Here is a 144179-nt window from a genome sequence, read left to right on the forward strand (position 1 = left end):
AAGGATTGTTTTTATGTAGGGAGGTGTCCTCTCCTGCACAAAAACAACCCTGCCCTTAACCTGTGCTTTATAGTACTATGGTGCCTGCACTGGTTCTAGGCATTACACAGTGCGCCAGCACAAGGAAGCAGCAGAAATGTGCCATATCTTTGTAATATTCATACACCCAACTGGCATTGCAGGTCAGCTGCCTGATTGTTGGTGGTGCCCTTCTATGACGCCATGCCAATTGTCTCCAAATCCAATCAAACTTCACACAATAAAAGGAAGATAGGTACTCCCTGGTGCACTGCCTATGTGTTTATTCAATCCAATTAGAAACAGAACACATGTTGGCAAGATCCCTTACATTTGTCAACCTGTGTGTCACCATTTTGCATAAACCTTCATACAACATTGTGCGTAAACATCATTCAAGTGTAGTGAAGTAACAAAGAAAAATGTTTAATACACATCAAACTTGACTAATTACATCATAGCTACATTCATCAACAAGACCGGCTTAAACAAAAATAAATTAGCTCAAACCTTCAAGCAATACATTCCCACTGGCTTACAATGATGTTAATGGGCTGTAAGATTTTCAACATCCAAGTATAATCTATTCTTACGCTGTCACACAAATAACTTAATTCGGCATCCATAGTATTGTACCCATGTTACAGTATTCTCTAAATTTATATCCTAATAACAAAATATTGTCATTTCATATTTCTTCCTTCCTTTCAAGGATTGCACTGGTCAACCGGGTCTGGCTGGCGGAAACCTTGTAATAGGGCAGGGCCACCAAACTCACGGAGAGGACGCCACCGGTATCACAGTGGTGTCTTCTTTGCAACTTTGGTGGTCCTGTCAAACTCATAATGAGCCCCCTAATGTTCTTACTCTCACAAAGATATTTGTCAAAATTTGATATAAATAGCTCCTTTCTCGTCGTGAATATCATTTAATAAGTGCCAATCCTGCAAAAAAGATTAAAACCACTGTTAAAACCAGCTAACACCACCTGTATGGATTCAGACAAAAAGTATTCATAGGACAATATTAAAATATTAAAATATTAAAACTCTACACATCCAAGGGGGCTATTGAGCTCTTGCTCCTCCCACCAACCCATGTGTAAATTTGCATAGCTGGGGGCGAAGCAGGTGCACATTGCCATACTCCATTGTTGCTTCAATATCTCAAATAAAGGAGGACCATCTAGGATAGCCATAAATCCATTAAATAGTATACTAGACTTGCATGTACCATTTAAGATGCTACAAAAAAAGAAGAGAGTGAAATTGAGTAAATGATGTGAATGTGAATCATTCCAGAAGTATTTGGAAGTAAATAGAGTGCTTAGAGGAATGTGAATCTGATTACTCCAACATACGAGGACCCAGAGATGCTTAAGGAGTGGGCAGAGCACAATGCCAAAAGTTCAGGTGGGATGATGCAGATCTTGATAGAATATGCACAAAGCAACAGAGAGAAATTATTGAGTAAGATAAGAGACATCATGGACTCATTGAGAAGCATGAGGATGAAGATTTAGTGAAATCCTTGTCAATGACAACATATATATCGACATAGAAGAAGAAGTTATCATCCAAAAAAAACAAGAGCATTTAATAGAGACACAAGAGCCTACTAGCTGGGACAAAAGTACATGTTTGCCAAGAACTTTTACACTTTGAGATGACAGAAATTTAGTGCTCTCCCATCTAAAGTTAGTATGATTGGCTTATACCTAATTGGCATATTTGATTTACCTGTAAGTCCCTTGTACAGTCGTATCTCCATATCCAGGGCCTGTAAATTAAATACTACTAGTGGGCCTGCAGCGCTGCTTGTGCCACCCACTGAAGTAGACTTTCAAACCTGTCTCAGGCCTGCTAGTGCAGGGCCTGTGTGCGCAGTTTTCTGCCACAGGGACCTGGCATCTAAATTTACTTGCCAGGCCCAGAACTCCCCTTTTACCACATGTAAGTCACCCCTAAGGTACACCCTAGCTAGCCCTATGGGCAGGGTGCCATGTATGTAGAAGGCAGGACATATGCCAGGTTGCGTGGCCTGTCATGGTAGTGACAAACAGCCTAACTTGGTGTCTCACTGCTATGAGTGCTGCCTTCTCATAGGATTGCATTAGAAATGCCCTGCATTCTGTGTAAGGGGTATTGTATGATTTATGAGGGGTAGCGTAGGCGTGTTTGGTATGATTGTGATGGTGATAATAAATGCTTCTTACTGGTGTAGGTGTATTTTGTATTACTATCACAGAAATGTCACTTCTAGAAAGTGCACATTTATCTTTGCTTATGACTCTGGTGTTTTGCAGCTTGACTCCAATCCACATCAGGGCAGAGTGACAGTTGGGGCTTTTTGCATACTTTTCAGACAGCCTGTACACAGGGAGGGTGGAGGTGTCACAGAGGTGCATCTACATACTGAATAATCTTCCTGGGCTGAGAGAAGGGAGAGGCGGGGCACACCTACATTTGTAAAGGCTGTGCCCTGGCCTCACACAATAGGGTCGTTATCCCCCCACTGATGTTTGGAGCCTGTCTTGAAGGAGAGAGGGGGCACTCCCAGAACCAGTTGTAACTGGCTGGAACCTCCTCTCCCTGCCATTGCAAAACATGGTAAGGACTGAGTATAAGTACAGGGGAATTTTCCCCACAGTTTGGAGACTCTTTGAAACATCCTGGAACTGGACACAGAAATGCTGGAAGGACTAACCAGGGACTGCCATGGACTGCTGCTACTGTGCTGACCTGTGACCTGCTTGGTCACTCTGAAGGACTTGCCACTTGCTGCACCTTCTTTGTGCCAGCCTGTTGCTGGGCCCCTCCACCTGTAGGCCTTTTCTTTGGACTTTGTCCCCAAGGGGCAGGGTGCTGTGGCCCCTGACCCCTGCAGCTGCCTGGAGCAATAGGAGCACTTCTCCCCTCATCTGGCATGGCTGGAGGAACTCTGCCACTGGGTGCACTGGGTACCTGGAAAGCACTTTTTTTTATAATCCCTTTGTGCTGGGCAAAGCGCTTTTGTTGCTGCTAAAATCCTGTTTACTGCTGTGGGAGAAACACCGCCGCAGCCCAGGCTTCCTGATTATCAGAGCGCGTCAGAGACGCGCTGATTTCTGTGCCCCTGGGGCACGAAGCAAATTACTAAATTGGTTTTGGAGCAAGCGTGCTCCTAGCGGTGCCCCCGGGGCAAGGATCGCAGCGAGGAGTGCCCCTGGGGCACCAGGAGGCCCTTACTTAGGCCCAAACACCGCCGATACTCGCGCACCAGACCTGGTGCGAGTGAGTGCCTTCCGGCGGCCCTAGTAGAAGGAAGACCTCATCGGAGGTCTCCCTTTGGATCCCAGGGTCGCTCTGGGAGCAGGACACGGGAGGCGAGGGAGAATCCCTCTCTCCGGCGTCCTGCGTGAGGAGCATGATCACTCCTGAAATCTAAAGCATTTCTCTGACTTAGGGCCGCCCCCTCTCACCTACAATTGTTTGGGAGGCCCCCATGTTGTGCAGAAGAGCACCGGGGGCCCCTTCTTTGTTCTTCTAGGCACTGGGGGTGCCGGCTCCATCAAACCAGGTACTTTTAGAGGACTGATGTATTTACAATCCAAGTTCTGCCTTAAGACTTTGCTGATTGTTTTATGTTACCAGCTTGTTTGATGATGCTTTTACATATGAGTGCAAAGGTTCCATTTATGGACATGACTTGCTAATATGTTGCATTATGCTTTCTAATGTTCCTAATATGGGTGTTTTATGATATTCTTATGACAAGTACTTTGGTGTAGTAATGTGTTTCCTGACTACTGCTTATGTTGCAGAATACTGAGTAACCTGTGTGTTATATGTGACTACTGCTAGTCTGCAGAGTGACTAATGTGTAATGTTCTGACAACTGCTAAGGTAGCAGGATAGTACTGATATGTGATGTTTGGTCTAATGATTGCATTGTGTACAACACAGTATATTTTCATATAATCTGGTGTTATGTTTCCTTTGTGGTGGGGATATTGCATCACGTGTGTTGTGTGTGTTGTGCAAACGCTTTACACATTGCTTCTGGGATAGGCCTGATCATGCAAAGCTACCAAGGAGGTGAGCAGGGGTTATCTTGGACATGTAACTCCCTTGCCCTGACTAGAGTGGGTAGGTTCTGCCTGATTGAGGTGCATACCCTAGCCAACCAGAAACCCCATTTCAAACAGTTACTAAATAGTTTAAGCAATTGAGTACTAAGAGTACTAGGAATATGCTCACAAAAGACAGAAATTTTATTGATACAATTAACAAGCTAGCAATCAATCTTGAGGTAGTAGTGAGAGGCTCAGATGAGGAGAGCAATGTAGTTCTCTGGTCATAAGGTGCATATATGACTGAGGGCTATAAACTACTGATTGACAATGCATGCTGTAAGAGGGTAGATTAAGTGTACTATAAGTCTTTATAAGTAGAGTTCACACAAACACTAGGAGATTGGTATAAACAAGGATTGTTGAGTGCAGATGAATTGGGTTACCTGAAAACTATTAAACCTAGAATTCCAGTTTTCTGGGATTTCTAAAATACACAAGAATGCCAAGGAGGCCCATAATAGCAGGCTCAGGAGGGGCTTGTGGAGAAAGTTTTGCATTATATAGATGCGTTTTTGAGTTCCTTTGTACAGAATATCCCCTCTCATCTCAAAAATACAACAGATTTCCAAAGGTGGATTATTGATGTTAGTTGGGAAGAGGATATGTTCCTTATGACTTTAGATGTCACATCACTCTTCACTAGCATACATTATGTTGATGATTTAAGGGCCACAGAATATTTCCTGACAGCCATATCAGTGAGGTTTTATAAACATAGCAAGATGTTACTCAAAATGATGGAGTGGTGTCTAAAACACAATATATTATTTTTTAACAGGGAGATATTTGAGCAACTACAGGGTATGGTGATGGGCTCCTGCTTCACCCCCAGCTATGCAAATTACACATAGGCTTGTAGGAGGAGCAGGTGCTCAAAAGCCCCCCTTGGATGTGTGGAGTGCTAATATTGTCCTATGGTTGCAATATATCAATGACATTTTTGTATTATGGAAAGGGTATGATGAAAATGCACAACGGTTTGTACTAGAGATTAATGAGAATGATCTTAATTTGGAATTGACTAGCAACATGAGTAGAAATTAATTCAATAGAGTTTTTGTATGTGAGAGTGAAAGTTGAAGGACCAAGGCTGGAAACTACTCTATTAAGAAAACCTAGTGCAGGAAACAGCAGGTTACATGTAAGCAGCTCTCACCCCAACCCCTTCAAGAAAGTATTCCATATGGAGAACTCCTAAGAGGAAGGAGGATTTGTAGTATGTTGAGATATTACAATGAGGTTGAAAAAGATATCTGTATGAGATTGAAACCTAGAGGGTATAAGGGCGTCACACAGGATATAGCTAGAACGAAAGTAGCTAAGTAAGAGAGGGAAGTGATTCTGTTTTCAGATCAAAAAAGAATTAGAAGCCCAATGAGCCAGCAGAGATTTCTTACTATTTTTAATAAGCAACACCAACAGTTGAGATATTGATTGATCAAGCACTGGCATCTTCTTAAGAGTGATCCAGGCATAGGAGCCTACCTGACTAAATGTCCACTGATGACATTCCGGAAAGGAAAGCCTGTAAGAGATATGTAGGTACAGAGTGACATTAGGAGGGAAAAAGGAGTATGGATGATGAAGATGGATGGTTTCACGAAATGTACCAAATGCAAGGCATGTAAGAATGGAGAGAATCTAAAGGAAGTGAAACTTGGCAAACAAACATTACATGGATTAAGAGGTCATTATATGTGCAAAAAGTGATTTTGTTGAACGCCCAAAGACGTTTGTGGGGAGTACCACATTACTGGTCCATAAAAGAATATTATAACTTCTCAGGGCCATAAAGATCAAGAATCAAGCATATCATGTAGCAAGGTACTCTCAAGAGATTCATGGATGTGAAATAAGTGAGCTGAAATACAGTGCAGTTGATGGAATAGCGAAAGATTCCATGGGAGGGGATAGAGAAAGAAGGTTACGAGTGGTGAAATCTAAGTATATATTGCCATTTGACAGCAAAGAGCCTAGTGGTTTTAACTGCAGTGAAGAATCACATGCTCACCTTTAAGATATTGATGACGTTCCTAAGTGTAAGAATTTGGATGAATCCATACGGGTGGTGTTAGCTGGTTTTAACAGTGTTTTTTTTAATCCTTTTTGCAGGACTGGCAGTTATTAGATGATGATATACACCAACGGCAAAGGAGCTATTTATATCTAATTAGATAAATAACTTTGTGTGAGTAAGAACATTACATTTTTGAGGAGAAGATGAAGAGATGTAAGTTACCATGTACTGTGGTGAGAGAATAATCAGCCCACTTGGACTGAGTAAATAAGCATCCTTGAAATTATCGTTTAAAAAAAAGGAAGAAATATGAAATGATTATATTTTGTTATGAGGATATAAATTTAGTGAATGGGTATATTGCTGTGAATGCTGAATTAAGTTATTGTGTGTGAGAGCGTAAGAATAGATTACGCTTGGGTGGTGAGAATTTTACAGGCCATTAACATCATTGTAAGTCAGTGGGAATGTATTATTTGAAGGTTTGAGTAAATATATTTTTTGTTTAAGCTGGTTTTGTTGATAATCGCAGCTATAATGTGATTAGTCAAGTTCGATGTGTATTAAAAATAGCTTTTAGCTTTGTCACTTCACTACACTTGAATGACGTATGCACACAATGTTTCTTTAAAGGTTGATACAAAATGGTGACACACAGGTTGAAAAAGGTAAAGGATCTTGCCAATACGCATTCTCTTCCCATTTAGGATTGAATAAACACACAAGCAGAGTACCACGGAGTGCCTATCTTCTTTTTATTATGGGGAGTTCGATTGCAATAATGGCACATTTTTTATGTCTCCCTTTTATGCAACTCAGTGCAGCAAGTTGCCTTTCTGTGCTACAGTGTGTGAAATGTTAGTAAGTCTGCCCCTGAATGCCCTTCATTATCTAGGCTGGCTGGCCAGTCCTATAGTGCTGAATTTTCACCTTTGACATTTCCCCTTTAATTTCTTTGCTTCTCCTCTTTTGGTTTTAATATTAAGGATGCTCCAGCTCTTAAACAGTGATAACAGATTGCTTGCCAGTGGCAGTGTGCTGTGTTCCATGTGACTACTTCCTCTAAATCATGCTATTGATGTGGAATGCTGTTGCCCATAGTGTTATGACAGTTTCTACCACTCTAAGATGGCCAACACATTGGTTCTGAATGTGGCTGCCGTACTTGAACTTTAAAACAAGGATAGACTATTTACAATATCTCTGCAAGATGGACACTCACTGCTAAATTTAGTTTTGTCATTGTAAACATATGCCTACCATGCTTAGAAGGGATCATGTTTTATTTTTCTTCTAATTTATCTTGCATATATTGTTTGAATGTGTTTTTATTGTGGTTGTGTCAGAGGTTGAATGGAAGGGTAAGTTAGTGGATTGATGAATGAGTGCAAACATGAGTGTGTGTATGATGACTTATTAGGTGTCTACACCCAACAGTAACAGAAAAAGCCACTTTCACTCAAAAGCTAGACCTTTTGACATTGGCAAGGCTTGTTTTATAGTGCACCTGTATCCCTGCCAATTCATGTTTTGTGAATTGCGTTCATTATGCAGAGCTCTGGTAAATATGCGTGTGACAATTAAACAAGAATTTTATCTACAGTTACTGTATTAATTTTGCACTTATTTCAGGCTCTTTATTATCTTCAAATATGTTTACTTTAACAAATGCAGCTTATGTGCCTGTGTTGTCATCGGAAATCAAAAAGCTTGTGATAACACCTCTGCTACCCTCGGAATCTTTTCTAATAGACATCTGCGCAACAACAATATTGGCTCTTAAACATTTTCCATTACTGGAATACATCAACATGACATTTACTTGTGGACAAATTTATAAATCTACATTAATGTTATATTTGTACCTGAAAAAGTCCAATAACTATGTTTACTGTAAACAGTTTTGCACCTCGGTGGGAGGGAAGTGCGGAGTTTACTCCATGGAATTCTACTAAGTTATTGAAAAACTCAGTGAGTTTCCATGGAATTCCACCAAAGGGAAGAAAATACACAGCTTGTTCTGTAGTTTGGCACTGGTAGTGCAAGCAGCACTGAAAACCATATGGAATTACACCATGTACTGAGCAAAAGCGCATAGCCGTTTGAGTTGATTTTGCTGCCGCTTGAGTAGAAAATGTGCTAGAGCAGCAGATCTCTGACCATGACCACTCCTGAATGCTAGTGAATGCCTGTGTGAGAAAATCCATGACCGTTCCTGAATGCTGGTGAATGCCTGTGTGAGAAGATCATTCTAGGGGATGCCAAATCTCGCTCGTGCTTACCAGTTTGCATATTCTCGAGCCTCATGGGAGAAAAATTCTGCAAAGCAGTGATTGTCAGAATTCGGCCAGCACTCTGTTAAAGAGTAATGCAGAGTGGCCACAATTCTGTCAGTTCAGCCAGTGGAATTGAATATTTCACTCACCCTTATTTTACACACTTCATAGTAAATAAACCGTCATAGTTAAAAATTAGTCAGGAAAATTTATTTTGGATTGGAGGAAAAATTCAAGTTCCAGCCAAAGTGCCACTGCTCCCTTTTTAGCCTGAACTGATAATTTCATGGCACTCTTTTCTAATGTATCAAAGAAAAATTCGCATTTTGATAACAGCTTTTATATGCACCCACTCATATTACAGTGCGTGTCACAAGTTCAGTGAATGCAAATGCTAGATTTAGTAACCCGAATACATTTTCATTGGTTTTCCTTTCGCGTTTTCAAAGTGTCATGCTACAGCTATGAGATAAAGCATTCTGGTTTCCCGAACGGATGTTTTTATAAACTCTTAATAATGCTCTAGTGCGGAATAGCAGTTGGCTTTCACTATACAGGAGACACTTGTCCTGAAAAATGCTTTCCTCTCAAAGGCTAAGTTATATTTTGTTCTGAGGCAGCAGATAATATATTAGCTATTTCTGCAGTGCTTTTTTCTCTGTTCAGGATTACTGCAAAAAACATGTTCTGTGCAGGTAGGTGTTGATTAATTGTGCTAAAAACAACTCGTGTAGGATTTCATTCCAATTAACTTTTAGGAAGTAACCCATATCAAGTTTAGCAATCTAAATTACTGTTTTCTCAAAGGATCTTGAATGTGAGAATTATGATACTGGTCCAGAACAGCTGAGCTAGCAGTGAGGAAAGATGTTCAGCTCTTGGCAGCGTATCTGTTAGTGGAATACGAATTCGAAAATGAGGATAATGGGGCCTCATTTACAAGAATCTGATCGGTTTCATTCATCAGATTTCTTGCACTCCATGCGCCCCCCTAAAAACACCATGGTAGCGCTGTATTTACTATACAGAGCTCCATGGTGCACATTTTCCACAGGTGTGTCAGAAATTCTGAGTCATCTGTGGCACTAAAGTCATGCATTGCTAAACTAGCATCAAAAAATGAATGCATGGAAGACTCCTATTTTAAAAAGCCTTTTGTCAGTTTAACCTCTGCAATGAGCAGGCTTTACATTTTTGACACAGTGAAGATGCAGAACGATGCAGTGAAATCTTGTGGATTTCACTGTGCCAGTTCTGCGTGGCTTTTAATGGGGGAACGCCTACCTTGCATTCATTATACGTGATGCAGGTATAATGTGGTGCAAGGCTTTACAAATTGACTCAATGGTCCCATTGCACCAGTTTGTAAAGTAGTGCCCTGTGGGGGACTGCTTAGAGCCACGCCTGTGACAAACAAGCATTTGCAGTGCAATGGGTATCGCATGTGTTCGAGTAAGCGCTGTTAACATTGTAAATTCCTAACTGGACTTTTCTTGCCACTTAAATTGAAAATGAAAAGTAAAACAGTTGACATAAGCGAGCCGCCTCAAAGCATCTCTGCCGCCATGAGCATGAGCGCAAAGGAGAGACATAAAAGGAAAATGGAAGTTTGCTCACAGTCAAACGTGTGATTATCCATGTAATGGGGCGATGTCCAAGGCGGTAACCAAAGCGCCCCAAGCAGGCACAAATGTAAAACATTTACTAATGATAACAAAGGATTTTTGAAAGGCAAGCCCATGAACGAGTGATAGTGATGGGCGTGAGATGGGCGTGGTTAAGAGCCCACAGATAGATTACAACAGAAGCGTGCTATATCTAAAACTGCAGTTTAACCCTAACTGTCCTACTCCATATCCAAAAGAAGCAAAAGAACTGCAGTGCAATGCTACCTCTTAAGGAGATATGCAACAGAAGGGTGTATGCCACCTGGCTCACGCAGATCCTAGCGGCATGCATTCTGAAATCGCCCTTTTATTTTGTTACAAGGGCCTACATGTATTTCTTTGTCGGTCATTAATTACATGATAAGTTGCTAAAGTGCAGTGTACTTCTCATTTGTCAAGTTTTAAATAATGGAGTTGGGAGATCAATCATGGAACTAGGTTATATAAGGACTCCATCATGATTCCTGAAGATTGATTTGTGGTTGGTTTCATAAGAGAATCTGCTTTTGAAAGAACCTTTGCAAAAAACATGCCATGGTTTGTGGTGTCAGCCCTTTCATGCAGATCAGGATTGCTTGGTGACAAGACCTGATGCTGTTTGAGTTAAAGGTATTTCGAAGATAGATTTTGCGTCAATGTAATAAAACTGGAGAGATGCATAATATATGCAGGAAGTCTTCCCGTGGATTTTGGCAAAGCCTGCACTCATTGTTGTTTATAAGTTGGTACCATTCTGGAAGTGCTTTGAGTGATGGTAGGAGCCCAAATCTGTCTTGGAGCATTTTTCAAGAAAATGTGGTCACTTTGTTCAGTTTGGTACCAGGATAACCCTTTGTTCTGCAAGAGGTGTGTGTCTGCCTGAGAGACAGGTTCAAATCTCACAGGGTATTTCATCCTTCCAATGTTAATGCACTGAGAATAACATGTTGCAGCACATTGCTGATGTGATCCCCCGCTCTAGCAGCTACAGTGTGAGTACAAAGGGCTGCTAAACTAAGCCTCACTAAAATGCTAGTTGTTTATTTATGGGTCTATTCTGATATCAGATCTATAGACAAAAGTTGAACTGAGGCGCTTAGGGGTCTGCGCTGCCAGTGAGCCAAGTACAGTGAAGTAGATAAAGAGAAATGATGAAAATGAGAAAGGCAAGAGAGAAAGCAACAGGTGAAAAGTGAGAAAGGGCTAGGCAGGAAGGAAGAAAAAAAAGAGAAGAAAGGAAAAAGATTGAAAAGGACAGAGAGCTTAAAGGATGGAAGGGTGAAAAAGAGAAAGTGAAAAAAGGTGAAAGAATGGATAGGAGGATGGAAAAATTGATGGGGAAAGGGCAGATGGACGGAAAGATGTAAGGATGGTTGGATGAAAGTTTGAAAGGGTGGATGGCTGAAAAGATGCAAGGCTGACTAACAGAATGGATGGAAGGAAGGTGAAAGGATGGATGATTGGATGAACTAGTTGTTATACATATAGGTGAATGGCTGGTTGGCTGGATGGCGGAGTCAAAGGATGGATGATAGATTAACAGGTGAAAGGAAGGATGAACGGGTGAAAGAATGATTGGGTGAACAAATGGAAAGATGAATAGATAGATTAGTGAACGTGTGAATGCAGGGCTTAGCGGGCTGTCCTATAGAGAAAAAGACTGAGTTCTTGTACAGTCAAGCTGGTGTGCTGCAGCATCAGGGCGGTATTACACATACTTTGTTAACTACGCCCATACTTCACATTCTGCTGCTCACACTTTCTGAGGCAGCGTTTCAGCTTTATTTTTCTCACCCTCCTCAGCTACAGTTTTCATAGCGTACCTGAAATAGATGTAGACTAATATCAGGGATCGAGGCTGGAAACTGAGGCCTGTGAGTGACCTGTTGCAAGGTGCTGTCATCTCTCTAGCTCTCACAACTTTAACAAGTTAATTGTCATGTTTTGACAGCAGCGCCCACGGGCAAAAACAAAAAAAAAACAAGCACCAACCTGGCCTCTCATCCTTCTGCAGCCAATAAAAAGGAACTCCATTTAGGCTGCTAATGGCAGACATTTAAAGTGCTACCAAACCCCTAGAACTGATTAGAAGGTGGCATAATTTGAGCACAAACATTGAAGAAACTCTCTGGTAGCTGGACCTTCTTTCAGGCTTCTTCTCCAGCAGTATGTTCCGTGCAGGACTCACAAGCTCTTTCCCAACTGGTCACGAGCACCAACCAGCCATTTCATCCTTCCTGGGCTGATCCAAAAGGAGTTCTATTTAAGTTGCTAACACCACTTGCCCGAGACGCTACCAAGCCCCTGAGTTGCATTTAAGGTCTGCGCAGGAGGAATATGTTGTAATTTCTTTTAGAGTATAAAGGTTCCTTTGAAAGGCCTGACCCCGCATTAAATCTAATTTAATACTTCTGTAATTTCAGGTATCCTGGGGCCTGCAGCTCTTGCATTTTCCTGTCAATCCGAGAAATAGGGAACAAGACTTTGAGCTAGGACAGGTCCCATGAAAGCAGAGTGCAAATATGTGAAATGTAAAAAGGCATAAGCCCCAACTCGTCTCATCCTTTCAAACTGATAAAAAAAGGAGCTCCATTTAGGTTTCTATTCAGACTAGTGCAAACAACAGAGAGGATGAGGGCTGGGTAGAACTGTCCAAACTGCAACAATATAGAATGGGCAAGCACCAACAACCACGTGGGCAAGCTACGGAAACAGGGGGAGGGCAACTGCAACAGTGGCAAGCAGCAATAAAGAAGGAGGCAAGGGGCAATGGCAGAAAAAACCAAGAGGGACATTGCTGGGGTTTGCTCTGTGTGCACACAGAGGTGGGGGCAGGGTATCCTACAGTATCCAGTAGCTGTGTAAGGTGGCAGCAGCAGCCCATCTTCAGTCTCTATGTGCCGGGCGCAGAGCAGCGGCAGGCATACCCCGTGCTGCAACTCTTGTTCCCGATCTCAGCCATGCACACAGCCCCACAGACTAGAAAGGGGGACATGCATTTAATGAGCACATGTCACAGGCAAAACAAGAATGGGGCAGAAGGAGGAGGGTGCAGTACAACAGGAAGAAATGGAATGCTAAAAAGATAAACAATCCTACTTCAAGACAGGAACCCTTCCGACCACAGTAGCGGGTTAACAATCACAGCCAAGAGAAAGTTGTGCTGGCGCAAATTGCTTTACCCACGTGTGTCAATTGCTTCACTGCTTTGCTTTGACGAAGTGAAATCAACCAGGATTTAAAGCAGTAGGGTGGAGGAGGCAGCTGCACCCTGAGGAGAGGGAGCGAGCAGCAGTACCAGGGAAGCAGGCAAGAGCAGGGGGAGGAGAGTGAGCTGCACTAGCAAAGAATAAACAAGGATTAGAAAATAGAAAGTTCCGTTCTGTGCGTTGTTTCTCTGCATTCTTAAAAGTGGCTAGGAATTCTGGTTCCACTTATTTAAAGCAGCAAGAGGCAAGAGGGCATGAGAAGATTGGAGGTGTAATAAAATGCCAGCAGCCATGTGTGAGAGCTGTTGGGTTGGGAGGTGGGACAGACAGATGAAGTGATTTACGAATATAATTAAAATTAAGAAGTCGGCTGGCTGGGGATCACAACGTGCTTGGAGGAGATAACACCATAGCCTCTTGCTCAAAAAGCACCCAGAGCAACGAGGAAAAAATAGTCCCTGACACAGATGCTTTAATGGGACAAGTGGAAGGGCACAAGTACTCGGGGCGTGAGCCATGGGAGTAGACAAAGGAGGCGAAGGTGGGACAAATAGGAAAGATTAACCACTAAGAAGCAAGGAAAGTAAATACAAGAGGTCTTGAATGCTCGACCTAAAGGATTACTCAACGGTGCCTTTAGGAGTTTGTAAAGAAGACCCTAAGTGCTTGAAAAAGAAACACAATACATTATGCTGTGACATATTTTAGAGTACAAAAGTGAAACTTCGATATAATACTTGGGGGCAGATTTAAGAAACTGCTGCTGCAGCCAGAGCAGCACCACTTTCCTTACCTCATTAGCGCCCCTTACCGCCACCATGTGTGCACTGTATCTAGGTTACGGAGCACCATGGCACAGGATAGCGGGCAATAGCGTCAACATATTTTACGCTATTGATGTACTGTTCAGGGTTAGCGGCAAAATTTTGGAGCTAAGCCAGAACAGTACATAGGGGCCCATTGTAAACAATGGTGTGCCCCCTTTTAACGCCTGCTCTGAGCAGACATTAAAAGTGCCAAAAAATGACACAAAGAAATCACTTAGATTTCTTTGCTCCATTTTTTTCACACCTTCTCCTACTGTGGGAACGCCCCTGTGCATATATTATGCATAACACATGCATAATGTAGCGCCAAGGGGTACAAAGAGATGCAATGCATGCATTTGTAAATATAGTGTAGGGAAAAGGTCAACTTAGCGTCGCCTTAGTACAAAACAAATTACACCAAGGCGGCGCTAAAGTGGTGCTGGGCCCTCTTAAGTCTGGACCTTAGAATTTCCAATTAACTGTATCTCTTTTGTTATCAATATAGTCGTTGGTCTCTTATTATCTCTTACTACCAAGATGCTTAAAAAAGGTCTTGCAAGTGCGTCCTGGGAAGTGGATCATTGATGTGTGCTGCAGCTGTGAACGAAGGACCATGTTGTTTTGGAAATAACTTTTTGAACACTAGACACACAGCAATCAGAAATTCTTAATTGAAGATGAATTTGTACACTGCTTTTAATGTATATTCAACTTAAGTGATTATCTGCCCTCGGTTTTGACAATTTATTGTTTATTCAGCTGTGTATTTTCACATATGTTTTAGTTCAAGTTTTTACAATTTTCAGCGCTGGCCGTATAATTTCGTTTCTATGTGTCAGTCAGCATTAGCGAAAATCGATCTACATTTTTGTGAAGTTTTGTTTTTTGTAAACCAAACACAGAGGACAGTTTTCCATGGGTATTTCTCGAATTGCATACGTACATTTTCATTTTTATCACGTTATACAATGTCTAGTATTTTTTGCAACCATTCTTTATTGGCATTTTGTCCGTTCTAGCCTTTGAGGATCACATATTTTCCTGAACGACACTTAGATAGTGAGTCGTCTATGAATTCAGCTGTGTGTTCCATCTGAGTTCAAATTTATCTTATTGCTCGTTAATGTTGTATATTACTCTTTTGCATGAGGCAACTCTACACTATTCTGTTAAGCATTCTGAAAGTGTCCGTTTTGATTCTGCCCTACAATGCCTCACTATACATATCTTGGCTCTTGCTAGAACCAACCCAACCCATCTACGTGTGTTATTCATGCCTAGAATGTCTGTCATATTGCACAAGAGCACTAAGAGGCCCACGGTGGTAGGTCAGCACCAAGTTTCATGGACTTGTTATGCCATATCTCATTCCAGCCTTGTTGTGGTTTGGGGCAATGCCAAAGTATATGCAAATTATCACACTCCTTTTGATCGCATCTCCAGAATCCATCATGAATGAGCAATCCAACCATTTTCAGCCTACTGGAGGCAATGGCAATTATGTAGAACCTTTAAACATACAAACGTTAGTCTTACCTATCTAACATATTTATCATGGGTATAGAGCATAGCCGCACAATCCTATGGTTCATGTTCTATTCCCATCCATCTTTCCCAGTGTAATTTGGCACTATTACCAGTCTTGAGCAGGCAAGAATGTCCAATAATCTGATTGTAAGGGCCAGAGTTTACACCCTTATATTTCACCCATGTCCTAAGGTTTGACTTAATAGATGAGGACTGTTGCACTAAAAGCATTGTATTTTGTATGTTCGTTATACAGTGGGAGAGTTGTTTATATGGGCAAATATATTTGTTCTGCAGTCCAAATTCTTCTGCAATGGGTGGTTATGTTTTGATTCCCTCTCCACTAAAGATCTAGCCCATATGCGGCATGCCTATCATCGCTTAAAGTTTCCACCGTCTCTCCTCTTACATGTACTTTAGCATTAGTCCATAGTGTTGCATCAGAGCATAGCCTTAGGTGAGACTCAATAATTTGTGAAGTGGTTCCCAGTTAATAAATATTGCAGAAATTACCAGGTCCCTATATTTGTTTTAGACTGCATTTTACATGCATATGAGGGTTCCAAGGCAATGGTTGAATCTAGAGTTATCCTCTCCCATTGTATTCCAATTGTGATAGCTGATGTGCCACATAATGACTGCTCATGTGTGGTAATCATAGTCTCTCTCCTTTTGTAGGCACTAACAATTTGGTATTTTTCAATTTTTGGTTTCCTGTTCTTCCAGATAAAATGGTGTATGTCCTTATATATCCAATGTAGAGCATTCCTGTGGAATTAAAGAGGAAGCATACCAAAAAGGTTATTGTAACAGGGTGTCACAGTCTTTTTATTATTTCCACTGTGCTCCATTAGTGGCGTTTATTTGTTGCCAGCAAGACATGCTATTATGGGTTTTGCATAGAAGTCCTAGACTGTTAGACACCAGTATTTCTAAGCCTACATTAGCAAGATTCCCTGCTATTTTAGTCATTTGGCATCCATCTTGTGTTAAAGACACATAAACCTACCTTAGTCCTTAGTCAGGAAGTTGGTAGAGGTTCACACTTAGTCCAATTACTTATATAACCAGAGAGGTGTGAAAAGTATTTAACTTCCTAAGTATACGCAATGAAATTTCAATTTGTTATTAAAGTAAGCAGAATATTATCTGCATAGATGAAAGATTTTATTTTGGGTCTGACTCTGTAATGGTCCCTGTGATTCTTGTAGGGATATGGATGGCTAAAGGGAAGGTTTCCTGAGTGGTAAGGAGGAGTAGTGGGGATAATGGCCACCCTTAATGTGTTCCCCTGTCTAAAGGAAAATTGCTTCCACAGTTAACCTATGAGACCAAGGGGGTGATTCTAACCTTGGCGGACGGCGGAGGCCGTCCGCCAAGGTACCGCCGTGAAATGACCGCACCGCGGTCAAAAGACCGCGGCGGCCATTTAAACATTTCCTCTGGGCCGGCGGGCGCTCTCCGAAAGAGCGCCCGCCGGCCTAGAGGAAATGCCCCTGCAACGAGGACGCCGGCTCAGAATTGAGCCGGCGTAATTGCAGGGGTGCGACGGGTGCAGTTGCACCCGTCGCGTATTTCAGTGTCTGCAAGGCAGACACTGAAATACTTTGCGGGGCCCTCTTACGGGGGCCCCTGCCGTGCCCATGCCATTGGCATGGGCACGGCAGGGGCCCCCAGGGGCCCCGCGGCACCCCCTACCGCCATCCTGTTCATGGCGGGTTTCCCGCCATGAACAGGATGGCGGTAGGGGCTGTCAGAATCCTCATGGCGGCGGAGCGCGCTCCGCCGCCATGAAGGATTCCCCCGAGCAGCGGTAAGTCGGCGGGAGCCCGCCGACTTGCCGCTTCTGACCGCGGCTGAACCGCCGCGGTCAGAATGCTCGTGGGAGCACCGCCAGCCTGTTGGCGGTGCTCCCGTGTCAGTGGCCGCCAGGGTCAGAATGACCCCCCAAGTCACTTAACTTTGGTGACAAATTCCTCTCCTAGGCCTACAGTGTGTAGAGTATAAAACAAATAATCCCATACTAAGCTAGCAAACACTATTTTAACATTTAGCAAGTATGCTATCACCTTGGGGCATAGTTTTTCTGGTTGCTCAAATAATATGTGTTAGGATTTTGCTGTGATTTCTTGAAGTTTATCCAAGGATGAACTCACCTTGAATTCACTGATCAGAGAGTGAAGAACCATCCACAATCTAGTTGCAAGAATTTTGGCTAGTATTTTGTATATCAAAGTGTATCAATGATTGGGCGGTAACTTCCACATTTGAGAGGGTCATTCCTTTGCTTGGAGATTAAGGTTATAATGTCTTTTTTCATAATGAGGAAGAGAAAGTCTGTTGCTCCGGCCTCTTTGTATGCTGTGTAGAGCATTAGTACTTGTTCTTCTGCCTCAGTTGCACAGAATTACACAGGGTATCCATCTTCACCTCGATAACTGAAGGTTGGTAAACTTAATGACTTCTCATCTCTCTTCCAATGTAATTCTCCACCAAGGAGATAAGGAGGGAAAATTGAAATGTATAGTAAAGTGTTTTTCTGCCCCTTGTGCATCAACAGCTTCTTGCCTACGTAAACATTTGTAGAAGATTGCTAATTCTTCAACAATTTCAAATGGATATGTTTCAATTTTGATCCATCCTGTTTCACATCAAAGCGATGTTCATTTAAGATTTCCTTTGAATTAACTGATACTCTATTAGCCTGCTTGCCTTTTCCCCTCTGTCAAAATTGGCACCTCTTTAGGTTTTCCAGATGCTTTTTCTGCTTTGATTACAAACAGAGTATTTAATATATCTTCCTCCAATTGTTTTTGCTATACTGGGGATTGACTAACTTATTATCTATGCTGGAGAGTATTAATGGAACATTCCAAGTGTGGCTGTTCTGCAATGGCCTCTTTACATTAACATTCCACTCCATGTGGTCATGCCAGCCACACAGAGAGTTTGAACCAATATGTCTGGGGTATCTTTTTCAGATTTTCATTCTGTTACATGAGAATTAATTTTCTTATGGTCTGCACTGGTCTTTTATTTGGAAGCTTGAATGCTCCACAATAGAAGCTGAGTTTACAGGTGTCCCATATATATTGTCCTTTGTAACAGGGCATGATCTGATAGCCCTCTTAACTAATGCTACAGTTGGAGATTCCAGACATAAGTGAGGTGTGGGAGAGAAAAATAAAATATGCTAGACTCTGTACCATGTGAGTTGGATAAAAACATATATTCCCTTTCTCTGGGATGTAGATATCTCCATATATCTGTTAATCCCAGGTTGGAGCAAACATCAGCCTACCCCATCCTGTCATAGTTATTATTCTAGTCTATTGGCCCTGTCTTTTCCAATATAAGGTCTATGGTGGTATTCCACTCCCAGCCCAGTATTATGTTGTCAGAAATGTGGTCAGCCAAAACTTGTGAAATTGTAGAAAGGAGTGATCTTTCAGTATGATTGGGGGCACATAGTGATCCTAGGCACAATATTCTGCTCAGTGTCTTAATGTTAGCCAAGACGTTTTTTTTTTCAGCCTTAGCATCAGAAAATCAGACTGTACACCCAGCCTTTAACCTCAACATTAACAAGCTTCTTGAGAGGAAAATTCAAAGCTCTGCAATCTGCACCTGGTGCCATTCAAAATGATCCGCCCGCATATGATGCAGTCACTTAGAAAGTACCTGTGCCACCGAAGTGCACACCACCCTAGTGGCTCTCTGTGTATCATTGGTGTGCGCCTTCCCAGCCTTTCCCCATGATATGCAGCTGCACTGCCCCACATCGGCTGCATCAGACCCTCAGGTGTCAGCTAGTTTTGACACATGGTTTATCAGTAAAAATGCTTGTCACAGGGCCTGGATCATGCAGCTCTACTACAGAGCATCTATCTTGTCCAAGGCATGGCTCCAACCCAATACAGTTTTTATTGATATGGGAAGCTTTTCATTTGAGAGATTTTTCCCATTAAATAATATCTTGTCATCTGAGTTTTCATATCATTGATTATATAAATCTTTCTGAACATGCTGCATTTTTTTGCTACTAGGTATGTAGGGGCAGATTTAAGATCTCCTAGTGTCACCAGAGCCTATTTTTTTGTGACGCTCCAGTGGCGCTAACCACTGCCCCATATCTACAAGGAGGTGTAATGCAACTTTTTGTGGTGTCACACCTCCTTGTAAATATGGGCCCCTCAAACACAATTTTCTGCGTCAGAGGGGCGTGCAATGGGTGTTGCAGTGGGCGTTCCACAACAACACCCATTGCTTTTGCCGCTGCCCCAGATTTACGAGTAATTGTAAAGCTGTGGCAGCATTAAGAACTAATGCCACCCCAGGGTTGGTGTTAACATGGCAAAAAGAGGAGGGATCCTTTTATTCATCCTCGGTTTTTGCTTTTTCCATATGTGCATTCTGCAACACACATAGAAAGAGCAAAATGCCATGGGTGATTGTTTATGTGAAAAATTATGCTTTGGTATTTCATGTGTGCTCCATTTTGCAGCTCACATAAAAATGCCAAATCGTCATTAGAGATTGTTTATGTGCAGGAAGGGGCATCTTCCTGCACATAGACAATCTATCCCTGCAGCACAGACACCCTTGCACAATGGTGCAAGGGTTCCTGCATTGGTGATGGCAGCTTAATTCAGCACTGATGTAGGGGGAAACGCGGGGTGCTGTATTCCTAAACATGGCGCATCCCTGCATGTCAAAAGTGCTATTTTTGGCACAGCACCGTGCTGCATCACTTTTGAATAAATCAGGGCCTTAATCTTCCTTCTAATGAGGTATTGCACAATGTTGTCCACCTGAAAGAGGGCAGAATTGTGCAGTGGGTGTAATTGGAAAAGTTTCCAAATGTACTAATATTCATGGAATAGCATAGACTTGTAGATTACTTTTTGGAGGAATAATTGTGATTTTAACTTTTTTATGTAGTGGTTGATTGCCATTTTCAGAGAGGTGTATAGTTCTTGGTGCTTGATTTGTCAATCTCAGTAGAATGAAAGCATGGCTCTGAATTGATTTGATCATGGTCCATATATTGTACGATGATCTCAGAAGTAAGCACTTAATAGACTGAGCTATGTTTAAAAGGGCAATCAGAAGAAATTCTTCCTTATGTCCTAGGTCAGAATCTCTTCTACAATAATCCATTCTAGTATTATGCATTTGAGTAAATGAGCGACAAGTAGTTGTATTTATAAAAAAAGTGTCACAACTATAATAATTTGTTTTGGTTATGGTACAAGGACATTGAAAGGTAAATATTGAATGACAGTAACGAACCACTGGAGTCTGTTTGTAACACATTGAAATCTGACAAACCTTCATAGTAGGTACCAAATTTTTAGTAGGGGTGTGCAAAATGTACGTAACTTGAATTTGTGAAACTGGGAAATTTTGAAAAAATGTATGCAAAATGACACATAGGCCCTCATTACAACCCTGGCGGTCGGTGATAAAGCAGCGGTAATACCGCCAACAGGCTGGCAGTAAAAAAAATGGAATTATGACCACAGGCGAAACCGCCAACACAGACATCCACTTTAACACTCCAATGCCAGAGCGGTAGCAACAAGCACTGCAACGGTAATCGCCAACAGCCAGGCGGAAGACAATGTACCGCCCACCCTATTACAACAGGCCAATCCGCCACCTTTTCCGGGGCAGTACCAACGCCATCAAAAGCACGGGGGAAACAGTACACAGAAGGGAAACGACTCACCTCTGGACAATCAGGGAACTACCATGACGCCATGGAGCCTGAACTAAAGGTGTTAACCATGCTGGTCTACCTCCTTCTATACCAGGAATACCAACGCCGGCGAAGACGACCACAGTGAGTACTGCACCTAGCACACAAGGGAGGGGGGAGGAAAAAGAGAGTGAGACACACACTCAACACGCAACACCCCCACCCCCAACACCATACACACAAACATTACATATACACCCCCTTACCCATCATGAATAATGCAAGGACAAAAGGAATTGAATAAAGTGAGTGTAATAAGATAAAATAGTATAAATACATGACTCAAAATCAAAACAGTATATACATATACACAAATGGAGGGACACTGCCCAGTCCATAATGTCCATGGGCCACAGGGCCATATCAAATAGGCCAAGGCCCCACTTGACTTGTGCCTCAATACGGAGAGAACACTGCTGGGGCATCAGGTCGAAAATACACAGGCACCTCAGGGGAATGGGGAAGGGGAGGCACCTAAGCTGGAAGATGGTACAACGCCACTGTTCCTGGAGGGGGCAACATGCCCACTGCTTGGTCCTGGCAAGTGCAAGGCCACAGTCTCTCTAGTGGGTGGTTTGCCCACTGCTTGGTCGTAGGGAGTGCAAGGCCACAGTCTCTCTAGTGGGTGGTTTGCCAACTGCTTGGTCCTGGGGAGTGAAAGGCCACAGTCCCTCTAGTGGGTGGTTTGCCCACTGCTTGGTCCTGGCGAGTGCAAAGCCACAGTCTCTCAAGTGGGTGGTTTGCTCACTTCTTGGTCCTGGGGAGGGCAAAACCACAGTCTCTGGAGTGGATGGCTTCTCCACTGGTTCTGGAGGGGGCTTTTTGCCCAGTGTGCTTCATCCTGGCAAGGAGGGGGTGAGTGGATGCCTTTTTCCACTGGTTCTGAAGAGGGCTTTGTGCCCAGTGTGCTTCAACCTGGCAAGGAGGGGTGAGTGGATGGCTTCTTCCACTGGTTCTGGAGGGGGCTTTGTGCCCAGTGTGCTTCATCCTGGCAAGGATGGGGTGAGTGGATAGCTTCTTCCACTGGTTCTGAGGGGGCTTTGTGCCAAGTGTGCTTCATGCTGGCAAGGATTGGGTGAGTGGATGCCTTCTTCCACTGGTTCTGGTGGGGGCTTGGTGCCCAGTGATGAAGCACTTGGGGAGTGCCAGGTCACAGTCCCTCACCTGGGTGTCAGACCCACAAGATTTGCAGTGGGCAGGATACAAGACACTCTATGGAGGCAGGACTACAGTCCATCTTCCGACAGCTACGGCTGCACAGTGGTGGTAGTGCCGGTGCTGGTGGTGGTGCTGGTAGTGGTGGGGGGAGGCTCCAACCCTTCCCCTGCCGCCTCGAACGGTTGCCGACTGGGGCTGCTGCTGCTGGCTGTGGTGCTGACAGTGGTGCAGGTGGCACTGCAGGTGGCAGGGCAGGTGGCAGTGCAGCTGGTGGTGCTGGTGGCAGTGCTGGCAGTGGTGGGGGGAGGCTCCAGCCCTTCCCCTGCAGCCTCAGACGGCTGCCCACTAGGGCTGCTGCTGCTGGCAGTGGTGCTGACAGTGGTGGAGGTGGCGGTGTAGCTGGCGGTGCTGGTGGCGGTGCTGGCAGTAGTAGGAGAGGCTCCAGCCCTTCCCCTGCAGCCTCGGACAGCTGCCCACTGGGGCTGCTGCTGCTGGCAGTAGTGCTGACAGTGGTGCAGGTGGCGTGCAGCTGGTGGTGCTGGCAGCGGTACAGGGAGGCTCCAGCCCTTCCCGTACAGTCTCCGATGGCTGCCCACTGGGGCTGCTGCTGCTGGCAGTGGTACTGACAGTGGTGCAGGTGGCACTGCAGATGGCAGTGCAGCTGGCAATGCTGGTGGCGGTGCTGGTGGCAGTGCTGGCAGTGGTGGGGGTAGGCTCCCACCCTCCCCCTGCAGCCTTGGATGACTGAAGTGCCATGGTTGGTGTTGTGTACTCAGAACAGCTCCAGCACCAGGACCCCTATCCATCCTGCCTGCAGTGGCCAGCCCTTTGTATTTGCCCTTGGCTGCTGGTGGTCCCTTCTTGCCCTTGCCAGCTGGTGGTGCCTCCTTGCCCTTGGTAGCTGGTGGTCCCTTCTTGCCCTTGCCAGCTGGTGGTGCCTCCTTGCCAACTGGTGGTGTCTCCTTGCCCTCGGTAGCTGGTGGTGCCTCCTTGCCTTTGGTAGCTGGTGGTCTCTTCTTGCCCTTGCCAGCTGGTGGTGCCTCCTTGTCCTTGGTAGCTGGTGGTGCCTCCTTGCCCTTGGTAGCTGGTGGTCCCTTCTTGCCCTTGCCAGCTGGTGGTGTCTCCTTGCCCTTGCCAGCTGGTGGTGCCTCCTTGGTAGCTGGTGGTGCCTCCTTGCCCTTGGTAACTGGTGGTCCCTTCTTGCCCTTTCCAGCTGGTGGTGCCTCCTTGCCCTTTCCAGCTGGTGGTGCCTCCTTGCCCTTGGTAGCTGGTGGCCCCTTCTTGCCCTTGCCAGCTGGCGGTGCCTCCTTGCCCTTGCCAGCTGGTGGTGTCTCCTTGCCCTTGGTAGCTGGTGGTGCCTCCTTGCCCTTGGTAGCTGGTGGTCTCCTCTTGCCCTTGCCAGCTGGTGGTGCCTCCTTGCCCTTGGTAGCTGGTGGTGCCTCCTTGCCCTTGGTAGCTGGTGGTTCCTTCTTGCCCTTGCCAGCTGGTGGTGCCTCCTTGCCCTTGGTAGCTGGTGGTGCCTCCTTGCCCTTGGTAACTGGTGGTCCCTTTGTGCCCTTGCCAGCTGGTGATGCCTCCTTGCACTTTCCAGCTGGTGGTGCCTCCTTGCCCTTGGTAGCTGGTGGCCCCTTCTTGCCCTTGCCAGCTGGTGCAGGCACACTGCCAGTGTTGACGGGTGTCCCCTTGGAGCTTCTCACACCTGCAGTAGCTGCCGAAACTACAGTGGCCGTTTACTGGGTGTCTGAGGTGCTGGTCTGGGTTCGTCCTTCCCTGGCCCAAAGTGAAGGACAGTGTGTGGGAGGGGCAGGGAAGAGGTCAAGAGTGGAGGGGAAAAGCTTTTTAGGGGGACACAGTGGAGGCAGTGAATGTTGGCATGTCTGATTCTGAATGGTATTTGTGAGAGTGCCTTTGGGATGATGTGTGGTGCTTCTGTTTGCCTGAGCCACTCCTGTGTGTTGTCTTGGGTGCATGCTGGTCTGATGGTGTGGAATAGCTGGGGTTGAGGAGAATGGGACTGGGTAGAGGAGTTTAGAGGGGGGAGGCTAGAGACAGGGACAATGGCTGCAATCAGGGAGGAGGCCAGAGCCTGGAATGATCACTGTTGGGCTCCCATGCCCGAGTGAATGCCCTTCAGGAATGCATTTGTTTGTTGCAAATGCACTGCCAGACCCTGGATGGCATTAACAATGGTTGACTGCCCAACAGAGATGGATTGCAGGAGGTCAATAGACTCCTCACTCAGGGCAGCAGAGCTGACTGGGGCAGGGCCTGAGGTGCCTGGGGCGAAGAAGATGCCCACCCTCCTGGGTTAGTGGGCACGGGAAACCTACGGAGGGGCTGCTGGGAGTGCGGTGCTGGTATGGGGGTGGCGGCTGTACCTGTAGTTGGTGTGGCAACAGAGGTGTCCGCCACCACCAGGGAGCTTCCATCGGAGGAGGTATCACTTTCAGAACTGTCTCCTCCAGACTCTGCCGTGGTGCTCCCCTTGCCCTCCGTCCCACTGGTGCCCTCACAGTTGGTGGATTCGGCCTCCAGGCCCATGTGGGATGCAGCTCCCTTCGTCGCCGGTGCCTCTGCTCCTATGCCAGATGATGCTAATAAACAGAAGGACAGGGTGACAAAACAAAAAGGGGGGGAAGAGACAGAGGATACACTTGATCAATGCCAGCAAGAACACCACCGTTGGCGTACACAACACACAGGGGACAGCGCTATGCGTTAGGCGATGCACTACCAGTCACAATGCTAGTCACCAGGGCATGGAGAAAAATGCTTAACTCCAATAGCAGCATACCTGAGACCCTCAGAACCCTGACCAGTAGTAGATGCCCACTAGCATGTGTGGGGGGGGCAACAGACCCTGCCCAACATGGAACCTACCCTGCAATGTTCGACCTGGCCTAGGGGCACCCACAGGTCCACATCCCCCACCCAGATAACACCCCACAACGCGCAAATTGCAGAATTGGAAACTGTACTCACCCCCTTGTGGCTGCTGTGATGCCCTCAAGCGCCCATCCAACTCCGGATAGGCCACCGCCAGTATGCAGCACTTCAGGGGGGTCAGGGTTCGACGGGCACCCCTTCCTCGTTGGGAGGCCATCTCCACCTGGGCCTCCACCGTCTTCCTTGCCCAGGGTCTCAGGTCCTCCCACCGTTTGCGACAGTGGGTGCTCCGACTGTCGTAGACCCCCAGAGTCCACACATCTTTGGCGATGGCACACCATATACCCTTTTTCTGATGGGCGCTCCCCTGCAGGGAAATAAACATAGAATAATGCTATCAGTCATACTGTCCAGCCTGTTACATTCATGGCCCACCATATCCCTCCCATCCCTTACGCACATACATTGCCCACCATACATGCAGCACTCTGCCCAGGACCCCTCAACCAGCCCCCCTTTACACAAGGCCTTCGCACACAGCACTCCATGCATTCATGCCCCATGCATCGTGCACACAATGTACTCACCTGTTGGTCTGGCGGCCCATATAGTAATCGGTACTGGGGTAGGACCCCATCCACCAGTCTCTCCAACTCCTCCGATGTGAAGGCTGAGGCCTTTTCCCCAGAGACTCAAGCCATGGCTGCTTCCAGACACAGGTCACAGCAGCACTTGCAGTGTAGGTCCTCTCCTGTTGAAGGTCATGTAGCAAGTGAGTGAACAGATAGAAAATGTCAGTCATGTCCGTGGCGGTGTGTACCGTCACTGTCGGTGTACATCACCATTGGCTACTGGAACCCATAGGGCCCAATGATAACCAATGAGGAGTTGAACGGTGGTTCTCGACCGCCTCCCACAACAGCGCACAACATCAGCGGAATTACCTCATTTCTACATGTCCCTCCACACAGGACAGGCTTCCGCCATGTCAGTGGGTGCAGACCATGGCACCTAACTGCGTCACAGCCGGCATAAGTACATTTTGGGAATTAATATACTGTTTCTGTCACAACATGCAATGCATTGTACAATGACGCAATGTTGAAAAGTGACCAGATGCTCATTGTTTTTACCCCTAAAGTACAACCGCTGCGGATGATTAGGAGATGGAGACATCCCCCGTGTACAGGCCCCTGGTGGACTTGGCAACAATGGAGGACAGGCACATTATCCTCACCTACAGACTTGATAGGGCCACAATCCAAGAGCTGTGTGCCCAATTGGAGCCGGACCTGATCTCAACTATCCGTCATCCCACTGGGACCCTCCCTCTTGTGCAAGTCCTATCAGTGCTACATTTTTTGGCAAGTGTATCCTTCCAAGCAACAGTGGCCATGGCAGCAGGAATGTCGCAGCTGATTTTCTCAAACATGCTGACCAGAGTGTTGTCTGCCGTGATGAAACACATGCGCAACTACATTGTTTTCCCCCAGGTGGAGGATTTGGCCACAGTGAAGGCTGACTTCTATGCAATGGGACATATCCCCAACATCATTTGGGCAATTGATGGTACACATATTGCCTCCCCCCCACCCCAGAGAAATGAACAGGTGTTCAGAAATCGAAAGAGCTTTCATTCTATGAATGTGCAGATAGTGTGCCTGGCGGACCAGTAGATCTCCCATGTGAATGCAAAGTATCTTGGGTCTGTGCATGATGCCTTTATCCTGAGGAATAGCAGCATCCCATATGTGATGGCTCAACTCCAGAGGCACCGGGTGTGGCTAGTAGGTGAGCCCAAGGTCCGCAAACAGTGTCTGTTAGTGTATGGGTGTGGGGTTGTCCCTAAGGGTGAGTGTCTGGCTAACAGGTATCCCTCAATATTTGCAGGTGACTGCTGGCTGCCCCAACCTCTCATGGCTACTTACCCCAGTGAGGAATGCTAGGACAAGGGCAGAGGAACGTTACATTGAGGCACATGGGCATGCAGGAAGAATTATTGAGCGCACCTTTGGCCTTCTGAAGGCCAGGTTCAGGTGCCTCCATCTGACAGGTGGATCCCTGTTCTACTCACCCAAGAAAATGTACCAGATCATCGCGGCATGTTGCATGTTGCACAACCTAGCCTTGAGACACCAGGTGCCTTTTCTGCAGGAGGATGGGGCTGGAGATGGTCGCGTGGAAGCTATGGAGCCTGTGGACAGTGGCGAAGAGGAGGCAGAGGATGAGGATGTGGACAACAGAATAACTATAATATGGCAGTACTTCCAGTGACACACAGGTGAGACATTGCAACTTCACCTTCCATTGCAGTTTTGTGTAGGTAATTTTCTCTAGGCAGGCTGCTGTTCCCACTGCTCTGGCCACTTACTGTACCCGTTGACATGTCTATTCACAGATCTTTTTGCCCTACTCTGGCACCTGGTGTATTCCCTGCAGCACATTACAGGTCATACCTATGTATACATAACTGTACAGTCTAATTATAATGTCTACAGATTATTAATCAAATACATCCTTAAATAATTTGACAGACTCCATACTGTCCAGGGGGGCATAGGTAGTGGCAGTTCAAGGTGGACAGGGTAACAGAGTGGGACACAAGGGTGACAATCAGGAGAGTCTTATTTCGTGGTGGGGGTCTTGGCAATGTTCTCTGGCTTCTGTCTGGATCGCAGGGACAGTTTGCATGGTGGTTCTCCTTCTGCAGGGGGTGGGGTGCTGGTGGCCTGATGTTCCTGTGGTGGGGCCTCCTGTCCACTAGCGGCAGCGGAGGTGGAGGGCTATTTATCGTTGTGGCTTGTGTCAGGGCCCCGTTGGTGTGCCACTGACTCCCTCATGGTGTTGGCCATGTCTGCCATCACTCCTGCATTGGTGACCAGGGTGGTGTGGATGTTCCCCAGGTCCTCCCTGATCCCCAGGTACTGTCCCTTCCGCAGCCACTGGGTCTCCTGCAACTTGGCCAGTATATGGCCCATTGTCTCCTGGAAATGGTGGTATGCTCCCAGGATGTTGGTGAGTGCCCCGTGGAGAGTCTGTTCCCTGGGCCTGTCCTCCCCCTGTTGCACAGCAGTCCTCCCAGCTTCCCTGTTGTCCTGTGCCTCTGTCCCCTGAACCGTGTGCCCACTGGCCCCAGGTCCCTGATCGTCCTGTGTTTGTGGGGTGTCCTAGGGTCCCTGTAGTGGTGGACACACTGCTGATTGACATGTCCTGGGGACAGAGGTATGGGCCTGCTGGGTGGGTGCTGTAGTGGTGTTTCCTCAGGGGGGAAGCTCTGTGGTGGTATGGGACTGTGGCTGGGTAACCGACTGCCCGGAGGTCCTTGATGGGCCAGGTAGGTCATCCTGATACAGGCGTGCAGAGCTGCTGTCATCACTGTGGGCCTCTTCTGTGGGGGGACTGGATGTTGCTGGCACCTCCTCTCCAGTGACGTTGTGTGGGGGACCTGTGGGGATGTAAATGCAGTGCTATAGTTTCTGCATGTATCATCTTGTGCATGGGTATGTTGCCTTCTATGGTTGATATTGCCATGGCAGATTGGCCTTAGTGAAAGTTGTTATTTGGTGGGCCAGGTGATTGTCTCTAGTGTGCATGCAGTGGTGATGGGTGTCCATGCAGGTCTGTGAGTGGTATCCATGCAATGGTATATCATGTAGGGCTTGGAATTGGGATGAGTGGGTTGTGATGGTGGGGTGTATGTGAGGTGGTGGAGTGATGGGAGTGAGTAAGAGGGTTTGTGAAGGCATGCAGTTGGGGGTGAAAGTAGTAATGATTTGGCTTACCAGAGTCCAGTCCTCCATCTACCCCTGCCAGGCCCTCAGGTTGCAGTATTGTTAAGACTTGCTTCTCCCATGTTGTTAGTTGTGGGGGAGGAGATGGGGGTCCACCGCAGTCCTCTGTACAGCTATCTGGTGTCTTGCAACCACGGAACGTACCTTCCCTGTAGGTCGTTCCACCTCTTCCTGATGTCATCCCTTGTTCTGGGGTGCTGTCCCATGGCATTGACCCTGTCCACGATGCTTCGCCATAGCTCCATCTTCCTTGCAATGGACGTCTGCTACACCTGTGATCCGAATAGTTGTGGCTCTGCCCGGATTATTTCCTCCACCATGACCCTTAGCTCCTCCTCAGAGAACCTCGGGTGTCTTTGTGGTGCCATGGGTGTAGTGCGAGTGGTGTGTGTGTGAGGGTGTATGGGGTGATGTTTTGGGGTGTGTGCTGTCAGATTCGTGGTTGGTGTATGGGTGATGGTGTTCTGTGGCTCTGGTTCTGTGGGTGATCTTGGTGTGTGTCTCTCTCTCTCAGTTGTCAATTTTTTTGAGTCATAAAGGGTTGTGGGTAATGTGGGTGTGTGTTTTATAGTGGTGTTGGTGTGGTGTGTGCATGAGTGTCAGATGTGTGTAGTTTGAATTGTCCAATATGGTGTTGTTTTGTATGTGTGTGTGTATTTTGAGCGTGATGGTATGTACCGCCAATGGTTTCCCGTGGTTGAATGTCCACCGAGGTGATTCGTGGGACATATTGCTGTGGGCATAGTTCTGTTGGTATAACAGTGTGCGTTTTGATAGCACCAGTTTGTCACTGACCTTTGGGCTGGCGGACTTGTGTGTGTCTGTATAGTGACGGATTTCTATGTGTAGTTCGTAATAGGGGTAGCGGTATACTGCCGCGGTCACTGTATGTTGGTGACAGTCAGCATGGTGGGAAGCGGGACTTACCGCCAATGTCATATTGAGGGCCATAATTATTTAAAGTGCAATTCCATCAACGAGGGCTGTGTTTTAATGCAAAATGTGTTGTAGCATCATTTTTTGGAACATGAATCATTAAACATTCAAAAAACACCATAAACAACAGCCACTCTCATTCTGTTATTCATGTGTGTTAGCAGTAAATGTTTAATGCAGATTGTGCATAATGACGCAAAGTGGCATTATGGTGTTATTTAGAGAATTATGCGTACCAAACTTAGCAAGTGTAACACAGAATTCCTGAAATTACACAAATTGCCCCAGTGTAATTCAAATTTCACCCAGGTCTAGTTTTTTATTTTAGGAACAAAACTCTCCACATACACAAATTTGATTAAAGTGGTAACTAGGACAGTGCATGTTGGATTAGGACGTAGGAAAAAATAAGCCAGGAAATGCTGCACTGGTGCTTTTGTCCAAAATTCAGCAAATCCCCTACCTTGCTTTCCTCCCAATAGTGTAGGCAGGAAACTGACTAAATACCTTACTACCACATGCAGAGTATGAAGTGTTTGGAGGGACCACAGAGATATATCTATCACTCTTCCAACAGGTACAGTGGCAATAGGCATTTGGGGGTGTGCAGGGTCCACTGCACCCACATTATTGTTATCTTTTTATACCAAATCAGAGTTCAAAGAACATTGTGTCAAGGTCCATAGCAACCTTGCTATGCCATGGAGTATTTGCATTCCAGTACTCAAGGACCACCACTTATATCTTTGAACGTTCAAAAGTATGAGGACACCTGGCTCATGACAGAAGCATTTGGTTAAACTTGTAGATGTTAATAACATTGTTGGCGGGATGCTAGTTGTTATTTTGAAAATTTTCATATTGCATTTTAGTTGGGGGAATAATAGTGAATGTTGATTTTTCAGAGTAAACTTTTTTTTTGTATTGTGAAAAGCAAATTTAAGCTGATCTAAATTTGTTTTTTAGTTATTCAGGAAACGTGTTGGAATTTGGGGGTTGGATATTCTATTGGCACTCCAATTTGAGCAACATTAGGTACATTGTTAGGCTTTAGAAACGTTGGATTTACTATTCTTACTCCATTCTGAAAACAGTAGAGATACTTTTGAACTTTGAGGAGTCTGATTTGCTATTCCCTCTCCAATATAAGTAAAAGCAAGAAAAATGTTCGAATTTGGAGGATTATATATACTGTTCACACTCAAATCCGAGCAATGGAAAGAGTTTTGGAGGGGTTGGATATACTATTCCAACTACTAAACTTAATTTTGTTTTACAAATAACCCAAATTAAAAAGATGTAAACAAATTTAAATATATTCATTATAAAATTAAAATAAATTACGTAAAAAAATACATACTTCATATTACCAAATTAATAAAAAAAAGAAAAAATAAACATACTTAAAATTAGTACACTTTCTTCCCTATTACCCAAAAAACACAAACAATTAGAATACATTTGAAAAGGTTTATAACTGAAACATTATAAATATTAAGGGCCATATTTAAGGGAAAATGACGATGCACGTCGCTGCGCCAAATTTGGCAGCATTGCGCACCATCATTTTCAAAATGTAGGTATGTGTCCTATTTACTAGAATACGGTGCAACCCTGCTTCCGCTGTGCAGGTTCTAAATATGCTGCCATGCGCCAACGCAGCAAACCTTGCACCATAGTGCAAAGATGGCTGCGTTGAGGAGGAGATTGTTTTTGTGTTGAAAGGAAGACCTTCCTGTACAAAAACAATCTTAAATGGCAATTTGCTCTTCCTATGTGTGCTACAGAATGCAGTATACATCGAAAGAGCAAAGAACGAGGAGAAATGAAAGCATTTCTTCTTGTTGCACCATGCTAACACCACCCTCAGGTTTACGAAAACTCTGAAATCTTGGGCAGCATCAAAATGCAATGGGTGTTGCTGTGGCATGCTCACAGCAACACCCATTGCACGCCTCTTCCACACAAAGTGCTTTGTGTGAAGGGGCCTTATTTACAAAGTGGCGTTAAGCAAAAAGAATTGGCTTAATGCCTCCTTGTAAATACGGTGGTGCTAGAGGCTCTTAAATATTCCCCTAAATGAATTGTAAACCCGTTTGGTGCCCATGACGGAACGGTTCCGTCATGAGCACCAGTGGTCATGTGCTGAGGACGTGACTGTTACGTCCTCTATACACGACCATCAAATCCCTCTACTGTTTAAAGCAAAGGAATTTGGGCCCAGATTTATGTTAAAGTGGCGCAGCGTGGTGCTACAGCAAAAATAGTAGCGCCGTGCTACGCCACTTTAGAAATGCAGAGGTGCACCGTATATAGAGGAATACCCTCACATACAAGTCCTCCTCCCTGGTGATGTGGAAATGGCTGGTCCAGCCCCGCCCTCACTAAGACAAAAAAAAAGTGATAATAAAATACTTTTATTATCACTTTATTTTCCGATTTCAGTAGCAGGGCAACGCACCTCCGCCATAGCAGATGTGCCATCCCCTCAGAGACAATGGTTGATGATAGAAAGACAATTGTATCAGAGGAAACAGCAAACTGCCTACCAGCTGAAACTCCTTTTGATATTTGTCCCTACTGCACTCCAAATCTCCTTATGACACTAGCTGTGGAATAATATCCCACTTTAGGCATCAATATTCACTAAAACTTTAATTAAATCTAAGATCCAGTTATGTTCCTATCTCTGTCCTCTTTATGAGCAAGTGCCCAATTACAAAGCAACAAGGCCTTGTTAGATTACATACAGCAAGCAAGAGAGTACATTTTTGCATGAAACCACTCACCAGCCAGGTCACCTCCAATAAAAGTATACATCAGTAAAGGAATTCTTATGTAAAGTAAGAATTAAATCATACACAATCATATGAATATTAGGTCCATATTTTACTACTTATTTTCTTCCGGGGCGAACTGCGTCAAATAGGTAGGATTTTGTTAAGAATTCTTAATGGAACACATAAAGACAAAATTCGAGGAAACTGTTATTCACACTAATAGAGAACTTGACAAAGAAACCCGTTCCTCGTAGGCGGACAGATGTCTTCATAATTTTGAGTGGGGAGAATGATGCGATAATTGCACTACGGCATGTGCAGAGAAGTGCTTATAAGTTGATAGAAAGATGTGTAAAATGCTTGCACGCTAATGGGAGCCAGGGGAAAAAATGTTCTCCTAACTGCAACGCTTAACCTACAGAGAAACCAGAGGGTACCAAATGAAAACTAAAAGCGCAGGTAAAAAATCTAGATAGATACTCATACTACAAAACTAAGGAGAAATAAGCAATGCAGATGTATTTATTCAAACAGTCTTCAATGTATGTCTTTAAAGTTTATTCCGGCTAGATCTTAATGTACGATTTTAAATGAATGTCAGACTCTGACATCCTTTTGCACCAAAATTTTCAAAAATATAGTAGCAACGTTTCAAATTAAACCGACGCTGTGAAAAAGTACACCCCACAGGAACATAGCCAATCAAAAGCACTCTGACATCAGCGAGACTCGACTTTAAAATTACCGACAACTACAAGCTATTGAGGCCCATACATACGGTGAAGCTGAAAAACCAACAGTGCTGAACACATAAACATCAATATGCAGAAAAGTATAAAAAAGGCCCTGATATCAGAGGGGAAGAAAATATCGATATTGAAAGGATATATGGCTTTGAGAAGGTTATCTCCTCTACAGTTACTGTTGCATGACATATCTAACCAACAAAAATAATCTATTGGAAAAATAGGGTGCAAATCCTTAAAGTATCCAAAAGCCTATTTCATATCTGTCCCTGATTTCCACATCCAAAAGTAGGCCAAAGTAAGATGAAGGTGCTTTTGGAAAAGGAAATATTTAACTTACAACTCAAGATTCCAAAAATATAGAGGTTTTCTCAAATGGTGGAAGGCTTAAGGGCCAGATGTACTAATATTCAGTGACAAAACGTGGATGCAATTTGTGATCAGTCTTTTTGCGACCAAATCTTATTTTGCAAACCAAACTATATACTAATAGGTCAGTTCGCAAAATGGGGAATTAGAGCAGATCACAGACTGATCTAATTAGGTTGGTTGCCAATTGCTTTTCACTCTGATAAGCCAAAATCACAGGGATGGTGGTCTGCAAGGGACAGCGGACCTTTTGTAAGGTGTTCTTTTTTCAAAATTTTCAGAGTTGGCAATAATCCCTTGGACTACTGACTGTTACCCCTGAAAGGACCTCCCCAATTCACCAAGAGTAAGGGGTCTAAAGATGACCCCTTCCTTTTGTTTATAAATTTACCACTCCAGCTTGAGAGAAATCAACTGATCAATGGTATGTGACCAGAATTCCTAACATGCTTTTTGTACACGGGCATGATCTTTTTTGAGGCCGCAAACTGTGAATCATAATGTTTGTGACTGCAAAAGTGTTTCATACATTTACCTCTAAATCCTTATAGGAAACAGTATTGCACTGTACACAATCATGGAGCACTTACTTTATAATTTCTATACCAGCATCTCCGTTGAGGTCCCCATCATTTTCAGCAAGGGTGAGGCCACCAGCGGAAAGCAAAAATGGTATTAGGAAGGACAGGCCCTACAACAATAGTTCCAAGACTGTTTGATATTGCAAAAGAAGATTTAAAGACTCTAGGAAGCACAAAAAGTGCCTCACCAAGTCTAATGCAGTAGGCAAAGAACACTGGAGGTGTAGCTACTGCTCCTAAGATGCCATCCACAACTTGGCTTTATCATAGTCACTGACATTAAAAAGATACAGTCTTGCCTAGTTAACCCTTCAATTTATTGAAACAGAAAATGTCTTTTAGTGAGTACAGCTGGGGGAAAGATTGTGGCACTTATGCCACTTCATTGAATGCAGCTAGTACCTCTGAAAAATACAAATGATCCTAATGAAGGTTATCAGATGTTTTTCAAAAGGTCTATCAGCTTGAAGAACAGTAGTTTATGGGGGGGAGAAGCCAATGCTCAAGATTGCCGCACACCTTTGAGACTCCGGGGATAAAATCCACCATCATCCTGCCTCATCCAGTTCACTTCGCCTGTGTCCTGCGGATTTTCTCCCCCTGGGTGCATCCCCTCACACTGCTGATCTGATTTCAGGATCCCAGGATGGCCAAATGCGCACCCCTTCATATTGAGGCCTGCGACTGCACCCTCAATGGTGACTGCATGAGACCAAGTGAGACTCTGCGATGTCCTCTTTTAGAGTCTTGGGAGCTGGTCTCGGCTGTTATCTGCTTGCCAGTCGGCTCCACGAGGAATCAGGCTGTGGAGGACAGTCTCCCATGGGAGCAGAGAAGCTGACTGCCGGAGTGGCGTGAGCCATGGCGGTGTGACCTGTTGCCGACAGGAGACTCAAGAGTGCTGGGCCAGTTGCTTACAACTCATGGCTTTCACTGTGAGATACTGACCTCAGGGATAGCTGCCCCAGGAGGACGAGTGGCCAGTCTCTTCAAACCAGATAACATGAGACCCCACGGGCCCTGGATTACTGCCAGCTGTGGTAGGCTTGCCCACTACTCCCCATCCTGCTGGGGCTGGCCAGTCAATCAGGATACCATGTGGAGAGGCCAGGCCTGATTTCACATAGGTATTGCTACTGAGGCAGTGCAGGCACCTCCTCCTTGTTGCTGGACTGCCGTGCGGTGGCACATAAGCAACAACTGGGTGGACCTGGACATTGAGGGACTCACTTTTGTGGACTTTTACATGGACTTGATACACTGCACATGTTACCTGGACAAAAGTACTGTGTCTGCTCATGTCCATCCTGTGACCACTTGGAGTGGAGGTGAGGCAGGACCCAGCCTCTACCCAGCTTTTGGAGGTCACCAGGGGTGTCCATCCTCTGGCATTATCAAAAGATCATGGGTCCTTGCTGACACTCCAGTGACCGAATAAAAGAGGCTCCTAACCCTCTGTTGTCAGGGGGTCTTCGCAATCACCAGGCACTTGTGCCATTACTGGTTGTGGCTCCCTCGCACTGCTCGTGTGAATGCCCAGGAATCGTGCCTTGACTTGGGAGCGTACCTAGTTCTGTTCTACTGTAACATTTCTTCCTGCCAGCAACCTGCTAATTTGTTTTTGTCTGGGGTCTGGGTGGCCCCTGGCTCCATATTTACTTCACCCCTTCCTCCAGATGATATATAGGGATTGTGGCTCCCAGACACAATAGCCTCTGGTTTACTAATGCAGGTGCCTTATGTTCGACGGCATTCTTGGTCTGGTCCCTCTTGCCCATACACCATTGGGTGCATGATGGGCAAATCTGAGGGCCCTTATGCCAAACCACAAATTAATTCTCGCTGGACTGGATCTCACATGTGTTGAAGGGTGAGGCAGAGAAACTTGAGGCAGCTAACCCATCCTCCAGTGGGTCTTGAGACTCTCTAGATATGAAAACATCCCTAGTGACAATGCAGCAAAGTTTGATGTCTGTTGAGTCAAGAATGGACAATATGCGCTGCAGAAAAGATGCCATTATGCACAAACTGGAGAAACACAGTGGCCAGTTGAGGACGCAGAACACTGCCTTTCCACAGTGGAGGACACTGTCTTGTCCAATGGAGACACCTTGCTCAGCATGAAAAAGGTTTTGAAGGTCATGGCGGCAAAGAATGAAGATTTAGAGGTCCGGTCCTGCTAAAACAATCTTCGTATTTTGAGGGTGCCTAAATCCACTAATGCAGGCAAGATGGAGGATTATGTGGAATACCTAGTCAGCTGTGACTGCTTCTCAAAACTCCTCATAGTAGATTGTGCACATCCCACCTTGGTGGCCCGCCCACACTAGGTGCCCCTCCTTGCCTAATTGTCACCAGACTCCCTAATTACAAGCAGGGCCTCTGGAATTAAACAATAGTGTGGCTGCTGTGATTTTTGTATAATTATAGATTTGCCATATTTTCCATCTCCATATTTAGCAAAAAGTATTATTTCTAGCTCAAATGGTTCAAACCTTACTAAAAATGCAGCAACACATGTTGCCACACAGTGGAATGTCCTTTGCAAACGTCGACTCGTCACCTTTCTATTGCTCATTGCTAAATTTGGGTGTTAAAATGGTGCTAATGAGGTGCAACCAATGCCCAGACGTGTGTTAACAAGCTTAAAATGACAAAATAATGAAGTGAAACTATTATAAAATGTACTGCATTATGTCGCATAATTTGCACTTTCTTGGCACATTATTTACTCAATCGATGTTGAAACATTTGGCCCTCCCCTGTTGCATAATTCCAATGACTCTGATTATAGGGACTGTGACACAACTCTACGGTTGGCCAGAGAACAACACCCCCTGCAATTTGATGGTAATGAATTGTCACTGTTTTTGAACTTCACAATGGTGATCCAGGAAGCAAGGCGTGAATGTGCTTGGATAAAACAGAAGCTGCAGCAAGCTGCCATCCTATATGCCATGCTGTACCCAGCTAATTGACACATTTCTGTTCAGGGCAAGGATCACTTTTCTCCTCCTCTAACCTCGGGCTTCCTGCACTGCCACTCTGCTTGTGCACCTCCTTTGAAAACTCCGCCACCTAGCCACGTGCCTCTTTTCCAGCTTTGGACCTGGAATGACCATGTTACTTCCCTTGTAAGCCTCCGTTATTACTGATGGTCTTATGTTCTGCCTAATCGCTGTATGCCAGATGCCCTCCCTGCAGGCATCTTTGATGGTCCACCTGAGCTGTTGCCTCATTCTCATATTTAACTCGACAAGAGTTCATTAGGTGTTCTCAGACATCCTCGTTTTAATGTGGATGACCCCTACTGCCTCTCTGGATGTGTGCTCCAGGTTACCCCTGATTACAACTGCCTGCTTTGCTATTTCCTTCCTTTTTCTTATCTTTTCTTTCTGAGTCACTCTTGATTGTGGGTCTGTTAGAGACCACCCATGTTCTCTTTTTAAGTTCAGACTTTTGGGTTCTATGATTGAGGAGGGAATATATTCCTGACAATTGTCACTTTGCAGTATAACTATCTTGCTCCCACTGACTTACCCCTCACCACCCGCCACATCCACTCCATCTCCCCGACTGATGTCACCCCCCCAAGCACCCTATAAAAGCATCAAATGGAATATTAGGGGCTGGGGAGCTCACACAAGTGATGGCACATACTGTCCTATCTTGAGAGACATAGCATTCACATTGGTCTGCTACAAGAAACCCATTCGCGTGCTGCCACTGGCACAGCCTTTGCAGACAGATAGGCTTCCCACAGACTATTTTCCACATGCTCCTTGTATGCATGGGGGACAGTCATACTAATACGCAGAGGGTTGCTTTATATACCAGAGGGACCCCTACGCAATTTGCAAGGCTGCTACATGATCATGTGGGGGAAATTGCAGTCTCATTCCATCACAATTGTGAATTGCTACAGGCCTAATACAGATGATCCTGCTTTCTTTGACTGCCTTTGGGGCCAAGTTACATCCATAGGCCAGCCCATCTTTGTCATTTTGGGGAGGCAACTGTAACACAGTTCAATCTGCGAACCAAGATTGCTCACAAATATCATCAACTACTGTAGCATCGCTGCCCATCATCTCTGAGACATCAGAGAGAAGCATGACCTGCTTGACACTTTACACCACCCAATGGTTAGGGAGGGCAATTTCTACTCAGGACTACATGGTAGCTGATCTAGGCTGGATTACTAGCTGATCTCCAGGGGAGTGGTGTGTTGGGTGTGGGAGGCATCTCATTTCTCTCCAGTTCTGTCCATTCCCGCCCAGACTCCCCTTGGTTCAAACTTCAAACTGGCATCCATCCCCATGCTCGCTTCTGGATCATTAGTTTCAGGGGAAGTTCGGCAAGAAATCTATTTCTTTTCCATAACCACAGGGTTCAGTGCTAATGAGTGGTGCAATATGGGAGGCATTCAAGGTGACTGTTCCAGAAAAAGAGGGAGTTCTGTGCTCCCTGTGTAATCATTTAGACCATCACAAAGGCAGACTCAAGAACTTAGAAGCCCAATTAGGTGACAGGGACGATCCCAGATTAGCTCAGAAGATTAGGACAGTATTGTCTGAATTTCATGAAATGCCTAATAGTGAATGCCTTTTCCTTGGTAAGAATGCAACAGACAGGGCATATGGTGAGCACCCAGGACACACTCTGGCCACTAAGACCAGGTGACAATTGAAACTTATAATATTCTGGAAATTCTAGACGACTGGCGGAGGCTGCATATAGATAATCAATGCATCCTTCAAAACGTTTCCTCTTTTTGTAGCTCCCTCCATGCTTCTAAAAGGAAGAATCCCACTGATGCTGACTCATATTTGGAGGATGTGGCTTTGAACTGGCTGAGCGACCCACAGAGGAATTTCCTGGCTCAGGAATTTACTGTTGATGAGATAAAAGATGCGATACAGCAATTACAGGCTGGTAAGTGTCTGAGGCCTGATGAGCTGGGACACTCTGACCTTATCAGGAGGGGTTTAAAGCCCCAGACATGGAGATGTATTATTTATGTGCTCAGGCTCACCATGCTATATATTGGTATAGACCCACTCCATTTCTCCCTCACCTGGTGGTGGAACAAGGTTTTATGGCCCCAATCCCTCCATCCTCATTTCTAGGCTCCTCCTCTGATTCGCCTTCTATTGTTGACTCCACAGTAGTGGAAGCCTGCACCTCGAAAGCCTGGCACAGACTAGGTAGCAAAACGAGAAATTCACTCCTATATTCTTCAATGATTCCACTCTTTTTTCCCTCATTGCTGCCAGTCACTCATGAGTCTTCATGCAGACTTCTGCTACAGAGGCGTGGGTTCAGGTGGAGGGGATCCGTACCATGATGGCGCCTTCTTCTCCCGGGCAGACTTCTCAAGCTGCGAGCTGGCATCCCCACTAAACATCCTCATAGATTATTTTGAGGCATAGTGTAAAAGTGGCCATGACTAATTTCCCAACTGAATCTCCCACCTTTAACACACTCCATATCGTGCTCCAAATGGACACTCCACAGCATATAGTCTCCCTATTGTATTGCACTGTGCAAGATGAACATCCTAGTAGTCAAGGTCAGGAGCACAGATCTAGGGGTTACCCCCCAGGAATGAGCAGTAGAACAATTGCTTTGTACAAATGGGGCAGATAGCACCCAGCAGCAGGAAATATACTATATTACTTCCTGACTACATCTCTATCGACTTTGACCGGACAATTTATGTACACAATGCAGGATGGTTGTGGTGGACTTTTTCCATCTCTTGTGGTCCTGTGGGTCAGTACAGAACTTCTGGGGTGAGATGAACACTGCAATTTCCTCCATGGTGGGACAAGCTTTAACACTGACCCCAATTCTGACACTTTTGGGACACACAGATGAGCACAATGCTCAATGCTCATTGTGGCGTTGGCTCTTCTATTGAATAAAAGAAGGGTTGACTATTGCGGGGGGCATGGAATGGCACCGGAATTCAAGGACTGGCTTGCACATCTCATCTGTTGAAATGAACAATTGTTCTTATACCTAGAACTGCTGCCTTCTACGCCTAAACATCGAGAAATTTGGGATCCACTGCATATGTATCTTCTCTTACTCACCCCTCCAATGAACTTTGCTGATGGGTCTGCTAATGCTGTGACAAGCGACACCCCTGAGTGGAATGGGGACCCTGTTAAGATGTCGCCTCATTATTCTACCAGTCTAGTGTGTGCCTCCTCTCACTGAATGTATTTGGATTGTTATGCTGTGCTCATCTCTTGAACCTGCAGTTAAAGTTATTTCTCTGTTGAAAAATGAGTGGAAGGGAGGCTTTCCTTCTATTTTATGCGAGTGGGGTGCAGTGGCTGGATAATGGAACTGTACATTCAATGACATCATGGCACAACTATTGTTGATACTATATTATTAATTTTAATGGCATTCAATTAAGGTTTTCAAAATAAAAAAGGGTAGATTTCCTACAAGAAATCAAGAAAGACCTGTTTGTGTTAAAACAGGTGGTGAGTGCAGCCCAAAAAGTTAATTTAGACCCCACTGCATCCGAAGACCTTTGGCACAATTACTTGGGATAATTCCAACTCAAGAACCAGCCCTAATCTCCCACATGGTATGTATTGTAGGCACAACAAGAGGCGCAAGTGGCTCTCAATCTCTTTATCTCACACATAAACAGAGCAACATGTTCAGAAGAACATGGTTACATTATTGTTCCAATCAGATAAAACACTTATCATATAGCCCCCCTTATATACATGCACACTTTCAACCAGACACAACATCTTCTGAGCAATGGCAACATAGATCTCAATCAATTTCGATTCACTAAATGCCTAGGTATACCCCAATACAATACCAACATGCCAAAAAAGTGAGAAATAATGTCACATTTTTTTTTGTCTTCTTCATCTCAATTTTTTTGATGAATTAATTTTTGTTTGGCCTTCGGAGTCTGTACACTTTACCACTGCTGACCAGTGCTAAAGTGCTTGTGCTCTCTCCTTAAAAACATGATTAGATTGGAATATACACAATTGGCATACTTTATTTACTTATAAGTCACTAGTAAAGTGCACTGCATGTGGAAAAGGCCTGTAAATATAATGCTGCAACATTATTTGTGCCAACTCTTAAGTAGCCTTTTCCTTTAAACATGTCTCAGGGTTGGCATTGCAGAGCTTGTGTATGCAGTTTTCAACTGCCATTCCAAATACACAAAAGGTTCCTTTCTGGCAAAACCTACCTTTTTAATACCTGTAAGAAAACATAACTTGAGCTGAAAGTAGCTATAACTTCTCAATTTCCTGTTTTTCTATAGTTTTGTGTGGGTAACGTGTAAAAGTGTAAGCATTATTTTTTTCGTGAATTTATATATATATATATATATATATATATATATATATATATATATATATATATATATTGTCCCCAGCAATCACATCCCCAGGGCTCAGTGAATTACTGCAAGGGGGAGGAGGATCGAGCACATGGTCCCCCTCTCTGGGCTGATATTGGCCCCAGGGGCCCCATCCCCTGGGGCCCTACCAATCTATCAAAGAGGAGGATGGCTGGTCCCCTTCCCACATTAATTTTGGCTCCAGGGACCCCATCCACTGGGCTCGGCCAATTACTGCAAGGAGGAGGGGTTGCCCTATGGACCCCCTCGGGAACCCCATCCCCGGGTCCCAGCCAATTAGCAAAAGAGGAGGGGCCATGCAGTCCCCCTACCCCATGCCTATTCCATCCCCCAGGGCCTGGCCACTTCATCCTGGATGCCCTGGCCCCACCCAGTGTATACAGGGAGCAAAATAAGATGAGTTAAGTCCTCTAAAGATCCGGAAACACCCATGCAAGGAAGGGGGACCCTAAGTCATTCCACTTCCAAGTGGAGGGTATACCAGGGAAAGAACTTTCATCCTACCAAGGCAGGTGGATTTTTTGACCCTTCAAAGGCAGGGAAGTGTTTTGATTGTCCCCAGTCAGGACACAGGAGATAAAATGCTGTCTGCACAAAGAAGCCCCCCAACTGGTTGGCAGTCTAATAGCATTGCTAGTGTAGGTGTGGGGGCTGAAGTTGGCCCAGAGATGGAAATACACAGAGGTAATCTTAGTTTCCGTGAGTGCGGTGGAAGTTGCAGCCCTTGCAGCCTTGCATCCAAGCATGGAGATGTACAGGCAGAGGCCTAAAATCATCAGTACTAAGGTTGAGGCTCTGAGAGATACAGGAGCCAGTGTTACCATGGTCATGGACAAACTGGTTTCTCCAGAGCAGATCCTACCTGATGTATTTCACCAGGTAACCCATGCAGACAGCAGAGCCAGGCAATGGTGGGCTTGGAATGGGGAGATGTAACATGCCCTAAGAAAGTAGTTGTGTCTACTGGGTAATGCCTTTGAAACATCTGAGTGGTTGGGGTGGACCAGGAGAGCGGTAGACCCCCAGAGATATGGAGAATTCCTTCTCACTTTGAGCCATGATATTTCCTTGGCAGGATATTTGTGTCGGACTAAGACCTGGATTAGGCTGCTCAACTATATCTATTGGCCTGACATGTCTACCAAAGTCAAGGAGTTCAGTAACTCTTGTGTTATCTGTCAGGCCAGTGGCAAGGCAGGGGACAAGCCAAAGGATCCCGTAATTCCACTGCTAGTGATTGGGACTACTTTGAGAGGGTGGGGATCGATATTAAGGCCCTGTCAGAGTCACCAGATCCTCGGGGTCTGTGCACATTCCCAACATGTCCACCACAAGACAGCTCCAATACTCTGAATAGAATGTCACAGAGTCTAAGAGAGTCCAAGTGGGGAAAAGGGGATTAGGTAGGGAACAGCTGGGAAGGAGACCTGTAGGAAGCAAAAGGTTAGAACACACAATATCAAAATTATATCAGATTAATCTTTTCTAGACTATGGGGCTGATTCTAACCCCGGCGGTATTCGACCGCCGGGGGGAAGGTCGGTGGGAGCCAGAATTAGAATCACCCCCTATGATTCTAAGCATTGTCATATTGTAACCATGGATAACTTAAGCGTGGACTAATTAACTAGACCTCAAGACGTCTGGTTACCTGGGAAGAAAGTAAGAATGATTAATACAACTTCTCCATGAAACCTCTTAATGTATTGTTACACATTGACTAGAAACATAAGCACCCTCTAGGATTATGGGGGTTATTCTAACTTTGGAGGAGGTGTTAATCCGTCCCAAAAGTGACGGAAAAGTGACGGATTTACCACCAGCCGTATTACGAGTCCATTATATCCTATGGAACTCGTAATACGGCTGGTGGTATATCCGTCACTTTTCCGTCACTTTTGGGACGGATTAACACCTCCTCCAAAGTTAGAATAACCCCCATAGTCTTTTTGCATGATGACAAGGAAATAATCTGAACGTTTTTCTGGAACACCATTGGAGTTGAATTAAGGGGCTTATTATGCACATATAATGTAACATCTAGAATTCTAACACTTAGGGGGTCATTACAACATTGGCGGTAAAAGGCGCTTACCGCCGTGCAGAAGACCCCCAATACACCGCCGCGCCGACGGTAGTCCGCCACAGCTATTATGACCCACATCTCGGAATCCGCCGAAATTCAGATACCCACACAAGTCCGCCACACCAAAGGTCAGTGATAAACTGGCGAAAACAAAACCTCCACCTCCACACCAACAGAAACACGCCCATGCTATTACGACCCACGAATCCACGTGGCGGTCTTTCAACCACGGTATTCCATTGGCGGTACACACCGCCGCGCTCAAAATACACACACATCTCCAAAACACCGCCACATTGGACAATTCCAAATACACACACCTGATACACATACAAACACCACTCCCACACAATCAATACTATATAAAACACACACCCACATCACCCAGAAACCCCTACGACCAAAATTCACGGACGAAGGCCAGAGAGACAGCACAGCCAAGACAACACCACCATACAGAGGCACACAACACCATCACCCACACCACATCCACGCACAAAACACCACACACCACTACACATCACCACACACATCAACACTCACACCACCCCACACATCACATACACCACCCCATGTCACGACAAAGACACCCCCGCTTCTCCGAGGAGGAGCTCAGGGTCATGGTGGAGGAAATTATCCGGGTAGAGCCACAGCTATTTGGCTCACAGGTACAGAACACCTCCATAGCCAGGAAGATGGAGCTATGGCGAAGTATCATGGACAGGGTCAACGCTGTGGGACAGCACCCAAGAAATAGGGAGGACATCAGGAAGAGGTGGAACGACCTACGGGGAAGGTGCGTTCAACGGTCTCCAGGCACAACATCGCGGTTCAACGGACTGGCGGCGGACCCTCACCTCCTCCCCCACAACTAACAACATGGGAGGAGCAAGTCTTGACCATCATGCATCCTGAGGGCCTCGGAGGAGTCGGTGGAGGATGGGACACTGGTAAGTAAAATCTTAACTATCATATCCCCACCCTACCTGCATGCTATCACACACCACCGCCCTCACCCCCTCCCCTATCACCCCAAATCCTCACTAATGTACTCATAACACAAACCACCCATCCCAACACCAAGCCCTGCATGACACAACTAAGCATGGACAGCCATCACTAAAGCATGCCCACTGCACATACTCATAACACCCCCCTCAACCATCATCACACAAGCCCCCACACAGGAATGCTTGCACTGGGGTACACGCACACCCACCCATTGCACACCATCACACACACACATGCAATAATCATGCTCTTATACCCCTGCAGGAACCCGAAGGACCGTCACCACACCAGAGGGTCCAGACAACACCACTCCACCCCCAGAAGAGGCCCACAGTGACGATAGCAGCTCTGCCCTACTGGATCCTGATGACCAGCCCGGACCATCGTGGGCCTCAGGACAGTCGGTTCCCCTTGCACAGGCACAGCCCAACACTGACCTTCCACCCTCTGGTAACACCAGCACAGCACCCACCCAGCAGGCCCAAACCTCCGTACTCAGGACAGGTCAATCAGCGGTGTGTCCACCACTACAGGGAACCCAGGCTAACCCACCACCCCAACAACAACAGGGACCTGGGGGCAGTGGTAGTGGGCACACGGTCCAGGGGACGGAGGCACAGGAACACAGGGATACTGGGAGGGCTGCTGTGCTACAGGGGGCGGACAGGCCAAGGGAACCCACTCTCCACGAGGCCCTCACCTCCATCATGGGAGCATACCACCACTCCCATGAGACAATGGCGACGGTCCTGGCCAAGTTTCATGAGACAAAGCAAAAACAACAAGTGATGGACGGAATGCTGAACATTGTCAAACACTCACCCCCAGTCACAGATCTGGGTTTAATCCATCATTCTTTTACTCACCATGCCACCCCAGTTTGGACCCAGCCATATGCAAATCAGTCTTGACCCTGTTCCTCATGGGAACAGTCCAGCCCGAACTGCCAAGCCAGGTCCTCACTGGACCGGAAACAAGCATCCTGGGACCGGTTTCGGGGTTTCACCCCTCATCAGCCAGGCTAGCTTGAATCCAGTGGCATGGGAAGCACGGGACCCACGTCTGGGCATACCCTTCCCACTTAGGGCAACAAAGCAAAAACAACAAGTGATGGACGGTATGCTGAACATTGTCAAACACTCAAACCCAGTCACAGATCTGGGTTTAATCCATTGTTCTTTTGCTCACCATGCCACCCCAGTATGGACCCAGCCATGTGCAAATCAGTCTTGACCCTGTTCCTCATGGGAACTGTCCAGCCGGACTGCCAAGCCAGGTCCTCACTGGACCGGAAACAAGCATCCTGGGACCGGTTTCGGGGTTTCACCCCTCATCAGCCAGGCTAGCTTGAATCCAGTGGCATGGGAAGCACGGGACCCACGTCTGGGCATACCCTTCCCACTTAGGGCGACAAAGCAAAAACAACAAGTGATGGACGGAATGCTGAACATTGTCAAACACTCACCCCCAGTCACAGATTAATCCATCGTTCTTTTGCTCACCATGCCAACCCAGTTTCAGGAGACCCAGCGCCTGCAGGAGGACCAGTATTTTGGGTTCAGGGAGGAGCTCAGGACCATCAGATCCGCCCTGGGCACCATCGTAGGGGTGCTGAAGGACATACAGCAGACCCTGAGGGACACCGTGGCACTCCAAGGGGCCCCTGACACTAGCCAGGACGATGAACTGCCCACCACCTCACCGGCGCTAGTGGACATGATGCCCCGCCACAGGACCACCACACCAGCACCCCACCCCCTGCTGACGGACAACCACCATGCAAGAGGTCCCTGAGAGCCAGGAACAGGACAGAGCAAGATGGCAATACCCCCACCAGGAAATGAGACCACCCTGATTGTCCCCCCACTGACCCACTTTGTTACTCTGTCCATACTTGAACTGCCCCAGCTCCACTTCCTATGCCCACATGGGCAGTGCACCTGTGAGACTAATAGACTGGACTCTGCCATGGACATTCCTCCGCCATCACCCATCCTTATTTTACAACCCCCTCCCATTTCTGAGCACTTTAATAAACACCCTTGAAACACAAAACAATCTGGAGTCAGTCTGTGATATTGTAAGTATGTATTATCAATGACAGTCATAATGCGTTTCCCATTGTAAAGCCAACATACCTATGTCACACATCACAAGTCCTTGAAGGATGCAAGCAGATGACACACGTTGGTAACCACACCTGTGAAACCGTAATGGAAAGGTACAACTCAGTTACCAAATACTGGTTGAAATCGACAGACAGGATAGAGGTAGACGTGTGAAAGTTAATGTAATGTTAAAAATGAAAATGTTCTCACCTGTGTCTCACTGGAAATATTGCTGTATGACTGACTCCCTGTTGTCGTTGTCTTCTTCCTCAGCTTCCTCCTCATCACTGTCGACAGGCTCCACAGGCTCCACTGCTGCCACAACACCGTCATCTGGACCATCCTCCTGCAGAAAAGGCACCTGGTGTCGCAAAGCCAAATTATGAAGCATTGAGCAGGCGATGATGATCTCGCACACCTTCTTCGGTGAGTGGAATAGGGAACCACCTGTCATATGGAGGCACCTGAACCTGGCCTTCAGGAGGCCGAAGGTGCGTTCGATCACCCTCCTAGTCCGCCCATGGGCCTCATTGTAACGTTCCTCTGCCCTGGTCCTGGGATTCCTCACTGGGGTCAGTAGCCATGACAGGTTGGGGTAACCAGAGTCCCCCTAATAGCCATACACGGTGCCTCTGGAGTTGAGCCATCATATCAGCGATGCTGCTATTCCGCAGGATGTAGGCGTCATGCACTGAGCCAAGGGACATAGCATTTACCTGGGAGATGTACTGGTCTGCCAAACAGACCATCTGAACATTCATGGAATGATAACTCTTCCAGTTTCTGTACACCTGTTCACTCCTGTGGGGGGGGGACCAGAGCTACATGGGTCCCATCAATGGCACCTATGACGTTGGGGATATGTTCCAGGGCATAGAAGTCACCTTTAACTGTAGGCAAATCTTCCACCTCAGGGAAAATGATGTATCTCCTTACGTGTTTCAGCAGGGCAGACAACACTCTGGACAAAACGTTGGAAAACATAGGCTGGGACATCCCTGATGCCATGGCCACTGTTGTCTGGAATGACCAACTTGCAAGGAAATGGAGCACTGACAGCACCTGCACGTCAGGGGGGATTCCAGTCGGATGGCGGATTGGTGACATCTGGTCTGGCTCCAACTGGGTACACAGTTCCTGGATTGTGGCACGGTCAAACCTGTAGGTAACGATTACATGTCGCTCTTCCATTGTCAACAGGTCCACCAGCGGTCGGTACACCAGAGGATTCCGCCATCTTCTCACATGTCCCAGCTGATGGTGCCTACGAAGGACAACAGCAACAAATCAGTCATTTTTCCTCCAGGTATGTACCCACAGTTACACACAAGACTACACCAATCACAAAACCTTCCTGTATGTGTGTTGAGTGTAGGCCTAGCTATATGTGACGCAGAAGCATATAAAGCCATGTGGGCCCCTGAAATGGCGGCTGCCTGACCTCTAAACTGGGACAATGGGATTGTGGGGTAACTGCGCTGGCGTTGCACACCGTCGCGGTAGGCGGTCGTAGACCGCGGCGCAATGCTGCATTGGTTAACATTGGACCCTATGGGTCCCAGGAGCCAATGAACAGGTGCGCCCGCGGTGATGATGCGCACCGCTGCTGACATCACCGCCATTTTCTATCTGTTCAATCACTAGATACCTGACCTTCGACAGGAGAGGACCTACACTGCAAGTGCTGCTGTGACCTCGGTCTGGAAGCGACGATGGCTGCTGCGTCTGGGGAAAGGGCCCCTGCCTTCACTGCTCAGGAGTTGGAGAAACTGGTAGATGGGGTCCTCCCCCAGTACACGCTACTCTACGGTCCTCCAGACCAACAGGTTAGTACACAGGGAGCACGTTGTATGGGCTAGGCCTGGGTGGAGAGGGCTGGTTGGAAGAGGGAAGGGGGCAGAGTTCATAGAACATTAATGCATGTGAATGAATGGGCCACATGGCCAGAGTAGGGAGGGGGCCACTCACATCGACGGTGCAGTTGGTAATGACTGTTCCTCTTCCCTTGTGCATGTCATGTAGGTCAGCGCCCACCAGAAGAGGGACATTTGGCGTGCCATCGCCAAGGAGGTCCGGACCCTTGGGGCCCACCAGAGACGGGGCACCCACTGCCGGAAGAGATGGGAGGACATTCGCCGCTGCAGCAAGAAGACGGCGGAGGCTCAGCTGGGGATGGCCTCCCAACGTGGGAGGGGTGCCCGTCGCACCATGACCCCCCTGATGTTCCGGATCCTGGCGGTGGCCTACCCGGAGTTGGATGGGCACTTGAGGGCATCACAGCAGACACAAGGGGGTGAGTACAACCTCATTCTGTGGACTTTGCGCGCAGTAGAGGGGTCTGGATGGGGGAGGAGGCCTGTGGGTGTACCTAGGCCAGCCAGAAACACGAAGACTAGGCCCCCTGTAATGCAGCCCATGTGGCACTCTACCCCACCTCAGTAGGGTGCCAAGTCGAGGTATAGTTGCCCCTGTGGCATCCATGTGTGCAGATCTCCACCATTGCCATGTAGGCCATATCCCAGAAATTGCATATGCAGAGGGCAGGAGCACGGCGTAATGCAGGGGGCTGCTGTGTCTGTCTTGTCCGCCAACGGTAGCGGTATGCCATGCACTCAACCTGTCTTTCTTCTGTCCCCCCCCCCCTTTTTCTGCTCTCCCTGTTCTTTTGTACATCAGCATCATCAGGCAGAGGTACAGTGTCACCGGAGCACGAGGGAGCTGCATCCCACATGGCCATGGAGGGCCACACCACGGACTCAGAATGCACCAGTGGGACGGAGGGCGAGGGGAGCTTCACGTCGGCCACCGGATCACCAACCAGCGACATGGACTCATCCACCGATGGGGGCTCCCTTGTGGTGGCGGCACCATCTGTGCGCCCCACTTCTACAGGTACAGACGCCACCTCCCCTACCAGCACCGCCCTTCCAGCAGCCCCTCAGCGTTCGCCCCGTCCCTGCTCACCCAGGAGGGTGGGCATCACCTTCGCCCCAGGCACCTCAGGCCCTGCCCCAGTCACCCCTCAGTGAGGAGGCCATTGACCTCCACAGGTCACTCACGTTTGGGCAGTCTACCATTGTGTATGCCATCCAGGGTGTAGAACGAGAGATGCAACACGGTAATGCATTCCTGGAGGGCATTCATTCTGGTCAGGCTGTCCTTCAGCTAACCCTGCAATCTCTGGCCTCAGCACTGATGGCAGCCATTGTCCCTGTGTCTAGCCTCCCCCCTCCAACCTCCTCCACCCAGACCCAATCCCCTGTACCCCAGCCCATCCCAAGCACACCTACAGACCAGCATGCATACAAGTCAGCACACACAAGTAGCTCAAGCAAACATAGGCACCACACAACCCACAGGCACTCACGCAAGCCTCACCCACATACAGACAAAGCAACATCCACTGCCTCCACTGTGTCCCCCTCCTCCTCTTCTCCCTCCTCCCTCCCAGTCTCGTCAACACACACACCTGCATGCACCACATCTACAGGCAACATGAATCGCACAAGGACACCCAGCACCCCAAGCCGCTCACCTGCACTCACCACCTCCACTGCCATTTACACGTCCTCTGTGTCCTCTCCCAGTGTGTCTGTGACGCCCCCTCCCAAAGTACACAAACGCCAGCAACCACACACCCAACATCCATCCACCTCACGACAGCCTCCAGTACCTGCACCCAAAACACCTAAAGTGACACCTCCTACAACCACCTCCTCTTCCTCCACTCCCAGACCCCCTCCAACTACCCATCCCAGTGTCAGAAACTGTCCCTCTGTAAAGTGGACCTTTTTGTCCCCACCCCTCCCCAATTCATCAGTCCTGTCGCAGCGCCTCAGCCAAAAAAACACCAATACCAGTGGTGCCTGTTCAAGGTATGTGGAGTGCACCGACCACCAGGGCAGGCAGTGTGACCCGGAGCCAAGGCACTGGCAGCCCACCCCCTGTAAAGGCTCTGAAATTGGAGAGTGGACGACGGGACCGTGTGAAGACTCCTGGTGGGAAAACAACTCACATGGGTTCCAAGGGGATTGGAGAGTCAGCTGTGACTCCACCAAAGGTGGGGAAGGGCCAGAGGAAGTCTGCCCAGCCTGTTGTGAGTATCACGGCAGAGAAGGGCGGCATCATTCCCGGCGGTCGAGACCCAACCGCCAGCACCGTCGTCACTGTTCAGGAGACCACCGCCGGAGTCATGTCCCAGGAGGGCCCAAGTATCGTCACTGGTCAGGAGACCACCGCCGGAGTCATAGCCCAGGAGGGCCCAAGTATCGTCACTGGTCAGGAGACCACCACCACCGCCGGAGTCAGTGCCCAGGAGGGCCCAAGTATCGTCACTGGTCAGGAGACCACTGCCGGAGTCATAGCCCAGGAGGGCCCAAGTATCGTCACTGGTCAGGAGACCACCGCCGGAGTCATAGCCCAGGAGGGCCCATGTATTGTCACTGGTCAAGAGACCACCGCCGGAGTCATAGCCCAGGAGGGCCCAAGTATCGTCACTGGTCAAGAGACCACCGCCGGAGTCAATGCCCAGGAGGGCCCCGGCTGCCACAGCCCAGGTGGGCTATGAGGGAACATCATGCCACACACCAATGCCCAGTCTAGGGAACTTCATGCCACACACCAATGTCCGTACCAGAACCGCCATGGCAAAGCACCGCTGAACAGGGCAAAGACCGCCATGGCAAAGCACCGCTGAACAGGGCAAAGACCGCCATGGTAAAGCACCGCTGAACAAGGCATGCACCGGGTAAGAATGAATAGACCGCCACATCAAGCATCCTTATCCCATGTGCAGCTGGGACAGTGACGGGACAGGAACTTTCACGGGGAGACAAATCCAGTCTGGGCACCAGTCCCCCTCACGAGCCACTGGTGGATGTTATCTACTTGCGAAATTGAGGCTTTCCACTCCCCAGGATGGCACAGTAGGCAAGCCACCCACTGTAGAGACTTGAGAGACTGTGGCTTTGCACTCCCCAGGATGGCACAGTGGGCAAGCCACCCACTGTAGAGACTTGAGAGACTGTGGCTTTCCACTCCCCAGGATGGCACAGTGGGCATGGAGCCCCGTCGTGGATCTGGCTTTGCAGTCATCCGGCTGAGGTGCCCCCCCTTCCCTTCCCCCTGAGGTGCCTGTAGTATGTCTATCTGATGCCCCGGCAGTGTTCTCTCCGATTGTGGTCAGGTATCTGTTGTGGGCCTCGCCCATGCATTTTTGGACTAGTGGTGCACGGACATTGATATGTACATATCTGCACTACTTCTCGTAATGTATATATTTCTGCCTGATTTTCGTATATATCTGTATGTTTTTGCAAGACATGTATATTGCAACATTACAATGTTTGAACATATTTTGCTTTGTCTTTGCATTCTTCCGGGGGGATTGTGGGTTGTTACTGTGATTTCTGTGGATGCATTGGTGTGTATGTTGTAATATGCGAGGGTGGGGGTATATCATGGGTTTCACCCTAACTTTTGCCTCCCCATGTCGTAGGTGCAGTACTCACCGTTGTCTTCGGCGCCTACGTAGGTGGTGGTCGTAGAGGAGCTGAAAGACAAACGCAGGGAGTATTTGGAGTTCCGGCTCCATGGAGTCCGCGTTCCTCGTGGGATGTGTTCAGGTGAGCGTTTTCCCATTGCAGAAACTGTTTCCGCCGTGTTTTTATCCACGGTGAATCCGCCCCGGAAAAGGTGGCGGATTGGCGGGTTGTGATACTATGGGCGGTACATTGTCTTCCGCTTGTCTATTGGCGGTGACCGACGCGCTGCTTGTCTGTACCGCCGTGGTGGGCGGTGTGTTAAAGTGGCTGTCTTTGTTGGCGGTTTCCGCCAGGGTCATAATTCCCTTTTTTTTTTCGCCGGCCTGTTTGCGGTATTACCGCAGCTTTAACACCGTCCGCCAGGGTCGTAATGACCCCCTTAGTTTTTAAAATGCAGAAACATTAATTGCGCACATTGCTGATTTCCAACAAGAATATGTAAACGCCATGAAATGGCTGCACACAATGAATATCATGAGTTAAGCACAAGAAATGAATCGCGCGTCTTGCCGATTCGAACGCCATCATGTAAATGCCATGAAATGTTAGCGCACAAAGGAATAACATGAATTAAGCACAAGAAATTAATCGCGCGTCCTGCCGATTCGAATGCTACCTTGTAAATGCCATGAAAAGTTAGAGCACAATGAATAACATGAATTAAACACAAGAAATGAATTCCGCGTCTTGCCGATTCGAATGCTACCTTGCAAATGCCATGAAATGGTAGCGCACAGTGAATAGCATGGATTAAGCACAAGAAATGAATCGCGCGTCTTGCCGATTCGAATGCTACCTTGTAAATGCCATGAAATGGTAGCGTACAATGAATATCATGAGTTAAGCACAAGAAATGAATTGCGCGTCTTGCCGATTCGAAAACCACCATGTAAATGCTATGAAATGTTAGTACACACTGAATATCACGAGTTCAGCACAAGAAATGAATCGCATGTCTTGAAAATTCAAATGCCACCATGTGAATGCCAAGAAATGGTAGCGCACAATGAATATCACAAGTTAAGCACTAGAAATGAATTGCGCGTCTTGCCGATTCGAATGCCACCATGTGAATGCCAAGAAATGGTAGCGCACAATGAATATCATGAGTTAAGCACAAGAAATGAATCGCGCATCTTGCCGATTCGAATGCTACAATGTGAATGCCATGACATGGTAGCGCACAGTGAATAACATGGATTAAGCACAAGAAATGAATCGCGAGTCTTGACGATTTGAATGCCACCATGTGAATGCCATGACATGGTAGCGCACAGTGAATAACATGGATTAAGCACAAGAAATGAATCGCACATCTTGCCGATTCGAATGCTACCTTGTAAATGCCATGAAATGGTAGCGCACAATGAATATCACAAGTTAAGCACAAGAAATGAATCGCGCATCTTGAAGATTCGAATGCCACCATGTGAATGCCAAGAAATGGTAGCGCACAATGAATATCACGAGTTAAGCACAAGAAATGAATTGCGCGTCTTGACGATTTGAATGCCACCATGTGAATGCCATGACATGGTAGCTCACAGTGAATAACATGGATTAAGCACAAGAAATGAATCGCACATCTTGCCGATTCGAATGCTACCTTGTAAATGCCATGAAATGGTAGCGCACAATGAATATCACAAGTTAAGCACAAGAAATGAATTGCGCGTATTGAAGATTCGAATGCCACCATGTGAATGCCAAGAAATGGTAGCGCACAATGAATATCACGAGTTAAGCACAAGAAATAAATCGCGCGTCTTGCCGATTCGAATGCTACCATGCAAATGCCAGAAAAAGCCAAGTGCACATTCACACGCACAAGGTAAAATCATTTATCATGAAAATTAGGCCCAAGAACTCGAAAGCCTTCGAGAACGGGATCGGAGGCCCAGCCCAACCTCCGTCTTACCGCCCTGATCAAGAATCACCAACAAAGTGAATGGCAAGGCCTGGAAGATCAAAATAGGCCTCTGGAACAGGAGCTCAGGAAGTTGCTGCTTCTCTGCACCGGGACCTCTGAATAGTGAGCACGTTGAGCTGGGCTGGCTCCCTTATATAGAGTCTTGGCCCAGCCCTCAACCACACCCAGTCATGCTGCAGAGGAAGCTTCTAGAAGGCCCTGGAAAGGGACCACACCCTGACACACTCTGAAAGCCTGCAGCAATACATTGCAAATGAACAGTATTTATAAACACCTTGAATATAAGTCTTCAGGATTAAACTCTGCAATGCAAAAGGTTAAACAACAGCACATCAGCATAATGCATGAATTACGTTATCTTGGAAGTGCTGGATTTTTGCATTCGAGTCGCCCGTAGAGCGCGCACTGCCCTGATGTTGACAGGCCCCCCTGGACCCATCAAATAACTCAGGCAGCTGATATATCGTGGTGATAGTGGATCATGCTGCCAGATATCCAGAGGCAGTACCCCTCGGGACAGTCACTGCTCCCACAGTGGCTAAGGCCCTACTTGTTGGGTTTACCAGAACGGGTTCCCTGATTGAGGTGGTTTGAGATAAGGGCACAAACCTTATGTCTGCCAGTCTGAAGGCCATATGGTATGAATGTGGTGTTACCTACAAGGTCACCACCCCATATCATCCCCAGATCAATGGTCTGGGAATGACAAGGAAAGTTTCAAAAAGACGCTGAAGGGCATAGTCATGGGTTAGTCTGACAAACTCAAGGGGGAGATAGGATGTTCTCCTACCATTCCTACTGTTTACAATCAGGGAGGTGCCACAGAAGGGAGTTGGTTTTAGCCCCTTTGACTTAATGTTTGGGCACCCTGTAAGAGGGCCATTGTGTTTAGTCAGAGAGTCTTGGGAGAAGCCTTTCAAGGAATCCAAGCAGAGTGTGCTGGATTATGTAACAGGCTTGAGGTCTTGTATGGCAAAGTACATGGGCAGAGCAAGCAACCACCTGGAGGCCAGCCAGGCGATCATGAAGCTCTGACATAACCAGAAGGTTACAATGCCTGAGTACCATCCAGGACAGTTGGTGTGGGTTTTGGGGGCTGTGGCTCCCAGGGCCCTCCAGGAGAAATGCACTGGGCACGATCCATTTTTGGAGTAAATGGGTAAGGTCACCTACTTGGTGGACCATGGCACCCACAGGAATCCCCAGAGGATTAGTCATGTCAATAGGCTGGACCCCCACCAAGACAGGGCAGAAATGACCCTGCTGATTGTCAAAGATGGGAAGTAGAGGAGGAGAGTGAGCATCTGCCAGACACCATCTAAAGCAATGTGCAAAGTAGGTCAGAAGAGGGAATTGTACTCTATCCCAAGCTGACAGACTAGCAACAAAAACATTACAGACAAGCGTAAAAGCATTGTTTGGGGGCTGTTCTCCTTGACTCCAGAAAATGCCACATGGTGTGTTCATGATGATGACACTGTTGCTAGCCTACCTGTCAATAACAAGTTGTGTAGGTTGCTTGACCAGGTCAGAGCAAGCATTAAGGCTGAAGTAACTAAGATGCTGGAGTTGGGGGTAATTGAGCCCTCTTACAGTCCAAGGACAGTCCAGTGGTACTTGTACCTAAACCTAATCCCCAAGGGGGAAAGAAAGAATTAATCAAATCAAATCATTAACATTTATAAAGCGCGCTACTCACCCGTGCGGGTCTCAAGGCGCTAAGGGAAAAAGGGGGGGTTATCGCTGCTCGAACAGCCAGGTCTTTAGGAGTCTCTGGAAAGCGGAGTGGTCCTGGGTGGTCCTGAGGCTGGTGGGGAGGGAGTTCCAGGTCTTGGCCGCCAGGAAGGAGAAAGATCTCCCACCCGCCGTGGAGCGACGGATGCGAGGGACAGCAGCGAGTGCGAGGCCAGAGGAGCGGAGGAGGCGGGTGGGGACGTAGAAGCTGAGGCGTCTGTTGAGGTATTCCGGTCCCTTGTCGTGGAGGGCTTTGTGTGCGTGGGTGAGAAGTCGGAAGGTGATCCTTTTGCTGACTGGGAGCCAGTTCAGGTGTCTCAGGTGTGCAGAGATGTGGCTGCTGCGGGGTATGTCGAGGATGAGGCGGGCCGAGGCGTTTTGAATGCGTTGCAGGCGATTTTGGAGTTTGGCTGTGGTCCCGGCATAGAGGGTGTTGCCGTAGTCCAGGCGGCTCGTGACGAGGGCGTGGGTCACGGTTTTTCTGGTGTCGGCGGGGATCCAGCGGAAGATCTTGCGGAGCATGCGGAGGGTGAGGAAGCAGGCGGAGGACACGGCGTTGACTTGCTTGGTCATGGTGAGAAGAGGGTCCAAGATGAAGCCGAAGATGCGGGCGTGGTCTGTGGGGGTCGGTGCGGTGCCGATGGCTGTGGGCCACCAGGAGTCGTCCCAGGCGGACGGGGTGTTGCCGAGGATGAGGACTTCTGTTTTTTCAGAGTTCAGCTTTAGGCGGCTGAGCCTCATCCAATCTGCGACGTCCTTCATACCCTCTTGTAGGTTGGTCTTGGCGCTGGCGGGGTCCGTGGTGAGGGAGAGTATAAGTTGCGTGTCGTCGGCGTAGGAGGTGATGATGATGTCGTGCTTGCGTACGATGTTGGCGAGGGGGCTCATGTAGACATTGAAGAGTGTCGGGCTGAGTGATGAGCCTTGGGGTACGCCGCAGATGATCTCGGTGGGTTCTGAGCGAAACGGAGGGAGGTAAACTCTTTGGGAACGGTTTGAGAGGAAGGAGGCGATCCAGTCCAGGGCCTGGCCTTGGATTCCGGTGGAGCGGAGGCGGGTGATTAGGGTGCGGTGACAGATGGTGTCAAAGGCAGCCGAGAGGTCGAGCAGAATGAGGGCGACTGTTTCACCGTTGTCCATCAGGGTTCTGATGTCGTCAGTGACTGAGATGAGGGCGGTTTCAGTGCTGTGGTTGGTTCGGAATCCGGTTTGTGAGGGGTCGAGCAGGTTGTTGTCTTCCAGGAAGGTGGTCAGCTGTTTGTTGACGGTCTTCTCTATTACTTTGGCTGGGAAAGGCAGAAGAGAGATGGGGCGGAAGTTTTTCAGGTCGCTCGGGTCAGCCATAGGTTTCTTTAGTAGGGCGTTGACTTCGGCGTGTTTCCAGCATTCGGGGAAGGTAGCAGAAGAAAAAGAAGAGTTGATGACGGTCTGGAGGTGCGGGGCGATGATGTCGTCGGCTTTGTTAAAGATGAAGTGCGGGCAGTGGTCCGAAGGGGCGCCGGAGTGGATACAGTTCATGATGGATTTGGTTTCTTCCGTGTTGATGTGGGACCAGTTGTTGAGGGTGATGGCCATGGATGCCGGTTCGGTGGTGTTTGGTTGGGTCTGGTGTCCGAAGCTGTCGTGGAGGTCGCTAATCTTGCGATGGAAGAAAGTGGCGAGGGATTCGCACAGATCCTGTGAGGGTGTGACGGCGTTGGCGTTGGCGCTGGGGTTGGAGAACTCCTTGACGATGCTGAAGAGTTCTCTGCTGTTGTGTCTGTTTTTGTCCAGTCTGTCGGTGAAAAAGTTCCTTTTGGCAGCGCGGATCAGGTGGTGGTGTTCGCGGGTAGCGTTCTTGAGGGCGGTCATGTTGTCAGCGGTGCGGTCCTTGCGCCAGGCTTTCTCAAGGGCGCAACAAGTTTTCTTTGATTCTTTGAGGGTGTCAGAGAACCAGAGAGGTTTTTTGGTGTTGGTCTGTCGATGCGTGCGTTTGAGGGGAGCAAGGATGTCTGCGCAGTTGGAGATCCAGTTTGTGAGGTTGAGGGCTGCGTCGTTGGGGTCGGTGGTGAGGGTGGGTTGGTTGGCGGCGAGTGCGGAGAAGAGTTGCTCTTCGGGGATCTTGTTCCACTGTCGACGAGGGATGGGTTGGGTGCGGAGGTGGCGGGTCTCGCGTCGGAATGTGAAGTGGACGCAGCTGTGGTCGGTCCAGTGTAGGGCGGAGGCGTGGCTGAAGAAGACATGTTTGCTGGCGGAGAAGATGGGGTCAAGCGTGTGTCCGGCGATGTGGGTGGCGGTGTTCACCAGTTGTTTGAGGCCGAGGTTGGCGAGGTTGTCGAGCAGGGTGGTGGTGTTGGGGTCGTTGTTTTGTTCCAGATGGAAGTTGAGGTCACCTAGGAGGATGTAGTCCGGAGAGGCGAGGGCGTGCGGGGAGATGAAGTCGGCAATGGCGTCGCTGAAAGGGGCGCGTGGCCCGGGAGGACGGTAGATGAGGGATCCTTTGAGGGTGGTCCTCGGATCGGTGCGAATCTGAAAATGCAGGTGTTCAGCGGCGAGAGGGGTGTCTTCGGTGGAGGTGGTGACGCTGATGGAGTCTTTGAAGACGATGGCGATACCTCCTCCTACCTGGTTGGTGCGGTCTTTTCTGGAGATCTTGTAGCCTTCGGGGATGGCAGTGGCGATGTCATGGGCCTAGGAGGCGTCCATCCAGGTCTCCGTGATGAAGGCGACGTCCGGTGCTATGGAGTCCAGGAGGTCCCAGAGTTCAACGGCGTGTTTGTGGACGGAGCGAGCGTTGACTAGGATGCACTTGAGGTGGTTGATGGCGCGTGGGCTGGTGGTCATGGTTGTTGCGTGGTGGAAGGTGCGTTTGCAGGAGTTGCAGGCGAAGGGTCCATGGGTGCGTTTGGGGTGAGCTTGGAAGCAAGTGTTGGAGCGTCCTGGGTTGAGGGCTTGGAGGGTGGTGGGGTCGTAGCGGGTCAGCGGGGCTTGGGAGAGCTGGGGTCCAGGGGTCGTGGCGCTGGGCGCGGGACGGGCGCGGACGGGTGCAGACGGGCTTGCCTCTGGCGCGCCAGCGGCGCGCCCGCTGCGCGCGGCCGCTGCGCTTTCGCGCAGCGGCCACCATATGAGGTAGGGGGGGAGGGGTCAGGTGGGGGCAAATGGGAGCTGGGGGGCGGGGGCGTGCAGGAGGTCGCGGCGGGAAAGCACGAGGGAGGGGGGGACAGGTAGAGTGAGAAGAGCTGGGGGAGGGGGGTTTAAGGGTGGAGGGGGGTGAGTGTTAGGAGGTTTAGGAGATAGGGGAGAAAGATAGGAAAAGGGTTGAGAAGATAGGGGAGGGGGGTTGTAGAGGTGGGTGAGGGTGAGAGGTAGAGTGAGAGGATAGGAAGATAGGTAATAGAGGGGGTGAGGGAGGGGGGGAGATATAGAGAAATAGATAGAGAAAATAGATAGGGAAATCGATAGATAGGGAAATAGAGAGATAGGAAGATAGGAGGTTGTACGTGGACTAAAGAGGTTTGATTGCAGTTGACAAGACTGATGTGCACCCCATACCTAGAACTGAGGAGCTCATTGATGAGTGTGGGGCTACAAAGTTCTAGAGAACATTTGATCTGACCTCAGGTTACTGACAGATTTCCCTAAGTCCAGGAACAAATGAGAGGTCAGCATTTTCCACTCCAGTTGGACACTTTCAGTTCAAGGTGATGCAGTTTCGTCTGAAGAATCCCCCAACCCCTTCTAAAGGTTGGTGAACAGAGTCCTGCTTGGGTTGGAATTCTTCAGTGCAGCCTGTCTTGACAATATACTCTATTTAGTTTCACCTGGGAAGATTACCTGATCCACCTGAAGGAAGTGATCCAGGTCCTGCAACAAGGAGGCCTGTCTGTCAGTGCAAGCATGTGCCAGATAGGTCAGAGCTCAATGGTGTTCTTTGGCCACCTTGTTGGTGGAGGCCATGTACAACCTCTCCAGCTTAAGATCCAGATCATCTTGGATTGTGAGGTTCCTAAAACCCAAATACTAGGTACTAAAGGTGGTTTGTTAAGAACCATGGGACCACTGGGGCTCTCCTTCCCTAACTCACCTCAACGAAGCAGCCCAAAAAGTTAATTTAGACCCCACGGTGTCATAAGGCCTTTGACACAATCTCAAGGAGTCTATGTTTTCAGCACCAGTGTTACTGGCCCCTGACTATACAAAGAAATTTGTGGTTTGGAAATATGCTTCAGAACAAGGGATTGGCACAATTTTGGGCCAAATAAATGAAGAGGGCCTAGAATAGTCAGTTGCCTTCATTACCAGGTGACTACTCCCCAGAGAACAAAAATGGAGTGCTGTTGAGAGGGAAGCCTTTATTGTGGTTTGGTCCCTGATGACATTGAGGCCGTACCTGTTTGGAACTCCAGTCTATATTCAAACTGACCACAGACATCTCATACGGCTCATGTAGATGAGAGGGGAGAGTCCAAAGCTGTTGAGGTGTTCCATTTCCCTACAGTTGTTGGACTTCACATTAGAACACAGACCTGGGAGTGCCCATGCCAGTGCAGGTGTACTTTACGGGTTTTTCCATTTAGTTAATGAGGACTACCAGGGTATAGGTTAGTTATACATCAACTTTCCTCTGGAGGGGCCGTTTGAGAAAGTCATCCTTTTTTTTGCACTGATCACCCCCACGTTTTGAATATTAATGGTGGTTACTGACTCTGATTGTGCCTGAGGTCTGCTAACCAGGCCCAGGGCCAGTGCTTTCTTTGAAAGGTATATTTGTAGTTGGTGTGATTAATATTGGCTCTGAGTACCTATCTGTAAGTCCCTGCTATGTGGTAGGGTATGTAGGTTTTAGGGACCCCAGTGGATTTAATACACTTAAGTATGCACTGCTGTGGTTTCGGCTGTCATCTTAAAGTCAGCCCTGCCTGTCAGGCTGCTTTAAAAATAAAACTATGCCCAAATTCAAATTTAGAATTAAAATTACTTCCAAAGTCTAAAACTACCTTTTAATTACATATATGTCACCCCTAAGGTCTGCCCTAGGTGCCCCAATGGTAAGGTGATTTGTAATTAAAAAAGGGACATTATTAAATATGCTTAATATGCCCTGGTGAGGGATAAACTGCCCATCTAATTTTTTATCCACAGTAGCACTACTATCTCCGTAGGGTAACATAGGAGGCTTTATTAAACTTTAATAAAATCTAATCTTTGGCAGGAATAAACTAGAACAGTGATTCAAAGTATCGAACTAATAATTTTAATAAATCCAACAACTTGCCAAGGTTAGTTTTATTATAACTATTACAAGAAAAGAGTTTTATAGCTGCTTACCTAAAGTTGCCTAAAACAGCCATGTAGCAGCTTCTTCTGATTGGTCAGCTTTTGATAGGCTGAGCCACGCTGCTCTGATGAGATGTGAAGTGGCCTGGGCTAAAACAAAGTGACTATCTGGTGGGAAGAGATCTGCTGCTGCAGATGCCAGGACAGGAACGGGGCTGGATATCCAAATGTGTCTTGAAAGGGAGAAAGACAGATAGTACAGTATCCACGCCTACCCCCACTTCCTACACTACCAGCCAAATGGGAACACCCGTAATTGAATTAGGAAAGGGGCTGGAAGGGGAGTTTAGGGAAAAGTTTTCCACATCTGTGGGTTATATTAGCCAAACCTGAACTCCAAGTAGATGTTTCCTTCATTTTTATTTTTGATCAAAAAATGCATTCTGGGACAAAAATACACCACACTTCCCAGGAAGTGGTTGTCACAGAGGGTGGAAACCTGAACCCCATTGGATTGGCGTTCTAAAACGTGCAAGTGCTCCCCTGTAAAGTACTGGGAGGGACCCCAATGGACCCAATCTGGGGCTCTCATGCCAAGTTACTGTGCTGAGGGAGCCCCCTGGATCTTGGGCCCACAGGGGACTTTGTTACACCACTGCCCCAATGGTTAGGGGTGCCTCTTACTTGCCATCCAAAATAAAGAATAAGTATGGGAGAGCTGCACAGCACCTCAGACCCCTACCTGGAAATACCAACAGAAGAAGGACTGCCCTGCTAATCCCCTGGGTGGCACCCCAAGAGGACGGCACTCATAAGGACTGAACCTGCTGCATACATTGGGCTTCACAAAAGAGGACTTTGCCTGGCTTCAAGGAGATTAAGGAGTGGACTCCCAGAAAGTAACAGATGGAAAAGAGCTTTAAAGAAGTCATCCGCATCACCTCCACCAAGACAAGCCCAGCTGACCAGCTTCACCTGGATGTTAAAGGATTTGACTAGGTGCACTGGGGGAATTGTAGTCCTAAACCTCCAAGGGCCAAACAGAGCTTCTGGACACTTAACTGGTATTGTGGACCCTCAAAGACCCAAATGAAACCTTCTGGAAGATGATTCAGAGGTTTGGAAACATTTGCACAACTTTTGTTAAAAAGCTCCAGAGGGAGACCAACTCGTCAAGAGTCAAGCTGGCGCTGTTAAACCGCCACTCAGCCTGTATTCCAGGTTTGGCCCACTATAAGCTTCCAAGCTCTTCAATGACAAACACAAACACATCCAGGAGTTCACTGTGGCATTGTGCTGAAGCAAGCCACCATTGTCAAAATGAAAAACAGATTGCAGAGGATGACTGCTCAACATTAAGGAAAAAAGAGCTGAAAAAGTGACTAGGTGTGAAGATAAAAACTTGACTGCCCCAACATTTGTTTTATCCGAACTGTGCTCCAATGTAGTCACCATAAAACTTAGACTTAGTTCCAGTCCAGGGCGACCGACTAGCTGCAGTTGGTGCTTTTCACTTTCAGGCAGTAGAAAGCACAATTTTTTTATTTAATGTTTAAAAAGTCATAACTCTCCTTCCGTACAATGTTTTTTTAATAATTTTAGTGTCATTTTGAAGATAAAAATATTAAAATGTATTCTCAGTTTTTTTTATAAATTGGTGTTGGATTTGTATTGTGTATTGCATCTCACTTATTTACAGTTTTGTTGATATTAACGTCTTTATACACTTGTCTCCTAAGTTAAGTCTGTCTGCTCATCAGCCAAGCTACAAGGAGTTAAGTAAGGATTCATTTATTGAGACTTTGACTGGACCTTATTTGTGATTGTGGTTATTACTAGCTGTAAGTACCTACCTGCTCCTACCAATAAACCTATTTCCAACCTAACATTTCAGATTTACTACATGAACAACTGAAAGACCCATTTATGGTCATATGCTAATGGCAAACTATAACAACTACATAACAAATGGAGTACTTCTTAATCTACATAATTTTTCTTTGCATGCTCTCTGGCTCACATAATAAAACTGGCTCAAGAAGCCAAACGAAAACCATTTCCATATGTACTCCAGTGCAACAAAACAGAAAAGTGACTAGCAGTGAGCTATACAAACAACTATTTGGAGGACATGATAATTGGCCACTAGGAAAACCATAATGATTTCAATTTTTATAACAATGATTGCTGCTCATTCACTTTGGCCTTCATATGTAGCACAATCCTACTATAAGTAGCGAGGATGCTCAAAAAATAAACTACACTGCATATGTGTTTTCAGATTTAATACATGATCAATTGAAAGACCAATTTCAAAGTCAAAATTATCTTTATTCTGATTGTTTACAACCCATGAAAGAAGTGTAAAACACATTACAGGTTAAAATACTTATACACAACAATACATTTCATCACAGAATAAAATGTGCAAGTATCAATTTCAGTTACAATGACGTTCCCTTTCAGTTTTATAAATAGTTTGTACCATCATTAAATCCTTGAATGATCTACTGTGCCATTTACTGATGAACTATCATGTAATATGTTAAACTCCTGCGCTTCAGACAAAGAACTTACCGGAAACACCATATAAAATTATATATTTCATCACAATAAAGGAATGTGCAAAACAGCGATCTCAATTACAGCAGCGTTCCATTTCAAAAATTATTTTTCAAAAGTTTGTATCATTAAATCCTGATTAAATTCTATTGTAATGTATAAAAAATAGACCGATACATAGGCCCTCATTGCAACCCTGGTGGTAAATACCATGTAGCGCCGTGCTGACGGCCGCCAACAAACCGTGACCGCAGCGGTAATCCGCTATGTGTATTATGACCCACAGAGAGAAATCCGCCTCTATACAGACACCCACACAATTCCGCCACACAGGACAGTGAGAAACTGGCAGCACCAAAACCCACACTTTTACGCCAACAGGAACACGCCCACAATATCACGACCCACGAATCTCTGCAGCGGTCTTTGAATCGTGATAAACTATTGGCGGTACACACCGCCGTGCTCAAAATACACACACACTTACAAGACACAACCACATTGGACAATTCAAACTACACATACACACGCCACATCCACACCACTATCAATCAATCAATCAAACAAATTTCTTTACGCGCACTACTCACCCAGTAGGTTCTCAAGCGCTGGGGGGTTACTGCTCAAAAAGCCATGGTTTGAGGTGCTTTCTGAATGTTAGAAGGTCCTGGGGCTTGCGTAGGTTGGTAGGGAGGGAGTTCCATGTTTTGGCAGCGAGGTGGGAGAAGGATCTGCCGCCAGAGGTGGTGCAGGTGCGTTGGATGCGGGGGACTGTAGCAAGGGTGAGGTCGGCGGAGCGGAGCTGTCAAGTTGATTTGTGGAAGTTGATTAGTTGATTGAGGTAGGCCGGTCCGGTGACGTGGAGGGCTTTGTGAGCGTGGACAAGGATTTTGAAAATTATCCTTTTGTTGATGGGCAGCCAGTGTAGGGATCTGAGGTGGGTGGAGATGTGTTTGTGGCGAGAGAGGTTGAGGATGAGACATGCGGCTGCGTTCTGGATTCGCTGGAGTTTTCTCTGAAGCTTGGCTGTGGTCCCTGCGTAGAGGGCGTTGCAGTAGTCCAGTCTGCTGCTTATGACAGTGTGGGTGACCGTTCTTCTTGTTTCTAAAGGAATCCATTTGAAAGTCTTAAGTAGCATACGAAGGGTGTTGAAGCAGGAGAATGATATGGCGTTGATTTGCTGAGTCATGGAGAGAGATGAGTCCAGTATGATACCAAGATTGCGTGCATGGCTGGTGGGTGTTGGGGGTGGTCCAAGGGTGGTGGGCCACCAGGAGTCGTTCCATGCTGTTTTGCTGGGACCGAAGATGATGATCTCGTTTTTTTCTGAGTTCAATTTGAGGTGGCTTGCTGTTTTCCAGGTAGCGATGCCGAGGAGTCCGGGGTGTAGGTTATTCTTGGCGGTACATGGGTTCCTCATGAGGGAGATGATGAGCAAGGTGTCGTCAGCGTATGAAATGATGGTGAGGCCGTGGGGGCGGATGATGTTGGCGAGAGGAGCCATGTAGATATTGAAAAGAGTGGGACTGAGGGAGGATCCTTGGGGGACCCCACCGATGGTCTTGGTGGCTGTAGACCGGAAAGGAGGGAGACAAACTCTTTGGGTTCTTTCGGAGAGGAAGGAGGTGAGCCAGTCCAAGGCTTTGTGGTGAATTCTGTCATCGAAGAGGCGTGTGCGGAGGGTTTGGTGGCATACTGTGTCAAAAGCTGTGGAGAGGTCTATGAGGATGAGGGCGACGGTTTTGCCCTTGTCCAATCTGGTCCTGATGTCGTCTGTACAGGCGATGAGGGTGGTCTCAGTGCTGTGGTTCTTGCAGAATCCAGACTGGGAGACGTCGAGTATGTTGTTGTCTTCTATGAAGTGAGACAGTTGTATGTTTACTATCTTCTCTATGACCTTTGTGAGGAAGGGGAGTAGAGAGATGGGTCGGTAGTTTGTTTCAGGATCTGCTTTGGGTTTAAAACACACACCCACATTACCCACAACCCCTTCCACGAAAAAAAAGATTGCAAACAGAGAGAGACACAAGGCAGGAGCACCCACTCAATCAGAGGCACAAAATATCATCACCCATACACCATACACACACATCACAGCATACACCCCAACACATCACCCCACACACCCTCACATATACCACTCACACCACATCCATGGCACCCCAAAGACACCCCAGGTTTTCGAAGGAGTAGCTAAGGGTCATGGTGGAGGAAATTATTCGGGTAGAGACACAGCTATTCTGATCACAGGTGCAGCAGACGTCCATTGCTAGGAAGATGGAGCTATGGCGGAGAGTCGTGGACAGGGTCAACACCGTGCAACAGTATCCAAGAACAGGGGATGACATCAGGAAGAGGTGTAATGACCTACAGGGGACCTACGGAGGAAGGTGCATTCCATGGTTGCTAAATACCAGGTAGCTGTACAGAGAACTGGTGGTGGACCCCCACCTCCTCCTCCACAACTAACAACATGGGAGGAGCAAGTCTTGGCGATCATGCATCCTAAAGGCCTGGCAGGAGTAGCAGGAGGACTGGACTCTGGTAAGTCAAATCTCTATTACTATCACCCCCCCTACCTGCATGCCATCACAAACTCCTACCCCTATCCTCACCCCATCATTCCACCAACTCACACATACCCCACTATCACAACCCAGCCACCCCAATACCAAGCCCTGAATGTAATACCAATGCATTGACCCCCATTACAGACCTGCATGGACACCCATAACCACAGAATGCCCAGTAGAGAGAACAACCAAGCCCACAAAATCACCATGCACATACAAGGCAAAGCTGAAAGGGAAATCACAACCAGACAGGGAAACACACCCATGCACAAGATGGCCCACGCAGATACACTAACACTGCATTTCTATCCTCACAGGACCCCTACTCAACGTCACTGGCGAGGAGGTGCCCGCTACATCCAGTCCCCCCCCCCAGTCTTGGATCAGGATAACCAACCTGGCCCATCAGGGACCTTTGGACAGTCGGTTCCCCTGCCACAGTCCCAAACCACCACAGAGCCTCCCCTCTCAGAAAACACCAGCACAGCACCCACCCAGCAGGCCCATGCCACTATCCCCAGGACACGTCAATCAGGAGTGTGTCCACCACTACAGGGACCCCAGGCAACCCCACAAACACAGGACGATCAGGGACCTGGGGTCAGTGGCAGTGGGCACACAGTTCAGTGGACAGAGGCACAAGACAACAAGGAAGCTGGGAGGACTCCTGTGCAACAGGGAGAGGACCAGCCCAGGGAACCCACTCTCCAACATCCTGGGAGCATTCCACCATTCCCAGGAGACCATGGGGCAGATACTGGCCATGCTGCAGGAGACCCAGCGGCTGCAGGAGGGACAGTACCTAGGGATCAGGGATGACCTAACAAACATCTACACCATCCTGGTCACCATTGCAGGGGTGCTGGCTGACATGGCCAAGACCATGAGGGAGGCAGTGGCACAACAACAGGCCACACAGATGAACAGCCTTCCACCTCCGCCGGTGCTAGTGGACAGGAGGCACTGCCACAGGACCAACAGGCCACCAGCACCCCACCCCTGCAGAAGGATAACCACCCCACAAATGGTCCCTGCGATCCAGGCAGAAGACAAAGAACATTGCCAAGACCACCACCAGGAAATGAGACTCTCCTGATTGTCGCCCTTCTGTCCCACTATGTCACCCTGTCCACTTTGAAATGCCATTACTCCCCTTCCCATGCCCCCTTGGACAATGCATCTGTGATACCAAGAGACTGGACTCAAATTGGACCTTCATCCACAATCACCCATGCCCATTGCGCATCCCCCTCTACTTATGAGCACTGAAATAAACACCCTTAGATTAAATACAAGTACTGAGTCTGTCAATTGATTGCAATATGTATTAGGTTAACAAGCTGTAAACATGTCAATCCATATGTCCAGTTATATATACATTGGTATGACCTGTAGTGGGCAGCAGTACACATAGCAGGAGCCAGAGTGTGGCACAGAGATCTGAAAATAGAGATGGCAAAAGGTACAGTCAGTGGCCAGAGACATAGGGTAAGAGGCTGTCATGTACAATGTCCAACAGTTAACTGAAATGTAAATTGAACGTACAATGTCTTACCTGTGTGTCAGTGGAAGTATTGCTGAATAATGTTCCTCAGGTTGTCAGCATCTTTTTCCTCTGCCTCCTCTTCCTCACTGTCCACAGGCTCCACCGCTGCCACAAGACTATCTCCAAGCACATCCTCCTGCAGCAAAGGCACCTGGTGTCTCAAAGCCAGGTAGTGCAACATGCAACATGATCTGGCACACCTTCTTGGGTGAGTAGTACAGGGATCCACCTGTCAGATAGAGGCACCGGAATCTAGCATTCATTAGGCCAAAGGTCCGTTCTATAATCCTCCTTGTATGCCCATATGCCTCATTGTAACGTTCCTCTGCCCTTGTCCTGGCATTCCTCACTGGGGTCAGTAGCCATGATAGGTTGGGGTAACCAGAGTCCCCTTGAAATATCGAGGGATACCTGTTAGACACACACTCACCCTTAGGGACAACCCCATACACAATACCCATAAACCAATATATACTGAGTGGGGACCTTGGGCTCACCTATTAGCCACACCCGGTGCCTCTGAAGTTGGGCCATCACATATGGCATTCACATGGGAGATGTACTGGTCCGCCAAACACACCATCTGCACATTCATAGAGTGATAGCTTTTCTATTTCTGAAAACTTGCTCATTTCTCTGGGGTGGGGGGGGGGGACAAATGCCACATGTGTACCATCAATGGCACCTATGAAGCTAGGGATATGTCCCAGGGCATAAAAGTCAACTTTCACTGTGGCCAAATCCTCCACCTTTGGGGAACACTATGTAGCTGCGCATGTGTTTCAGCAGGCCTGACAACACTCTGGTCAACACATTAGAGACATCCCTGATGCCATGGCCACTGTTGTTTGGAAGGAACCACTTGCCAGGAAATGGAGCACTGACAGGACTTGCACTAGAGGGGGGATACCAGTGGGCTGCCGGATAGCTGAGATCAGGTCTGGCTCCAATTGGGCACACAGTTCCTGGATTGTGGCACAATCCAATCTGTAGGTAATGATAATGTGTCTGTCCTCCATTGTTGCAAGGTGCACCATTGGTCTGTACATCGGAGGATGCCACCATCTCATATTCAGCCTCATCGGTTGGAGCCTATGGAAGAGAACCGTGAGCAGAGGGTCACATTTTCACATCTAATGCACTAATGCTGTTGCTTTTACTGTACAGAAACAAAATGTGGATCAGAAAATCAATTGCCATGCCAATATCTGCTGTGACACAGTTAGGTGCCATGCCCTGTGGCCCCCTGAAATGGCGGATACCTGAACTGTGAGGAGGGACAAGTGGAAATGAGGTAATTGCGCTGGCGTTGTGCACCGTCGTGGTAGGCGGTCGCTGACCGCAGTGCAACTTCGCATTGAATATCATTGGGTCCTATGGGTTCCTGTAGCCAATGGTAATGTACGCCGGCGGTGACGGTACGCACCACCGCGGACGTGACCACCATTTTCTATCTATCCACTCACTTGCTACCTGGCCATCAACAGGAGAGGACCTACACTGCAAGTACTGCTGTGACCTGTGTCTGGAAGCAACAATGGCTCGAGTGTCTGGGGACACCCCCCTACCAGCACTGCCCTCCAAGCAGCCCCTTAGCGTGTTTCCCGTGCCCGCTCACCCAGGAGGGTGGGCATCTCCTTCGCCCCAGACACCTCAGGCCCTGCACCAGTCAGCCCTGCTGCCCTCATTGAGGAGGCTATTGACCTCCTGAGATCCATCACTGTTGGGCAGTCAACCATTCTGAATGCCATCCAGGATGTCGAGAGGCATTTGCAACAAACAAATGCATACCTGGAGAGCATTCACTCTAGAGTGGCAGCCCAACAGAGAGCATTTCAGGCTCTGTCCTCAGCACTGATGGCAGCCATTGTCCCTTTGTCTAGCCTCCCCCCTCCAACTTCCTCTACCCAGTCCCTCATCCCTCAACCCCAGCCTATCCCAAGCACATCTTCAGACCAGCATGCACACAAGAAAACACACAGGAGTGGTTCAGGCAAACACAAGCACCACACATCAGCCCAAAGGCGCTCACACAAACACCATCCCCATGCAGACACATCAACATCCACTACCCCCACTGTGTCCTCCTCCTCCTCCTCGTCCACCTCCCTCCCAGTATCATATCCACTCACACCTGCATGCACTACATCCTCATCCACTACCTCCATCACCAGCACGCCCATCACAACACACCCCTTACAACCAGTCAACACCCACACAACCATACACACATCCCCTGTGTCCTCTACCAGTGTGTCTGTGACCCCTCCTCCCAAAGTACACAAAGGCAAGCACCCACCCACCCAACAGCCATCCACCTCACAACAGCATCCAGCCCATGCACCTTCACCCAAACTCAGCAGACAGACACCTCCTACAACCACTCCCTCTTCCTCCACTCCAAAACCATATCCCTCTTCCCGCCCCAGTGTGTCTAAAAATCTTTTCCTATCTCAAATTGACCTGTTCCCTCCCCCTCCCCACGTCATTCCCCTCGGGCCAGGGTGCCTAGAACCCAGCTCAGCACCTCAGCCACCAAGTCGCCATCCAATGTGGAACCTGCAGCTCCCAGAGGCTCAAAGGGGGCACCCGTCAGGAAAGCCAGTGTACCACCAACCCCTGCAAAGGACCAAACCATACTGCCACCTGCCAAGGTGAAGAAGGGGCCAGCATGCAGCAGGAACAAGGATCACGACCCACCCAGCAAGGCCTCCTCCAAACCTCCAGCTGACAGAGCCAAGGGCAAAACAGCATCAACCAAGGTGACGAAGGGGCAGAGAACCAAAGGGAAGGCACTTCAGCTGACGGAGGATGCAGGTGAAGCCCTGGTGCCCACCAGCAGAACCACCAGCCCCGCCACCTGCACCGCGTGCAGCACTGCCAGAAGCCCCGTCACAAGCACCGCCACCTGCACCGCCGCTGCCACCACTATCATCAGCAGCAGCATCCCCAGTGGGCAGCCGCCCGAGGCTGAAGGAGAAGGGCTGGAGCCTCCCTCCACCACTGGCAGCACCGGCACCTGTACCATGGCCAGCACCACCAGCAGCCCCGCCGCAAGCACCGCCACCTGCATCGCTGACAGTAGCACCACTACCAGCACCAGCAGCCCCAGTGGACGGCCATCCAAGGCTGCAGGAGGCGGGCTGGAGCCCACCACCACCACTGGCAGCACCCCCAATTGCACCGGAACTACCACCACTTAGCAGCCTTAGCTGCCGCAGGATGGAGTCTAGCCCCCATGAGCTAGCATGCTACCTGTTCCCTGCAAATCTCATGCCTCAGACACCCAGGTGGGCGAATGTGTACTGGCACACCCCAAGTACTACATCACTGAGCACCATGCCCCCTCCAGAACCAGTGGAGAGATGCATCCACTCACTCTGTCCTTGGCAGGATGAAGCACTCTGGGCACCAAGCCCCCCTCTAGAACCAGTGGAGATATGCATCCACTCACTCTATCCTTGGCAGGATGAAGCACTCTGGGCACCAAGCCCCCTCTAGAATCAGTGGAGAGATGCATCCACTCATCGCTGTGGACATGGAGCCCCCACGAGGAGCAGTGGTGTTGTCCCATCATACGGCTGAGGTGCCCCCTCCCATCCCCATCCCCCTGAGGTATCTGTGTGTTTACAAACTGATGCCCCTGCAGTGTTCTCTCCGTATTGAGGCAGGAGTCAAGTGTGGACTTGGCCCAAGAATTTTGGCCCACATGCCCACGGACATTTGTGAATGGACAATGTGCGAACTTCTGTACATATTGTATATTTGTGTAAATACTGTTTTACAAAATCTATAGTATATCTGCCAATTTCTGAAATATCACTAATTTGACTCAATTCCTTTGGTCCTTGTGTTCTTCCAGGGGGTAACGGGGTGTATCTGTAATGTAGTTGGATCTGTTTATGTGTATGGTGTGGGTGGGGGTGTTGCATGTTGCATGTGTGTCACTCTCTCTTTCCTCCCCCCTCCCCTGTGTACTAGGTGCTGTACTCACCTTCATCGTCGCCGCCGTCTTTGATGTTCCTGGTAGATGAGGAGGTGGACCAGCATGGGCAGGACCTATAGTTCGGGCTCCATGGCATCCTGGTTCTTCGGTGAGTGTCGAGAGGTGAGTGGTTTTCCTTCCAAAGACTGTTTCTGCCGTGCTTTTGATGGCGTTGGTACCGCCCCGGAAAAGCTGGCGGATTGGCGGCTTGTAATGGGGTGGGCAGTACATCGTCTTCCGCCTGTCTGTTGGCGGTGGTCGGAGTGTTAAAGTGGCTGTCTGTGTTGGCGGTTTCCGCAGTGGTTGTTGTAGGAGGCTGGACTGGATTGTAGTGGGTACCAAGAGGTACTTACACCTTGCACCAGGCCCAGGTATCCCTTATTAGTGTAGAGGGGTGTCTAGCAGCTTAGGCTGATAGAAAAGGTAGCTTAGCAGAGCAGCTTAGGCTGAACTAGGAGACGAGTGAAGCTCCTACAGTACCACTAATGTCATATGCACAATATCATAAGAAAACACAGTACACAGATATACTAAAAATAAAGGTACTTTATTTTTATGACAATATGCCAAAGTATCTCAGTGAGTACCCTCAGTATGAGGATAGCAAATATACACAAGATATATGTACACAATACCAAAATATGCAGTAATAGCAATAGAAAACAGTGCAAACAATGTATAGTCACAATAGAATGCAATGGGGGCACATAGGGATAGGGGCAACACAAACCATATACTCTAGAAGTGGAATGCGAACCACGAATGGACCCCAAACCTATGTGACCTTGTAGAGGGTCGCTGGGACTGTAAGAAAACAGTGAGGGTTAGAAAAATAGCCAACCCCAAGACCCTGAAAAGTAGGTGTAAAGTGCACCTGTAACCCCCAGAGAGCACAGAAGTCGTGATAGGGGTTTCCGCAAGGAAGACCAACACCAGCAAAGCAACAACAGTGGATTTCCGGACCTGCGTACCTGTGAAACAAGGGGACCAAGTCCAAGAGTCACGACAATGTCGAGAGTGGGCAGATGCCCAGGAAATGCCAGCTGTGGGTGCAAAGAAGCTGCCACCGGATGGTAGAAGCTGTGGATTCTGCAAGAACAACAAGGGCTAGAAACTTCCCCTTTGGAGGATGGATGTCCCACGTCGTGAATAGTCGTGCAGAGGTGTTTCCGTGCAGAAAGACTGCAAACAAGCCTTGCTAGCTGCAAGGGTCGCGGTTAGGGTTTTTGGATGCTGCCGTGGCCCAGGAGGGACCAGGATGTCGCCAATTGCGTGAGGAGACAGAGGGGGCACCCAGCAAGACAAGGAGCCCACTCTGAAGCAAGCAGCACCCGCAGAAGTGCCAGAACAGGCACTACGAAGTGGAGTGAACCGGAGCTCACCCGAAGTCACAAAGGAGGGTCCCACGACGCCGGAGGACAACTCAGGAGGTCGTGCACTGCAGGTTAGAGTGCCGGGGACCAGGCTTGGCTGTGCACAAAGGAAATCCTGGAAGAGTGCACAGGAGCCGGAGTAGCTGCAAAACACGTGGTTCCCAGCAATGCAGTGTAGCGTGGGGAGGCAAGGACTTACCTCCACCAAACTTGGACTGAAGAGTCATTGGACTGTGGGAGTCACTTGGACAGAGTTGCTGAGTTCAAGAGACCTCGCTCATTGTGCTGAGAGGAAACCCAGAGGACCGGTGATGCAGTTCTTTGGTGCCTGCGGTTGCAGGGGGAAGATTGCGTCGACCCACAGGAGATTTCTTCGGAGCTTCTAGTGCAGAGAGGAGGCAGACTACCCCCACAGCATGCACCACCAGGAAAACAGTCGATAAGGCGGCAGGATCAGCGTTACAAGGTCGCAGTAGTCGTCTTTGCTACTTTGTTGCAGTTTTGCAGGCTTCCAGCGGGGTCAGCAGTCGATTCCTTGGCAGAAGGTGAAGCGAGAGAAGCAGAGGAACTCTGATGAGCTCTTGCATTCGTTATCTAAGGAATTCCCCAAAGCAGAGACCCTAAATAGCCAGAAAAGGAGGTTTGGCTACTTAGGAGAGAGGATAGGCTAGCAACACCTGGAGGAGCCTATCAGAAGGAGTCTCTGACGTCACCTGCTGGCCCTGGACACTCAGAGCAGTCCAGTGTGCCAGCAGCACCTCTGTTTTCAAGATGGCAGAGGTCTGGAGCACACTGGAGGAGCCCTGGGCACCTCCAAGGGGAAGTGCAGGTCAGGGGAGTGGTCACTCCCCTTTCCTTTGTCCAGTTTCGCGCCAGAGCAGGGCTGAGGGATCCCTGAACCAGTGTAGACTGGCTTATGCAGAGATGGGCACCATCTGTGCCCATCAAAGCATTTCCAGAGGCTGGGGGAGGCTACTCCTCCCCAGCCCTGATACCTTTTTCCAAAGGGAGAGGGTGTAACACCCTCTCTCTGAGGAAGTCCTTTGTTCTGCCTTCCTGGGCCAAGCCTGGCTGGACCCCAGGAGGGCAGAAACCTGTCTGAGGGGTTGGCAGCAGCAGCAGCTGCAGTGAAACCCCGGGAAAGGTAGTTTGGCAGTACCCGGGTCTGAGCTAGAGACTCGGGGGATCATGGAATTGTCTCCCCAATGCCAGAATGGCATTGGGGTGACAATTCCATGATCTTGGCGGTAAAGCCGCGGTCGGAAAACCGGGGCCGGCGGTTTCCTGCCATTTTTGCCCCGGCTGGGCGAATCCGCCAGGGCAGCGCTGCAAGCAGCGCTGCCCTGGGGATTCTGACCCCCTTACCGCCAGCCTGTTTCTGGCGGTTTTCACCGCCAGGAAGAGGCTGGCGGTAAGGGGTGTCCTGGGGCCCCTGGGGGCCCCTGCGCTGCCCATGCCACTGGCATGGGCAGTGCAGGGGTCCTCTAACAGGGCCCCGGCCAGCTTTTCACTGTCTGCCTAGCAGACAGTGAAAAGCGCGATGGGTGCAACTTCACCCGTCGCACGGCCGCAACACCACCGGCTCCATTCGGAGCCGGCTTCTGTGTTGCGGCCTCATTCCCGCTGGGCCGGCGGGCGCTAACTTGATTAGCACCCGCCGGCCCAGCGGCAATGTCGGAATGCCGGCAGCGGTCTTTTGGCCGCATGGCGGCCGATTGGCGGTTCCCGCCTGGCGGGCGGCGGTGAATGAGGGCCTAAGTAACTCAGCACCCAACCTTTACCAGGTAAAGGTTAGACATATTGGTGACTTATAAGTTACTTAAGTGCAGTGGTAAATGGCTGTGAAATAACGTGGACGTTATTTCACTCAGGCTGCACTGGCAGGCCTGTGTAAGAATTGTCAGATCTCCCTATGGGTGGCACAAGAAATACTGCTGCCCATAGGGATCTCCTGGAACCCCAATACCCTGGGTACCTCAGTACCATATACTAGGGAATTATAAGGGTGTTCCAGTATGCCAATGTAAATTGGTGAAATTGGTCACTAGCCTGTTAGTGACAATTTGGAAAGAAATGAGAGAGCATAACCACTGAGGTTCTGGATAGCAGAGCCTCAGTGAGACAGTTAGTCATAACACAGGTAACACATACAGGGCACACTTATGAGCACTGGGGCCCTGGCTGGCAGGGTCACAGTGACACATACAACTAAAACAACATATATACAGTGAAATATGGGGGTAACATGCCAGGCAAGATGGTACTTTCCTACACAACCCCCCCAAACGAAGGACAATAAGACTAGCCATGACCTGATGAGTCTTCATTGTCTAAGTGGAAATATCTGGAGAGTCCATCTGCATTGGAGTGGGTACTCCCAAGTCTATGTTCCACTGTATAGTCCATTCCCTGTAGGGATATGGACCACCTCAACAATTTAGGATTTTCACCTTTCATTTGTTTTAGCCAAAGTAGAGGTTTGTGGTCTGTCTGAACAATGAAGTAAGTGCCAAACAGGCATGGCCTCAACTTCTTCAGTGCCCAGACCACAGCAAAGGCCTCCCTCTCTATGGCAGACCAACGCTTTTCTCTAGGGGTCAACCTCCTGCTGATAAAAGCAACAGGTTGATCCTGGCCCTCAGAATTAAGTTGTGATAAGACTGCCCCTACCCCTAATTCAGATGCATCAGTTTGGACAATGAATTTTTTGGAGTAACAGGGGCTTTTCAGGACAGGTGCAGAGCACATGGCCTGCTTCAGCTCCTCAAAAGCTTTCTGACACTTTGCTGTCCATAATACCTTTTTAGGCATTTTCTTAGATGTGAGGTCATTAAGAGGGGCTGCTATGGAGCCATAGTTCTTTATGAACCTCCTGTAATACCCAGTGAGGCCTAAAAAGGCTCTCACCTGAGTCTGAGTTGTAGGGGGAACCCAATCTATGATAGTTTGGATTTTCCCCTGAAGTGGTGCAATCTGTTCTCCACCTACAAGGTGTCCCAGATAAACCACTTTCCCCTGCCCTATCTGGCACTTTGAAGCCTTGATAGTGAGGCCTGCCTTCTGCAGGGCCTCCAAAACTTTCCACAGGTGGACCAGGTGATCATCCCAGGTGGAGCTAAAGACAGCTATATCATCTAGATATGCTGCTCTAAAAGCCTCCAACCCTTGAAGGACTGTATTCACCAACCTCTGAAAAGTGGCAGGTGCATTTTTCAACCCAAAAGGCATTACTGTGCATTGGTAGTGCCCTCCAATGGTTGAAAATGCAGTTTTTGCTTTTGCATCCTCTGATAACTTGATCTGCCAATACCCTGCAGTCAAATCAAAGGTGCTTAGATACTTGGCAGATGCCAGTGTATCTATTAGCTCATCTGCCCTGGGTATAGGGTGAGCATCAGTTTTAGTTACTTGGTTGAGATTTTTATAGTCTACACAAAATCCCATTTCCTTCTTTCCATCTTTGGAATGAGGTTTTGGTACAAGTACCACAGGAGAGGCCCATGGACTTTCAGAGTGCTCAACCACTCCCAGTTCAAGCATTTTCTGAACTTCTTGTTTTATGCAGTCTCTGACATGGTCAGGCTGCCTATAGATCTTACTTTTGACAGGCAAGCTGTCTCCAGTATCTATAGTGTGCTCACACCAAGAAGTGGTGCCTGGCACAGTAGAAAAGAGTTCAGAAAAGTGACCCAAGAGATTTATGCAGTGGTCTCTCTGCTCAGCAGTAAGACAATCTGCCAGAACTACACCTTCCACTAGAGCATCTTGTTCTGTGGAAGAGAAGAGATCAGGGAGAGGGTCACTCTCTTCTTCCTGTCCTTCATCTGCTGCCATGAGCAGGGTGAGATCAGCCCTGTCATAGTAGGGTTTCAGGCGATTGACATGGAGCACCGTAAGGGGACTCCTGGCAGTGCCTAAGTCAACTAAGTAGGTGACTTCACCCTTTTTCTCAACAAAAATGTGGGGCCCACTCCATTTGTCTTGGAGTGCTCTTGGGGCCACAGGCTCCAAGACCCACACTTTCTGCCCTGGTTGGTACTGAATCAGAACAGCCTTCTGGTCATGCCATTGCTTTTGGAGCTCTTGGCTGGCCTGAAGGTTTTTACTGGCCTTTTTCATGTACTCAGCCATCCGAGATCTTAGGCCAAGTACATAGTCCACTTTGTCTTGCTTTGGAGTTTTTAAAGGTTGTTCCCAACCCTCCTTCACAAGTGTTAGAGGACCTCTTACAGGGTGTCCAAATAGGAGTTCAAAGGGGCTGAAGCCCACTCCTTTTTGGGGTACCTCCCTGTAAGCAAAAAGGAGGCAAGGTAACAGGACATCCCATCTCCTGCTGAGTTTTTCAGGGAGTCCCATTATCATTCCTTTGAGAGTTTTATTAAACCTCTCAACCAGTCCATTTGTTTGTGGATGATAGGGTGTAGGGAACTTGTATGTCACACCACATTCCTTCCACATGGCCTTTAAGTAAGCAGACATGAAATTGCTTCCCCTGTTTGATACCACCTCTTTTGGAAGCCCACCCTGGAAAAGATTCCCAGGAGGGCCTTTGCCACTGCAGGAGCTGTAGTGGTCCTTAGAGGAATAGCTTTAGGATAGCTGGTGGCATGGTCCACTACCACCAAGATAAACCTATTGCCTGAAGCAGTAGGAGGGTCAAGGGGGCCAACTATGTCAACCCCTACCCTTTCAAAGGGAACCCCAACCACAGGCAGTGGAATAAGGGGTGCCTTTGGAGTGTCACCTGTCTTGCAACTGGCTTGACAGGTTTCACAGGACTTACAAAATCCCTTTGTGTCCTCTGACATTCTAGGCCAATGAAACAAGGGGACAAGCCTGTCCCAAGTTTTCATTTGCCCCAAATGTCCAGCTAAGGGAATGTCGTGGGCTAGAGTTAGGAGGAACATTCTGTATTCCTGAGGAATCACCAATCTCCTGGCAGCTCCAGGGTTTGGATTCCTTGCTTCAGTATACAAGAGGTTGTCCTCCCAGTAAACTCTGTGAGAGTCACTGACATCCCCATTTGCTTGTTTGACAGCTTGCTGCCTTAAACCCTCTAGTGTGGGACAGATATGCTGTGCCACACTCAGCTCCTCCCTGGCAGGCCCCCCTTCACCCAAAAGCTCAGCAGTGTCTGCTTCCAGCTCCTCTGGTGTAGGTTCTGCACAGGGTGGAAATTCTTCTTCCTCAGAAGTTGAATCCACTGTAGAGGGAGGGATAGTAGGTAGTGTTTTACCTTTACTAACCCTAGCTTTAGGGAGCACTTGGTCCATTCTTCCAGGATCCAAGTCACCCTGTCCTTTTTGCTTTTTGGCCTGAGCCCTTGTCAAAGCAAAAATATGCCCTGGAATGCCCAGCATTGCTGCATGAGCCTCCAACTCCACTTCTGCCCAAGCTGATGTCTCTAAATCGTTCCCTAGTAGACAGTCTACAGGTAAATCTGAGGCAACCACAAATTTCTTTGGACCAGTAACCCCCCCCAGTTGATATTCACAACAGCCATGGGGCGGTTAAGAGTGTTGTTATGAGCATCAGTCACTTGGTACTGGTGACCAAGTAGGTGTTGTTCAGGGTGGACCAGTTTCTCTATTACCATTGTAACACTGGCACCTGTGTCCCTGTAGGCCTGAACCTCATTACCATTTATTAGGGGAAGTTGCTTGTACTTATCCATATTAAGGGGACAAGCAACCAAGGTGGCCAAATCAATGGCCCCCTCAGAGACTAACACAGCCTCTGTGGTCTCCCTAACTAGACCAACCCCAACTAAGTTACCAAAAGTGAGCCCAGCTACTCCCTTGGATTGGCTATTAGTAGGTTTGCTCCCACCACCACTGCTATTACTAGGGGCACTAGGTGTAGCAGCAGGGGTTGTAGTGGTAGGAGGATTGGTGCTTTTCTTTGGACAACTGGGATCTGTTGTCCAATGGCCTTTTATTTGACATAAATAGCACCATGGTTTCTTTTCTTTGTTTTGATTAGAAGAGGATTTGGGCCCACCACCCCCACCAGAGTGTTTTTGTGGGCCTGATGAAGACTCATTTTTAGATTTGTCCCCACCCTTGTCAGAAGACTTACCATCCTTCTTCTTGCCATCCTTGTCACCCCCTGTATGAACTTTTCTGTTCACCCTTGTTCTGACCCATTTGTCTGCCTTCTTTCCCAATTCTTGGGGAGAGGTCAGATCAGAGTCTACCAGGTACTGGTGTAACAAATCAGACACACAATTATTAAGAATATGCTCTCTCAGGATTAAGTTATACAGGCTTTCATAGTCAGAAACTTTACTGCCATGTAACCACCCCTCCAAGGCCTTCACTGAATGGTCAACAAAGTCTACCCAGTCTTGTGAAGACTCCTTTTTGGTTTCTCTGAACTTGATCCTGTACTGTTCAGAGGTTAAGCCATAACCATCAAGGAGTGCATTCTTAAGAACTGTAAAATCATTGGCATCACTTTCCTTAACAGTAAGGAGCCTATCCCTACCCTTTCCACTGAAAGATAGCCATAGGATAGCAGCCCACTGCCTTTGAGGGACCCCCTGTACATTACAGGCCCTCTCAAGTGCAGCAAACCACTTGTTAATGTCATCCCCCTCCTTGTAAGGGGGAACTATCTTGTGCAGATTCCTAGAATCATGCTCTTTTACAGGATTATATCTGTAATACTGCTGCTGCCACCATGGGGTCCAAACCCCAACCTCTGCCTTTCTTTTTCTAAGTCAAATGCTTGTCTATTTAAATCCAGCTGTTGCTTCTTGAGCTTCAGTCTGGATTCTTCCACTCTCAATCTATTGAGCTCCCTTTCTAACACTCTGTCTTCAGGGAGGGTGGGTTGGGCATGCCTTGACACAGAAGAATGGTGTGAATGAACAGAGGGAGACCTGCCTCTAACAGATGGCACTCTACCATTCTGGCCTACAGAAGTAACACTCCTACTGTGATGGGAACTCATATTAGTACCAGCCATGCTAGGTGGCTTGCTAGGGGGCAGGCTGGGAAGGTTCCCTTCTAACTCTTTTACTAGGGGTGCCCCAGAATCAGAGTGGGAGCCATCAGCTAATCTCTCACCAGAAGTGCCAACTAAGGTCTTATCTTGTTCAATGAGCATGTTAACTAATAGTTCTCTAGAGGGATTCTTCCCTACCCCTAAACCTATTTCAATGCAGAGACTCCTTGCTCCTTTCCAGCTAAGGTTATCAAAAGCAAGTTTGGTCAGATCAACAGTTTGACCTGTGCCAGACATTATAGAAAAGGTTTAAGGGACAGAAAAAGAAAGAAAAAGTTTCAGAACTTTTTAAAGAACAGACAAAAAACTTTTTAAACTTTTTAAGAACTTTTTGAAAGTTTTAGAGGTACTTTTCAGCACTTAGAAAAAGAGTAAGAGAAGAAAAGCAAAACTTTTTGGTTAGGTGTACATACACTGAACTTGTTTTGTATATTTTTCTCTTATGAAAAGTACAATATGACAAAGTGGTAAGTAGTTGCAAGTACTTATCCCACCGCTGCACAACCAATGTAGGAGGCTGGACAGGCTTGTAGTGGGTACCAAGAGGTACTTACACCTTTCACCAGGCCCAGGTATCCCTTATTAGTGTAGAGGGGTGTCTAGCAGCTTAGGCTGATAGAAAAGGTAGCTTAGCAGAGCAGCTTAGGCTGAACTAGGAGACGAGTGAAGCTCCTACAGTACCACTAATGTCATATGCACAATATCATAAGAAAACACAATACACAGATATACTAAAAATAAAGGTACTTTATTTTTATGACAATATGCCAAAGTATCTCTGTGAGTACCCTCAGTATGAGAATAGCAAATATACACAAGATATATGTACACAATACCAAAATATGCAGTAATAGGAATAGAAAACAGTGCAAACAATGTATAGTCACAATAGAATGCAATGGGGGCACATAGGGATAGGGGCAACACAAACCATATACTCTAGAAGTGGAATGTGAACCACGAATGGACCCCAAACCTATGTGACCTTGTAGAGGGTCGCTGGGACTGTAAGAAAACAGTGAGGGTTAGAAAAATAGCCCACCACAAGACCCTGAAAAGTGGGTGCAAAGTGCACCTAAGTTCCCCAGAGAGCACAGAAGTCGTGATAGGGGAATTCTGCAAGGAAGACCAACACCAGCAATGCAACAATGATGGATTTCCTGACGAGAGTACCTGTGGAACAAGGGGACCAAGTCCAAAAGTCACGATCAAGTCGGGAGTGGGCAGATGCCCAGGAAATGCCAGCTGTGGGTGCAAAGAAGCTGCCACCGGATGGTAGAAGCTGTGGATTCTGCAAGAATGACAAAGGCTAGAAACTTCCCCTTTGGAGGATGGATGTCACACGTCGTGAAGAGTCGTGCAGAGGTGTTTCCGTGCAGAAAGACTGCAAACAAGCCTTGCTAGCTGCAAGGGTCATGGTTAGGGTTTTTGGATGCTGCTGTGGCCCAGGAGGGACCAGGATGTCGCCAATTGTGTGAGGAGACAGAGGGGGTGCCCAACAAGACAAGGAGCCCACTCACAAGCAAGCACCACCTGCAGAAGTGCTGGAACAGGCACTACGAAGTGGAGTGAACCGGAGCTCACCCGAAGTCACAAAGGAGGGTCCCACGACGCCGGAGGACAACTCAGGAGGTCGTGCACTGCAGGTTAGAGTGCCGGGGATCCAGGCTTGGATGTGCACAAAGGAAATCCTGGAAGAGTGCACAGGAGCCGGAGTAGCTGCAAAACACGCGGTTCCCAGCAATGCAGTCTAGCGTGGGGAGGCAAGGACTTACCTCCACCAAACTTGGACTGAAGAGTCACTGGACTGTGGGAGTCACTTGGACAGAGTTGCTGAGTTCAAGGGACCTCGCTCGTTGTGCTGAGAGGAGACCCAGAGGACCGGTGATGCAGTTCTTTGGTGCCTGCGGTTGCAGGGGGAAGTTTCCGTCGACCCACGGGAGATTTCTTCGGAGCTTCTAGTGCAGAGAGGAGGCAGACTACCCCCACAGCATGCACCACCAGGAAAACAGTCGATAAGGCGGCAGGATCACCGTTACAAGGTCGCAGTAGTCGTCTTTGCTATTTTTTTGCAGTTTTTCAGGCTTCCAGCACGGTCAGCAGTCGATTCCTTGGCAGAAGGTGAAGAGGGAGATGCAGAGGAACTCTGATGAGCTCTTGCATTCGTTATCCAAGGAATTCCCCAAAGCAGAGACCCTAAATAGCCAGAAAAGGAGGTTTGGCTACTTAGGAGAGAGGATAGGCTAGCAACACCTGGAGGAGCATATCAGAAGGAGTCTCTGACGTCACCTGCTGGCCCTGGCCACTCAGAGTAGTCCAGTGTGCCAGCAGCACCTCTGTTTCCAAGATGGCAGAGGTCTTGAGCACACTGGAGGAGCCCTGGGCACCTCCCAGGGGAGGTGCCGGTCAGGGGAGTGGTCACTCCCCTTTCCTTTGTCCAGTTTCGCACCAGAGCAGGCCTGAGGGATCCCTGAACCGGTGTAGACTGGCTTATGCAGAGATGGGCACCATCTGTGCCCATCAAAGCATTTCCAGAAGCTGGGGGAGGCTACTCCTCCCCAGCCCTGACACCTTTTTCCAAAGGGAGAGGGTGTAACACCCTCTCTCTGAGGAAGTCCTTTGTTCTGCCTTCCTGGGCCAAGCCTGGCTGGACCCCAGGAGGGCAGAAACCTGTCTGAGGGGTTGGCAGCAGCTGCAGTAAAACCCTGGAAAAGGTAGTTTGGCAGTACCCGGGTCTGAGCTAGAGACTCGGGGGATCATGGAATTGTGACAATTCCATGATCTTAGACATGTTACATGGCCATGTTCGGAGTTACCATTGTGACGCTATACATATGTCGTGACATATGTATAGTGCACCCGTGTAATGGTGTCCCAGCACTCACAAAGTCCGGGGAATTTGCCCTGAACAATGTGGGGGCACCTTGGCTAGTGCCAGGGTGCCCACACACTAAGTAACTTAGCACCCAACCTTTACCAGGTAAAGGTTAGACATATAGGTGACTTATAAGTTACTTAAGTGCAGTGGTAAATGGCTGTGAAATAACGTGGACGTTATTTCACTCAGGCTGCACTGGCAGGCCTGTGTAAGAATTGTCAGATCTCCCTATGGGTGGCACAAGAAATGCTGCAGCCCATAGGGATCTCCTGGAACCCCAATACCCTGGGTACCTCAGTACCATATACTAGGGAATTATAAGGGTGTTCCAGTATGCCAATGTAAATTGGTGAAATTGGTCACTAGCCTGTTAGTGACAATTTGGAAAGAAATGAGAGAGCATAACCACTGAGGTTCTGGATAGCAGAGCCTCAGTGAGACAGTTAGTCATAACACAGGTAACACATACAGGGCACACTTATGAGCACTGGGGCCCTGGCTGGCAGGGTCCCAGTGACACATACAACTAAAACAACATATATACAGTGAAATATGGGGGTAACATGCCAGGCAAGATGGTACTTTCCTGCAGTCGTGATCCCATTTTTTTTATCGCTGGCCTGTTGGCGGTGTTACCGCCACTTTAACACTGACCACCAGGGTTGTAATGAGGGCCATAGTATATGAAAAACATCATGTTGTGCATACAAAAATTTATAAATTTCACTTAAGTGCCAAAGGATATCTCAGTTCTCATTGCACTTTTTTGTATACCAAACTATTGTACAGTATTAGTGTTTCCCTTTTGGTGATGGCACACCTAATGAAAGGGGGATGACCCATTTACGGTTGTGTTGTGTAGGCTCTCATTATTCTCATGAGACTACTGGATTTGAGCGACAGAATCACCTGCAGTGTGGGGGACTGAGTCTAACCTACTACAGGTGACACCTGTCTGCCTAATCTGGGTTTTGGTCCGGCTAACTAGCAGTGCCTCATTTCCACCCAAGAGCAGGGATGATTGGGCAGCCGAGCGCATGACACAATTGACTCCTCAGGGAAATCGTGGTCACTCAGATCGCATCCATTTCTCTCAGTTACATTAGACTCACATATACAAGGACAATCAGAGGCAGCATATGTTTCAATAACATTTTAATGAAGCCACTGCATTTTAGATAATAACGCATGTACTGCAATATCAAGAACGCTGAAGCATCACAGGATTAAAATTGTGACAAGGAGAGTAAAGCATAAAAATAATGCTCCCAGGTTGTCAATAGAGTATGTGAAATAATTCCTACCTAGGTTATATTAGAGCACAGCATGTTAAGCTCAAGGTCTGCCCTTCAGGTTCCCATGGGAAGACATCATCCCTCATACCTGAGCAAGAGGCCTGTAGCCTACAGAAGCAGCTGTAGCAAAGCGTTCAGCAATCAGCATACAGTCATGGTCATCTGGCTGGAATCTCCCTCTAATGAATATGGGATAGAGATGTGTTTTTATAATAAAAGATGCTGTTGTTCTGAGAAAATGTCCTGTGGCAGGTTGTCTTACGAGCGTATCAAGTAGAGTCAAAAGACTGGGGTTCTTTATGTTTGATATTTTATTCTCTTGTTTATTCACAGGTTATTCTCTTAATCATTGTTCGAAGGGGTTTTTGGTAAGTCTTGGGGTTTCTGCTTTCCTCACTTCCTTTCTTTTCTCTCCTGGGTTTCCTCGTTCCCTGGTCTCTTCCGGTCTGTGAGAGGATGTGGTCGTCTCCCTCGAATCCCAGCAGAAATGAAAAATAACAGAAAAGGAACATGTAAGTATTTCGGAGGTACTGGGTGGGGTCTTGTGCTCGTGAGGGGAAAAAGCAGCAAGCGGGAAAGTTTGTGAGTGGATGATCAGTGGTGGGGTTTAGGGTTCCTGGGGTCCACAACGTGCCTGGTTCCCTTCGTGCCCCTTCCCTTGTCTCTTACTCACCCTCCCCGTCCTTCCTCCCACTTCCCTGGTGCCTTTCCCCGTGCCCGAGACTCCCCGTGACCCTTCCTGTCCCTAGGAGGGACCGTACCTTGTCAAGCCACGACCCTCCTGGGTCGTGGCGGCTTTCTCGTTTCTCCGACGTCGCTTGCTTCCCCGGTTCTCGCGTTTCGGCGCTTCTCCTGTGGACCTCCTCCTGGTTTCTGGCCGGGGCTGCCAAAGGTTCTGTCCTCTTCTCTCCTTCCTGGTTTCTCGTCGTGCTCCTCTCTTCTCTTCTCTGGTTGTCCGTCGCGCGCCTCTCTTCCGGATCCGCCTCCTTCTTTAATCCCCTTGACCGGAAGTCGTCGATGCTGTAACGACGTGGCGTCTCCCCGTTGCCAGGGGAACGCCGCGCCGTTTCCGTGGAGCCAGCCGAAAGATGGCGGATTCGAGGTGAGTTAGACGCGGTCTCCGGGACCCGTCTGTAGGAGGCTGGACTGGCTTGTAGTGAGTACCAAGGGGTACTTGCACCTTGCACCAGGCCCAGTTATCCCTTATTAGTGTATAGGGTGTCTAGCAGCTTAGGCTGATAGATAATGGTAGCTTAGCAGAGCAGATTAGGCTGAACTAGGGGACGTGTGAAGCTACTACAGTACCACTTAGTGTCATATGAACAATATCATAAGAAAACACAATACACAGTTATACTAAAAATAAAGGTACTTTATTTTTATGACAATATGCCAAAGTATCTTAGAGTGTACCCTCAGTGAGAGGATAGGAAATATACACAAGATATATATACACAATAGCAAAAATATGCAGTATAGTCTTAGAAAACAGTGCAAACAATGTATAGTTACAATAGGATGCGATGGGGAAACATAGGGATAGGGGCAACACAAACCATATACTCCAAAAGTGGAATGCGAACCACGAATGGACCCCAAACCTATGTGACCTTGTAGAGGGTCGCTGGGACTATTAGAAAATAGTGAGAGTTAGAAAAATAACCCTCCCCAAGACCCTGAAAAGTGAGTGCAAAGTGCACTAAAGTTCCCCTAAGGACAAAGAAGTCATGTTAGAGGAATAATGCAGGAAAGACACAAACCAACAATGCAACAACGCTGGATTTCCAATCTGGGGTACCTGTGGAACAAGGGGACCAAGTCCAAAAGTCACAAGCAAGTCGGAGATGGGCAGATGCCCAGGAAATGCCAGCTGCGGGTGCAAAGAAGCTTCTACTGGACAGAAGAAGATGCGGTTTCTGCTGGAACGCAAAGGGCTAGAGACTTTCCCTTTGGAGGAGGAATCCCTCTCGCATTGTAGAGTTGTGCAGAAGTATTTTCCCGCCGAAAGAACGCCAACAAGCCTTGCTAGCTGCAAATCGTGCGGTTAGCGTTTTTGGATGCTGCTGTGGCCCAGGAGGGACCAGGAGGTCGCAAATTGGACCAGGAGGTAGAAGGGACGTCGAGCAACACAAGGAGCCCTCTTAGCAGCAGGTAGCACCCGGAAAAGTGCCAGAAACAGGCACTACAAAGATGTGTGAAATGGTGCTCACCCGAAGTCGCACAAAGAAGTCCCACGTCGCCGGAGAACAACTTAGGAGGTCGTGCAATGCAGGTTAGAGTGCCGTAGACCCAGGCTGGACTGTGCACAAAGGATTTCCGCCGCAAGTGCACGAAGGCCGGAGTAGCTGCAAAAGTCGCAGTTCCCAGCAATGCAGTCTAGCGAGGTGAGGCAAGGACTTACCTCCACCAAACTTGGACTGAAGAGTCACTGGACTGTGGGGGCCACTTGGACAGAGTTGCTGGAATCGAGGGACCTCGCTCGTCGTGCTGAGAGGAGACCCAAGGGACCGGTAATGCAGCTTTTTGGTGCCTGCGGTTGCAGGGGGAAGATTCCGTCGACCCACTGGAGATTTCTTCGGAGTTTCTAGTGCAGAGAGGAGGCAGACTACCCCCACAGCATGCACCACCAGGAAAACAGTCGAGAAGATGGCAGGATCAGCGTTACAGAGTTGCAGTAGTCGTCTTTGCTACTATGTTGCAGGTTTGCAGGCTTCCAGCGCGGTCAGAAGTCGATTCCTTGGCAGAAGGTGAAGAGAGAGATGCAGAGGAACTCGGATGAGCTCTTGCATTCGTTATCTAAAGTTTCCCCAGAGACAGAGACCCTAAATAGCCAGAAAAGAGGGTTTGGCTACTTAGGAGAGAGGATAGGCTAGCAACACCTGAAGGAGCCTATCACAAGGAGTCTCTGACGTCACCTGGTGGCACTGGCCACTCAGAGCAGTCCAGTGTGCCAGCAGCACCTCTGTTTCCAAGATGGCAGAGGTCTGGAGCACACTGGAGGAGCTCTGGACACCTCCCAGGGGAGGTACAGGTCAGGGGAGTGGTCACTCCCCTTTCCTTTGTCCAGTTTCACGCCAGAGCAGGGCTAAGGGGTCCCCTGAACCGGTGTAGACTGGCTTATGCAGAATTGGGCACATCTGTGCCCAAGAAAGCATTTCCAGAGGCTGGGGGAGGCTACTCCTCCCCTGCCTTCACACCATTTTCCAAAGGGAGAGGGTGTAACACCCTCTCTCAGAGGAAGTCCTTTGTTCTGCCCTCCTGGGCCAGGCCTGGCTGGACCCCAGGAGGGCACATGCCTGTCTGAGGGGTTGGCAGCAGCAGCAGCTGCAGTGAAACCCCGGGAAAGGCAGTTTGGCAGTACCAGGGTCTGTGCTACAGACCACTGGGATCATGGGATTGTGCCAACTATGCCAGGATGGTATAGAGGGGGCAATTCCATGATCATAGTCATATTACATGGCCATATTCGGAGTTACCATTGTGAAGCTACATATAGGTAGTGACCTATATGTAGTGCACGCGTGTAATGGTGTCCCCGCACTCACAAAGTCCGGGGAATTGGCGCTGAACAATGTGGGGGCACCTTGGCTAGTGCCAGGGTGCCCTCACACTAAGTAACTTAGCACCCAACCTTTACCAGGTAAAGGTTAGACATATAGGTGACTTATAAGTTACTTAAGTGCAGTGTAAAATGGCTGTGAAATAACGTGGACGTTATTTCACTCAGGCTGCAGTGGCAGGCCTGTGTAAGATTTGTTAGAGTTCCCTATGGGTGGCAAAAGAAATGCTGCAGCCCATAGGGATCTCCTGGAACCCCAATACCCTGGGTACCTCAGTACCATATACTAGGGAATTATAAGGGTGTTCCAGTAAGCCAATGTAAATTGGTAAAATTGGTCACTAGCCTGTTAGTGACAATTTGGAAAGAAATGAGAGAGCATAACCACTGAGGTTCTGATTAGCAGAGCCTCAGTGAGACAGTTAGTCACTACACAGGTAACACATTCAGGCACACTTATGAGCACTGGGGCCCTGGGTTACCAGGGTCCCAGTGACACATACAACTAAAACAACATATATACAGTGAAAAATGGGGGTAACATGCCAGGCAAGATGGTACTTTCCTACACCGTCTACAATCCCCTACCTTTGATCGAGGCTGTTCGAGGTCCGATGAAGGAGGAAACCGGGAGAGGTAGTCGGCAGGACCTTGTAGGGAACCAGGGATATGGCGAACCTGGAACGTAAAGGGTTGCATTTCTAGGAACCATCTCAAGATTCTGGAGTTGGAGTCTTTGTGAGAGGCCAGCCAGGTGAGAGGGGCATGGTCAGTGAACAGAACGAAGGACCTACCCAAAAGATAATACTGCAAGGATTCCACAGCCCACTTAATGGCAAGACATTCTTTTTCGATCGTAGGGTAATGGGTCTCTCGAGGAAACAGTTTCCTACTTAGAAAAACTACCGGGTGGTCAAAACCCTCGTCGTCGGGCTGTGTGAGTACGGCTCCGAGACCTACGTCCGATGCATCAGTATACAAGTGAAAAGTGTTGAAGAAATCGGGGCATTTTAGTATTGGGTCTGAGATAAGGGACTGTTTCAATCGTTCAAAGCTACTCTGTTGGGAGTCGGTAAATGGAGCCAATTTTGTGGGGTTCTGTTTGGTCAGGAGGTCAGTCAGAGGGGCAGCAATAGTGGAATAATTGGGGATAAATCGGCGGTAGTATCCTACTAAGCCTAGGAACGACCGTAGGTCTTTCTTTGTTTTGGGTTTAGCTGTTTGTAATATGGCCTCAACTTTGTTTTGTTGTGGTTGTAGAGTGCCACTCCCTATGATATAACCCAGATAGGAGATTTCAGTGTTTCCTAGTAAACACTTCTTAGGGTTGGCAGTTAAACCGGCTTCCGTTAAGGCGGAGAAGACCGTATCTAGATGTACTAAGTGATCTTGCCAGGTTTCGCTTAAAATGACTATGTCATCTAGGTAGGCGGCGGTAAAAGCCTGGAAGGGTTTTAAGATTCGATCCATCAGACGCTGGAAAGTCGCGGGAGCGCCGTGAAGACCAAAAGGTAAAACCGTAAATTGATAAAGGCCGGAAGAGGTTGAAAAGGCTGTCTTTTCCTTGGCATCGGGGTGGAGGGGTATTTGCCGATATCCCTTGGTTAAGTCCAGGGTGGATAAATAACGAGCCTTTCCTAATTTCTCTAAGATGTCATCCACTCGGGGGATAGGGTATGTGTCAAAAAGGGAAATCTCATTAAGCTTGCGAAAATCAATGCAAAATCTTATTGATCCGTCTGGTTTAGGAACCAACACTACGGGGGAATTCCAGGGACTATTGGAGGGTTCAATAACCCCTAAGGCTAACATTGCCTCGACTTCGGCTTCAATGATAGGTCTTCGTGCTTCAGGGATGCGATAAGGACGAAGACGTACTACGTGTCCTATAGGAGTGTTAATGTGATGATAGGTTAATGAAGTTTTTCCTGGTGTTTTGGAGAAAAAATGGGGAGGTTGCTCGATTAGGGTGTCTAATTTTTTTTTTTTAGTATCAGTTAGCTTTTGATTAATACTGGGTTTTTCTTCTGGATGTGTTATCCTTATAGGACATATCTGTAGTTCTCGTTCTTTGATATAAGAGACCAAACATCCAATATCCGTCTGGTCTTTAGTCTCTTCTGCAGACTTCCATTGTTTTAACAAATTTATGTGGTAAATTTGGGTTTTCCTTGGGGTGGTACTCATCTCTAATAGATAGGTAACAGGGGAGACTGATCTAATGATCCTATAGGGTCCCTGCCATTTAGCAATCAGCTTATGGTCAGATGTAGGTTGCATAATGAGGACCTGTTCATTAGGGAGAAAGGAACGTATTTTGCTTCCCTTGTCATAGTGTGATTTTTGTTGATTCTGAGCCGTGACTAAATGACTATGAACATCTTCCCAGAGGGTTTGTAACTGACTTCTAAGTTGATGGATATAGTCCATCAGGGGTTTCCCTTCTTCTTGTTCTTCCTCCCATGTCTCGGCAGCCATATCCAGGAGACTGCGAGGCTGCCTCCCGAAAACCAATTCAAAGGGACTATGTCCCGTAGAGGACTGTTCGTGGGTTCTTATGGCATGTAGGACCAAGGGAAGCTTCTGATCCCAGTTGCGACCGGATTCATCTACGGTTTTCCTTAACAGTGTCTTTATTGTACGGTTATATCGTTCTACCAGCCCATCTGTCTGGGGGTGATAGACCGAGGTGCGTAGCTGGGTGATCCCCAATAACTGACATAACTGTTTCATGAGTTTTGACATAAAGGGTGTACCTTGATCCGTCAAGATTTCCTGGGGAAAACCTATTCGGGAAAAGATTGTTATCATGGCTTGGGCTATTGTTTTGGTGGTCATGCTGGAGAGGGGTATGGCTTCTGGGTATCTAGTCGCATAGTCAACTATGACTAAAATGTAGGTATGTCCTTTAGAAGAGGGAAGGAGGGGTCCTACCAGGTCCATGCCCACCCGTTTAAAAGGGATATCAATGATGGGTAAAGGGTATAATGGTGCTTTCCTGGGCATTCCTGGTTCAGTTAATTGGCATCTAGGGCATTGGGAACAGTACCTGCGTATCTGAGCATATACGCCTGGCCAGTAGAATTTTCGCATCAGATATTCTTCCGTTTTTTCCCGACCATAATGGCCTCCCCCGGGTTGATTATCGGCTAAAAACAGTACATGAGCTCGAAATGGTTCTGGAACTACTAATTGTTGCTTGGTTTCCCCTTTTACCGTTCTAGTTATTCGGTACAGGAGGTGTTTCTTGATAAGAAAATAAGGACCCACCTCATTAGTGATCTCTGTTTTTGTCTCTGGCTGTTTGGGAAGGAGATGGGCCTGCTACTAATCTCTGCTACTTGTTGAGGAATATCCTTTGTCTTTCGGGTTTCCTGATATTGTCTTTTCTCCCGTCTTTTCTCGTTTCGTGTAAGTTTCTTTCGGTGCGGTGGTATTTCTATGGGGATGTTGGAAAAAGGGGCTTCGGTCCACCACTCGGGAGTCTCAGAGGGTCCACGGACTTGATCTAATAGGTCATAGAATCGATTATAATCAGTCCCTATAATACAGTCCTCGATTAGTCGATCCATAACCCCTATCGAAACCATATCCTGAAAGGGACCCCATTCTATCTGAACCGTGGTGAGGGGATAAGTTCCTTTGTCTCCATGTATACAACATATGGATACCCAGCGATTAGTGACCGAAGTATCCCCAGAGATTAGATCCTTCCGGATTACAGATTGGCTGCATCCTGAATCAATTAGTGCCGAAATGACCCGTCCATTTATGGTGACCAGGTATCTAAATTTCTCATTCCCTTTTCCTGTACAATTGAACTCTACGTCGTGTGACCCCAATTTCCATGGGTTCCGGTCCTTCGGATTTCCTGGGACATATTCTGGCAATATGTCCCCATTCTCCGCAGTGGAAACATTGTGGGGACTGCATAGGGTGATGTTCTATGGGTTTAGGGAACCGCGTTTCTTCGGGGAAATACCTGGGAACTGGTTTTGGTGGAGGGATGTTTTTTTTTTGGAAAGGTCTCGGGGCCACGGGTTTAAGTTCTGTGGAGCGATGGAAAGCACAAGCCAAATCAATAGCAATCTCAGTGTCCACCTTTGGATGTTGTCGGATCCAATTCTTAGTACTTAGGGGCAGGGAATCCAAATACTGTTCTAAAGTAATTGTTTTGATGACATCCTCCCGGGTTGTTCCTATGGGTCCCAACCATTTTATAGCCAAGTCTTTCACCCTAAAGTAGAAGGAGCGAGGGTCCTCATTCGTACTCCATTTTATTTTTCTAAATCGTAAACGATAATATTCCGTATCATGCCCAACTCGCCCCAGGATACTTTTTTTTATCTCTTTATAGGGGGTAGAACCATCAGGGTTTGCGGATTGGTAGGCAGCATGCAGGAGTCCCGTAAGCAAGGGGGCCACATACTGACCCCAGCGGTCCTCTGGCCATTGAGCAGATGAGGCTACCCTCTCAAAATTCGTAAAAAATTAGTCTGGGTCCTCCCCTTCTTGGTACTTTTGGAGAACCGAACTGGGAACGTTTGGATGTACCTTACTGGTCGGTGTCGTATCGGTTAACTTTTGTAATGCAGTCTCGTGTACTAGTTAGTTATTGGCTAGGATTGTAGCCTGACTTTTTAAAGCTGATTGTAAGGCCTCCCGGTCTTCCTTGGCCTCTCTTTGGTGTGCTTCCCACACCAACTGTAAATGCCTCTGTCCTTCTGCGAGTTGTTTTATCATATCCTCAAGGGATGGAGCTTCACTCATGATTGAACGCTCGTAAGACCACCTGAGGACAGTATCCCACTTCTGACACCACTGTGGCAGGCTGTCTTACGAGCGTATCAAGTAGAGTCAAAAGACTGGGGTTCTTTATGTTTGATATTTTATTCTCTTGTTTATTCACAGGTTATTCTCTTAATCATTGTTCGAAGGGGTTTTTGGTAAGTCTTGGGGTTTCTGCTTTCCTCACTTCCTTTCTTTTCTCTCCTGGGTTTCCTCGTTCCCTGGTCTCTTCCGGTCTGTGAGAGGATGTGGTCGTCTCCCTCGAATCCCGGCAGAAATGAAAAATAACAGAAAAGGAACAGGTAAGTATTTCGGAGGTACTGGGTGGGGTCTTGTGCTTGTGAGGGGAAAAGGCAGCAAGCGGGAAAGTTCGTGAGGGGATGATCATTGGTGGGGTTTAGGGTTCCTGGGGTCCACAACGTGCCTGGTTCCCTTCGTGCCCCTTCCCTTGTCTCTTACTCACCCTCCCCGTCCTTCCTCCCACTTCCCTGGTGCCTTTCCCCGTGCCCGAGACTCCCCGTGACCCTTCCTGTCCCTGGGAGGGACCGTACCTTGTCAAGCCACGACCCTCCTGGGTCGTGGCGGCTTTCTCGTTTCTCCGACGTCGCTTGCTTCCCCGGTTCTCGCGTTTCGGCGCTTCTCCTGTGGAACTCCTCCTGGTTTCTCGCCGGGGCTGCCAAAGGTTCTGTCCTCTTCTCTCCTTCCTGGTTTCTCGTCGTGCTCCTCTCTTCTCTTCTCTGGTTGTCCGTCGCGCGCCTCTCTTCCGGATCCGCCTCCTTCTTCAATCCCCTTGACCGGAAGTCGTCGATGCTGTAACAACGTGGCGTCTCCCCATTGGCAGGGGAACGCTGCGCCGTTTCCGTGGAGCCAGCCGAAAGATGGCGGATTCGAGGTGAGTTAGACGCGGTCTCCGGGACCCGTCTACATGTCCCTACGTAAGGATGTGTATGCTTCTATGAACACTAAAGACATAGCATTACCATGTTTACCGGCAACCTATCTTACTGCAGCTTTGAGAAACACACAGAGTGAAAGAAATGTCTTGTTTAAGAACGCAGTGCTGGCCTAGGCAAAGAAAAGCTAGAAAGAGAGAAATAAAATAAGACCGCAAATGTGGCTATTGTTAAAATAAAAACAAAGCTGAATAAAATAGATCTAGGGTAAAGTGCACAGCGGCAGGCCTGGTTTGCTGAAATAACGTACATGGAGCTATAATTAAAATGGCTATGCAACAGTTGCATGCTTTTCTGTAAATCTATACACATATGAAAAATTAACAGAATACATCCTAATCTACATACATTTTCTTTGCATGCTCTCTGTCTCACAAAAAGAACTGTGCCCAACAAGCCTAACCAAAATCATTTTTCTTATGTACTCCTGTGAAACAAGATGAAAAAAAGTTACCCCCCGCAAAGAGCTACACAGGCTATAAGAAGGATATGATAATTAGCCATTAGAAAAAAAAATATTAATCTTAATTTTCATAAAAATGATTGTCTTTCATTCACTTTGGGCTTCATGTGTAGCAGAATCCTACTAGAAGTAGCAAGTAAGCCAAAACATAAACTAGATTGCATATGTAAAATTTCATAATTACTACATGAACAACTAAAAGACACATTTCTGCTCATATTATTATGTAAACCATCAACAAGAAACATAAAAATTATAATATATAAAAGATAGAAATCACAATAATTTTTGATAGCCACTTATATTTAGAGTTAGTATTCCCAAGGATAGAAATTCCTCAGATATTACCTCGCTAGTAGTTCTTCACCCCTTTGATAAATCACCACAAACCTTTCATACCAATAATTTGACTTTACTGTATGCCACAGGATGGTGTGGATGTAGCACAAGGGGATAGGAGATAGCGTAGCAGTCAGAGCAACTGCCTAGAGAGCTGGAGATCTGGGTTTGATCCTTGGCTTTTGCACAATGTCCTGTAGTTCTGGGCAAATCCCTTAATCTCCCTGTGCTCATGGACAGAGCCTTGAGACCCTCACGGGTGATGAGCTGCTCTATAGGAATCTACATTTCACTCCACTCCTTAACTGCTACTCCAGTATATGCTATTCTACTCTACACCATTCTACTGTATGCAACACCACTCTCTGCTATTCCTCTTCATGCCACTCCATTCTACGGTATTAGACTCAATTCCATTCCAGTATAGGCCATTCTAGTCAATACCACTTCACTGTATGGCAGTGCACTGTAGACTACTCAGCTATACACAATTCCAGTCTAAGCCACTCTACTGTAAACCACTCCATTCTACACAATACTACTATATGCCACTCCACCATAGGCTACTCAACTCTATGACAGTCCACTGTACACTACTCCACTCCATTTTACTTTAGTCCATTGGATGCCACTTCACTCTATGCTACTCCACTGTATGCTACCTCACTTTACTCCAATCCGCTGTACACTACTCCAGTTCACATCATGTCACTATATGCCACTGCACTCTACACTATCCTACTCTATGCTATTCCACTCTATACTATCTTATTCTACACTACTCCAGTGTACTCCATTATGCAATATTCCACTGTATGGCACTCCATTATATACTATTACACTATACACAACAACAATCTTTGCCCCGTACTGTATGGTATTCCACTGTACCACACAGAACTGGACTCCATTAAGTGCTATTGCACTGTATCCCACCCCACAATATACCACGCCGATCTAAACCATTTCACTGTACAGCACTCCACTGTACGCTACTACTCTAAACGCTATTGCACTTTATGTCATTCTTCTGTGTGCTACTATGCTAAACACTACTATACTCTATGCCATTCCACTGTACACCACTCCAGTCTATGCTTCTCCAGCGTACTTTCCTCCACTCTGTATAACTCCAGTTTCCAAAACTCTTCTACACTTATGCCACTAGAGTGGCCTTCTTCACTCTATCCCCGTGCACTCCACCGTCCAAATTTGCATTGACCTCAATGCCCATTCACTTTATTGTACTATACTATACAACAGTTTCTAACACTGTATGAAACTGTAATACACTCCACTGTGTGAGACGCAACTCCAATTTATAACAATTTCCTCAACTCTATCCTACACCACTTCAATGTTTGCCACCCCACTCTATGCTAATCCACTGAACCCTACTCCACTCTATGCCCCTCCACTATACACTACTCCACTGTATGCTATTCAACTTTATGCCATTCCACTCTGTTACACTCACATGTACAGTATTCTACTTTACATTATACCACTGTGTGCTACTCCACTTTACAGTAATCCACTCTACTCCAGTCAGTGTACCTCACTCCACTCTACGCAGCTCCATTGCATGACACTCTCCTCCACTCTCTTCCACTCCATAAAAGTCTACCACATTTCATGGCAGTCTACGACATGCTAATCCACCCTCTCACCGTACATTTCACTGTCCAACTCTATAATCCACTCTATGGCCATACACTCCAATGTACACTTTACTCCAATATACAGCACTTTTTCATATGACACAGCAGTCCCCTCTACTATAAGAGGCCACGCTCCAATGTTTAACAGTTTACTGCCTATGGTAGGCCAGTACACTCTACTCCATGTCACTGTACTGTACCACACACCAATATACTCTATTGTACTTTACTCCACTCTATGTTATACTACTCCACTCAACTCTACTCCACTGTATGAGACTTTAACTTACTCAACACAACAACAATCTACTCAAAATAGCTCCACTTTATACACTATTGTACTCTATGCAACTCCACTATACAACATTACTACACTGCATGCTGCTCTTCAACACTTTACTCCTGTCTATATCCCTTCACTCAACTGTACAACAGTGTGCTATACTTGCTGCCAATGTTAAACACTATTCTCCATTCTGCTATACTCTAGTTTACTATGCAACACGGTACGCAACTTTTTGTATGCCACTGCACCCCACTGTGCTCCGCCCTACTCTGACACAGTACTCCATTCCACACCACTACTCCACTGTATGCCACTCTACTCTACATCACTCAGTGCCATTGTACTCTGTTACACTGTATGCCAATCCAATCCACCCTACCACACTCAATAACACTGTACTGTACTGTACACCACTCCACTCTACAAAAATCAACTAGACTGTATGCCACTCTATTCTACTGCAGTCTACATCCCTTTCCTGTACTGTACGACACCCCACTACACTCTACTGTATAACATGGTACTCCAATTTTTTACACTTTACTCAGCTGTATACTCCACTACTCCACTCTACTAGGATCCACACAACTATAGTCTATGGGATGCCACTCCATTCTGATACTCTAATCTACACTACTCCACTCCAGTGTACTCCACTCCACTATACTCCAATTCACTACACTTTATCTCACTACGTCACTGTACAATACTCAGCTCTATGCCTCTCTACTGTTCAACACTCCACCCCACTGTATGTAATTGCACTCTACACCACTGTACTATACTCTATGCTACTCTATGACACTTAATGACAATCTGTGATCATCCATTCTACACCACTGTACTACACTGTATGACACTCAAGGACACGCCACTCAACTCCTCTCTATGATATGCTACTCAGCTATATGGCACAGCACTCCACTCTATGACACTCTCCTCCACTGTACTCTATGACACTCCACTTGAAGATACTCCATTCTATGACACTCTACTTCACCCCACAATACTCTAAAAGTGTACTTTACTCTATGACAGTCTACGGCATCCTCCTGTACTGTTCAACACGCCATCCACTGTGCATCTCGGTACTCCAGTCTATGATACTTGACTCCACTATATGAAACACCAAGCCACTACACTATAGGACACCTTACTACGATATGCTGCTACACTTTACTCTAATTTACTCCATTTGATTCCAATCTACCATGCTCCAAACAATGGCAATAGACTTTACAACACTGTGCTCCACTGTACTGTATAACACTCCACATAACAACTCTCCACTTGCGACATTAGACTCTAGGTTTTGAGACATATTTTGATTACAAATTTTAAAAAATCATGGGAAATTCAATTAAAAATTAAAATGTTAAAGCTTAGTTATAGTTAGGAAAAATGTTTTCCCCTTCACAAGCCGATTTTAACCTACACAAACTTTAATGGTGGTGGTATCAGATTAGGAAAGGAAAAAGTGTTACAATACAGGGTGTAAACAGGGGGTCGTTGGTCGTGGACGGAAGGAAGATGGCAGGCTCATTCCACAACTGTGATCTCTTTCTCCCTCCACTTGCTCACTAGCCACTGCTGACCATGGCCTCACTGCTCTGCTCCTACTCGCAGCTGTTTGTCTGATATCTACCCGCAGCTGAGCTGCATTGCTGTGAGGCTGCCTGCTCCAAGTTACATGAGCTCAGCTGCAGCGAGGCATCTATCTGGCTGCTTTGTCTGTGGGGTTACCCAACACTCCTTAGGAGAATTCAGCAGACAGCATGCCTTTGTGCTCCTCACATCAACTTGGCTGTGTGCTTCACCATTATGGCACCACAGCATCTGAATGTACTCGGGGGGGGGAAGCAGCCCGCTCCAAGGTCAAAGCGTGTTTGGGTGGCCTTGACCTTACAGCTATAGCAGGCGGTGAAGCAGGCCCCCAATTGTGCTCAAATGAGGAGCGTTGTTCGCAAGTCAGGCACCCAATTCTTAAATGACTTTGGGGGTCATTCTGACTCCCGCCGGCCGCGGTAAACGCAGGGCTGGCGGGAGCCGCCGAATGACCGCACCGCGGTCATATGACCGCGGCGGCCATTCTGAGTTTCCCGCTGGGCTGGCGGGCGACCGCCAGAAGGCCGCCCGCCAGCCCAGCAGGAAACCCCCTTCTATGAGGATGCCGGCTCCGAATGGAGCCGGCGGAGTGGAAGGGGTGCGACGGGTGCAGTTGCACCCGTCGCGATTTTCAGTGTCTGCTTGGCAGACACTGAAAATCTTGGTGGGGCCCTGTTAGGGGGCCCCACGACACCCGTTACCGCCAGCCAGGTTCTGGCGGTCAAAACCGCCAGAGCCAGGCTGGCGGTAAGGGGGTCGGAATCCCCATGGCGGCGCTGCTTGCAACGCTGCCATGGAGGATTCCCTTGGGCAGCGGGAAACCGGCGGGACACGGCCGGTTTCCCGTTTCATGACCGCCAGGGTCAGAATGACCCCCTTTGTTCCAGCTTGGCAGCCAACATACTTCGAGCATATGGCAAGGAGCCACTCACAACTGGGGAACAGTCAATGCTTTCAGATTCCTTGATAACAGCATTCAGGTGACAAAGACAGGGGTGTCCAGTGCAAGGCATTACCTCTGTTATCACTTTAGCAAAGCTGCAACAAAGTTGCGAGGTGGGAGTAACCAGACCACAAGAATGTGTTTCTGCCGCAGTGGCAGCTGCAGGCAATCCGGACCTCGCATTAAATCAAACTGAGGGAGCTGTAGAGGATTTAGGGGTGAAACCAGGGGGCTGCAGGGAGAGGCATCATGGGGGTGGACTTCCCCTCCCCACCATTCAGGCATTATCTCCCACAGGGTACAATAAGCCAATATGCCCACGCCTACCCAAACTATCTGGGTTGCCGCAGCCGCTATTTTGAGCCCGCAAGATGCATTTAAGACTCACATAGATCACTCTGCAGACGCCGAAAGAGGCTCAGTGGGGTGTGCTTCTGACGAACTTCAAGTGAAAGGAAATAAACATTCTCTTCAGGGTGATAGCGGGAATAGTAAGAAGTTTAAAGAAATATCTAAATACAATTTGTTGGGAAAACTGGCAACCTCACGGCACAAGTATAAGGCAGCAAAACATGAGACAAAACATGAGGCTAAACATGGGGCTAGCTATTTCTTTAAAAGCCATATCATACCATGTATAGACGCTAGAAGCTCCGCCAACACATCGATCAGCTAAAAGCTGTCTGTGCACAAGTTTTCTTACAGGAGCCCGCCAGGCTAAAGATCACTGACAAAGGGCACACACAGATGTATTATACAGAGCAAGAGACTATCTTGGCATTACATAAACAGCAAGGAACTGCATTGTAGTAAAGTTTTCTTGATCTGTAAATCTGTTTACTGTGTTCAGGATTGGATATAAGTTGGTTCTAAGCATGATTTGTTCGGGCCTAGATGCATTATGGATGGGTTTTGCCTATTTTGGGGCATAAGGGTAATACTAATATCATAATGTATAGATGTTATTTTTCAAATTTTTCCCCTTTATTTTCTCTTTTCTTTTTTTCTTATTTAGCAGTGGTGTGCGTCATGATGGGGTGGTGAGGGTGGGAGGTGAGGGCGGCTTCACTGGGCTTTCTCAGTCTCTGACAGCCAAGAGGAAGGGGATGATTCCTTCGGCAAAACATAGGGATGGTTTGGAGGGTAAGAGGGTGGGATTGGTTAGTGGGGTTCTATGGGGAAGTTCGAGTGAACTTGAAGTGGTGATGAAGGGGGAAATAAGTCAGAATATTCATTGGCTAGTTTATGAGCTGATTTTTTTTTTTTATCACAGTAATATGAGTTTTCAGTTTGGGATGGATCACCTGAAGTTGCTATGGGAGTCCTTGTTTAATGGCTAAGATAAAATGTATGTGTTGGAATGTCTCTGGTCTCAATTTGTTTAGCAGACGCCAGGTGGAACCAGAAGAGGTTAAAATATATAAGCCTCAGCTATTGTCCTTAACAGAGACCCAGATTGCCTCTAAAGATCACTTGTTGTTAAGGCACCTGGGATACAATACTGTTGTATGTACATCCCAAGCAGTTTCTATACATGGAGTAGCCATGTCGTTGGACAAAATTTGGATTTTAAAGTATTGAAAACTACAGCAGATCCCAGGGGGAGGTGGGTGGTTGCTCAGCTGTTAATTTATGGCATTAAGGGGGTCATTCCAACCCTAGCGGACGGTGTTAAAGCTGCGGTAATACCACAAACAGGCTGGCGGAAAAGAAAAGGGAATTATGACCATGGCGGAAACCGCCAACATAGACAGCCACTTTAACACTCCTACCGCAACGGCGGTACAGACAAGCAGCGCGGCGGTCACCGCCAACAGACAGGCGGAAGTCAATGTACCGCCCACACGATTACAACCCACCAATCCGCCACCTTTTCCGGGGTGGATTCACCGTGGATAAAAACACGGCAGAAACAGCGTTTGCAATGGGAAAACACTCACCTTAACACACTCCACTAGGAAGGAGGGCACCATGGAGCCGGAACTACAAATACTCCCTGCCCTTGTCTTCCTGCTCCTCTACGAACACCAGCAACGGTGGCGCAGAAGACAAGGAGAGGGGGGAGGCAAAAGTCAGGGGGACACACACGCAACACCCCCACCCCCACCCGACCCTCGCACATTACAACACACACACCAATGCATTTCCAAACATCACAGTAACAACCCACAACCCCCCGGAAGAATGCAAAGACAAAAGGAAATGAGTTCAACCATTGTAATGTATCAAACCACAGTAACCAAATATATACAGATATATACACATTCTAGAAATTATACATTACGATTAGTAGTGCAGGTATGCACATATCAATGTCTGTGGACCACTGGGCCCACAAAGCATGGGTGAGGCCCACACTAGATACCTGTCCACAAACGGAGAGAACACTGCAGGGGCATCAGATAGAAATACAACAGGCACCTCAGGGGGAAGGGAAAGGGGGGACACCTCAGCCGGATTACAGCACCACGCCAGATCCACAATGGGGCTCCATGCCCATTGATGTATCCTGGGGAGTGCAAAGCCACAGTCTCTCAAGTGGATGCATGTCTCCACTGGTTCTGGAGGGGGACTGGTGCCCAGAGTGCTTCATCCTGTTAAGGACAGACGGAGTGGATGCATGTCCTCACTGGTTCTTCTGCCCCTTCACCACCTTGGGAGGAGTCACAGCTGACTCGGCACTCCCCCCGGGACCCTTGTGAGCTGTTTTGCCGGCAGGAGTCTTCACCCTCTCCCGTCGGGCACTTTCCAACTTAAGGTGCTTTACAAGGGGTGGACTGGCAGTGCTTTGGCTCAGTGACACACTGGCTGCCCTGGTGGCTGGTGCACTCCACAGACCTGCTTCATCCTGTTAAGGTCAGACGGAGTGGATGCATGTCCTCACTGGTTCTGGAGGGGGACTGGTGCCCAGAGTGCTTCATCCTGTTAAGGACAGACGGAGTGGATGCATGTCTCCACTGGTTCTGGAGGGGGACTGGTGCCCAGAGTGTTTCATCCTGTTAAGGACAGATGGAGTGGATGCATGTCTCCACTGGTTCTGGAGGGGGACTGGTGCCCAGAGTGCTTCATCCTGTGAAGGACAGAGGTAGTGGATGCATGTCTCCACTGGTTCTGGAGGGGGACTGGTGCCCAGAGTGCATCACGCTCCCTGTGACGGTCCCAGTTCCGTCACTGTCCCAGCTGCACATTGGCGGTCTTTGCCCTGTTCAGCGGTGCTTTGCCATGGCGGTCTTTGCCCTGTTCAGCGGTCTTTGCTCTGTTCAGCGGTGCTTGACTTTGCAGTTTCTGACCTGTTCAGCGGTGCTTTGCCATGGCGGTCTTTGCCCTGTTCAGCGGTCTTTACCATGGCGGTCTTTGCCCTGTTCAGCGGTGCTTGACTTTGCTGTCTCTGACCTGTTCAGCGGTGCTTAGCCATGGCGGTCTTTGCCCTGTTCAGCGGTCTTTGCCCTGTTCAGCGGTGCTTGACTTTGCAGTTTCTGACCTGTTCAGCGGTGCTTTGCCATGGCAGTCTTTGCCCTGTTCAGCGGTGCTTGACTTTCCTGTCTCTGACCTGTGCAGCGGTGTGTGGCATGACGGTCCCTCAGTGCCCAGCGGGGCTGTGGCTGCCGGGTCCCTCCAGGGCACTGACTCTGGCGGTGGTCTCCGGACCAGTGACGATAGTGCTGTCCTCCAGGGCACTGACTCTGGCAGTGGTCTCCGGACCAGTGACGATAGTGCTGCCCTCCAGGGCACTGACTCTGGCGGTAGTATCCGGACCAGTGACGATAGTGCTGCCCTCCAGTGCACTGACTCTGGCGGTAGTCTCCGGACCAATGACGATAGTGCTAGCGGTGGCGTCCCGGCCGGCGGGGAGGATGGCGGCCTTCTCCGCCGTGCTGCTCTTACCAGACTTTGGAGACTTCTTCTGCCCCTTCACCACCTTGGGAGGAGTCACAGCTGACTCGGCACTCCCCCCGGGACCCTTGTGAGCTGTTTTGCCACAGTCTCTCAAGTCTCTACAGTGGGTGGATTGCCCACTGTACCATCCTGGGGAGTGCAAAGCCACAGTCTCTCAAGTGGGTGGGTTGCCCACTGTACCATCCTGGGGAGTGCAAAGCCACAGTCTCTCAAGTCTCTACAGTGGGTGGATTGCCCACTGTACCATCCTGGGGAGTGCAAAGCTACAGTCTCTCAAGTCTCTACAGTGGGTGGGTTGCCCACTGTACCATCCTGGGGAGTGCAAAGCCACAGTCTCTCAAGTGGGTGGGTTGCCCACTGTACCATCCCGGGGAGTGCAAAGCCACAGTCTCTCAAGTGGATTCATGTCTCCACTGGTTCTGGAGGGGGACTGGTGCCCAGAGTGCTTCATCCTGTTAAGGACAGACGGAGTGGATGCATGTCCTCACTGGTTCTTCTGCCCCTTCACCACCTTGGGAGGAGTCACAGCTGACTCGGCACTCCCCCCGGGACCCTTGTGAGCTGTTTTGCCGGCAGGAGTCTTCACCCTCTCCCGTCGGGCACTTTCCAACTTAAGGTGCTTTACAAGGGGTGGACTGGCAGTGCTTTGGCTCAGTGACACACTGGCTGCCCTGGTGGCTGGTGCACTCCACAGACCTCTAACACGCACCACTGTTACCGGACTTTTTTTGGCTGAGGTGCTACTATGGGACCTATAAATTGGAGGGGTGGGGGTGGTGGCACAGAGGTCAACGTTGCCCAGGAAAAGTTTCTGACGAACACTGGGATGGGTAGCTGGAGGGGGTCTGGGAGTGGAGGAAGAGGAGGTGGTTGTAGGAGGTGTAACTTTAGGTGATTTGGGTGCAGGTGCAGGTACTGGAGGCTGTAGTGAGGTGGATGGATGTTGGGTGTGTGGGTGCCCGCGTTTGTGTACTTTGGGAGGGGGCGTCACAGACACACTGGGAGTGGACACAGGGGACGTGTAAATGGTAGTGGGGGTGGTGAGTTCAGGTGAGCGGGGTGTGGTGCTGGGTGTTCTGGTGCGAGTCCTAGTGGCTGTAGATGTAGTGCATGCAGGTGAGAGTGTAGACGACACTGGGAGGGATGACGGAGACGACGAGGAGGGGGACACAGTGGAGGCAGTGGATGTTGCTGTGTCTGTATGTTGGTGATGCTTGTGTGAGTGCCTGTGGGATGTGTGGTGCCCATGTTTGCCTGAGCTACATTTGTGTGTTTAGGTGTGTGCATGCTTGTCTGATGGTGTGGTTGGGATAGGCTGGGGTACAGGGGATTGGGTCTGGGTGGAGGAAGTTGGAGGGGGGAGGCTAGACACAGGGACAATGGCTGCCATCAGTGCTGAGGCCAGAGATTGCAGGGTTCGATGATGGGCAGCCTGACCAGAATGAATGCCCTCCAGGAATGCATTACTGTGTTGCAACTCCCTTTCTACACCCTGGATGGCATTCACAATGGTAGACTGCCCAACAGTGAGTGACCTGAGGATGTCAATGGCCTCCTCACTGAGGGCAGCAGGGGTGGAAGGGGCAGCGGCTGAGGTGCCTGGGGCGAAGGTGATGCCCACCCTCCTGGGTGAGCAGGCACGGAGCGAAGGCTGAGGGGCTGCTGGGAGGGCAGTGCTGGTAGGGTGGGTGGCGGCTGTACCTGTAGAAGTGGGGGTCACAGATGGTGCCGCCACCGCAAGGGAGCTCCTATCGGTGGACAAGTCCGTGTCGCTGTTTGCTGATCTAGTGACCGACGTGAAGTTCCCCTCGCCCTCCGTCCCACTGGTGTATTCAGAGTCCGTGGTGTGGCCCTCCATGGCCATGTGGGATGCAGCTCCCCCGTGCTCCGGTGCCACTGTACCTCCGCCTGATGATGCTGATGCACAAAATAACAGGGAGAGCACAAAAAGGGGGGGCGACGACAGAAGAAAGACAGGTTAAGCGCATGGCTTACCGCTACCGTTGGCGGACAATACAGACACAGCATCCCCCTGCACTACACCGTGCTCTTGGCCTCTAAAGATGCAATTCCTGGGATATGGCCTACATGGCTATGAGTGTCATCTGTCCACATAGATGACACAGGGGCATGTCTACCTGTACTTGGCACTCTACAGAGGTGGGGTGGAGTGGCACATGGCCTGCATTCTGGAGGGGCCTAGGCTACGTAACTCGCCCTGGCCTAGGGAAACCCACAGCCCTCCTCCCCCACCCAGACCCCTCCACTGCGCGCAAAGTCTGCAGAATGAGAGTGTACTCACCCCCTTGTGTCTGCTGTGATGCCCTCAAGCGCCCATCCAACTCAGTGTAGGCCACCGCCAGGATCCAGAACATCAGGGGGGTCATGGTGCGACGGGCACCCCTCCCACATTGGGAGGCCATCCCCAGCTGAGCCTCCACCGTCTTCTTGCTCCAGCGGCGAATGTCCTCCCATCTTTACCGGCAGTGGGTGCTCCATCTCTGGTGGACCCCCAGGGTCCGGACGTTCTTGGCGATGGCACGCCAAATGTCCTTCTTCTGGTGGGCGCTGACCTACATGACATGTACAGGGGAAGAAGAGAAGTCATTACCAACTGCACAGTCGAAGTGAGTGGCCCCCATCCCTACCCTTGCCATGTGGCACATGCATTCACAGTCCTTCATGCTCGCAGAACTCTGCCCCCTTCCTACTGACATCCAGCCCTCTCCACCCAGGCATAGCCCATACAACGTGCTCCCTGTGTACTTACCTGTTGGTCTGGAGGACCGTAGAGTAGCGTGTACTGGGGGAGGACCCCGTCCACAAGCTTCTCCAACTCAGTGAAGGCAGGGGCCCTTTCCCCAGACGCATGAGCCATTGTCTCTTCCAGACCGAGGTCACAGCAGCACTTGCAGTGTAGGTCCTCTCCTGTCGAAGATCAGGTATCGAGTGATTGAACAGATAGAAAATGGTGGTGACGTCCGCGGCGGTGACGTCCGCGGCGGTGCGTATCATCACCGCCGGCGCACGTCATCATTGGCTCCTGGGACCCATAGGGTCCAATGTTAACCAATGCTGCATTGCGCCGCGGTCTACGATCGCCTACAGCGACGGTGTACAACGCCAGGGCAGTTACCTCACATCCCATTGTCCCAGTTTAGAGGTCAGGCAGCCACCATTTCAGGGGCCCACATGGCTTCATTTACTACTGCGTCACACATAACTAGGCCTACACACAACACACATACAGGAAGAGTTTTGTATTTGGTGTCGTGCTCTGTGTAGCTGTGGGAATTTGTTGACTCTGTGGTCGCTGTTGTCCTTCTTAGGCACCGTCAGCTGGGACATTTGAGGAGATGGCGGAATCCTCCGGTGTACCGACCGCTGGTGGACCTGTTAACAATGGAGGAGCGACATTTGATCATCACCTACAGGTTTGACCGTGCCACAATCCAGGAACTGTGTACCCAGTTGGAGCCAGACCTGATCTCACCAATCCGCCATTCCACAGGAATACCCCCTGAAGTGCACGTGCTATCAGTGCTCCATTTCCTTGCAAGTGGGTCATTTCAGACAACAGTGGCCATGGCATCAGGGATGTCCCAGCCTATGTTTTCCAACGTGTTGTCCAGAGTGTTGTCTGCCCTGCTGAAACACGTGAGGAGCTACATCGTTTTCCCTCAGGTGGAGGATTTGGCTACAGTTAAAGGTGATTTCTATGCCCTGGGACATATCCCCAAAATCATAGGTGCTATTGATGGCACCCATGTAGCTCTGGTCCCCCCGCATGAGTGAACAGGGGTACAGGAACCGGAAGAGTTATCATTCGATGAATGTACAGATGGTATGTTTGGCAGGCCAGTACATCTCGCAGATAAATGCTATGTTCCCTGGCTCAGTGCATGACGCCTACATCCTTCGGAATAGCAGCATCCCGTATGTGATGGGTCAACTCCAGAGGCACCGTGTGGAGCCAGACCTGATCTCACCAATCCGCCATCCCACAGGAATACCCCCTGAAGTGCAGGTGCTATCAGTGCTCCATTTCCTTGCAAGTGGGTCATTTCAGACAACAGTGGCCATGGCATCAGGGATGTCCCAGCCTATGTTTTCCAACGTGTTGTCCAGAGTGTTGTCTACCCTGCTGAAACACGTGAGGAGCTACATCGTTTTCCCTCAGGTGGAGGATTTGGCTACAGTTAAAAGTGACTTCTATGCCCTGGGACATATCCCCAACATCATAGGTGCTATTGATGGCACCCATGTAGCTCTGGTCCCCCCGCAGGAGTGAACAGGTGTACAGGAACCGGAAGAGTTATCATTCGATGAATGTACAGATGGTATGTTTGGCAGACCAGTACATCTCCCAGGTAAATGCTATGTTCCCTGGCTCAGTGCATGACGCCTACATCCTTCGGAATAGCAGCATCCCGTATGTGATGGGTCAACTCCAGAGGCACCGTGTGTGGCTATTAGGGGACTCTAGTTACCCCAACTTGTCATGGCTACTGATCCCAGTGAGGAATCCCAGGACCAGGGCAGAGGAACGGTACAATGAGGCCCATGGGCGGACTAGGAGGGTGATCGAACGCACCTTCGGCCTCCTGAAGGCCAGGTTCAGGTGCCTCCATATGACAGGTGGTTCCCTTTTCTACTCACCAAGGAAGGTGTGCCAGATCATCATCACCTGCTCGATGCTTCACAATCTTGCTTTGCGACGCCAGGTGCCTTTTCTGCAGGAGGATGGTCCAGATGACGGTGTTGTGGCAGCTGTGGAGCGTGTGGACAATGATGAGGAGGAAGCTGAGGAAGAAGACATTGACAACAGGGAGTCAGTCATACAGCAATATTTCCAGTGACACACAGGTGAGAATTTTTTTTTTACTATTACATTCACTTTTACACTTCTACCTCTATCCTGTCTGTCAATTTGAAGCAGTATTTGGTAACTGAGTTTTACATTTACATTACGGTTTCACAGGTGTGGTTACCAATGTGTGTCATCTGCTTGCATCCTTCATGAACTTGTGATGTGTGACATAGGTATGTTGACATTAAAATTTCGAACGGATTTTGTCATTGTCATAGCTAATACACATTTTCTAAATCACAGACTGACTCCAGATTGTTTTGTGGTTCAAGGGTGTTTATTTAAGTGCTCAATAATGGAGGGGGGTTGTAAAATGGTGATGGGTGATGGTGGAGGAATGTCCATGGCAGATTCCAGTCTATTCGTCTCACAGGTGCTTTGCCCATATGGGCATAGGAAGTGGAGCTGGGGCAGTTCCAATCTGGACAGGGTAACAAAGTGGGACAGTGGGAGGACAATCAGGGTGGTCTCATTTCCTGGCGGGGGTCTTGCCATCTTGATCTGTCCTGTTCCTGGATTTCAGGGACCGCTTGCAGGGTGGTTCTCCATCTGCAGGGGGTGGGGTGCTGGTGTGGTGGTCCTGTGGCGGAGCGTCCTGTCCACTAGCGCCGGCAGAGGTGGTGGGCAGTTCATCGTCCAGGCTAGTGTCAGGGGACCCTTGGAGTCCCACGGTGTCCCTCATGGACTTTTGTATGGCCTTCAGCACACCTACGATGGTGCCCAGGGTGGAGCTGATGGTTCTGAGCTCCTCCCTGAAGCCCAAATACTGTTGGTCCTGCAGGCGCTGGGTCTCCTGAAACTTGGCCAGGACCGTAGCCATCGTCTCCTGGGAGTGGTGGTATGCTCCCATGATGGAGGAGAGGGCCTCGTGGAGAGTGGGTTCCCTTGGCCTGTCCGCCCCCTGTCACACAGCAGCCCTCCCAGTTACCCTGTGTTCCTGTGCCTCCGTCCCCTGGACCGTGTGCCCACTACCACTGCCCCCAGGTCCCTGTTGTTGTTGGGGTGGTGGGTTATCCTAGGTTCCCTGTAGTGGTGGACAGACAGCTGATTGACGTGTCCTGGGTACGGAGGTATGGGCCCGCTGGGTGGGTGCTGTGCTGGTGTTACCAGAGGGTGGAAGATCAGTGTTGAGTTGTGCCTGTGCAAGGGGAACCGACTGTCCCGAGGCCCACGATGGTCCGGGCTGGTCATTTGGATCCAGTTGGCCAGAGCTGCTGTCATCACTGTGGGCCACTTCTGTGGGTGGAGTGGAGATGTCTGGACCCTCCTGTCTGGTGACGTTACGTAGTGGTCCTGCAGGGGTATAAGAGCATGATTATTGCATGTGTGTGTGTCATGGTGTGCAATGGGTGGGTGTGCGTGTGTGAGAAAGTAGCCTCTTTCTAGCCTTGTTACCCCCACTTTTGGCCTGTTTGTGAGTGTATGTCAGGGTGTTTTCACTGTCTCACTGGGATCCTGCCAGCCAGGGCCCAGTGCTCATAGTGAAAACCCTATGTTTTCAGTATGTTTGTTATGTGTCACTGGGACCCTGCTAGTCAGGACCCCAGTGCTCATAAGTTTGTGGCCTATATGTGTGTGTTCCCTGTGTAGTGCCTAACTGTCTCACTGAGTCTCTGCTAACCAGAACCTCAGTGGTTATGCTCTCTCATTTCTTTCCAAATTGTCACTAACAGGCTAGTGACCATTTTTACCAATTTACATTGGCTTACTGGAACACCCTTATAATTCCCTAGTATATGGTACTGAGGTACCCAGGGTATTGGGGTTCCAGGAGATCCCTATGGGCTGCAGCATTTCTTTTGCCACCCATAGGGAGCTCTGACAATTCTTACACAGGCCTGCCACTGCAGCCTGAGTGAAATAACGTCCACGTTATTTCACAGCCATTTTACACTGCACTTAAGTAACTTATAAGTCACCTATATGTCTAACCTTTACCTGGTAAAGGTTAGGTGCAAAGTTACTTAGTGTGAGGGCACCCTGGCACTAGCCAAGGTGCCCCCACATTGTTCAGAGCCAATTCCCTGAACTTTGTGAGTGCGGGGTCACCATTACACGCGTGCACTACATATAGGTCACTACCTATATGTAGCTTCACAATGGTAACTCCGAATATGGCCATGTAACATGTCTATGATCATGGAATTGCCCCCTCTATGCCATCCTGGCATAGTTGGCACAATCCCATGATCCCAGTGGTCTGTAGCACAGACCCTGGTACTGCCAAACTGGCCTTCCTGGGGTTTCACTGCAGCTGCTGCTGCTGCCAACCCCTCAGACAGGCATCTGCCCTCCTGGGGTCCAGCCAGGCCTGGCCCAGGATGGCAGAACAAAGAACTTCCTCTGAGAGAGGGTGTGACACCCTCTCCCTTTGGAAAATGGTGTGAAGGCAGGGGAGGAGTAGCCTCCCCCAGCCTCTGGAAATGCTTTCTTAGGCACAGATGTGCCCAATTCTGCATAAGCCAGTCTACACCTGTTCAGGGGACCCCTTAGCCCTGCTCTGGCGCGAAACTGGACAAAGGAAAGGGGAGTGACCACTCCCCTGACCTGCACCTCCCCTGGGAGGTGTCCAGAGCTCCTCCAGTGTGCTCCAGACCTCTGCCATCTTGGAAACAGAGGTGCTGCTTGCACACTGGACTGCTCTGAGTGGCCAGTGCCACCAGGTGACGTCAGAGACTCCTTCTGATAGGCTCCTTCAGGTGTTAGTAGCCTATCCTCTCTCCTAAGTAGCCAAACCCTCTTTTCTGGCTATTTAGGGTCTTTGTCTCTGGGGAAACTTTAGATAACGAATGCAAGAGCTCATCCGAGTTCCTCTGCATCTCTCTCTTCACCTTCTGCCAAGGAATCGACTGCTGACCGCGCTGGAAGCCTGCAAACCTGCAACATAGTAGCAAAGACGACTACTGCAACTCTGTAACGCTGATCCTGCCGCCTTCTCGACTGTTTTCCTGCTTGTGCATGCTGTGGGGTTAGTCTGCCTCCTCTCTGCACCAGAAGCTCCGAAGAAATCTCCCGTGGGTCGACGGAATCTTCCCCCTGCAACCGCAGGCACCAAAAAGCTGCTTTACCGGTCCCTTGGGTCTCCTCTCAGCACGACGAGCGAGGTCCCTCGAATCCAGTGACTCTGTCCAAGTGACCCTCACAGTCCAGTGACTCTTCAGTCCAAGTTTGGTGGAGGTAAGTCCTTGCCTCACCTCGCTGGGCTGCATTGCTGGGAACCGCGACTTTTGCAGCTACTCCGGCCCCTGTGCACTTCCGGCGGAAATCCTTTGTGCACAGCCAAGCCTGGGTCCACGGCACTCTAACCTGCATTGCACGACTTTCTAAGTTGGTCTCCGGCGACGTGGGACTCCTTTGTGCGACTTTGGGTGAGCACTGTTTCCTGCATCCTCGTAGTGCCTGTTTCTGGCACTTTTCCGGGTGCTACCTGCTACTGAGAGGGTTCCTTGTCTTGCTCGACGTCCCCTCTCTCTCCTGGTCCAATTTGCGACCTCCTGGTCCCTCCTGGGCCACAGCAGCGTCCAAAAAAGCTAACTGCACGATTTGCAACTAGCAAGGCTTGTTGGCGTTCTTTCGGCGGGAAAACACTTCTGCACGACTTTCCACGGCGAGTGGGATCCGTCTACCAAAGGAGAAGTCTCTAGCCCTTTTCGTTCCTGCAGAAACCTCAGCTTCTTCTGTCCAGTAGAAGCTTCTTTGCACCCGCAGTTGGCATTTCCTGGGCATTTGCCCATCTCCGACTTGCTTGTGACTTTTGGACTTGGTCCCCTTGTTCCACAGGTACCCTAGATTGGAAATCCACAGTTGTTGCATTGTTGGTTTGTGTCTTTCCTGCATTATTCCTCTAACACGACTTCTTTGTCCTTAGGGGAACTTTAGTGCACTTTGCACTCACTTTTCAGGGTCTTGGGGAGGGTTATTTTTCTAACTCTCACTATTTTCTAATAGTCCCAGCGACCCTCTACAAGGTCACATAGGTTTGGGGTCCATTCGTGGTTCGCATTCCACTTTTGGAGTATATGGTTTGTGTTGCCCCTATCCCTATGTTTCCCCATTGCATCCTATTGTAACTATACATTGTTTGCACTGTTTTCTAAGACTATACTGCATATTTTTGCTATTGTGTATATATATCTTGTGTATATTTCCTATCCTCTCACTGAGGGTACACTCTAAGATACTTTGGCATATTGTCATAAAAATAAAGTACCTTTGTTTTTAGTATAACTGTGTATTGTGTTTTCTTATGATATTGTGCATATGACACTAAGGGCCTCATTATGACCCTGGCGGGCGGCGGAGGCCGCCCGCCAGGATCCCGCCCTCCAAATTACCGCGCCGCGGTCAAAAGACCGCGGCGGGTATTTCGAGTTTTCCCCTGGGCTGGCGGGCGGTTCCAGTAAAACCGCCCGCCAGCCCAGGGGAAAACGACCTTCCCACGAGGATGCCGGCTCGTAATCGAGCCGGCGGAGTGGGAAGGTGCGACGGGTGCAGTGGCACCCGTCGCGTATTTCAGTGTCTGCAAGGCAGACACTGAAATACTTTTCGGGGCCCTCTTACGGGGGCCCCTGCCGTGCCCATGCCATTGGCATGGGCACGGCAGGGGCCCCCAGGGGCCCCGCGACCCCCCCTACCGCCATCCTGTTCATGGCGGCTTTCCCGCCATGAACTGGATGGCGGTAGGGGGGGTCAGAATCCTCATGGCTGCGGAGCGCGCTCCGCAGCCATGGAGGATTCCAAAGAGCAGCGGAAAGTCAGCGGGAGACCGCTGACTTTCCGCTTCTGACCGCGGCTGAAGCGCCGCGGTCAGAATGCTCATTGGAGCACCGCCAGCCTGTTGGCGGTGCTCCCGTGGTCAGTGGCCCTGGCGGCCACCGGCCGCCAGGGTCAGAATGACCCTCTAAGTGGTACTGTAGTAGCTTCACACGTCTCCTAGTTCAGCCTAAGCTGCTCTGCTAAGCTACCATTATCTATCAGCCTAAGCTGCTAGACACCCTATACACTAATAAGGGATAACTGGGCCTGGTGCAAGGTGCAAGTACCCCTTGGTACTAACTACAAGCCAGTCCAGCCTCCTACAGCGTGTACCCCAGTGCAAGCATTCCTGTGTGGGGGCTTGTGTGATGATGGTTGGGGGGTTGTTATGGGTATGTGCAGTGAGCATGCTTTAGTGAGGGGTGACCATGCTTAGTTGTGTCATGCAGGGCTTGGTGTTGGGATGGGTGGTTTGTGTTATTAGTACATTAGTAAGGAGTTGGAGTGATAGGGGAGGGGGTGAGGGTGGGGGTGTGTGATAGCATGCAGGTAGGGTGGGGGATATGATAGTTAAGATTTGACTTACCAGTGTCCATTCCTCCACCGACTCCTCCGAGGCCCTCTGTATGCATGATGGTCAAGACCTGCTCCTCCCATGTTGTTAGTTTTGGGGGAGGAGGTGGGGGTCTGCCGCCAGTCCGCTGAATCGCGATGTTGTGCCTCGAGACCACTGAACGCACCTTCACCCGTAGGTCGTTCCACCTCTTCCTGATGTCCTCCCGATTTCTTGGATGCTGTCCCACAGCGTTGACCCAGTCCACGATTCTTCGCCATAGCTTCATCTTCCTGGCTATGGAGGTGTGCTGCACCTGTGATCCAAATAGCTGTGGCTCTACCCGTACGATTTCCTCCACCATGACCCTGAGCTCCTCCTCGGAAAACCTGGGGTGTCTTTGGCGTGACATGGGGGGGTGTAGGTGATGTGTGGGGTGGTGTATGTGTTGATGAGTGTGGTGATGTCTGGTGGTGTCGGGTGTTTTGTGCGTGGATGTTGTATGGGTGATGGTGTTGTGTGCCTCTGTGTGGTGGGGTTGTCTATTGCTGTGCTCTCTGTCTGTCGCCTTCGTCCATAGTTCTTGGTCGTAGGGGTTTGTTGGTGATGTGGGTGTGTGTTTTATTTAGTAATGATTGTGTGGGAGTGGTGCGTGTATGTGTATCAGGTGTGTGTATTTTGAATTGTCCAATGTGGCTGTGTTTTGAAGATGTGTGTATATTTTGAGCACGGCGGTGTGTACCGCCAATGGAATACCGCGGTTGAAAGACCGCCGCATGGATTTGTGGGTCTTGATAGCATGGGTGTGTTTCTGTTGGCATGACGGTGGAGGAATTGTTTTTGCCAGTTTATCACTGACCTTTGGTGTGGCGGACTTGTGTGGGTGTCTGAATTTCGGCGGATTCCGAGATGTGTGTCATAATAGCTGTGGCGGAATTCCACGGCGGTGTATTGGGGGTCTTCTTTACGGCGGTAAGCGGCTTTTACCGCCAATGTTGTAATGACCCCCTAAATGTGTTTTGTACAGTCTATGGGCCAAGTCTAGACAATCTCGAGATTCTGGATATGCTTGATTGATCTGGGGAACTGCTTATAATGGGTGATTTTAACTGTGTTATGGACTATGGTAATGATTCCATTAATCACTCTGCCTCTTCGCATATGGTGAAAACAAGGGCATTTATTCTTGAATTAGCTAGTCTACATGGGCTGGGCGATGTCTGGATGGTACTTCATCCAATTAAGCTGGGCTACACATACTATTCTTCTCCCCACAGGCACTATTTTAGGATAGATATGGTTTTCGCTAGTGGAAGTTTGATCCCGAGGCTGAGATGGAAGTCTTTCCTAGGATTACCGCTGACCATAATCCTACATTATTACATTTTATTTGACAGGCAACTAGGCCAATGCGTCATCAGTTTTCATTCCCCCGCTTATTAATATCTCACTGATGGAGTTTCTTCAGGCAAATGTGGGCACAGCTTTCCCCCCCTGATGGTATGGGGTGCAATGAAGGCATTTGTTAGGGGGACCACGTTGCAGTTTATACTCAGGAAAAATAAGGACAGTCAATGTAGTACCAGGCTGCTTTGTCGGCTAATTACACAGCTTGAGATCATGCATGCTCAAGCAATAATAACAGGGGGAGTTGAGTGGAAGAGCAGTCTTTATATCTTAATTTTCTAGAAAAAAGGTCTCTACTAGGGCAGACCCTGAGACAGAAGATTGTGGCCAGCTATGCTAAGAATCAAGCCCTTCAATATGAATATGAGGAAAAGGTGGGATGAGTACTCACTCACCAAGTTACTGACAAAAAATCTAGGGGTATAATTCATTCTATTAAAGGTAGTGATGGTGCAGTATACACCCACCCTAAGGCAATTGTGTAACAATTTTCAATTTTTTATCAAGAACTTTACAGTCAGCCCCAAGGCTTTAACTCTCTAGGATTTGCACAATATTTTCAGAACAGCATACTGTCCATTTTGAAGGAAGCCCAAGGTAGCATACTTCAACAAGATATTGCTATTAGTGATATTGAGGTGGCTCTTTCAGCTTTACCATCAGGAAAGGTGGCAGGAGTAGACACCATTCCACTTGAATTTTACAAAACATTTAAAGATGTTATTATCTTGGTTTTTCTTGGAGTTATTTGGCGTATCGGTGCTGGTGGTAAAGTGCCGGGTACGTGGAATCTGACTAATATTAAGGTCTTCTTAAAGAAAGGCAAGACATCAAATGAACGGGGATCATCTCATGCCATATCTCTCATCAATGCTGATGCAAAGGTATTTCCAAAGATTCTTGCTGTACGACTTGCTCCACTTATGCCAGATTTAGTCTTGCAACAACAGCACAGTTAGTAGGGACACTACGTGCAATGTTAATATACTATTGCCACATTTGATGTGGCAGAGAAACTGGGTCAAAGAGTAGGAATGATAATTTTAAATGCCAAGAAAAAGTTTGACCATGTTGTATGGGACGCACTCTGGGCGATTATGGCAGCTTTTGGTATAGGGGACCCCCTCTGTAAATAAATAAGGTCATTATAAAGGACCACTAGCATGCAGTTAGCTTATGCTGTGATAGCTTCAAAACAATTTCAGATCTATTGCGGCACTTGGCAGGATGTCCTCCATTGCCTTTTTTGCTTGCTCTTTCTATCTTTATATGGAGCCATTTCTGCAATCTCTTTTGACAAATGAGCAAATTCAGCCTGTGTTTTTTGGGGGTCTTGAATGGGGGTGGGTGGAGCTTATGGAGTTCTACTCCTCGGCATGCTACTGAGTTGGCGAAGAAATTCATTGAAATTCTACGGAGATCCGCATGAAGAATAGTGGCACCTGCCCTACGACCCTGGCCTGAATGGGCTTGATCTCAGAAGAGCTAAGCAGGATAAGACCGCCAATGGAGCAAGGTGCTTTCTGATGAAATTCTTGACTCAGAAATTTTAAGTGCTTTAGATACCATTTATGGCTCTGTTCATTCAATAAATCTAAAGTTGCAACAGTTTAAGACAAACTGCATGTTGCATTATATGCCAAGCAGAATTATCAAGTGGGGCAGGAACCCTGGGGTTGAGAAGACTAAGGGGATTATTTACAAAGAGTTTTCACCTCCTCTGCATCGTTTTTTTTTTCTCCTGCAGTGGTGATGCAAAAAGAACTCCAGATTTTACAAGAGACCTCTAGTGTTAGTTTTTCCACCCTAGCATAATTTTCAGTAGCGTTGGATCTGGCTGCATCAGATACTGACAATGATATGTAAGGTAGGAGTTCCTTCTTTAAAAACGACGCTGATTCTATGCAGCCGCATTTACAAGCTTTCCAAAAAATTATGCACGCTTAGGAAAAGTTGTGCAATGTCTGACTAGTGTCAAAATTGTGATGTCTGGTCGGACCAGGCATTATAATGATTCTTTGGTACAGGTACATAAGGAGAACACACGTAAAACAGCCTGGCAACTTGGAGGACAATATGGATTTACTCCTACTACAGCTTGGGGCACCAAAAAGAACACCCAAACTCCACCATCACCACCACACCCACCAACACCACCACAATCACCAGCACACACATCACAGAGGCAGCGCAGGAGAAGGGAGCACGTCTACCAGCAGCTGATATCCATGGTTGCCCTCAGGGAGTAAGAGGTCATCATCTTCTACTGGCTGCACAGGGAGTCCTTCATCCAACTCCTCCGCCTCATTGCCCCCAGACTGCAGGCTACGGTCAACAGGGTCACCAACATACCACCACTGACCAAGCTCCTGGCCATGCTACATATGCTTGTTTTTGGCTCCTTCCAGACCACTGCAGCACATGTGGAAGGAGTATTGCAACCATGTTTCTCAGCATTACTCCACTTTGTCCCGGATGTCATCTTCTGCCTCACACTCCATCACATCCTCTTCCCTAACACCCAGCAACTGCAGCAGGAAACAAAGCTAGGCTTCTACGCCATTGCTGGATTGCCACATTTTCTGGGTGCCATGGACTGCACACATGTACAACTCATCCCTCCTGCTGCAACTGAACACAGATATAGGAACCAGAAACATACCCACTCAGTCAATGCACAGGCCATCATTGACCACTGTGGGCTGATCCGGAATATGGTGGCCAAATACCCCGGGAGTTCACATGATGCTTACATCTTCTGGCAGTCCATCATTACACAGAGATTCCAGGATGGACAATGTGGAAATGGCGTGTTTGTAGGTAAGCAAACAGCAAGTGTCTAACTGATACATTCCTTCCTGCACAAAAACAATCATGCCCACAACGCAGGCACCCATGCACTGTGGTGTAAGGCTACCTGCATTGGCACTAGGCACAATTTATGCACCACTGTATGGGGAGAGGACAGGAATGCACCATATCTTATAGATATGGTGCATTTATGCCCTTTCGCTGTGGCGCATGGCAGCACAGCAAGGCACTTGCTGTTCTCCTTTGCAATGGGCCCCGTAAATGAGGCCCTAGGTGCCAGATAACAAAGCACGACCCATGGGCAGGTGACATCTAACTATACAAATGTATAATTGTATGTAAAATAACTCCCATTTCACATGTGTGAAGTCTAATGCTACACACATACATCACTTACCATGCTTCTGAGTCAACAGCCTTGGCCTAAACGTGCTCCTACATACAAGAATTCTATCCTTAAAGCAAAGGAGAATGCCTACAACACCTGATGCAAGTGTGAATATGCACGTGATAGCCAACTTGTGTGTAAGTCTACTTGTATGGACACCAAATCAGCAGGATGCCTAAAGTATTGTCTACCAGTTCCCCTTCTAAGAGGTGGAGCACAGTGCAGGAAGTTGTGTAGCTGGACTGCAGATGACCGACAACAAACTGGGAGGATACATCTGTTGTGTTCTCAAATTGAGCACAATGCCATCACATATGTGCACAGTGTTTGATCTCTATGACATGCAACAGTGGATTGGGAAATGGCAGTTGCCACATCATGTTACTCGGTTAGGATGTGTGAGTGCATATTGTGTGAATGGCATCATGTCAACTGTCATGGACAATGTAGGACAATCAAAGACATGGACAAATATAATGCATGGCAACACCAACATATGGGGATGAGCATGGACCTATACATGTGTCTGTGACAGCCATGTCTGTCATGTCGCTAACAACCTAAACAAGACCTACAACAAAGATTCACATCCACATTCTGTCACACCACACATGTTTTGTTAACACAAAACTTTCAGTGTACTTGAGCGGTGAGAATCAATCACCAACTAAATCTGCTGTAGAAATATGACAGTCAGGAAGTTGAATTGTATGATGTATCTGCCCATGCACTGCATTTGACATACCATACAGTGAGTAAACAGGCCCCTGAAACAGCACTACACTGGCATGATCGGCATATAGGCGGCCATTACAACATTGGCGGTAAAAGCCGCATACCGCCGTGCAGAAGACCGCCAACACACCCCGCGGAAGACCGCCACAGCTATTATGACCCACAGCACGGAATCTGCCAAAATTCAGACACCCACACAAGTCCGCCACACCAAAGGTCAGTGATAAACTGGTGAAAACAAAACCTCCACCGTCACGCCAACAGAAATACGCCCACACTATCACGACACACGAATCCACGCAGCGGTCTTTCAACCGCGGCATTCCATTGGCGGTACACACCGCCGCACTCACACTACACACACATCTACAAAACACTACCACATTGGACAATTCGAAATACAGACACCTGATATACATACACACACCACTCCCACATACCCAATACAATATAAAACACACACCCACATCACCCACAAACCCCTACGACCAAAAATCATGAACAAAGGTCAGAGAGAGACACTACCATCAACAATACCAACATCCACAGGCACACAACAGAATCACCCACATAACTTGCATGCACCTCACACTACACACCACTACATATCAGCACACTTATCACCCCATACACCACCCCACACATCACCTACACAACCCCATGGCACGGCAAAGACACCCCAGGTTCTCGGAGGAGGAGCTCAGGGTCATGGTGGAGGAAATCGTCCGGGTAGAGTCACAGCTATTCGAATCACAGGTGCAGCACACCTCCATTGCAAGGAAGATGGAGCTATGGCGAAGAATAGTGGACAGGGTCAACACAGTGGGACAGCACCCAAAAAATCAGGAGGATATCAGGAAGAGGTGGAACGACCTACGGGGGAAGGTGCGTTCCGTGGTCTCAAGACACCACCTTGCGGTTCAGCGGACTGGCGGCGGACCCCCACCTACTCCCCTACAACTAACAACATGGGAGGAGCAGGTCTTGGCGATTCTGCATCCTGAGGTGCATCCTGAGGGCCTCGCAGGAGTAGGTGGAGGAATGGACTCTGGTAAGTCAAATATTAACTATTACATCCCCCACCCTACCTGCATGCCAGCACATACCCCCACCCTCACCCTCACCCCATCACTCTAACTCCTCACAAATGTCCCAATATCACAAACCACACATCCTAACCCCAAGCCCTGCATGCAACAACAAAGCATGGACACCCATTACTAAAGCATGACAACTGCACATACCCATACACCCCCCTAAACCATCATCACACAAGGTCCCGCACAGGAATGCAAGCACTGGGGTACACGGTCACCCACCCATTGCACACCATGGCACACACAGATGTAATAAACATCCTTTTATACCCCTGCGGGATTCCTACCCAACGTCACTGGACAGGAGGGTCCACACATGTCCACACCACCAACAGAAGAGGCCCACAGTGATGACAGCACCTCTGTCCAACTGGATCTAGATGACCAGCCCGGCCCATCGGGGACCTTCGGACAGTCGATTCCCCTCACCCAGTCACAGCCCACCACAGAGCTTCCCTCCTCTGGAAACACCAGCACAGCACCCACCCAGCGGGCCCATACCTCTGTCCCCAGGACACGTCAATCAGCTGGGTGTCCACCACTACAGGGAACCCAGGATAACCCACCACCCCAACAACAACAGGGACCTGGGGGCAGTGGCAGTGGGCACACAGTTCAGGGGACGGAGGCCCAGGAACACAGGGGAACTGGGAGGGCTGCTGTGCGACAGGGGGCGAACAGGCCCAGGGAACCCACTCTCCACGAGGCCCTCTCCAACATCATGGGAGCATACCACCACTCCCAGGACACAATGGCAACGGTACTGGCCAAGTTTCAGGAGACCCAGCGCCTGCAGGAGGAACAGTATTTGGGCTTCAGGGTGGAACTCAGATCCATCAATTCCACCCTGGGCACCATCGTAGGGGTGCTGAAGGAAGTACTCAACACCAGGAGGGACACTGTAGCACTACAAGGGGCCCCTGACACTAGCCTGGACGATGAACTGCCCACCACCTCCGCCAGCGCTAGTGGACAGGAGGCACCGCCACAGGACCACCACATCAGCACCCCACCCCCTGCAGAGCGGGAACCACCCCGCAAGCAGTCCCTGAGATCCAGGACAAAGACAGAGAACGATGCCAAGACCCCCGCCAAGAAATGAGACCACCCTGATTGTCATCCTACTATCCCACTTTGTCACCCTGTCCATCCTTAAACTGCCCCAGCTGCACTTCCAATGCCCATTTGGGCAATGCACCTGTGATACTAATAGACTGGACTCTACCAGGGACATTCCTCCGCCATCACCCCTCACCATTTTGCTACCCCCTCCAATTTTGAGCACTAAAATAAACACCCTTAAAGCACAAAACAATCTGGAGTCAGTTTGTGATTTCGGAATACTGTATTAGCAATTACTGTGGCAAAAAGCTCTTTCATTTGTAATGTCAACATACCTATGTCACACAGATCTAGGCCATGAGGAATCAAAGCAGATGTCACACAGTGGGACCCACATCTGTGAAATCGTAAGGGAAAGTGACAACTCAGTGACCATACACTGGGTGAAAACGACAAACAGTAGAGAGGTAGTAGTGTTTAAGTACATGTAGTAGGCCGGTCAGTATTCTTACCTGTGTTTCACTGGAAATATTGCTGGATCACTGAGTCCCTGTTGTCCATGTCTTCTTCTTCTGCTTCCTCGTCTTCACTGTCCACAGGCTCCACAGCTGCAACAACACCGCCATCTGGACCACCCTCCTGCAGAAAAGGCACCTGTCGTCGCAAAGCCAAGTTGTGAAGCATACAGCAGGCCACAATGATCTGGTACACCTTCTTTGGTGAGTAGAATAGGGATCCACCTGTCATATGGAGGCACCGGAACCTGGCCTTCAGGAGGCCGAAGGTCCGCTCGATCACCCTCCTAGTCTGCCCATGGGCCTCATTGTAGCGTTCCTCTGCCCTTGTCCTGGGATTCCTCACTGGGGTCAGTATCCATGACAGGTTGGGGTAACCAGAGTCACCTGCAAATGGCGACGGACAACTGTTAGACACACACTAACCTGGAGAGATATCCCCAGACCCAGACAACCATTCCCACTGACTAGCTTCCAGGTGCTCACCTAATAGCCACACACGGTGCCTCTGGAGTTGACCCATCACATAAAGGATGCTGCTATTCCGCATGATGTAGGCGTCATGCACTGAGCCAGGGAACTTGGCATTCACATGGGAGATGCACTGGTCGGCCAAACATACCATCTGTATATTCATCGAATGATAACTCTACCGGTTTCTGTACACCTGTTCACTCCTGTGGGGGGGGACCAAAGCCACATGTGTCCCATCAATGACACCTATGATGTTGGAGAAATGTCCCAGGGCATAGAAATCACCTTTCACTGTAGGCAAATCCTCCACCTGAGGGAAAACGATGTAGCTCCGCATGTGTTTCACCAGGGCAGACAACACTCTGGACAACACGTTGGAAAACATAGGCTGGGACATCCCTGATGCTATGGCCACTGTTGTTTGAAATGACCCACTTGCAAGGAAATGGATCACTGACAGCACCTGCACTTGAGGGAGGATCCCTGTGGGATGGCGGATAGCTGACATCAGGTCTGGCTCCAACTGGGTACACAGTTCCTGGATTGTGGCACGGTCAAGCCTGTATGTGATCATCACATGTCTTTCCTCCATTGTCGACAGGTCCACCAACGGTCGGTACACCGGAGGATGCCGCCATCTCCTCACATGTCCCAGCGGATAGTGCCTATGAAGGACAACAGCGAGCACAGAGTCAAACTACTCAGAGGTACGTTCCCCCAGCTTACACAGAACACCAATCATAATCTAAAAAGTGGCCTGTATGTGTGTTGAGTCTAGGCCTTGGTATGTGTGACGCAGTTGAAAATGAAGCCATGTGGGCCCCTGAAATGGCAGCTGCCTGACCTGTAAAGTGGGACAATGGGATGTGAGGTAACTGCGCTGGCGTTTTACACCGTCGCAGTAGGCGGTCGAAGACCGCGGCGCAATGCTGCATTGGTTAACATTGGACCCTATGGGTCCCAGGAGCCAATGACGATGTACGCCGGCGGTGACGGTACGCACCGCTGCGGTCGTGACCGCCATTTTCTATCACTTCAATCACTCAATACCTGATCTTCGACAGGAGAAGACCTACACTGCAAGTGCTGCTGTGACCTCGGTCTGGAAGAGACAATGGCTCGAGTGTCTGGGGAAAGGGTCCCTGCCTTCACATCGGAGGAGTTGGAGAAACTCGTGGATGGGGTCCGCCCCCAGTACAAACTACTCTACGGTCCTCAAGACAAACATGTAAGTACACTGGGAGCATGCTGTATGGGCTATGTCTGTGTGGAGAGGGGTGGATGTAAGAAGGAAGGGGGGAGAGTGAGGCGTGCATGAAACGACGGTGAGTGCATGTGCCACATGCCAAGGGTAGGGATGGGGGCCAATGACTGTGACGGTGCAGTTGGTAATAAGTGTCTCTTCCCCCTGTACAAATCATGTAGGTCAGCATCCACCAGAAAAAATATTTTTGGTGTGCCATCGCCAAGGATGTCCGGACCCTGGGGGTCTACCACAGACGGAGCACCCACTGCTGGAAAAGATAGGAGGACATTAGCCGCTGGAGCAAGAAGACGGCGGAGGCTCAGCTGGGGATGCCCTCCCAATGTGGGAGGGGTGCCCGTCGCACCATGACCCCCCTGATGTTCAGGATCCTGGCGGTGGCGTACCCGGAGTTGGATGGGCGCTTGAGGGTATCACAGCAGCCACAAGGGGGTGAGTACACTCTCATTCTGCTGATTTTGCGCGCACTGGAGGGGTCTGGGTCGGGGAGGTGGGCTGTGGGTTTCCCTAGGCCAGGGCGAGTTCCGTAGGCAAGGTCCCTCCGTAAGGCAGGCCATGTGGCACCCCACCGCACGTCTGTAGAGTGGCAACTACACCTAGTCATGCCTCTGTGTCAGCCATGTGTGCAGATGTCGTCCATAGCCTAGTAGGCCATTTCCCAGGAATTGAATAGTGGAGCCCAAGAGCGCCGAGTAGTGCAGGGGGCTTCTGTGTCTGTTGTGTCCGCCAACGGTAGCGGTAATGCATGCACTCAACATGTCTTTCTTCTGTCGTTCCCCCCCCCCTTTTTGTTGTCTCCCTGTTCTTGTGTGCATTAGCATAATCAGGCGGAAGAGCAGTGGCACCGGAGCACGAGGGGGCTGCATCCCACATGGCCATGGAGGGCCACACTACGGAATCGGACTTCACCAGTGGGACGGAGGGCGAGGGGAGCTCCACGGCGGGGACAGGAGCTGGGACCAGTGACACGGACTCGTCCTCTGATGGGAGCTCCCTTGTGGTGGCGGCAACATCTGTGCCCCCCCATCTACAGGTACAGCCACCACCACCCCCTTCTAGCACTGCCCTCCCAGCAGCCCCTTAGCCTTTGCCCTGTGCCCGCTCACCCAGGAGGGTGGGCATCACCTTCGTCCCAGGCACCTAAGGCCCTGTCCCAGTCACCCCTGCTGCCCTCAGTGAGGAGGCCATTGACCTCCTCTGGTCCCTCACTGTTGGGCAGTCTACCATTTTGAATGCCATCCAGGCCCTTCAGCGAGCTTTTCAGACTCTGGCCACAGCACTGATGGCAGCCATTGTCCCTGTCTCTATCCTCCCCCCTCCAACTTCCTCCACCCAGACTCAATCCCCTGTACCCCAGACTATCCCAAGCACACCTCTAGACCAGCATGCACACACGTCAACACACAAGGAAAGCTCAGGCAAACATAAGCATCACACATCCCACAGGCACTCACACAAGCATCACACACATGCAGACACACCAACATCCACTGCCTCCGCTGTGTCCCCCTCCTCCTCGTCTCCCTCCTCCCTCCCAGTCTCGTCTACACTCACACCTGCATGCACTACCTCTACAGCCACTACTGCCATCACCAGCACACCCACCACCACACCCCGCTCACGTGCAGTCACCACCCACACTACCATTCACATGTCCCCTGTGTCCTCTCCCAGTGTGTCTGTGACGCCCCCTCCCAAGATACACAAACGCAGACACACACCCACCAAATAGCCATCCACCTCACGACAGCCTCCAGCGCATGCACCTTCACCCAAAGTCAGCAAACGAACACCTCCTACAACCACAACCTTTTCCTCCACTCCCAAACCCCCTCCAGCTACCCGTCCCAGTGCCTCCAAGAAACCTTTCCTGTCCAACCTTGACCTCTTACCCACACCTCCCCCACCCCGTCCGTCTCCTAGGTCCCGAACCAGCACCTCAGCCACAACATCTCCGGGACCAGTGGTGCCTGTAGTCATCGGAATCTGGAGTGCACCAGCCACCAGGGCAGCCAGTGTGGCACGGAACCACAGCACAAACAGTCCCCCACCTGTCAAGCATCAGAAGTTGGCCAGTGCCTGGCGGGAGAGGGGGAAGACTCCAGCCACCAAAGCCGCTCCCAGGGGTACAGGTGGGAGTGTGGAGTCAGCTGCAACACCTTCCAATGTGGGGAAGGGGCAGAAGAAACTCAGCAAGTCTGGGAAGCGCAGCATGGCGGAGAAGACCGCCATCATCCCAGCTGCCCAGGAGGCCACTGCCAGCACCAGCCCTGCTGCCCAGGAGGCCACCGCCAGCACCAGCCCTGCTGCCCAGGAGGCCACAGCCGTCATCCCCGCTGGGACAGAGAGGACCGCCAGCACAAGCCCCGCTGGGCTAGAGAGGACCGCCAGCACAAGCCCGCTGGGCCATGAAGGCCAGCCAGCAGCTGAGTCACTGCAAAGGAGGCCGCCACTCCAAGCACCGCTGAACAGGGCACCGCCGTCTCAGGCACCGCTAAACAGGGCACCGCCGTCTCAAGCACCACTGACTGTGGCTTTGCACTCCCCAGGATTGAACAGTGGGCATGTGGCCCTCTCGTGGATTTGGCGTCGTGCACTCAATCGTCTCAGGTGCCCCCCCTTTCCCTCACCCTGAGGTGTCTGTTTTCTTGCTATCTGATGCTCCTGCAGTGTTCTCTCCGTCACGGTCGGGGATCTTGTGTGAGCCTCGCCCATACCGTGTGGGCCCAGTGTTTCACGGACTTAATTGGAGAACTACCTGGATTACTATGCTTGGTGTATATTTTGTTAATGGTGTACATATATATTTTTGCCTACTTGATTTTAATAGATTACAATGGTTACACTCATTTTCTTTTGTCTTTGCATTCTTCCAGAGGAGTTGGGGGGTGTAACTGTGATGTATCAATATGGATTAGTGTTTGTGTTGTGGTGGGTGAGGGTGGGGGTGTTGCGTATGTGTGTCCCTGTTTTTTCCCTCCCCCCTCCCCTGTGTCGTAGGTGCAGTACTCAACGTGGTCTTCGCCACCGGCGTTCGTGCTCCTGGTAGAGGAGCAGGAAGAATATCACAGGTAGAATTTGGAGTTCCGGCTCCATGGTGTCCTAGTTCCTCGTGGGGTGTGTAGAGGTGAGCGTTTTCCCTTCGGAATCCTGTTTCCGCCGTGTTTTTATCCGTGGTGAATCCGCCCGGGAAAAGGTGGCGGATTGGCTTGTTGTGATACTGTGGACGGTACTTTGTCCTCCGCCTGTCTGTTGGCGGTGACCGCAGCGCTGTTTGATTGTACCGCCGTGGCGGTCGGAGTGTTAAAGTGGCTGTCTATGTTGGCGGTTTCCGCCATGGTCATAATTGCAAAGTTTTTACCACCGGCCTGTTGGTGGTCTTACTGCCGCTTTAACACTGACCGCCAGGGTTGTAATGACCACCATAATGTGGTCATAATAGAGAGGAGTGCATTATAAACCCAATACACATAACACACATGGGCAGGTTGTATACAGTAATCCAAAACAATGACATTGATTGTTTTCTGTTACATTTTAGCTGACCAAGGATATGGTATATAACAGTGGGTCATGACACTGTTTTGAAACCCACAAACTGAGGCAGAAAAGACCCACAACAAGATGCACAGTTGTATGAGAAACACTGTTGAGTGGGCCTTTGGTCTACTCAAGGGCCAGTGTTTCTGCCTGTACATTTCAGATGGGAGACTCCTGTATTCCCCCACCATGGTCTGCAAGAATATATTGGCCTGTGCAATACAGCACACTATTTGTGTCAGGACGAATGCACCATGGGATGAAGAACACGAGGCACCAAGGGAAGAGAAGAAGGATGAGCCAGCACACCAACCTTATCTCCAGAACACTGCTGCAGGTGTACAGAGGCGTGCACACATTATGCAGAACTTCTTCACTTAAGCACATGTGACTGAAGGCATTATGGCCAAACATGTAAATAAAAGCATCAATTAACCTATGTCTTAGCGTGTCTGTCACAGTTCCATTTAACAATAACACCCACATCCAGGAAACCAAATGTAGGCCACAACAGTTGTCAATTAAGTGTGAACACTGTCATCATCCTTTATGTCCCAGACACAATGCATTGATCTTTGAAAACTGTGGTGTGTAATGTATCCATTGCCTGTCGAACAAACATGTTGAACTCAAAATACTCATGTCTGACAGTGAATTTTCAGTACAAAAGTAAAATAGATAGATTTGAATAACCGTTTTATACATTAGGGCTAAACTGTATGTCAAGGTATGTAGATAGTAGACATAAACTGCAATAGCGGATCAGCGTGAGATATGTGTCAACTCAATGGGTGAAAGAGTCATGACACTGTTGACAACTCACAGCATCCACATCTTTTATACTCACATGTATGACAAATAGTAAGTGTATCAGAGACGACAGTACACAGGTATGTGTAGCACAGTGTCCAACAAATATGTGATACTTTTGCATGGAAGCCAATCAGTGGCATAGCAGGTCACATACGGTTGCCAATAAGTCTGAACATGACAGGACACAGAACGATTTGTTAATGTATGTGGGACCATTAGGTGTAATGACCATTCCTCAATCCACCCCTACTCACTGTGTACCTGACAAAGGACATAGACTGCAGCTTTGGGTGAGTACTCCTCACATGCACACCCATATGTAAAAACAGAAGAGTGATAATCATCTCCAAAACAGGACCTGCTACATTGTGAAGAGGACTTCCAGAGTACACAAGTATTTCTTCGGTAGTCAGGAAATGTTTGTGGGCAAATTAGCCTACTCGCCATCAAGAGCACCTAAACCAATACTAGTGTTATGCAAAATGCAGAACACATATGCATGGCATAATCTCCCATGGCCCAATGAGGAGCATGAACAATGCGATGATGAGGATGGGGAGCAAGCACAAGATGTAACAAGATGTAACATCAGTAGCAGCAGTTTTGCTGAGGTACCATATACGCATTGCCAGAAAAGAAAGATTTTTAAAAAAGTGTATCTATGCAAGATAACACATATCATCACAACCGGTGTGTAGCCAAATTACCTGCCCAGTCACAGTGTGAGAACGTCATCCTGTTTGCATATATAACCAAATTGGACTTACTGAAAATGTTGGTGACTGCCTGTGGTGTTAACCTGGGTCTGCTAACAATGCCTAGGCCCAGGACTCTGAATAAAAGTCATATGCAGCAGTGGTACAAGTGCAACTGACAATGACAGACACCTGTAAGTCCCTGGTAGATAAAAGGCCAGGCAGGGGGGAATCTAACTTTCTATAAGTACCTTATATATACTAGGGCAGGGAAGTTTTCACTGTCCTTTATATGTAATATGTAATGCCCTGAAGACAAGCCCCTGGATGGGGGAAAACATGAGCAAATTGCACCATTCACATATCCCTTCATCTGTGTGTACAAGCTATCATGATACTTGCCTGCACTGGAGACTATAACATCTCCCATTGCCTGCCTGCTGTATACACTGTGGGACACTGCACATATTCGCAGACATCTGTGCTGCCCTAGATGTGGGTGTGCACCCCACATTCCATGGCAAGTCCATGGCAACCCTGATGGAAACCTAAGCAATGGATTCAGGTGTCAACACATAGTTGGCACATGGGGCAACCCTTCAAAGGTGTAGTGTTAACAAAACATAGGCAATGTGCCCTATGTGTGCTCTAATCCCTGTAGTGCATATACTTTCAGCCATGTACAATTACACAACATACATTGGACACATGGAAAGAGAGGAGAGTGTTAAACACAACGATTCACAGCCAAAACAATAATCAATATGTCTATGAAAATTATTACCGTATGACAAATACATATATATATATATATATACATACATACACATATTTCAGTCATTGCATCAAACAAATTAACGCATTGTCCCAATGTGTGTTTTTTAACCCATTGCATCTGCCTTAAAAGAACATTCCATTCACTGCGTCAGAACTTCCTCATGGTGCTTCGTCATGCTCCATAAAAAACCCACACATTGGTGTATGGCATCAGATACCAAATCATATGTGTTAGAGACAAATGGACACACAATTGCCTGCATTTGAGCGACCTCTAATACCAAACAGGTCTATTTTGTGCAAAATGACACATCCAAACCACTGTCCTGACAGTCTGGGCATAGAATTCACACACCACGAATCTGATGCAAAACAGTACCTGGTGAAATCCATGTCCACTGCTCATGTCATTCTTCAAATCCCTTCTGCCTACGGCACTGTCTGACAATGCCAAATGAGGATGAAGTACTGATTGATGACATCTGCCCTGATGTCTCCAGCTTCATCCTAATCATTCTCACCCTCACTTGGCATATCTGCATTCCCACCCACCATATCTGCTGGCTCCTCCTCATCTTGAATGAATGGTATCTGACGTCGCAGGGCAAGGTTGTGGAGCATGCAGCAGGCTACAATTATTTGACATACCTTGTAGGGTGAGTAGAGGAGGGCCCCTCAAGATTTGTCTATGCAGCTAAATTTTGCTTTCAGTATCCCAAATGTACACTCCATGACTCGCCTAGTCCTTCCATGGCCATCAGTGAAGCAGACTTCCCCTGGCATAATTGGGTACCTCACTGGTGTCAATAACTAAGGATGGTTTGGGGAGCCAGAGTCCCCTGTAAGGTATAGTTACACCAATCCAAACTTTAATTCTGGCAATACACCTAAATGGTAGCAGGAAAAGGTACTGATGCACATGACATACATGTCTTACCAACCAACCAGGCCCTTTCTGTGTATAGTTGTGTCATCAGCAATGGGATACTGCTGTTCCGCTTGATGAAGGAATCATGGACTGATCCTGGATACCTTGCACTAAACTGTGAAATGTAGAGGTCAGCCAAACAGACAACTTGGCCGTTTATGGAGTGAAAGATTCCTGCTCCTATATACCTGTTCATGAGCACTTGGGGGAATGAAGGCTATATGGGTGTCATCTATGGCTCCAACCACATGTGGAATGTGTCCCAAAGCAAAGAATTCAGACTGCATATGGGCCTAATACTCACGTTGGGGAAATCTAATGTAGCTGTCCAGGTGTTTCAGCAATGCAGACTGTACAGCCTTCAAAACCAGACTGAACTTTGGCTGAGACACTTCTGCAGTTAGGGTCCCTGCATTCTGAAAGGACCAAGTGGCCAGGAAGTGCAGCACTGACATGACTTGAACAATGGGAGGTATGCTATTGGGATTGCGAGTGTCAGGCATCAGATCTTCCTCCAACTAATGACATAAATCCATAATTGTATGCCTATCTAGGAGATATATTTGGATTCCATGCTGCAACTCTATGGTCTGCAGGTCTTCTAGTGGACAGTACGCTGGAAGTTGTCTTGCTCTCCTCAGGCCAGGGTAACTATGTGGGACAACACCAGAATGTATGTGAATGACTCAATCAATACATCATAAGTATGATCACAACAACTTCACACATAGATCTGACTCATGTCACATGAAACAGCGAATAAGTGGTATACAACACATAGCAAGCCAAAATGTGAAAGTATACTGGAATCTATTCCCCTAAACCCTTGCATGTACTCAACATGTAGACACATGTCACTGACAGTGATAATTACAACAACCCTTTAGACATGTGACACTAACTTTTCGCTCCTAGACCCTCTTCAGATTGTCATTAGTATGGTGACAACACTGTTTAATGCACATAAGCCAAAATAAGTCTTTTCACTCCTTCTACTAATGACATGCACATTTATACTTGGAAAAAGTAAGCCTGAACTTCACACATTGTCATAGAAATGAGGTTTCAGTAAATGAAGCTATTTTCATTGCTACATCTACATTTATGAGCCCTAAAATTGCAGCTGCCTAACCTACTGTAATGGACATTAGGAAGTGACCTGACCCACCGGTGGATGTCATCATGGCGGTTACAACCATGGTTGACATTCCCATTGGAACACATTGCTGCCTTTGGCGGACTTGGGCCAATGGTGACGTATGCCGGTGATGACGGTCCTGTATGTAGCAGAAGTGACCGCCATCTTCTGCACAATCCCTCACTTGACACCTGACACTGCTGCCAGCAAGACCTCCACAACTTAAGCTGCTGTGTACTGCCTTTGGGAGCAATCATGTCACGTCCTGCAAGTGATATAGCCCCTGCCTTCACTCTGGAAGAGCTGGACAAGCTGGTGAAGGAGGCCCTACCCCGTATGAAAAGCTCTATGGTGTCCCAGAGGAGCAGATAAGTCCAATGCAATACCAGTGGGTGAAAGGTCGAGTGTATGATGGGGTAGATGAAATATGCATGATTGAAGGATTGAGCTATCCTGTGTGGGTAGATGGTTATGTGCACATTTGCGTAGAAAGACTGTTACTCCTGATACATAGTAGGTAGTGTGTGATGTATGTACCCTGATCCACATATGTACATTACAGCAATTACAGCTATATAGGTGTGAGAAATAATTGTAGAGAGGTACCATTTTAAGGACATACGTTCGTCTGATCATATGTTTGTAGCCAAAACCTGGTCCTGGGAATGCATGTTGTATGCCTGACTCCCCTTCACACATGGCCTGAGTACAGAGGGTGACTTACAAAAGAGTTTGAAGTGTGTGGAATGGTATGTTTGGCAACTTAATTGTGCAGCCAACTTGTTTTAGGATGGAGCATGTCTACATGACTTTCTACTTTTGTCTATGTCATCCATGCAGGTCCACGGCCAGCAGAAAAAGGGGATCCGGTGTTTCATTGCCAAGAAAGTGCGGACCCTGGGGATCCACAGCTGGAAGAGAACCCACTGTCGAAAGTCGTGGGAGGACCTGAGGCTGGGCCTATAAGAGCTCTGAGGCCCACCTGGGAATGTCCTCCTACGGATGAAGGGGTGCCCATCAGACCTTGACCCGACTAATGGCCCACATATTGGTGGTGGCCTACCATGAGTTGGATGAGCATTGGAAGGCAGCACAGCAGCCACAAGGGGGTGCGTACAGACTAAACACATTTAAATCCCTCTGAAAGGACGTGTGTGATGTAAAAGACTCTAAGGTGAAACAATGTGGTAAGTGCAAAAGGTCAAGTGTACCCTATGAAAACCTATTTGTGGAGTCCTCAACATTGGTACATAGGTGTGCACATTCTATTGTGTGAAGGGACATATTACTTACCTATGTCATCCCTTCTGTACAGTAGAAATTGATGATGCACATGTGACTGCATCATACGTATGCCACTATACTGCTCTTAGTACCCTGCTGGTTGTTCCTTGTCTCCTAGAGACCCATACTCCCAATATCCAGATGGTAAGTTGTCCGGGTCTCTGCCCTCTGTCCATTCGAATGCCTCTTCATCCTTCTCTATGTGCAACATTGAGTCTGACAAGTTGAGTACGTGCTTGCTATTTCTGAGGTTTCCAATGAGTGTCAACTTATTGTGATGATGGGGTCTCAATGTGATATTTTACATGCCACACTTGCTGCACTTACTCAGATCTATAAGGACGTGTCCCCATTGGTAAGTGAGGACTTAACATTGGCGCATGCGATGTTTCATCAGAATGGACGTCCTGCATGTACTAAACCATGGTGGTATAACTAGATTCCTACTGCAACCCATATCATTGATATGGGAGCTCAGAATATTAGTACCATGTACATGTTCTTTGGATGGTAAGTGGCTACACAGCAATTTCCTCTTTCAATGTGTTGTAGGCATATTAAATAGGCCACTGCATCTTGTTAATTGGGACAATTGTAACTAGTATTTTGCCAACACCATGTGTACATTGTTAGTTTCATAGAGAGGTCAACATTCTGATGCAACCTCAACATACTTACTTTTGCTATTGTGGATATTTTTTGATGGTTTTTAGTAAGGAATCCTATAGCTTGTACTGACTGAATTGTGCCATGAGTGTAACAGGCAGGACGGTCAGACTAATACCATTCTCTGTGTCTATTTCCCTGCAGGTCAGCGCCCATCAAAAGAAGGGTATATGGAGTGCCATCACCAAGGACGTGCAGACCCTGGGGGTCTATGGCAGGCGGCGTACCCACTGTCGGAAACGGTGGGAGGACCTGAGACACTGGACACGGAAGATGGTGGAGACCCAGCTGGGGATGGCCTTCCAATGAGGAAGGGGTGCCCGTCCAACCCTGACCGCCCCTGATGGCCCGGATACTGGTGGTGGCCTATCCGGAGCTGGATGGGTGCTTGGGGGCATCGCAGCAGCCACACAGGGGTGAGTACAGTGCCCTAATTTACAACTTACAACTGGGGTGGTATCCAGGTGGGGGTTGTGGGCCCTGTGGGTGCCCCTAGGCCAGGCCTGGCATTGCAGAGTAGGTCCCATGTTGGGCAGGAGTTTGATGTGAAAGTCCTCCAACCAAGCTAGTAGGCGTCCACTACTGGGCAGGGATCTGTGGGTCTCAGGTATGCTGCAATTTGCATTAGGTTTCCCTATCCATGGGCTGGTGACTAGCATTGTGACTGATAGAGCATTGCCTAATGTGTAGGGCTCTTCCCTGTGTGGTAGTGTGTTGTGTACACAACAGTGGTGTTGTTGCCACAATTGACCAAGTGTATCCTTTGTCTCCCCCCCTTTTTGTTTTGTCACCCTGTCCTTATGTGAATTAGCATCATCTGGCGGAGGAGCAGAGGCACTGGCGACAGAGGGAGCTGCATCGCACAGGACCCAGGAGGCCAAATCTACCGAGGGTGAGGGCACCAGTGGGACGGAGGGCGAGGGGAGCACCATGGCGGAGACTGGAGGGAACAGTTCTGACAAGGATACCTCCTCCGATGGCAGCTCGCTGGTGGTGGCGGACACCTTTGTGGCCATCCCAGCTACAGGCACAGCCACCTCCCCCGTACCAGCACCGCCCTCCCAGCAGCCCCTCAGCGAGTTTCCCGTTCCCGCTCACCCAGGATGGTGGGCATTTCCTTTGCCCCAGGCAACTCAGGCCCTGCCCCAGTTAGACCTGCCGCCCTGAGTGAGGAGTCTATTGACCTCCTTCGATCCATCTCTGTTGGGCAGTCAACCATTGTGAATGCCATCAATGGCTGGCAGCCCAAATGCAACAGACCAATGCATTCCTGGAGGGTACTCACACTGGCTTGGCGGCCCAACAGAGATCAATCCAGGCTCTGGCCTCCTCTCTGATGGCGGCCATTGTCCGTGTTTCCACCCTCCCCCCTCCAACTTCCTCTTCCCAGTCCCATTCCCCTCAACCCCAACCTATCCCAAGCACCCAGTCAGATGAGCAGGCACCCAGGACAACACACAAGAGTGGACATGGCAAACACAAGCACCACACTTTATCCCACAGCCACTCACACAAACAACATCCAGAATCAGACATACCAACATCCACTGCCTCCACTGTGTCCCACTCCTCCTCGTCCTCCACCTCCCTCCCAGTTGCGTCTACACTCACACATGCATGCACTACATCCTCATCCATTTCCACCATCACCAGCACACACACCACCACACCCCGCTCACGTGCAGTCACCACCCCCACATACATGCACACGTCCCACTTTGTCTTTGCCCCCTCCTCCCAAAGTACACAAATGCAAGCACTCAGACACCCAACAGTCATCCACCTCACAACAGCATCCAGACCATGCACCTGCACCCAAACACAACAGACTGACACCTCCTACAACCACTCCCTCTTCCTCCACTCCCAAACCATCTCCTTGTTCCCACCCCAATGTCCCTAAGAAGCTTTGCTTTTCCCCGCCACCATTGACCTCTTCCCTGGCCCTCCCCCGTCCCTCACGTCAGGCCAAGGTGGTCAAAGCCCAGGCAAGCACCTCAGCCACCCAGTCCACAGGCACAGTAGTGTCCCCAGCTACTCCAGGTGGGAAAGGATTTCAGCCAACAGCCATCCACCTCACAACAGCATCCAGCCCATGCACCTGCACCCAAACACAGCAGACTGACACCTCCTACAACCACTCCCTCTTCCTCCACTCCCAAACCATTGCCTTGTTCCCGCCCCAATGTCCCTAAGAAGCTTTGCTTTTCCTCGCCACCATTGACCTCTTCCCTGGCCCTCCCCCGTCCCTCACGTCAGGCCAAGGTGATCAAAACCCAGGCAAGCACCTCAGCCACCCAGTCCACGGGCACAGTAGTGTCCCCAGCTACTCCAGGTGGGAAAGGATTCCAGCCACAGCCATCCACCTCACAACAGCATCCAGTCCATGCACCTGCACCCAAACACAGCAGACTGACACCTCCTACAACCACTCCTTCTTTCTCCACTCCCAAACCATCTCCCTGTTCCCACCCCAATGTCCCTAAGAAGCTTTTCCTCTCCACCTTGACCTCTTCCCTGGCCCTCACCCCGTCCCTCATGTCAGGCCAAGGTGATCAAAACCCAGGCAAGCACCTCAGCCACCCAGTCCATGGGCACAGTAGTGTCCCCAGCTACTCCAGGTGGGAAAGGATCCTGGCCACCAGCCAGCCAAACAGAAAGGGTGCCTGCCCCAAGTGCATCAAGAAAGGGCAAAGAGTCAGCCCCAGCTCCAGAAAGAAAGGGCAAGGTGGCAGCCCCAGCTGCAGGAAGGAAGGGCAAGGAGGTGGCCCCAGCTGCTGGAAGGAAGGGCAAGAGGCTTGCAACAGCAGGCAATAGAGACAAGGGGCCTGGTGCCGGGACTCAGTCGATGCCCCCACCACCAACAATGGAGGTGCAGCCTTCCAAGGCTGCAGGGGATGGACTGGAGCCTCCCCCCACCACTGCCAGCACCGCCACCAGCACTGCCACCAGCAGCAGCAGCCCCAGTGGGCAGCCGTCGAAGGTTGCAGGGGATGGGCTGGACCCTATCCCCACCACTGCCAGCACTGCCAGCAGCAGCAGCAGCCCCAGTGGGCAGCCATCTGAGGCTGCAAGGGATGGGCTGGAGCCTCCCCCCATCACTGCCAGCTCCACCAGCAGCAGCACCACTGCCAACACTGAGCAGCCATCAACGCCGGCAGACAGTGTGTATTCCTGCATCCATGGGCTGTTGTGCAGCCTGGCCCTGGCAAATCCTGTGGGTCTGACACCCAGGTGAGAGACTGTGACCTTGCATCACATGGCACAATGCCCCCTCCAGAACCAGTGGATAAGTCATCCACTCACCCCATCCTCCCCTGGATGAAGGTCACTAGGCATGATGCCCCCTCCAGAACCAGTGGAGAAACCATCCACTTACCCCATCCTCCCCAGGATGAAGCTCACTGGGCACCATGCCCCCTCCAGAACCAGTGGGCAAGTCATCCACTTAAGAGACTGTGGCCTTGCACTCCCCAGGACAGAGCAAAGGGCATGTTGCCCCCTCCAGAGCAAGTGAGCAAGTCACCCACTCGAGAGACTGTGGCCTTGCACTCCCCAGGACCAAGTAATGGGCATGTTGCCCCCTCCAGGACCAGTGGCTTTGTACCATCTTCTGGCAGAGGTGCCCCCCCATTCCTTGTTCCCTGAGGTGCCTGTCTATTTTCGACCTTATGCCCCTGCAGTGTTCTCTCCTGTTGTTGCAGGAGTGAGATGGGGCCTTGGACTTTGTGATGTGGCCTGTGGCCCACGAACATTGAGGACTGGGCAGTGTCCCTTGATTTGTAAGTATGTATATACTTTTTTATTTGGATGCACGTAGTACTACTGTATTTGTCTTATTACACTCTTTTTATTCTATTATAGTTGTCCTTGCATTATTCCTGAGGGGTGCGGGGTGAATATGTAATGGTACTAGATCTGCTTGTGTATATGGTGTTGGTGGTGGGGCTGTTTCGTGTGTGTGTTACTCTCTTTTTCCTCCCCCCTCCCCCGTGAGCTAAGTGGCAGTACTCACCGTGGTCATCTTCACCAGCGTTGGTGTTCATAGTGGAGCAGCATGTAGAAGAACATGGGGAAGACATGCAACTCGGGCTCCATGGTGGCGTGGTTCTTCCTTGAGTCGGCAGAGGTGAGTCATTTCCCTTCTGTGCAGTGTTTCCGCCAGGCTTTTGGTGTTGGTGATACCGCCCCGAAAAGGGGGCAAATTAGTGTTTCATTATACAGTGGAAGGAACATTGTTTTCCGCCTGGCTGTAGACGGTTACCGCTGTGGTGCCTGTTCATTTCGACCTGGCGGTCGGTGTGTTAAAGGGGCTGTCTGTCTGAGCGTTTTCCGCCGTAGTCATTATTTCAAAGTTATTACCGCCGGCCTGTTGGCGGTATTACCACCACTTCATCACCGACCGCCAGGGTTGTAATGAGGGCCTATGACCTTAACATTATCTCATGGAAGAAAGAATCTGCTACAGAAAATCATGAATTACAATTCACTAATTACATACCACATGAATCTCAGCATTACATGTACTTCTTGTTCGAAAAATTGCCTAAAGAAATGAGCATTACAAAATACATGTTAAGTTCGACAAATTTATTGATCTTCCACCAATACCAATTAGCAACAAATAGGTTTTGATGTTCTCACCACTCTTGCACGATTTACACCTTCCACATTTGGAAACCACTCTGTTCCGATAGCCAACCATCATGTCTAGAATCTACTTTGATGTCACTGTGTATCAGCATGTCTCTCACTGACCACGATTTGTGGTAGGTAATCAAAGGATATGGTGAGACTTTATGTCCGATCTTGCGAGGATAACCCCTTGCTTGGAATCTACGTAACATAGTGTCAGTCAGTCAGTCAAAAATTTATTTTCGGCAAATTACAATAAAAGCACAGATTCATTATACATAGAATTAGAAAATTTTAAAAACACAATACATAAAATGTGAAGCAATATTAGCAAACGGTGTCTCACATATCTAAAATACAAACTATCTTCAGATTAATAAATCGGCTTTCTCATAAAATACCTAAAAGCAATATCAATGTCATAATCAAATTAAAATCTTATACAATTATACCCTAGATTAGTATACAACTGCTTCCACCAGTTCGTATCGTTTTCAGATAGCAATAGCTAGTCTTAAAATTTTTTAAATGGCATAACAAATCTGAGTTGATGGCAATTGTTGTGCATACATCACTGCATCCTTATAAGATGTAATTCGTAATTTCAGTGAAAATGGCAATATAAATGTATGTCTGGGAGCAGAATAGAGTGAGCAAAATAAAGAAATACCATGTGCTTTGTTTAGAGAAGGTATCACAAGAACAATTCAGGAGCACTTTTTGCCAAGTACTTTGCTTTGGAAAGGCCACTCTAAAATGTATCAAATTTAATCTGAATAAAACAAGAAGAGAATATTCTGCGTCACTGGGGAACCAGGTTAAACAAGGTTCCATCAGAGTCTTTGTTGAGATCTGGATATAGGGATCGAAAGTTTTCAATTTCAGGGCCCCCTGTAATCTCTCATTCAAATTATAGTCAGTGTATCATATTTTAACCAGATCATTAGCATTTAAAGGCAACAACTCTGAATGAATAAACATATTCTCCAAGCCTAAGTTCCGGAAAGATGTTTGCAGGTATGAGAACCATGGAATCCTGCTAAAATTGGCCAGTTGGATACAGTCGGTCAAACAGTCTTGCAACATAGTGGTTTCTTCATTCTTGCAAGCCTCAGTGCTGCTGCAATTTTATTGAGTCTTAAGTAGTTCCCCATAGGGAATTCTCCACTTCAACTTAGTAGGGTGATGACTATACATATGCAATAAGCTGTTGCCTGCTGTCTCCTTGTGATGAAGAGAATTTTGAACACTACCTTCCTTGATTTTCACATGCACATCCAGAAAATCCATTACGCTATCAAGTACCTGATGAGTGAAGGATAAATTCAGATCATTGTGTGAAATATGTTATAAAAAATCTTGAAAGAGACTTCTGGGACAATCCCATATGACAAAAATGTAATTAATATATCTTGCCCAGAGTGCTATGTGTACCATCCAAACTTCATTATCCTCCTACCAGATATGTTGCTGCTCCCACCAACCCATGAAAATACCTGCAGAACTTGGAGCAAACCCATTGCTGTTCCGGTAACATGTCTGTACCATTCGTTGTTGCAAAGGAAGACATTATTACTCAAACAAAATTTCAACATGCCAAGTAACATCATGGCATGATCATCAGATGGATGGCTTTGTCCCAACAGAAATGTCTACAAGGCCCAATCCCCAACTCATGATCGATACAAGTGTACAATAATACCAGACACCACATCAATGGAAACCAAAAGATATGTTGACTGCCAGGGTCTCTACTCAATCTTAGAAATGAAATCAGCTCTATCCCTGCAGTATGTGGGTAAATTCAATACACATGGTAATAAAAAGAAATACAAATAAATGGAGGTGGGTTTTAAAAGACTACCATTGGCAGAGATGATAGGTCTACCAGGAGGGTTTATTTTATCCTTATGAATTTTAGGAAGCATACAGAAACATGGTGCCACTGGTTTCTGTACTTACACAAATTGAAATTCATTGGTACTGAGGAGACCTCGCTCTCTCCAATCACTATGCTTACAATAGTAACAAGAAATAGACTGTTTAGAGGCCTCAATGCTTGAGACCCCACAATCCTTTACTGTTGTTAGTTGCCTATCAACCTCTTGCAGATATTTCTGGGCATCCCACAAGATTACATTACCCCCCTTATCAGAAGTCTTGATTACGATATTGGAGTCCTGTGATAATGTATGCAAAGGCAATTTATGGGCTATATTCAGGTTTTCTGTAAAATGATTTTTTTTGCTCTTTAAAAGATTTTTCGTTTCTACCTTGTGAATGGTATCTGTATTGTCATGTGGGGTGTTGGGAATGCATCTGGATTGAGGCTTGATAGAATAAGTATCCATCCTATCCTATCCTATTCAAGTTTCATAGAGACCAAAAGTCCCTTTCCATATTGAAAACCAACTCCCCATGTTCCAATTCATCTAAAGCCATCAGCCCCTCAACATCACTCAAAAACAAATTATCAGCAGTATGATCTATATTAGAACCACTAGTAGGGGTCTTTGAACTTCTGTCCTCTTGCTGTGAGAACATTTTCATCAATTTCAACTTGCGACAAAATAAGAACATATCAATTCAAGTTCTACAGTAGTCCGTATTGGCTACAGAACAGAAGGACAAGCCCAGTTCTAAAAGAGATTAGAACATTGGAACGTTGGCAGCTCCATTGAAAACAATGGAGTGCTGCAGGCTTTTACTGGCCGGTAAAAGCCCGCAGCGCCAACATTCCAATGTTCGCTTTGTTCACTGCAATAGCTGTGAACAAAGCCTCACGGAGCCCGAGGGGATTTTAATCCCCTCGGGCTCCGTGAGCAATTTGTTTTATTTAATAGAACATTCTGTCCTGAGTGGCAGAATGTTCTAATAGCCTTAGAACCCGCCGTAGCAGGCTCTACCGGCTATTAAAGGCCCTTTCCCTTGTTAAATGCCCTCGCCTTCGGCTCGGGCATTTAACGCAGGAGCGGGCCTATAATAGCCGGTAGAGCCCACTACGGCGGGTTCTAAGGCTATATTGTTCACTGTCGCTTAGTTCATATGTTGAAAAATTAATAACAGTTAGTTTATTCTCACCCATCATTTTTTCTTTATTTGCCTTGTAGGTCTCCCATGTGGCACTGTAGTTTTGTCTCTCTTTCCCTCCTCTCCGGGCTTTCCACCTGGCCAAGGCAGACAGCAGTGACAAGTCCCTATTGCTGGTATTTGGCTGTTCCTCCAGATCTGAGTAAAATTCAAATCCTGATTCAGATGTAACCAATTCCTGTTCTCTTAGGGCCCCTCCTTGCTTAAACTGTCTAAGAGGATTGTCAAATCTTCTACCAAAAGTGAGAATGCAGCCAGAAGCATAATCCTGTTTGTCCCTAAGAAACTTACTCCTCCTTTTTACCTGAATTTCCTATTTATATTTGTTAAGCATTTGCTCCATTGCACAGCTAAACTTTTTTACTTCATCTTGCTCTGGATGCTACTCCAAATTGCTTTCTCTTTAGCAATCTCCTCACAAGTCTGTTCTAACTCCAATTTAGCATACTTGGACTATAATCCCAGCATTCCCTTACATGTGGAGTCCAATAAAGCAGACCATTCCTCCAACAATTTAAGATTAGGGTTTTGATGTGTGATTAATATAAGTAGTTCTCTTGGAACACTGCCAACTTCGATGTAATTATCCAAGGATGCAACTTCCCACCAGTGGTTTATTTCCTTTTTCAATAATATCTCATAATGGCCAAAGTTTTTGCAGACTCGCTGCCACTGCTCACCCTACTCATATCACCAAGGCTATCTTCATTCATCTCATTAAAGAGAATGGGTGCTACTTTGGCGCGTTTCTGCTGTGCCTCATCCATATTTCCAATGATTAATTGCTTTGCTTGCAGGTTAACTTAAAAACCCACTTAAACTGTGCACTATTGTTCCAAGAATTCTCCAGCTCTAAGCCAAAGCCACCCTAGGCAATCAAACCCAGGATGGAACCCCTGCCATTAATGCTAAGCATAATAACGTAAAGCAGCATGATGATAGTCTAGGGTCTAGGGTCAGTGCACCTGCAATCCAGCAATCAGTGATGTCATAGAAGATGTCATCAGTGATGTCAGTAACCATGTCATGAGTGATGTAACATGTGAGGTCATAAGCAGTGCATTACAGTAGTGCAAGTTATAGTTAGCTCAGGTAAGTATAACTTCTGAATTTCTATGGTTGTGTACGAGTACATTCAGAACCTAACTATAACGTCCATGTACCCTTTGTTTTTTTCAGTGAATTTCTAAGGTTTTTTTAATTCTATTTTTTAACTATAACGTCCCCGTAACCTTTGTTTTTTTCAGTTAATTTATACGTTTTTTTAATTTCATTAGCCCTCAATAACATGCCTGTAACCTTTGTTTTTTTCAGTGAATTTCATTTTTTTTTTACGTATAGTAATTTTAATAACTGTATGCTAATCCAACCACTGCTGCACACGTCCTTTGGGCGTGCACAGTGACGGCTAGCCACAGGGAGGACAGCCCCTATTAGCACCCAACCTTGCACTGTGCACTGCCTTCTCCCATGCGCAGTAAGGGTTGCCCGCAAGGGCTGGCCTGCAGCCAGTGCCTGTGGCCATACCCCCTAACCACCCAACCCGATGTTGTACATGGCCCTTTGCACAACATAGGTGTGAGAGGCTGTATCTGAGAGTAAGAGTGGCTGTCATAATGTCTGTCTCACTGTGAGAGTACGTACATCGGTGTTTTAGTGGGTGCGTCAGTATGTGAGTGGGTGTATCAAGCTGTCAGTGGGCGTGATGGTTGTGTGATGGTCTGAGTGGATGTGTGAGCGAGTACGTAACTGTCTGAGTAGGTATGATTGGGTGCATGAGGGTCTGTGAGTGGCTACGTGAGTGTCTGAGTGTGTCTGTGAGTAGGTGCGTGAGTGTTTGAGTGGGTCTGTGAGTGGGTGTGTAAGTGTCTGAGTGGGTGTGTGAGTGGAATAATTGATTGAAAGAGAGAGAGAAAGAAAGTGAGAGTCTTTAAGGCTTTGATGTCTGATATACTTATGAGTTATTTGTCTCCAATTTAAAATAAAAAAATGTAGTTTTTTTAATAATATATCTTTTTTTAAATAAAAAAAAAGAAATGAACTCGAAGCTCAGTGTGAAGGTATGCGACCTTCACACTGAGCAATGGGAGTTTATTTTTAATGTCCTTTTTTGTATCCCTTTATGGGCTTTTATATTATTTATGTATAATAAAAAAAGACAAATAATCAAAAGCCCTTTACATCTCTTAAGGGCTCCCCGCGGTCCCAATATATATATTTTGCATTTTTTTTCTTTCTTTCTTTCTTCCTTTCTTTCTTTCTTTCTTTCTTTCTTTCTTTCTTTCTTTCTTTCTTTCTTTCTTTCTTTCTTTTTTCTTAAATAAAACATGCTTTGTGGGACCGCAAGGAAGCCCTCAAGGGCTTCCCCGCTGTCCCTATTTTTTTATAATTTTCTTTTATTAAAAAGCCCTCTCGGGCTACCTGGCGCTGCGGGGGAAGCCTTAAGGCCCCCACAGTGCCAATGTTCCAGCAAGCGCAGAGCTGCTTTGACAGCAGCTCCGTGCTTGCTGAAGCATTTCATCTTTGTCCCCTGCTTTTTACTTAAATGGACACCCCGTTTTTTACTTGCCTATATCTTTGGTGCCGCTTTACTAATCTTCACAAAACTTTCCCAAAATATTTGCCAGTCATGTCAGCTGCTGTCTGTAAAGTTTTAGGGTGATCTGTTCCAGGGGGGGAATGAGAAAAAGGTGGGCCCCAAAACACATTTTCCTCATTCATTTTTCTATAGGGATTTTGAACAGTGAAAGTGCCAAAACTACTGGATGGAATTACACCAAATTTGGCAGAACAGTAAGTCCTGGTCCAGAAAATGATTTTTTTGTTTTGGTTGTAAATCCATTCAATAGTTTTAGATAATTAAAGAAAATCCAAAGTTGTATATCTACGGACGCGAATGATTTTCAACCCGTCCTGATCTCGTGCTGAGATCTGATTACCTCTAAACACCTCACCAAGGAAGCCGTTGAAGTGTTGTAAGTCATCTTGAGACTCAGCAGGAGCCTAGTCCCTGAAATAAGAATACAAAATGCAAACGTGGCCAAGGTACGAACACACTGACCCTTTAGCTCTGGTGCATTTTTTTAAAAATGTTTGCAGCAAATTTGTGACGGGGTCGCAAATCTGCAGTAAAAATTAAAAAAAGAAAACAAGTTTCTGCTCCCGTTCTTGTTTTTAAAGAATCCCCCTGGTGGGCCCAGTCCTGGAGGCCCTTTTTTTTTTAAAAGGGGGGCTCCTCATTCTAACCATGTCATACATGAAA

Source organism: Pleurodeles waltl, chromosome 4_1, assembly GCF_031143425.1.
Source record: "Pleurodeles waltl isolate 20211129_DDA chromosome 4_1, aPleWal1.hap1.20221129, whole genome shotgun sequence".
Classification (NCBI taxonomy): domain Eukaryota; kingdom Metazoa; phylum Chordata; class Amphibia; order Caudata; family Salamandridae; genus Pleurodeles; species Pleurodeles waltl.